At 41.5% G+C, this 144,179-nt stretch overlaps 1 protein-coding gene across 4 annotated transcripts; it reads right to left on the bottom strand.

Annotated features, from left to right (window-relative positions):
• Nucleotides 1-48,626: 48,626 nt before the first annotated feature.
• Nucleotides 48,627-130,064, bottom strand: Tet2 (tet methylcytosine dioxygenase 2). 4 transcript variants are annotated; one of them, XM_029475012.2, is made up of 12 exons: nucleotides 129,880-130,064; nucleotides 100,358-100,502; nucleotides 70,397-73,611; nucleotides 67,842-67,920; nucleotides 66,475-66,568; nucleotides 65,349-65,557; nucleotides 64,561-64,584; nucleotides 61,684-61,834; nucleotides 58,835-58,924; nucleotides 56,518-56,655; nucleotides 54,468-54,819; nucleotides 48,627-53,274 (listed from the first exon to the last, which is right to left on the bottom strand). In XM_029475012.2, the coding sequence occupies exons 3-12, from the start codon at nucleotides 73,563-73,565 to the stop codon at nucleotides 51,851-51,853; spliced, it is 5,730 nt and encodes a 1,909-aa protein (XP_029330872.1). In that variant the 5' UTR covers nucleotides 73,566-73,611; nucleotides 100,358-100,502; nucleotides 129,880-130,064; the 3' UTR covers nucleotides 48,627-51,850. The 4 variants fall into 4 exon arrangements, with proteins under 4 accessions (XP_029330872.1, XP_021014479.1, XP_029330874.1 ...); XM_021158820.3 differs by having other exon boundaries at nucleotides 61,684-61,831; XM_029475014.2 differs by lacking the exon at nucleotides 64,561-64,584.
• Nucleotides 130,065-144,179: the final 14,115 nt, after the last annotated feature.

Here is a 144,179-nt window from a genome sequence, read left to right as displayed (position 1 = left end):
TAGGTAATCCAGCAGGACTTTGTAGGTGCCAAATGTTGGGGTAGGTTACTTTATGATATATTTTATCATCTTTTCTAAACTGCTGCTTCCAGAGGAGGTAGAATCTGGGTGTAGATGTAGGAAGCTGCAGGCCTGCTAGGAAGGGACCCCAACTCGACCATGCCAGACTCACAGAAACCATTCAATCCCTTGGTCCATAGTTAAATGTGAGAAGAGTCACTGATACAAAGCAAGCTGAAGGTTCTTCACAGAGAAGTTCAATCCAGGGAAAAGGTTAGCCTGCCTTAGACAAGTGAGTTGGAAACTTCTAGACCCGCCTTGAACTTATCAAACAGCTTTGCAGTTTGCTCACTGAGTCTTCTGGTCTTGACCAGTTGCTATGCCTCCTGGGAAAAGTGCCTCAGCTGGTTAATCACCTACATCTCTTTACCATCATCTGCTCTGTCAATCATTCAAAGTGTAAAGCTGTCTATGTGTCATTCCATTGCTGGGTAAAGGGATGAGCTGAAGCAGGCTGCAGGGGCTGCTTCACGGGTCCTCTGTGAAGGGTCCTGGGCTGTAAGAACGTAGGACATTTGGGACCTGAGCTGCCCAGGTAAGGGAAAGGGAAGTGTCAGCGTCTGCTATTTTAGGTCTCATCATATTCTTTCTGTTTCGATAACACATCAGGTTTGGCTTGGCCTGTGAAGCAAAATTCTATATTTAATGGTCAATAAAATGCCTGGAGCAGCGGGGACCCGGTCTAAGAGTAGGGGCTTGACCTTCCACTAAGATAAAAGGCTGATAATTGAGCCTGTGTGCCCCATGAAACCTGGAGATTTCTGCTCAGAGTCCTGGCTTTAATGTGTTTCCCATCTTCCCTCTCTCAAACAGCAGCTCCCGAAGGAAACTCAAGACTCCTCCAGAGAGCTAACTGCCATCGCCTAAATTGTTTTTGATAACCCTTAGCTCTGAGCGTCTCACCTAATTGACACCTCACATTGACACTGGTCCTCTTGGGTGAATGATGGGAAGGGGGTAGTAGGAGACCCAAGGCTGGGGGCTAAGGCTGGACCTCCGCTGATTCCTCTGATATGTATCCCTGGCTTGAAATGGAAACAAATCTTTTAGCTTCAGAAACACACAGGGAGAGAAAAGGGTTAGCAATGAAAACTATTTTGTAGTATTCAAATTAATCTTAAGTAATGGCCAGATTGCTTCAGTGGGGGATATATTTAAAACTCATTGGAGAGACAACCACTCCACTATCACATCCACAAACAGTTTTAATAATTATCTAACGCTTCAGATGAATGTCTAGGAACCTCAGTGACGTAAAACATTATGGTTGCTAGTTCAAGTAAAGTGTGGACCACTATGACCAGCACTGAGATAGGTTTGGGGTTTGAGCTAAAATCCAGATCCTATGGAGGGAGGAAAAACAACAGAATCAATCATATATGGCCAGGGTCTGCTGAGGTTGTAATTAAAATTTCAAGATATATGAAATATGATTTTAAAAACTATGATTCCTATATCAGATGTATAATCTAGTGTGATATATATATATATATATATATATATATATATACATATACATATACACATAGTTTGAGCTCTGCCCAAAGTTTACAAACAATTGGCAAGTCTGAGTGAAAATAGGTCATCTTGCTGAGCTAATGAAGCATATTATGCTGTGGGTTAGAACAGCTGCTTTCTGTTTTGCTACTGTATTTGCAAGAACATGTTCTGCCACCTTATTCTTTATGAAGCCATAATATTACACTTAATACAGTTATGTGGTTCAACAGGCTTAAAATGGGCAGGCATCCCTTTGGCCTGCGGTTGCACCCTATGAATGTGCAATCTGGCTAGGGGGGAAATGATCTCCGATTTGTTTCCAAGGCAGCACCTCAGTTCTCTCCTCCTTTTGTCCCTTAGTTACCATATTGTCTTAGTTTTCTTTGTCTTTGTCTTAGTTTGTCACAGTCTTCGTCTTAGTTAGGCTTTCCACTGCTATGAAGAGACACCATGACCAAGGCAACTCTTATAAAAGAAACCATTTAATTGGGGCTGGCTTATACTTTCAGAGGTTCAGTCCATTGTCATCGTGGTGGGGGACAGGGCAGCGCCCAGGGAGACATGTTGCTGGAGGAGCTAAGAGCTTATATCTTGATCCAAGGGCAGCCAGGAGGGGATTCTCTTCTGCGGGCAACTAAGAAGAGGCTCTCATCTGCACTGGGTGGAGCTTAAGCATAGAGCCCTCAAGCCCATCCACACAGGGACACACCCCCTCCAACAAGGTCACACCTCCTATAATGCCACTCCTTGGGCTAAGCATATTCAAACCACCATGGTCTTCCACCATGCCCACCCACACAGGGACACACCCCCTCCAACAAGGTCACACCTCCTATAGTGCCACTCCTTGGGCTAAGCATATTCAAACCACCATGTTCTTTCGCACAGGTCTTATTTCAATCATTACATTATTGGAGCCATGATGAACAAAGAACAAAGCAAGGAAGCAAATGATGAATTCTAAAGGAACGTTGTCTAGAGGCCCCTGCTCAGACCTTCAGAGCTTTCAGCCAGCTGAGTGAGAGTCCCAGCTCCACTGTGGACTTCCTCATGTGTTCTTGTCTTAGGTTTGTTTGCTTTTTGTTGTTGTTGTTTTGTTTTTGAGACAGGGCCTTGTTATGTAATTCAGCCTGGCCTCAAATGCTTGATCCTCTTGCTCTACATTCCCAAAGCTGTGATAGCAAATTGGCATGTGATACACTTCATGTGTATGAGTTTATTTATTGGAGTATGTGTGTGTGCCATGAATTAGATGAGCTTGCTGTGTGGGTGTGTCCCTGTACATGGTCCTGGGTCAACAGTAGGTGTCTCCCTCTACTACTCTCCACCTTATATTTTGAGATCAGGTATTTTACTGAGTGTTGAGCTCACTGATCGGGCTAACTTGGCTAGCATCTGAATGCTGGGGACCCACCTGCCTCTGACCCTCTAAGTGCCTGGCTTTTCTGTGGTGGTGGGGACTCGAACTCAGGTCTTCATAGCAGGCGCTTAACAGTTATGGGCATTAAACAGCACCTGAGCCCTGTTCATGCTCTCTTAAGCATACTTTTGTTGTTGTTGTCTATGATTAAGTATTTCTCCTTAGACTCCTTTTCTGGAAGGTACATATAATTATTTTTGACTTAAGAAACAAAATTGAGGCTGGGAGAAATGGTTCAGCAGTTAAGAGCACTGGATGCTCTTCCAGAAGACTGGGGTCTGATTTCCAGGACTCTTAAGGCATCTCACAACTGTCTACAACTCTAGTCCCAGGTGATCTGGTACCCTTTTCTGTCTTTTATGGTCACCAGGTACACACGTGGTACAGAGACATACATGCAGGCTAAATACGTACATATAAAATAAAAATAATTTTTGAAATATAAATAAATAATGAAATAAATAAAAAATTTTCAGTAGTGCCAGTTAAAAATCCATCTGAGTCTCATCATTGCTAACATTAAAATTAAATATATATATGTATATATATATATATATATATAGAGAGAGAGAGAGAGAGAGAGAGAGAGAGAGACATACAGACAGACAGACAGAATTCTAAAGCTAGCCTACCAAGAATACCTACAATTAAACACCAATTAAGGTGCTATAACATTATCTTGCAGTTTGGCATTTAGTCATTTATCAGCTGGCTATAAAACCAAGAGCTTGCCCTAACTGTGCAAGTGTGCCCAATGAAATCACCAAGGCCTTCCAAAACAGAAGAGGTTGGCTGGACTGGTAAGAGAGGGAAGAGACCAGAGCGATTGGATGGAGGAGGAGGGCTCATTTTGTTCTCACTGCCTTAGAAAATGGAGGAGAAGCTGAGAAGCCAAGAGATACAGTTGACTCTTACATACAAAGAACAACCCCCTTAGGACTCGAGGAAACAGACCTTGGTCCTATGAGCAACAGAGCTCGGATGCCCTGAATGAACTTGCATGTGCATCCATCTACTGAGCATCTGAAAAAGAGAACTGCCCTAGGCAGGATTGCACTGAGGCTGCAGACGTTAGGCAAGGACCCACAAGACTCCTGAGAAACTGGGAGGGAATCCCTTTGTGTTGTTGAAATCACTGTGCTTGTGGTAAGGAACAGATAACCCACACACTGGGGAATCCTGATGTGCTTGGCATACAGTTTGAAAATCAATGCCTGATTAGGACTTTTGCAAGTCCTCTGTTATTACCAAGTTACAGACTTCTGGAAAGAGTGGTTTACTATCTTGGTTTTAACTTTCTGCAGTAGAGGAAAAGGTGGACAGGGGTAACCATTATTTAAAATATATAAAAATACTTGGGACAGTGAAGCTCTTGCTAACTGTTCAGTGAGTATGGGGTTATCTTGAATTCTATGAATAGCTATCACTTGCTAAAATGCTGTTGTGCCAGGAGCTGTGCTAACTCTCCATTAACTGTCCCCATCAGTGTTTATAGCAGCCTTGTGAGGGAGATACAATTATTCTTTTCATTTTATAGATGTTCAAAGTGAGAAAGTCATTAAAATAAAAAGGTAGATGGGTGATGTGAACTTAAATGGACCAATTTCCCCACTCATGCATTGAGACAGGTTTTACTGCATTACTGAGGCTGGCTTTAAACTTCTGGACTGAAGTGACCCTACTGCCTCAGCCTCTTGAGTAGTTAGGACCATGCATGCCAACATGCCCAGCTCAATTCAGACCCGATTGCTATTACCTTCCTATATTACTTCATATGTGGTTATCTTTTCCTATTGAGTTATACATCCATCACAGTGTGGCAGAATAGTACAATGAAAGCAAGGTAATTTTGCCAAAGTTTAATGAACTTTGTTAATAAATCATAACTGTTTATTCAGTTGACACCCATTGAGTTCATACTATAAGCCAGATACATTCCTAGGACTGCCCTTACAATCATTTCTGGGTTTACTTAATTTACAGAATTATATACCATAAAGTAATTGAGTAAAATCTGAGCTAGTATAGCATCACCATGGTCATTATTTGGCATGGTATTTGCAAAGTCAGAGATGCCAAACCAGAGTAGACATATAAAGCCAATTAAAATGCAATTTATATGTTAAATAAACAAGAAATATTTTCAGTATTGGTATATTTTAAATATTGCAAAGAAACTATATTAAAATATTATCTAGTTGCCTGAGCACATAATTTTCAGTTCTCATACTTGCCTATCCAACTGCAGCTAAATGAAAGGCAAGATACAGCCAGATGTAGAGGCACTCTCCTTTAGTATTGGCACTTGGAGGCAAACACAGGTGGAACTCTATGAATTCAAGGCAAGTCAGGTGTACATAGTGAGACATACACTTCAAAAATTTTTAAAAAATTAAAAAGATTGTCATCCTTTGAGGAACCTGGAAGAGTATGTTCTGAGAGTCTCTGGTCCAACCAGAAGTAGGCCAAGTGTTAACAGCTCTTAGAAAGGAAGCCAGGTTTGGGCAGCTTGAGCTTGGAAGGTAGCAAGGGTCCCAGGTCTCATCTGCTACCATAGCTGTAGCCTGTGGCATGAGCCTGACCAGCCAGGCGGGTCTGAGGTCAAGCAATGAACACTTCAGTAGAGAAAAAGCTTCCCCAAGTGTTTACTTACACTCAGTAAAACAGCCTCTCTCAGACAAAATCTTGGGGCAATGACTCGCATCCCCATGTGGATAGGGGCCCTAGAAACACTGAGGGGTAGGGTAAGATCCAGGGACAGATTCTTCCCATTGGTTCACTTTGAGATGCTAATGATGCTCTATTTGCATGGGAAAGGACTTCAGGTGTTTTCCCTATGTGACTGACTGTTGTGGGCCTCTCAGTGGGATGCAATGTTTATGTGTTCTATACCAGATACAGTTAGGCAAGAAGATGGCTCTACTCCCACCATTCTCAATTCTGAGATTCACTGGATTTGGGCTCACTCAACCTTACCAGTTCTTCTGTCTGGTGGCATGGTTGACTTGCCCCACAAAAGATGGCTATTGTTTGTAACTAATCAACTGAAAAGGCTCAGCAAAAATTAAGTTAAATGGATGACTATAAAGTATAATCTCTAATATGTTTCTTGGGTTTTGTTTGTTTTAAAGAGAAAGGGGGAAGGAACATAGAGTTGAGTGTGTAGAGCAGTAAGGAGGACCGGAGGAACTGGAGTGCAGAAAAAACATGATCAAAATGTATGAAAAAAAAAAACAAAAAACCCTTTAACTAAAAGAGTGGTTTATAAATGGCATGAATGTGAGGGATAAACAATTGTTTTATATATGCTATATTGTTAATCATATAGAACATTATATAGGAACTTAAATTTGGATGAAGTAATTTTGCAGAAAGCAGAAAAAGTACCTAACTCTCTATGCTTTTCTAGCTATTGACTGAAGCTCATTATAAAATACAATGAACCATATAAAAATGAAATATAAAAATGAAAGTTGCTTAGAGATGCTCTCATGCTGTAACCATGAGAGGTGAGAGGTGTGGGAGGATTCTTGAAAACATGTATAGATACATGCTAAATTTATATTTCAACATGTGTGTGTATGTATGTGTGTGTGTCTGTGTGGGTGTGGGTGTGTGTATGTGTGTTGGGGATAGGGCATTGAATGCTTGTAGAGACCAGGGAACAACTAATGGCTCTCTCCTTCCACCACATGGGTCCAAGGAATTGAACTTGTCAGACTTGGCAGCTCATTGAGCCAGTTCCCTGGCCCATTGTTCATTTCTTATTGCTGGAACTGCCTCCTTGCTCAGTCACTAAGGTGGATGATCATAGAGTCTGTAGCTTCCTTTACTGGGACCCATCCTGCTCAGCCTCTCCTAGGGACAGTGGCTTTCTCAGCCTATGGATCTGCATTTCTCTTTGCCACTCGTGGTTGGATTTCCCTAGGCAACTGTGTGTGAAAATGAGGCTGTAATGATGGGAACTGGCTTTGAGGTGACTACTGACCTTGTGTCTCATCTTGACTTTCCTTGTCCTTTCGTGATCACTCTTTCTAGGCTTCTTTGGTGAGGAGAACTGATGGCATCGTGATCTTGTAGCCCCACAAATTCTGCCTCACTTTTGGTGCCTGCCATCATTTCCCCCTGCCCTGGCAGGTTTGAAAACCCTGGGAGGGTTCCCATATGCCATTGGGTAGGAACCTTGACTTGGTATTGCATGAACTTGACAGGTATGCATGAAGTCAGGTGTGGTATCACATGCCAATCTGCTATCATAGCTTTGGGAGTGTATAGCAAGAGGATCAAGCATTAGAGGCCAGGCTGAATTATATAACAAGGCCCTGTCTCAAAAAACCCAAAAACAATAGGGCTGGCTTTTTGGACCTTGCTTCAGGGAATCTCTCCAATACCCTCTTCTTCCCTGCGCTATTCTGGTCATCTCCTGGTAAGGGGTCCTCAAGAGCAAGAGGCATTCCTAGTGGCTACAGTAGACTGTGTACTTACTGCTGTGAACTGGAATCATTATTAGGGCCTGTGATATGGGCTGTTGCCACACCCTTTCTCCTTCACTGAACACCGAGCCTCAGCCTTTTCTAGCTCCTATATCATGAAGGTACTTCTTTGGGGTCATTCTCTGGGCCATCTGATGAACAAATACATTTTTATTGATGTCATTCCTGTTGGTGAAAGTATATCCATTTATTTCATTGGGCCATTTTACTGTTCAGCAAAAATTCTTTGGAAAGATGACCTGCTGGGCATGCACTGTGAACAGAAGGCTACTCTGTGTGCCACTGGCTACAGATGGTGCCAGCCTCAGTTGCTACACCCCTGAGGTGGTACGGGAGCATCAGACAGCTGCTGAGCCTCTATCTTGTGGCTCTGTATAAGGTGACAGTGACCGGTGCAGCTGCAGCAGCTGCTGGATCCTCCTATGGTGTCACAGTAACAAGGTAGGGGTGCTACACATCTGTTCCTGCTGCTAATCACACTGTATTAGGTGTTTCAGGCACTCCAGGGATATGAAGCATATGGACAGGTATGCATAGGCTGTATACAGATCCAATTAAATACGGAACTTGAGCATGCGACTATTTTAATGTCACTGAGATTCTGGGACTAATCTCACAAGGATAATAAATGGGCTTAAATATCTACTCGACTTTAATAGGAAAGTGTTGTGGACTTGTTATTTGAAGAGTTAACGTCTAATGCCACTAACTGTACTGTTTGGCAAAAGAGCCTTTTTGTTGATGGCATTATATGACATCATAAGGGTGGGATCCTCTGTGTAGGACTTTGTGTTCTCATAAGAAGGTACGTCAGCATATCTTTTCTATATTGCTTTATCTCCTAGGAAAAAATACGCTTCTTTTATATTCAGTGGGAAACCCGATAAAGTGTTTATTTGGAGGCAAGAGGTACCCTTTGAAGCTACTCTGAGTGCAGCCTCATTTCTCTTTAACTTTCTGGCTTGCCACTTCCTACACCGTGTGGGTGGGGTTCTCGCTTGATGTTACTGGTAAGTTGAGCACATCCTGAGATGATGGGCTTAGATGTTATGGAAAGTGGCTCCTGGGACAAGAGGAGCTCATCGCTATTGCTACAGGGCTTGTTCCATCTTAGTGAACGAGCTAAGTATGTTCAAAAGTGCTCGTTTACAAGGTGGGTTGAGTTACCTTAACCCGCTCCATCTCTGACTCAAAACAATGCTATGTTTAAACTTTTATTGACACATTTGGTTTAGATGCTATTGATGTGTTGAATTTTTATAAATTAGAGATCTGACAGTCCTGGTACTTTATTATCTTTAATTTTCTCTTTTACAGTAGTTAGTACTTTGTGTAGGTATAAAGGCAAATACTTTCCCCACTGAACTCATTAAGGCAAATTACCTTCATGTAGAGAGAAGCTCTCTCAAGACCTATGCTACCATCTGGTGTAAAGGGAATACTTCCAATTTACTGGGTGTTGGCTTAGAGATAAACAAAAAAAGGGAAAAAAAATTAAAAACCTTTTATCTCACCGTTAACACATTAACTCTTTATAACTCATCATGCTTATCTTTTATTAGATCAGGGATGTACCTGAGTCGCAGCTACCAACAGAGAAATGGGTATATAACCAATCAATTCCAGTAAGAGGGATCCTGAGCTTTTGAAGGTTTGGGTGAATTTTGTTCAAATTCTATTTGCCAGTTGGTGTGCCCTCAGATGCTCCACAGAATTACAAAGACTTCCAAAAATTATTTTCTTACACTCACCTGTATTCATCAGTCTTAGCAAGCTATTATAAGCTACTCACATCTTCCTCATTTTTTTCCATGTAAAGTTCTGTTAGACACATGAAACTCAAGAAGAACAAAGACCAAAGTGTGGACACTTTGCCCCTTCTTAGAATTGGGAACAAAACACCCATGGAAGGAGATACAGGGACAAAGTTTGGACCTGAGACAAAAGGATGGACCATCTAGAGTCTGCCATATCTGGGGATCCATCCCATAATCAGCCTCCAAAAGCTGACACCATTGCATACACTAGAAAGATTTTGCTGAAAGGACCCAGATATAGCTGTCTCTTGTGAGACTATGCTGGGGCCTAGCAAACACATAAGTGGATGCTCACAGTCAGCTATTGAATGGAACACAGGGACCCCAATGGAGGAGCTAGAGAAAGTACCCAAGGAGCTGAAGGGGTCTGCAACCCTATAGGTGGAACAACAATATGAACTAACCAGTACCCCAGGAGCTCGTTTCTCTAGCTGCATATGTAGCATAAGATGGCCTAGTCGGCCATCATTGGGAAGAGAGGCCCCCTGGTCTTGCAAACTTTATCTGCCTCAGTACATGGGAACGCTGGAGCCAAGAAGTGGGAGTGGGTGGGTAGGGGAGTGGAGGGGGGAGGGTATGGGGGGACATTTGGGATGGCATTGGAAATGTAAATGAAGAAAATTCCTAATAGATAAAAAAATATTCTTGATGACGTGAAGATTCATAGAGAGAAATCCACTCCCAATCTCCCCCATCTCCTTCAGGTTCTCCTACTTTCTAAGGACCCAGACCTCTGACACAAGACTGTCTTGTGATCCTCAGACCCCCAAAAGTAGTATGGACATGTTCATTAGACCCCTTCTATAGGGTATGGTCTTTCAGTGTTGCCTGTCTCCTGCCACCTGGGATCAAGAAGAATGCAGTCTCCATTTCACTAATGGGTAACAGTGTAACGTTACTGATATTTGTGCAGGAGGCAGTAGTAGTCCCAATTTAATAAATGCCTGCTGAGTACCTATTATTGTATTATGAATGCAAATATGAGACAATGGAATGGGACAATAACTCTTGAAAGACTTTTCCATTTGGGAGGAATATTATAAAGTTAAAGAATTGGGAGGTTCTTGGAAATCATCTATTTGAATTCTTCATCTGTATCCAGATTAAAAAAAAAAAAAAGCAACAACAGTAACAAAACAAAAACCAGAAACAAAACCAAATCAAACAAAAAAATGGAGGGGTAAATTTGCATCCTGATGGAGCAGAGCTGGGCTTCATTCTCAGGCCTTCAATCTCAGTCTGGTTCCTGCACATCACTGGCTATGAAGGATGCTGATAAAGCTGAAGACATATGTGCTGGAGAGATGGCAGGGCTGGGGTATGTACACACGGAAGGAACAAGTAATCGGAGCATGGCCTCCTAGTGAAGAAAGTCAGTGCTTAGCTTCCTTAGGAGAGCTGCTTGTCGGCAAACCAAGATGAGTTGCAGAGGGAATGAGCATGGATGTGTTTGTCCACAGCCGAGGAAGAGAGAAATAGAATATCCCTCTTCCCCAAGCCTGATAATGTTTCACCTAAATTGCGCCTTCTGATTTCACTTGCTGTACCATGTTCGTAGGCATTGATACATAAAGGGGGAACTAAGAGTATTTAGGAGTCCCAAGGTCTAAGAAGATGAAGTGAATGATAGAAAAAGAAAAATGTTTTACTCAGAAGATCCATGGGAACCACTGGTGTAGGCAGACTAGCATGAAATAGCAAAATGAAGTATGGTGGGGTTAATCCAGGAGCCGTATCGTCAGACACAACATGAAATTTCTGTTGTCTGGAAGTTATGTTGCCACAATGGTTTGAGAGGTGGCAGAGAGAAAATGGGACTAAGGTTGCAGCTCACAGGTAGAACTCGTGCCTAGTATGTGTGAAGCCTGAACAGTCCAGTACTGGTACAAAAAAAAAGGGGGGGGGTGTTTAAAGGCTGTTCTCTTCTCTTGCATGTTTAAATAGAGAAACACCCACCATGATTGCACACGACTGTTATTTCTCTAGTACTTTTCTTCTTAGTCAGAATATGTCAGTGTCTTTGCATATGCATTGATAACTTGGGTGACTTATAACCTATATATTTAAGGGGGTAATAATACAATGAATAAAAATCCCTGTAAGCTAAAGTGAAAAGTGGCTATTTCCTCCATTGCTGGTGGTATTGCAAGCTTGTACAACCACTCTGGAAGTCAGTCTGGTGGTTCCTCAGAAAATTGGACATAGTACTACCGGAAGATCCAGCAATAACTCTCCTGGGCATATACCCAGAAGATGTTTCAACTGGTAATAAGGACACATGTTCCACTATGTTCATAGCAGCCTTATTTATAATAGCCAGAAGCTGGAAAGAACCCAGATGCCACTCGACAGATGAATGGATACAGAAAATGTGGTACATTTACACAATGGAGTACTACTCAGCTATTAAAAAAATGAATTTATGAAATCCTTGGCAAATGGATGTATCTGGAGAATATCATCCTGAGTGAGGTAACCCAATCACAAAAGAAGTCACTTGATATGCACTCACTGATAAGTGGATATTAGCCCAGAAACTTAGAATACCCAAGATACAATATGCAAAACACATGAAACCCAAGAAGAAGGAAGACCAACGTGTGGATACTTCATTCCTCCTTAGAATAGGGAACAAAATACCTATGGAAGGAGTTACAGAGACAAAGTTTGGAGCTAAGACAAAAGGATGGACCACCCAGAGAACACCCCACCCAGGGATCCATCCCATAATCAACCACCAAACCCAGACACTATTTCATATGCCAGCAAGATTTTGATGAAAGGACCCTGATATAGCTGTCTCATGTGAGGCTATGCCAGTGCCAGGCAAATACAGAAGTGGATACTCACAGTCATCTATTGGATGGGACACAGGGCCCCCAATGGGGGAGCTAGAGAAAGTACCCAAGGAGCTGAAGGGGTCTGCAACCCTATAGGTGGAACAACAATATGAACTAACCAGTACCCCCAGAGCTCGTGTCTCTAGCTGCATATGTAGCAGAAGATGGACTAGTCAGCTATCATCAGGAAGAGAGGCCCCTTGGTCTTGCAAACTTTATATGCCCCAGTACAGGGGAACGCTAGGGCCAAGAAGTAGGAGTGAGTGGGTAGGGTAGGTGGGCGTGGGGAGGCCACAGGGAACTTTTGAGATAGCATTTGAAATGTAAATAAAGAAAATATCTAATAAAAAAGAAAAGAACCAGGCATGGTGGCGCACGCCTTTAATCCCAGCACTCGGGAGGCAGAGACAGGCGGATTTCTGAGTTCGAGGCCAGCCTGGTCTACAGAGTGAGTTCCAGGACAGCCAGGGCTACACAGAGAGATCCTGTCTCGAAAAACAAAAACAAAAACAAAAACAAAAACAAAAACAAAGAAAAAGAAAAAGAAAAAGAAAAGAAAAAAAAGTGGCTATTTACAAATAGATAACAAAACAAAGCAATGTCACATAGAAACTAGAGTTGAACCTTCACAAAGGGAAGAGTATCCTCTGTTGTTTAAATCTGCATGGCCTTTTCATCCTGACTTTATTATTATTATTATTGATACATTATATCTTGATTGCATTTTCTCCTCCCTCCATCCCTCCCAACACATTACCTTTTTCTCTCCTCTCCAGATCCAATCTCATTAGAAAAGAACAGATTTCTAAGAGAAAATAAGCATACATGGCAAAATAAAAATTAAATAAGGTCCCATTTATTGATTCTCGATCTTACAGCACAAGCCATTGCTGTTCTATTCAGGAATTTTTCCCTTGTACCCATATCTTTGAGGCTTTTCCCTACTTTCTCCTCTATAAGTTTCAGTGTCTCTGGTTTTATGTGGAGTTCCTTAATCCACTTAGATTTGACCTTAGTACAAGGAGATAGAAATGGATCAATTCGCATTTTTCTACATGATAACCGCCAGTTGTGCCAGCACCATTTGTTGAAAATGCTGTCTTTTTTCCACTGGATGGTTTTAGCTCCCTTGTCAAAGATCAAGTGACCATAGGTGTGTGAGAAGACCAAAGTGTGGACACTTTGCCCCTTCTTAGAAATGGGAACAAAACACCCATGGAAGGAGTTACAGAGACAAAATTTGGAGCTGTGACAAAAGGATGGACCATCTAGTGATTGCCATATGCAGGGATCCATCCCATAATCAGCTTCCAAACGCTGACACCATTGCATACACTAGCAAGATTTTGCTGAAAGGACCCTGATATAGCTGTCTCTTGTGAGACTATGCCGGGGCCTAGCAAACACAGAAGTGGATGATCACAGTCAGCTATTGGATGGATCACACGGCCCCTAATGGAGGAGCTAGAGAAATTACCCAAGGAGCTAAAGGGAACTGCAACCCTATAGGTGGAACAACAATATGAACTAACCAGTACCCCAGAGCTCTTGTCTCTAGCTGCATATGTATCAAAAGATGGCCTAGTCGGCCATCACTGCAAAGAGAGGCCCATTGGACTTGCAAACTTTATATGCCCCAGTACAGGGGAACCCCAGGGCCAAAAGGGGGAGTGGGTGGGTAGGGGATTGGAGAGGTGGGTATGGGGGACTTTTGGGAAGCATTGAAAATGTAAACGAGGAAAATACCTAATAAAAAAACAAATTAAAAAAAATTAAATAAGATGAAGCAAAACTTTCATATCAAAGTTGGATATGGCAACCAAAGAGGAGGAAATAGAACCACATGAGCAGGCAAAGAGTTGGGGACCTACTTGTTCTTATAGTCAGGAATTCAAAACACTACTAAGCTAATTGCTCAAATATATATGCAGAGGACCTGGCGCAGAACCATGTAGACCCTGTGCTTGCCACTTCAGTCTGTGTGAGCTCAGATGTGCCTTGCTTAGTTGATTCAGGGGGCCTTGTTCTCCTGGTGTCCTCCATCCCCTCTGGCTCTTACAGTCTTTCTGCCTTCTCTTCTGTGGGGTTTTAGCTCTGAGTGGGGGAGTTGGTGGAAACGTCTAATTTAGACTTTCTTTCTGTATAATGTCTGACTGTTGGTCCCTTCTCATCTTCTGCTAGAGAAAGCCTCTATGATAATAACTGGACAAAGCACTGATCTATAAGTATAGCAGGATATCATTAGGGATTTTTATTGATACCATTTTAGACCGGTTGTGTTTGGTATTACCCTAGGTCTTAGGGCTATCTAATCTGTGGTTTGGGGTTACCCATGTGAGATCTGGGTGTGGGTTTCTTCTCCCAGAATGGGCCTTAGGTCAAACCAAGCATTGGTTGGTTATTCTCACAAATTCTGTACTTACATTGCTCTAGTATATTTGCAAGCAGGATAGATCACAAGTCAAAGGTTTTGTGACTGGGTTAGTGTTCACAATTCTCTTTCAGTAGCCTACATAATACCTTCCCACACCACAGAGACTAGAACCTGGGGTGATGGCTCCACATAGGCACCAGCTCAACTTTCCAGGGTCAATGAGTTGTGTGGATGTTGTCGTCAGCAGTGGAGCCTCACTGACAGTTGGAGGGGAGCAACTTTTTTGTCTTAAAATCAGCCTAGGTTTTGCAGGAATTTCCAACGGACCCTCTTGACCAACAATTCCATTAGAAGCAACCTCAACGCACCACTGACGCCATGTTGATTTCCATAGTGGCTATACAAATTTTCGCTCCCACCAGCAATGAAGGTGTGTTCCCCTTGTTCACATGCTCAACAGCATGAGCTGTGGTTTTGATCTTGGTCATTCTGATATGTCTAAGACAGAATATCAGAGTAGTTTTGATTGGCATTTCCCTGATGGCTAAGGATGTTGAACACTTTTAAAGTGTTTCTCAGCTATTTGAGATACCTCTATTGATAATTCTCTGTTTAGATTTGTACCCCATTTTTAATGGGATTATTAAAAATAGGGAAAAATCAAATGTCTTTAGACAAGAAAAGATGTGGTAACTGATGTGAGGAGTTATTTTTGTTTGCTTTGTTTGCTTCCATTTTTATCCTTTTCTCTGGGCTTATAGTAGGTGGTGGTAGCATGCCATTGTATTCTTTGTTTTTTGGAAATGATTTTAATGCAAGGCATCACTCATGTCTCCTGGTAATATCCATGGTGTACGGTTTGGTGGGTCGTATGAAGCATCTTATTGATTACATGATGGAAAATCAATTCCAAAATCACCCACGTCCTTAACTCTGGGACATGGCCTGTAAGTTCAATGCTGGCTCTTCATCATTGTGAGTAATGGCCAATTACTGCCTGGTGAGAAGTCTTCAGGGAGTAATTGTGCTTCTCCTCCTCACTTTCCTGTAGCCTGAGGACCCTCACATTTCCTTTTCCATGCTATAGTGACCAATTGCGAACACTTAACAATTTTCAAAAATTAATGGGAGATATTAACTGGCTGAGACAGACTCATGTGGTGTTTTGCTGAGGCAAGATCTGTGGGAGGACACGTGATGTCTGGAGAGAGTATGCATAGTGACCCAATGGACAGTGATGGGGTACTTGTACACCTAGCCTTGAAAAGCTTCATTGGTCTTGGATCTTTACTGATCTTCACTTTGTTGAGAGAGGCACAGCAGAGAACTTCTGGCATCCTGGCTGGTGCTGGTCACTCCCGCTGACTCATGCCAATTTGATGGAGACCTGGCTGTTTCTCCTGGGTCATGTCACCACTGCTGATTCGAGTTTGGTATCCTGACACTACTGAACTGGACTGGTGTTATCCCGACAAATGGATATTGGAAAGGCCCCAAAGAACTACTTCTAAACAATTCTACCGTCCCTTGTCCTATTTACCATTTTTTCTCCCCTACCCTTGATGGTGTACTAGAAGGGGGGTTGTTTTGTTGCTGCTGTTGCTGCTGCTGCTGGTGATGGTATCTGGTTTTCTTACTATAGCCCTGGAGTAGAATTTGGGCTAAAACATGGTGATACCTGCTGCAGTATTCTTTTGTACAGGATCATTTTGACCAACCTTAGTCTTTTGTGCTTTCATATACATTTTTACATTGTTTGCTCTGTGTCTATAAAGAATGACCTTGGAGTTTTGAATGAGATTGAATTACATTTGTAGATTGCTTTTGTTAAGCAAAGACTTTCTGAATAGAATTCTGATAGCTTGGGAAATAAGACCAACAGCTGAAAAGTAGGATCTCATAAAGCTAAAAAGCTTTTTACAACAAAAGAAACATGTGACCTACCAAAGTTAAATCATGAGCATATATAAAAAATAAACAGATCTATCATATGCACTGAGATTGAAAAAGTAATACAATTGCTCTGTATTAAGAGCCCAGGCAGCTGGATTGATGGCTCAGAAGTTAGGAGCTCATACTGCTCTTGAAGAAAACCCGAGGTTGTTTCCTAATTGGGAGGCTCACAATTGCCTCCAGTTCCAGGAGGATCTGACACTTCTAGCCTCTATAAGCACCTAGATTCTGTATTCATGTGCACATAACCACCATACACATACACATAACTAAAATAAGATACATCTTTAAAAAGGGGGAGGAGAGATCCCAGAACCTGATGGATTTACTGCTTAATTATACCAAACCCTTAAAGAAAAGCTAACAACAATATTCTTCATAGTCTACTATGTAGGAAAAGGAAGGACACTATCAAACTCATTCTATGAAGTCATCATTATTCTTCTACAAAAATGTGTTAAAGGTACAAAAAAAGAGACTGTAGACAAATTTCCTTGTTGACCATACCTGCAAAGATTCTTAATAAAATTTTTACGAGTCATGATCAAGTACAGCTCAAAAAGATCATATAGTGTGACACATGTAGTTTCTTTTCAGGGATATGAGGTTGTTTCAATGTAAGCATATTTCAAATAATAAAGGCTATATATATTTTTAAAAAGCGTAAGCAACATAATATAAAGTGGAGTAACTGAAATAATTTCCTCTGAGATGAGGAACAAGACAAGAGTGCCAACTCTCTCACCACGGTTGCTCAATATTGGGCTTGAACTTTTATCTAGAGTTGTGAAATGAACAAAAGGAACACAAACAGGAAAGGAGCTTTTCATGCAACATAATCCTGTGGTTGAAAGACTGTAAAGACCCCACCAGAAAGCTCTTGGTTCAGATCAGAGTTAGATAATTCCCTTTAGCAAACTAGAGGGGTATACCAGTAAATGAAATTGTTGAGAGAGAAATAAAGAAAAAAACCCACCCATAATAGCTTTTTAAAATATATGGGAATAAGTATAACCAAATAGGTTAATATCTCCTACAATAAAGAAAAATTCAAAACATTAAAGAAGACACTAGAATATGAGAAGACCTCCCATGCTTTAGAATTGACAGGATTAATATTGTAAAAATCATTGTCTTGCTAAAAACGATCTAAAAAATTAATGCAATTTTCACCAAAATTTCAAGCATATTCACTGCAGAATTAGGGGGCTTCTATTGCAGTAGAGTTCCATTTGGCTTTGTTAAAAAAGCTTTTACTGATATACCTTTACCTGACTTTCTTCCTCCACCTCTCTCTTTCATCCCCCACTGCACTTGATTTCTCCTGATCTATTATTCGCCTTTAACCTTTCAAACAACTGTGTTTGAGCTCCCCTTCCTTGGAGAGCACCACTCCTGTTGGTCTCCTACTAAATCCCTGACTTCCATAGGATTCCAAATGAAACACACATATCTGAAGGTTCAAAGCTAACACCTAGAAATGAGAGAACACATGCAATGCCTTTTGTGTCTGAATTTTTTAAATGCCTCATCCATTTATCTGATCATTTTATCTTTCCAACTGGCTGTGTTCTCTTCCATTGTATAAATCTACCATGATTTCAAATTATGGATCCACCAACTGTTGAAAATCTAGAATGTTTCCATTTCTTGGCTATTATGAATATAGCAACAATGACCATGGACAAACAGGTAGCTCTGCAGTAGGATGTAGATGCGTTTGGGTATATGTCTAATAGTGGAATAGCTGGATCATGTGGTAGATCTATTTTCCCATGCTTTTGAGAAACCCCCGCACAGCTTTCTCTAGTGGTTGTACCAATTTGCTCTCCCACTAGCACTGAATAAGTTAACTGATTCCCCTTCTTGTAACCTCACAAGCATCTTCCATCATTTTTTTTACGTTATCTTGACCATTCTGACTGGGGTAAGACGAATTCTCAAAGTGGTTTTAATTTGCATTTCCCTTATGACTAAAGATGCTGAACATTTTAGAAAATGTTTCTCAGTTATTTTGTATTTTACTTTTCGAAAAAAAATCCCTGTTTAGCCCCATTTTCCTTTGAGTTTTGTTTGCTTTTGTTATTTGTATATTCTAGATGTATTCATCTGTTAGATGTATAGCTGGAAAAGTTCTTCTCCCATTCTGTTGACATCCTCTTTACTCAAATGATGGCATTCTTTACTGTACAGAAGCTTTTTAGCTTCATGAAGTCTGGTTTATTAATTGTTGGTCTTAGTGTCTGTGGTATCAGTGTCCTCTTCAGAAAATCCTTTCCTGTAACAACGAGTTCAAGACTATTCTTTACTTCATTTCCAGTCAGATTTGGGGCATCTGGCCTTGATCCATTTGAAGTTGAATTTGAGCAGTGTGATAGATAAGGATCTATTTTCATTCTTCTACATGTAGCCATCCAGTTTGACACACTATTTGTTGAAGATGCTGTTTTTTCCCTAGATGTATTTTGACTTCTTTGGAAAAAAAAGCCTCAAGTGCTTATAGATGTGTGGCCCTGTATCTATTCTATTCCACTGATCAATGAGTCTTTTTATAAGCCAACAGTATGCTGATTTTATTATTATAGCTCTGTAGAATTACTTAAAATCAGGTTTGGTGGCACCTCAAATAGTTCTTTTATAGTTTGGGATGGTTTGGGCTGTCACAGGTAGTTTGTGTTTCCAAATGGAATTGATTTTTAAAATTTTTTCTTTAGGGCTAGAGAGATGGCTCAGTGGTTAGGAGCACTGACTGCTCTTCCAAAGGTCTTGAGTTCAAATCCCAGCAACCATGTGGTGGCTCACAACCATCTGTAATGAGATCTGATGTCCTCTTCTGGGGAGTCTGAAGATGGCTAGAGTGTACTTACATATAATAAATAAATAGATCTTTAAAAAATTATTCTTGAAGAATTGCTATTTTGATAGGGATTGTGTTATATCTATTTTGGATAGATGACTATGGTTACAATTAATCCTATCAATTCTTGATCATTTGCAGTCTTTCCATCTGCTGGTATCTACTTCAATTTGTTCCATCAATGACTTAACATTTTTAGCATACTAAGTCCTATTTATTATCTATTTTTATAAGCTATCATGAATTGAGATTGCTTTCCTCATTTTTTCAATATGTTTACAGAGAAAAGTTGCTAATTTTTGTGTGTTAGTCCTGTTACTTTGCTAAATATATCAGCTGTAGGAATTTTCTGGTGGAGTCCTTAGGGTCTTTTATGTATAAAAATATACATCTGCAAAAATAGATAATTAGACTTCATTTTCCGTTTGCTTTACCTTTATTTCCTCTGCTTATCTTACTGCTTTAGTTAAGGCTTCAAATACTTTATTGAACAGGAATGGAGAGAGTGAACATCCTTGTCTTGTTCCCTTTGAGATATCTATTAGGTCCACTTAACATTAGGTCTGTATAACATTATAAATATAATGTTAGTTAGCTCTAACATTTCTCTAGTTAGCTTTTGAATGGATGACTTGTCTGTTGGTGTGAGCCTAGTACTGACATCACACACTCACTGTATTGGGGGGAATCTATGATTTTATATTTATTTTCAGAAAGGGTCAAATTTGGTATCCCTGGCTGGCCTAGAACTCACGATGTAGACTAGTTTGACTTTGAACTCACAGAGATCCACCTGCTTCTGCCTGCCAAGTGCTGGGATTGAAGGTATGCACAACCATGGTTCAATCTAGGGCTTTAGATCACACTTGAGGTGGCTGATAGCAGTGAGTGAGAAATCAGAACAAAGTAATAATGGCACAGGTTTGAACATGCTGGAATGAAACTCATTACTCTATCCACTAGGTTTTTTTTTTTGTTTTTAAGTTTGAAAAACAGATAAAGGCTTTCTGTGACTCTGCAACTAAGACCAAATGCACGAAGGACTTTCCTTGTACAATCATTCCATCTTCTGCATTAATGCAAACCATTATGGAGCTTTCTAACAGTGCACAAAACAAACAAAAAATAAAGAAAAACAACGACAACAAAAAAATAGCCCCTGAAAGGAAAGTGGTATATGAAACACTCAGCTGACCTTCCTCCTCAGCAGACCTAGTTCCAGGCCCTCTCCTCAGTCCCAGAAGGAATACCTCTTTCTCAAAAAAATAAAAATAAAATATTAAAAAAAAAACGCTCCTTCAATCTGAATGTCTCTCCCTTCTACTTCCTGTGCTTCTTTCTATCCATCTCTCTACTCCTTCTTACTCACTGTTTTTTTTTTTTTTTTTAATAATCCTATGTTCATCTCCCCTCAGCTGGTTGCTTGCTCTGCCACTTGACCTATGATTGACTTTATGTAATGTGTTTACAATATTCAAGCAGAAAACTCTTTAAATTTAGGGTAAGGCTGAGCCATACCAAAACTAAAAACAGTTTTCCCACCCAGTAAAAAAACACAGTGTCAAGGTTTACAATGTGACCAAAGATCCTGCAACAATCTATGACAAATTACTTATTTTATATCAGAAGCAACATTTTTTTTGAGTTTTCTTTTATAGCAATATTGAAGACAATAGTTTTGGGAGAAAGTTGGCTACAATAAAAGTTGAGAAAACACTTAAGTAACTGCAGAGACTTTGTGGTAGTGAGGAAGAATTCCAATCCTGTTGGCTTTGTTTCGCTAAGAACATATTGTCACTCAGAACATGGGTGAAAAAATTATTGGTTATGTCTCTCAATGATGTAAATTATTAGCTATGTTTCTGGAAGGTGAAAGTTCTCCCAAATAAAAGAAAATTTCACATACATATTTTCAACACAGAATTGCTGGCCATGTCAGTTAAAAAATCATGAACTATTATTTTACCATTGAACTATAGAATTTACCCCTTTTGTCCATTGCCCTTTGAATTGCCAAAGAGCACTCCACCCCCATTTCAATGTGGATTTGTGGACAAATGTTCCACCTGTGATTTAGTGTGATGGCTGGGAAGACAGATACATAGAAGCAAGCAGCCAGAGAGTTGTAGGATAAAAAGTTTCTGTTTTTAATGGAGAAAGAACCTGCTAAGATTTCTTTAATGAGGGCTTCAAATCAAAATGAAAGACTACCAGGTTAGTGGGAGGTGAGACAGAGGCCCAAGGAGCAGGCAGCCACCGCTAGGACACCGTGTTTAATAGCATGGCTGGTGACAGGGTTGCATTAAGTTAATAATTCATTCTGAATCATGTTGCTAGATTCTCTCTCTCTCTCTCTTTCTCTCTCTCTTTCTCTCTCTCTCTCTCTCTCTCTCTCTCTCTCTGTGTGTGTGTGTGTGTGTGTGTGTGTGTGTGTGTGTGTGTGTGTGTGATTAGACATTTCTATGCTAGTTCCAATTCAACTGGTAATATGTTTCTGGTAGAGGAAATTAACCTCTCAAGAGCAAAGAGAAAAAAAAAAAACAGATAAAAACACATTGCGTTGCCCTATTTAACAAGAGTTTTTAGATTCACATTTGAGAACAGCACTGCCACCCTGAGACATATCAGACGTCATTACCAAAAGCACCTAAATCCCTTCCCAATTATTGAGATGCTAACACCATATGCATTTTTTTCCTTGAGATCAAGATGTTGCACTTCAGTTTCCTGGGAATCTCCGAGGTATCTGTAGAAATTAATTGCCTCTTATATTTTGATCCTTTGGGTTTGTGATTGTGATTTAGGAAGGCAGACCCAATAGTGAGTCTCAATTAAGGAAATATTTGCTGGAAATATATAGCTTGAGGGTTTTCTGTTTGTTCTTTGGCAAAACTAATCCAGCTAGTGTCTGGGGTTTTGTTCTGATAAACTCATTATAGACTGTAGATATTGTAAGAAAATGCATTTAGCACACCCTACCCTCTCTTAGCAGTATACTATACTTCAGAATATTAGTTATTTTATGTCATAATCAAGTAGACTGAACTTCCTAACACCTTGAGAGAATATCAGGTCACATATTGCATGTCTAGGAAAGTTAAAAGTTCTAAACCTATTTTTTGTTTTGTTTTGTTTTGTTTTATTTTCTGAGTGCATAGCACATGGTACCACTGTAAATGGGTGTAGACTTGTGTGATGGTTTGAATATTCTTGGACCAGGGAGCGGCACCATTTGGAGATGTGGCCTTGTTGGAATAGGTGTGTCACTGTGGGTGTGGGCTTAAGACCCTCACCCTAGTTGCCTGGAAGTCAGTCTTCCACTAGCAGCCTTTGGATGAAGAGGTAGAACTCTCAGCTCTGCCTGTGCCATGCCTGCCTGGTTACTGCCATGCTCCCACCTTGATGATAAGGGACTGAACCTCTGAACCTGTAAGCCAGCCCCAATTAAATGTTGTTTTTTATAAGACTTACCTTGGTCATGGTGTCTGTTCACAGCAGTAAAACCCTAACTAAGACAACTTGTAAGTCAAACCAGGTTTCACTATGGGTACCTCTGTACTGGAAAACCTTGGTTCACAATGTTTTGATGGCTTCCTAAAAGCTGCAAGAAAAACAAATATGACCTAAATTGAGATAAGTACGTCTGCAAATGGAACCCTAACAGTCTTTTTATTTTTGCCCTGAGACCTTAATGATCTGTGAGACAATTCTAACTTGAACTCTGATCCTATACAGCACTGTTACTGCCTTTTCCTCATAGGTCTCTTTCCAGTCCTGACTCAGCACTGACTATATACTATCTCTTATCATTCATGCATTTAAAACTTTATATGCCATGCATCCTATATCTGATATCCTATACATGTACCTTGTATATGCTATAATGGTACCAAATCTGTAATCTTCTTACTGTAGCTCTGTTGGGGATTAGAGAAGAAAACTGGGTAGGTTGTAATGGAGCAGCTACTGCCATGAGACCAAGGTCAATACAAACATGAGGACTTCTGTCCTAGTAGAAGTTACAAAATCACCAATACTTCCCAAGATTTATTACAACAGACTGTCAAGCCAGAGGAGAGAACTATTGGAATTTAGTCCCATGCATATATCTTAAACAGCGAAGGAATTCAAACAAGAATACAGAATAAAATATCCCTCTTGATATTGCACAGTGTCTTCTCTTGAGGTGGAAACTTAAGGGTTCTTTGGAAAGTCAATTGTATTGGATGGTGTTTTGTTGGGGAAAACATGTGAAGGGACATTTCATTGAAGACACAGGTGAAAGACTAAGGCAGATTCATGAAGGAACATTTCACTGAAGCAGACCCAGGAGAAAGGATGTTCTGTTAAAGCAAGCACATGAAAGGACACATGATGAAAGATTCTTTGATAACAACACACATGTATTGATCCACCTTATGTTGCGGTAGTTGAACCCCATTTGTCAGGACTGCACAGAGAGAAATGCACCAAAAATCTTCTGGTGGTCTGTTACAACTTCTTGCCACTTCTGCAGACTATGGATGATTGACAGAGTGGTATCAACTGAGACAGACACACGTGCAGGACACATGATATGAAGTTTGGAAGGCATAGAAGGAACTTGATGGACAGTGAGGGAGGTTAAGCTAGTGCTGTTTATAGAGCACTGTACAGCAGCTATTGGTCTTGAGTCTTCCCTGATCTTCACTTCTATGAGAAAGGCATAACCAAGAACTTTTCCTGGTGTTCCTGTTGTCCCTGGTCCCTCCTGCTTGCTTGTGCTGAGGCTGAGGCCTGGCTGTCTCTGCTAAGTAGTTCTTCTGCTGCTGATTCCTGTTTGCTATCCGGACTCTACCAAACTAGACTGCTGGTTTATCTGTGAAGTGTTTGCAATGGACTGAGCTGCAGCTGACTCCTGCCAATTTCTTGACAACCCAGATGGGAGTTGCTCCAAAGAACCTTTCTAAACAGGTTCACTTCCCATGTACCCTTTCTTTTCCATGACCTCCGGTGGGTGGCGGGCTAAAAGGGAGGTTAAAACATTTAAGTACCATCACTAAAGATGACTTTTGAAAGTTTAGTTACATTTTTTTTAATTTGGTATTTCATGCTGCTCTAAGTTAAGAGAAAAACATTTTAAATCATTAGCATAAACTCAGCCACTCACATTTGTTCTGTGCTCTGACACATTATTTGATTTGAATGTTGTGCCCCATCCCTCTCCAACGAGTGCCTGACAGCAGCCAGGAAACAGCTTAGGGTGGTTAGAGGAAAGAGAACGCAGTCTGAGCACCTAGGCATGATGACATTGGGCCTCAGAGAGACAGGTGCAAACCCCAGGTGTTTGTCCAGAAAGTGTTTCCGGGACAAACATAGACCCTCACGGGCCATGACCTGCCACGCAGAGAAGTTTCCACTTTGCACCATGAAACAAACTACTAAATTGTGCGTAGACTGGGAGTCGGATCTGGGGAAATAAAATCAGGCAGGTGCCATTCCCATGAACCCATGTCCCAGCTCAACAGACAAGAGAACTCCAGGGTCTGTAAGACTCTGTCTTATAGTTAAAGTTGGCCCCTGGATCAGGAAGAGCATCCTTACCCTGAAGGCAGGCATAAATGTCCCCACATAAATAAGTTGAAAATGTCTGTGCCTTTCTCTGTTGGACTTATCTAGGTGACATGCCAAGAGGAGAAGATGTGGTGTCTCTGAGGTCACCGCTGAATGTTATAGGAAATTGGACATGGTGGCTCATGTCTGTTATTTCTGAACTTAGAGGCCAAGGCAAGAGGATCATCAGTGGTCCAAGGTCAATTCAGGCTACACAGTGACCTTGAGGCTGGACTGTGCTATAGAACAACCTCCTTCTAACAAAACTGAAATGTTCCAGGTGGTTAGGAATCCAGTCAAGCAGTGTTCAGATCAATGTGTGTTTCCATCCACCTCTTCCTTCCTCTTTCCCTCATTACAAATTATTTTCCTAGTATGGAAAAATATAAAAATGAGAACTCAAAAATTTCACACTGTGAGTTGCTTTCATCTAGACTACTAAAACCTTGGTTTGCTTTTGGTTCTTCTTTGGTGGTGGGGGCAGGGTCAAGAAGACATAGGGGTTTTTGCTTGTCATTGGAAAAGAAATAGCTATCTAAAATAAGAACTTCATTCTCGTTTGTCATGTCATTCAATCTTGCTAATTAAAATCTGTAAGCATGTCTTTATTATTGTATTTTCCACCTCAGGCAGAGCATTAGGGCTAAGAGTTGTTCAAGTGAGGGCCTGGAAGAGCCAGTTTCAAGCAGGTCTGCCTGTCTGCCAAGCTGCCAGCATCCTCAGAGAAAGGCTCTTGTTTCCTGTAGCAGGGTTCAAAAGTATTCTCTGCTGGACTCAAACACTAAACAATGCCTAAACTCAGGTGTTCTTAACCTTCCCAATGCTACAACCGTTTAACACAGTTCCTCATGCTATACTGACCCCCAATCATAAAATTCTTCCACTGCTACTTCATAGCCATAATTCTGCTACTGTTATGAATCATAATGTAAATATCTAATATACAGGATATCTGTTATGTAACCCCCAAAAAGGGTTGAGACCCACAGGTTGAAAAGCTGCTGACCTAAAGAGATGATTTACCCAACAATTTGGCCACAACCAGATGTAGAAACACCTTTGAACAGTGAAGCAAGCACAAAGGGGAACAGAGGAGGGAGGGAACTAGAAATGCTGCCTTTGCCCTGGGGAAGCCAGGAAGTTAAACATTTCTTCACTGGGAAGGAACCTGTCCTGTGTGTCCTCTCTCTGCCTGGTTTTCCAATGTAGATCCGGGCACACTGGACCAGAGGGATGGCTCTAAGTCTAGATTGAGCCTCTTGAAACTCAAAGGCAGAAGGAACCCTGCCATCCTGCCTCCAGCCCCATGAGAATGCTGGTGGTATCTGAGTCGCCAGAAGATCTTCGTAGACAAAAGGGCTTCTACCCTTCTGTTTCCTGGCCCAGGGCTTCCCCCTTGCACTCCGAGCAATGAACCCATTTCTAGGATCAACCATGTTCTATTGCGTCATGTTTTTTCTGTTCCATTTGGCTAACAGTGACTCAGAACAGTTGAACAACCCCCTTTTCTCTGAACAATCTGAAGCTCATTCTGTGAGCAGTTTCTCTCTGCCCCTTCATTCTGGGTAGCTCTGGGGTTTTCCCCTCTTCTTGAATTCTAGTTATGAATGGTTGCCGAGAAAGCAGGTGATTCGATGCTGTCGTGAACGGAGCTATGGGTAAGAAGCCCCTTGACATCAGCTGCTGCTCAGTGCTCGCGGCCAGCACTCTGTCATCTGTAGCATCGTGGTGCAATCTTCTCCACTGATGCTTTTCAGAGTCAGAGAAACCCAGGGTCTAGGAGATGCATGTGATACGTGCTCAAAATGCATGCTCGTTTGTTTAAAAACACTTTTTAAAAATTGGACAGCTTTTATTTATATAAGCAACATTTCTCTCTCATCCCCTACTCTCTCCCACTAACACCCTCCTTACCAAGTCCTCTCCTACTGTCACGTCTTCCTTTTGTGCGTGCAGCACTGATTTTAATAAAAAGTTACCTTTTTGAGCATGAGTGAGGGGTTATTTTAGTAAACAAGGTCGATTTATTAGTGACGTCACCACTAAAGACAGAACCACCCCCTTGTGAATTCTGTTTGGGGCCTTTTTTCTTACTAAGATTTTTCTCCCTGACCCAAATTCCTTTTGCCAGGGGACAGAGAAATGAATAATGGGTGGTAAATATTCTCTGGTTCATATATGTAGCCCGGACACGACCCACAGGACCGTGATGACGGTTCTAGGTGAGGTGAATGTGCCCAGGTTCACCCAGAGCGCACTGTAGGTATTGGACAGCTGACGGCTGGGGATGTAGCTCAGTGGTGGAGCTTCAGCTCAGTATGTGAGAGATGCTGAGGTTCAGTCGTGAGACCAGGAAAGAAATAAAAACCGGCTGAACAGAAACTGACTTTCTAGGCTCCGATGGGTCAGTCAGAGGTTTCTCTCTAAAAAAAAAGAAACTCCTAACTCCCTTGATTCCTGCCAGGCTTTGAAATAATTTGTTTTCAGTGCTTTGATCTTCAGATCTTAAAGTTATTTAAATTCTATACCCTAGTTTTCTCAACTATAAATTGGAGATAATAATAATAATAAATAATAATAATCATTCTTACTTGCTGTTAGAGAAGATCCAGAAATTTAAACATGAAAAAGCCCCCACCTATATCAGTGTTTGATCCACAGTAAATCCTCTATAAATAATAATGTAATGATGAGTGAGGTTTTTGCTAAGCCTCTAGGTTGAGAAGTTGCTGGAATGCAGTAATATTACAACCTACCCGGGAGACGAAAGTGCAGCCTTTGAAAAGACCTATGCCTTGACCTGGAAAGATCAGCAGTGGCTGTCCTGAACCATCTCAATCACATGAAGCCACTCCACTGTGAAGATTTATAACTGTGGCTGCTCCAGAAGGAAGTTTGTAGAGCTGAGACTCCATCAACCTTACTTCCCGCCTATTTGTCTTCTGTTGCAAAGCCAGCCATGCTGTAGATGCTTGGTAGAGTTGACACTGAAGGTCAAAACGTTTGGATCATTACCAAGAAAATGCAGCATCAGTTTTTAAGAGGGCCTTGCTTTCTAGCCTGAGGTAGCTTCAAATTTATGGTCTTCCTGCCTCTGCCCCAGAGTGCTGGAGCAACAGGTGTGTGCCATCCCATCTGGTTCATCTGGTTCTGAAAGGGCTGTTGCTTGGCCATGGAGAGTTGTTTTTTTTTTTTTTTTGTTTTTGTTTTTGTTTTTTTTGTTTGTTTTGTTTTTTTGGTATCATGACACAAATTGATTTCAGACACCAGATTTCTAGTATCTCAGTGTTTACCATGATCCAAGTGTTCTTAGTACACACGAACGTTATATTGTTTAAAACTATTCCTATTGACTGGTCATGTGGGATTATTCCCTAAGGTACAGAAATAAGCATGTACTCCCTCAAGACAGGGCACCAATGACAGACTAGAACATTGATTTCACCATGCCAAGGACCTGCCAGTCTCTGCCTCCCGTGTGCAGGGGTGGCAGTCATGCCACCATACCTGAAAAGTCAGATGTTTCTTAGTGATTAGTCTGTTAATGTATTATCTTGGCTGACTTTTTTAAAGGTTGAAGTATCCATCTGCTCCATGGTTAAACCTCACTTAGGGAAGGGGCATCACTGATTTTATATGATGCTGGGTTTGGCTTGCTCTAACTGAGGAGTTTTACAACTAGATAATGTCTGCTTTGGTGTCAGGGCAATGCTGGCCACAAAGAGAGTAACAAATTGCTCTCACCCGCTCCAGTTTTTTTTGAAGAGTGTGAGATATATAGATAGTAATTCCTCAAATGTCTTGTAGAATTCTTCTGCGAAGCCATCTGATCTAAGATGTTTTAACTTGGGGGAGGTTTTGACTGTGACTCAATCTCCCCTATCCAATTTAGATAATTCGTATGTGTCTGGAAATTTATGTTTCATCTAACTTTTTGACATGCATTTGTTTAACAACAGTTCCTTATTCTTTTGAATAGACTTTTTGGAGAAGATTTAGAGTCACAGAAAATTTCAGGAAATGCGACTGGGATTTCCTATGTTCTGTCTCTCCTCAGCCATGCACACTATTATTATTATTACTATTATTACTAATAGCCCTCTGCTGTTGTGGTCCACTCCTTGGAAGGATGCACCCATACTGTTTGTGCTAGATTACAGCCTTCAGTTATGCACCCAGACATAGATGTGATCTCTCATTGGGAAGGCCTTTTGCCTCTTTTGTTTTTTTATTACTATAATCTTAAAGGGTTTGTCCCTTTCCCCCTCCATCAATACTTTCCTTTGTAGGTAGACGTTTGTGGGGAGGGGTCATAATGAATTTTGATTCTCTTCTCATTTCCTTGTGTATTTCTTTAGCTTTAATTACTTTTTACATTTATTTTTTTATCTCTGTGTTTGTGTACGTGTATGGGTGGATGCACCCCGCAGTATACTTTTGGAAGTCCATTCTCCCCTACCATGTGTATCCCAGGTCTCAAACTCAGGATATCAGGTTTGGCAGCAAGCACCTTTACCTACTGAGCCATCTCATCACTCCTTTTGGGAAAATTTAAATACTGTTCTATTGCTGTGAATGGGACACCATGACCACGGCAACCCTTATAAAGGAAAGCTTTAATTGAGATTTGCTTACAGTTGCTTAAAGTTAAAGTAGCAGAGAGTTCTACATCCATAGCCAGAGGCAGCAGGAAGGAAAAAAGTCACTGGGTGTACATTGGGCTTTTGAAACCTCACAGTCCACATCCTATGATGACTTCCTCCAACAAAGCCATGCCCACTCCAACAAGGCCACACTCCTAATCTCTCTCAAGTAATGCCACTCCCGGGTGATTCTTGTTCAAGTCAACCGAGCATCTTACAGTTACAACAATCTATTCTAAGCTGATATCAACTCCATTTCAATCACCATTGAAAACTCCACCTCTATGTTGTTCTGACCACCCCCAATTATATTAATGTCACAGATTATCTTTCTGTATTGGATGCCTATTATCATGAGTTTATAATTATTTTAGGCAGTTTTAACTCATGTAAAAATTAAAAGTAAAAATCACAAACAGATTTACAAATATGGCTTTTCTTACTTGCTCCTGCTTTTGCTTTGAGTGGGCAATTTCTGTTTCTTTTTTTTTGTTGTTTTTTGGGTTTTTTTTTTTTTTTTTTTTTTAGTTATTGTTTTGTTTTTTGAGACAGGGTTTCTCTGTGTAGCCCTGACTCTCCTGGAGCTCACTCTGTAGACCAGGCTGGCCTCGAACTCAGAAATCTGCCTGCCTCTGCCTCCCAAGTGCTGGGATTAAAGGCATGTGCCACCACTGCCCGGCATGGCTTGAGTTTCTATTTTAGCATTCTACCCTGGATATTTCCCTTTATTGTTTCTTCTGAGGTAGGTCTACTCATCACAGATTTTTCTCAGTTTTCTCACTTTCTGTTTCTTAAGAGGAGGCTTAGCCCTCTCTCCTTCATTTTTAAGTACTGCTTTGCCTGGTATAGAATCGTTGGTTCAGGTTGGCTCTGAACCAGTGATTTTCTCTGAATAACACACCACGTTATTGGCCTAGTACCTCCTAGCTTTTAAGGTTTCTGCTAATAAATGTCCCCAAGACTGTCTTTGCCTATGAGGCACTGATTATTTTCTGTTTTCAACACTGTCTTTGTCTCTTGATAGTTTGGTTACAACATGTTTTTGTATGACAATAATTAGGATTTGGGTTGATTGTAAGTAGGTTTATAAGCTCCTTTGTTTTGTGCATGTGTGTGTGTCACCCCATTTGGAAACTGTGGAGGGAATTCCTTACTTCCTTAAGTAATTTGTACACTCCACACTCTTCCCTCTTCTAAGGTTTCCAAGGTTGATCATCATGATTATATTCTGTAAGCACTTCAGCTCTGATCACCCCCCCCCACACACACACACAGTTAATCACAATGTTTTTATTTTTTCCTTTTATTGAAATAGAATTTCTTAAATTACATAATATACTATGATTATGGTGTTTCTTCCCTCTACTCCTTCCAGTTCTTCCCCCATCTTCCCTCATCTGGATCCACCCCTTCCTGTCTCTCTTTGGAAAGGAAACAGGCATTTAAGGGAAAATAAAATAAAATAAAATAAAATGATAAAACAAAATGGACACATCAGAATAGTACAAAACAAACAGAAGGAAAAGAGACCAGAAACAAAAACAAAAACAAAACCAGCACACAACACAGATGTAGATGAGGACACACACTCCTTTGCACACTCAGGAATCACATGAAACACTACACTAGAAGCCATAATATATATACAAGAACCTGAGGTAAAAAAGAGAGAAAAATATCTAATAAAATAAAAATAATAAATTAAATTTTAAGATGCCCTTACATGGCATTATGAGACAAAGAACCCCCAAAGATTCCACTGGGTTTGTTTTCTGTTGGCCATCTACTGCTGGGCATGTTGCCTACCCTTAAAAGAAGTTTATATGCTCTTCCGGTCTGACCCGCGCTGGGGTAGCTAGGGCACAGGGTCGGCTGACACTTGCCAGCTACCCACAACACCTGCCACAGGATCTTGGGACTTCTGGTGAGTGGAACACAGCTTCTGCTCCAATCCAACTGCATTAGTTAGGGAAGTAGAAAACCAGCCTGGCAGCCAGAGGACAGTGGTCTGCCCTGCACGGGAGTGCCATCTTGGCTCCGGGACTCCGCCGAACTTAGTCTGCACAGGTGAGAGTGAGCACCACAGAGGCAGACAGCTTCTGGGACAGGCGGGAGCCACAGAGCCGCTGAGGCAGCACCCTTTTGGGGCCACAGACATCCGGCACCCTCCCAGCCAGAAGACAGTGGTCTGCCCTGCATGGGAGCCCTCTGCCTCAAAAGCAGGGAGCACCATCTTGGATCCAGGACTCCGCCGAACTTAGGAACTTAGTCTGCACAGGTGAGAGTGTGCACCACAGAAGCTGACAGCTTCTGTGACCTGCGAAAGCAACACAGCATCTGGGAAAGGTCCTGTTTTAGGCCTTCTTCTTCGGCCAGGAGGAGGTCCAAACACCAGATATCTGTACACCTTCCCTTTAAGAGGAGAGCTTGTCAGCAGAGAGTGCTCTAACCACTGAAACTCAGAGGAGAGAGCCTGTCTTCCAGGTCTGCTGATAGACGGTAATCAGAATCACCAGAAGAACAATCTCTAAACAGAGACAACAATAACAACTCCAGAGATTACCAGATGGCGAGAGGTAAACGTAAGAATCTTACTAACAGAAACGAAGACCACCCACCATCATCAGAACCCAGCACTACCACTTCGCCCAGTCCAGGGCACCCCAACACACCTGAAAAGCTAGACCTGGATTTAAAAGCATATCTCATGATGATGGTAGAGGACATCAAGAAGGACTTTAATAACTCACTTAAAGAATTACAGGAGAACATGGCTAAAGAGTTACAAGTCCTTAAAGAAAAACAGGATAACACAATCAAACAGGTAGAAGTCCTTAAAGAAAAACAGGAAAACACATCCAAACAGATGATGGAAATGAACAAAACCATACTAGACCTAAAAAGGGAAGTAGACACAATAAAGAAAACCCAAAATGAGGCAACACTGGAGATAGAAACCCTAGGAAAGAAATCTGGAACCATAGATGCGAGCATCAGCAACAGAATACAAGAGATGGAAGAGAGAATCTCAGGTGCAGAAGATTCCATAGAGAACATCAGCACAACAATCAAGGAAAATGGAAAATGCAAAAAGATCCTAACTCAAAACATCCAGGAAATCCAGGACACAATGAGAAGACCAAACCTTCAGATAATAGGAGTGGATGAGAATGAAGATTTTCAACTCAAAGGACCAGCAAACATCTTCAACAAAATTATAGAAGAAAACTTCCCAAATCTAAAGAAAGAGATGCCCATGAACATACAAGAAGCCTACAGAACTCCAAATAGACTGGACCAGAAAAGAAATACCTCCCGACACATAATAATCAGAACAACAAATGCACTAAATAAAGATAGAATACTAAAAGCAGTAAGAGAAAAAGGCCAAGTAACATATAAAGGCAAGCCTATCAGAATTACACCAGATTTTTCACCAGAGACTATGAAAGCCAGAAGATCCTGGACAGATGTTATACAGACACTAAAAGAACACAAACTCCAGCCCAGGCTACTATACCCAGCCAAACTCTCAATTAACATAGATGGAGAAACCAAAGTATTCCACGACAAAACCAAATTCACACATTATCTCTCCACGAATCCAGCCTTTCAAAGGATAATAACAGAAAAAAACCAATACAAGGACGGGAACCAAGCCATAGAAAAAACAAGAAGGTAATCACTAAACAAACCTAAAAGAAGACAGCCACAAGAACAGAATGCCAACTTTAACAACAAAAATAAAAGGAAGCAACAATTACTTTTCCTTAATATCTCTTAATATCAATGGACTCAACTCCCCAATAAAAAGACATAGACTAACAAACTGGCTACACAAACAAGACCCAACATTTTGCTGCTTACAGGAAACTCATCTCAGAGAAAAAGATAGACACTACCTCAGAATGAAAGGCTGGAAAACAATTTTCCAAGCAAATGGTATGAAGAAACAAGCTGGAGTAGCCATTCTAATATCTGATAAGATTGACTTCCAACCCAAAGTCATCAAAAAAGACAGGGAGGGGCACTTCATACTCATCAAAGGTAAAATCCTCCAAGAGGAACTATCAATTCTGAATATCTATGCTCCAAATACAAAGGCAGCCACATTCATTAAAGAAACTTTAGTAAATCTCAAAGCACACATTGCACCTCATACAATAATAGTGGGAGACTTCAACACACCACTTTCACCAATGGACAGATCATGGAAACAGAAACTAAACAGGGACACAGTGAAACTAACAGAAGTTATGAATCAAATGGATCTGGCAGATATCTACAGAACATTCTATCCTAAAACAAAAGGATATACCTTCTTCTCAGCACCTCATGGTACCTTCTCCAAAATTGACCACATAATTGGTCACAAAACAGGCCTCAACAGATACAAAAATATTGAAATTGTCCCATGCATCCTATCAGATCACCATGGACTAAGGCTGATCTTCAATAACAAAATAAATAATAGAAAGCCACCATTCAGGTGGAAACTGAACAACACTCTTCTCAATGATACCTGGGTCAAGGAAGGAATAAAGAAAGAAATTAAGGACTTTTTAGAGTTCAATGAAAATGAAGCCACAACTTACCCAAACTTATGGGACGCAATGAAAGCATTTCTAAGAGGAAAACTCATAGCTCTGAGTGCCTCCAAAAAGAAACTAGAGAGAGCACACATTAGCAGCTTGACAACACACCTAAAAGCACTAGAACAAAAGGAAGCAAATTCACCCAAGAGGAGTAGACAGCAGGAAATAATCAAACTCAGGGGCGAAATCAACCAAGTGGAAACAAGAAGAACTATTCAAAGAATCAACCAATCAAGGAGCTGGTTCTTTGAGAAAATCAACAAGATAGATAAACCCTTAGCCAGACTCACTAGAGGGCACAGGGAAAGCATTCTAATTAACAAAATCAGAAATGAAAAAGGAGACATAACAACAGATCCTGAAGACATCCAAAACACCATTAGATCCTTCTACCAAAGGCTATACTCAACAAAACTGGAGAACCTGGATGAAATGGAGAAGTTCCTAGACAGATACCAGGTACCAAAGTTGAATCAAGATCAGGTTAATGATCTAAACAGCCCTATATCCCCCAAAGAAATAGAAGCAGTCATTAATAGTCTCCCAACCAAAAAAAGCCCAGGACCAGATGGGTTTAGTGCAGAGTTCTATCAGACCTTCAAAGAAGATCTAATCCCAGTTCTTCACAAAATATTCCACAAAATAGAAACAGAAGGTACTCTACCCAACTCATTCTATGAAGCCACAATTACTCTGATACCTAAACCACAAAAAGACCCAACAAAGATAGAAAACCTCCGACCAATATCCCTTATGAATATTGATGCAAAAATCCTCAATAAAGTTCTTGCTAACCGAATACAAGAACATATCAAAACAAATCATCCATCCTGACCAAGTAGGTTTTATCCCAGGGATGCAGGGATGGTTCAATATATGGAAATCCATCAACGTAATCCAGTATATAAACAAACTCAAAGACAAAAACCACATGGTCATCTCGTTAGATGCGGAAAAAGCATTTGACAAGATCCAACACCCATTCATGATAACAGTCTTGGAAAGATCAGGAATTCAAGGCCCAAACCTAAACATGATCAAAGCAATCTACAGCAAACCAGTAGCCAACATCAAAGTAAATGGTGAGAAGCTTGAAGCAATCCCTCTAAAATCAGGGACTAGACAAGGCTGTCCACTTTCTCCATACCTATTCAACATTGTACTTGAAGTCCTAGCCAGAGCAATTCGACAACAAAAGGAGATCAAAGGGATACAAATTGGAAAAGATGAAGTCAAAATATCACTCTTTGCAGATGATATGATAGTATATATAAGTGACCCTAAAAATTCCACCAGAGAACTCCTAAGCCTGATAAACAGCTTCGGTGAAGTAGCTGGATATAAAATTAACTCAAACAAATCAATGGCCTTTCTCTACACAAAGAATAAACAGGCTGAGAAAGAAATTAGGGAAACAATACCCTTCTCAATAGTCACAAATAATATAAAATATCTTGGCGTGACTCTAACTAAGGAAGTGAAAGATCTGTATAATAAAAACTTCAAGTCTCTGAAGAAAGAAATTATAGAAGATCTCAGAAGATGGAAAGATCTCCCATGCTCATGGATTGGCAGGATCAACATTGTAAAAATGGCTATCTTGCCAAAAGCAATCTACAGATTCAATGCAATCCCCATCAAAATTCCAACTCAATTCTTCAACGAATTAGAAAGTGCAATCTGCAAATTCATCTGGAATAACAAAAAACCTAGGATAGCAAAAACTCTTCTCAAGGATAAAAGAACCTCTGGTGGAATCACCATGCCAGACCTAAAGCTTTACTACAGAGCAATTGTGATAAAAACTGCGTGGTACTGGTATAGTGAGAGACAAATAGACCAATGGAATAGAATTGAAGACCCAGAAATGAACCCACACACCCACGGTCACTTGATCTTCGACAAGGGAGCTAAAAACATCCAGTGGAAGAAAGACAGCATTTTCAACAAATGTTGCTGGCACAACTGGCGGTTATCATGTAGAAGAATGCGATTCGATCCATTCCTATCTCCTTGTACTAAGGTCAAGTCTAAGTGGATCAAGGAACTTCACATAAAACCAGAGACACTGAAACTTATAGAGGAGAAAGTGGGGAAAAGCCTTGAAGATATGGGCACAGGGGAAAAATTCTTGAATAGAACAGCAATGGCTTGTGCTGTAAGATCGAGAATTGACAAGTGGGACCTCATGAAACTGCAAAGCTTCTGCAAGGCAAAAGACACCATCAATAAGACAAAAAAACCACCAACAGATTGGGAAAGGATCTTTACCTATCCTAAATCAGATAAGGGACTAATATCCAATATATATATAAAGAACTCAAGAAGGTGGACTCCAGAAAGTCAAATAACCCCATTAAAAAATGGGGCTCAGAACTGAACAAAGAATTCTCACCTGAGGAATACCGAAAGGCAGAAAAGCACCTGAAAAAATGTTCAACATCCTTAATCATCAGGGAAATGCAAATCAAAACAATCCTGAGATTCCACCTCACACCAGTCAGAATGGCTAAGATCAAAAATTCAGGTGACAGCAGATGCTGGCGAGGATGTGGAGAAAGAGGAACACTCCTCCATTGTTGGTGGGATTGCAAGCTTGTACAACCACTCTGGAAATCAGTCAGGCAGTTCCTCAGAAAATTGGACATAGTACTACCGGAGGATCCAGCAATACCTCTCCTGGGCATATATCCAGAAGATGTCCCAACCAGTAAGAAGGACACATGCTCCACTATGTTCATAGCAGCCCTATTTATAATAGCCAGAAGCTGGAAAGAACCCAGATGCCCCTCAACAAAGGAATGGATACAGAAATTATGGTACATTTACACAATGGAGTACTACTCAGCTATTAAAAAGAATGAATTTATGAAATTCCTAGCCAAATGGATGGACCTGGAGGGCATCATCTTGAGTGAGGTAACACAATCACAAAGGAACTCACACAATATGTATTCACTGATAAGTGGATATTAGCCCAAAACTTGGGATACCCAAGATATAAGATACAATTTGCTAAAGGCATGAAACTCAAGAAGAATGAAGACCAAAGTGTGGACAATATGCCCCTTCTTAGAATTGGGAACAAAACACCCATGGAAGGAGTTACAGAGACAAAGTTTCGAGCTGTGATGAAAGGATGGACCATCTAGAGACTGCCATATCCAGGGATCCATCTCATAATCAGCTTCCAAACGCTGACACCATTGCATACACTAGCAAGATTTTGCTGAAAGGATCCAAATATAGCTGTCTCTTGTGAGACTATGCCGGGGCCTAGCAAACACAGGAGTGGATGCTCACAGTCAGCTATTGGATGTATCACAGGGCTCCCAATGGAGAAGCTAGAGAAAGTACCCAAGGAGCTAAAGGGATCTGCAACCCTATAGTTGGAACAACATGATGAACTAACCAGTACCCCGGAGCTCTTGTCTCTAGCTGCATATTTATCGAAAGATGGCCTAGTCGGCCATTACTGGAAAGAGAGGCCCATTGGACTTGCTAACTTTATATGCTCCAATATAGGGGAATGCCAGGGCCAAAAGAATGGGAATGGGTGGGTAGGGAAGTGGGGGGCGCTATGGGGGACTTTTGGGTTAGCATTGGAAATGTAATTGAGGAAAATATGTAATAAAAATATTAAAAAAAATAAAATGTGACAATCTAGTAAAAAAAAAAAGAAGTTTATATGAGATACCCTTGAGAGAAACTAAATATTCATGTGCCAAGTGGTTATCAATTGGAGACTGCTTCTGGTTTAGGGATGGGAGCATGTTTCTTCTTCTCCTTTGAGCTCTAGGACCCTCCACAGGCCCTGCACTTGTTGCCTCATTCTCTCTGAATTTATATGAGCATCGGTGAAGTTGATTTAGAGTTAGGGACTTATTTTCTTAGTGTTCTCTACCAGCTCTGGATCTTATAATCTCTATTTCCCCTTTCTTGGGGTACCTTGAGCCCTGAGGGTAGAGATTTGATGGGAGTATTCTGTTTAGGGCTGAGGTCTCTCTTTTTCTGCATAATGTCTGGCTTTGGGTCTCTATGGACATAGCAGAATGTCATTTATTACTAGTGTTTTATCTTTCTTTTTTCTTTTCCTTCTCCTCCTCCTTTTTTGAGAATAGTAGTATTTGGTTTTATCTTAGGTCCCTGAGCTATCTAGTCTCAAGTTTCTGGTCAACCAAGCAGTGGGGTTTCATCTCGTGGAATGGGCCTTGAGTTAAATCAGATACCAGTCGGTTACTTTCACAAGCTTTGAATGCCACCGTTGCCCAGCCATCTATTCTATACCTAACCTCGGTTCCTCTACAGATTGTAGCTTGGTTATTATTGACTTAAAAGCTAATAGCCACATATAAGTGAATACATTCAGTATTTGTCCTTCTGATTCTGGGTTATCTTATTGTAGATCTTTTTTTTTCTAATTTAATCTATTTACTTGCTAATTTCATTTGAACAGTTGAGTAATACTCCACTGTGTAAGGGTACACAATCTCTTTATTTATCCATCTGTTGAGGAATATCTAGGTTGTTTCCAATTTCTGGCTATTATAAATAGACTAGCAATGAACAAGGTTGAGCTCTGCCAGTGTGTGAAGGTCAATCAATATGTTATTTCAGCTGTAGTAGAGTTTCTTCTTTTATGAACTTGGATGCCTTGTGTTTGTGAATAGATGTTAAGAACTGCAATGTCCTTGTTTTTAGTAGCTGGGTAGTATTCTTTTGTGTAAATGAACCACGTTTTCTTTTCCATTCTCGAGTTAAAGGACAGATTATTTCAAGTTTCTGGCTATTATCAATAAAGCTACTGTGAACATAGTTGAGCAAGTGTCCTTGTGGGATGGTGGAACATCTTTTGGGTATATGTCCAGGAATGGTAGAGATGGGTCCTGAGGTAGAACTATTCCCAATTTTATGAGAAAGAGCCAATTGATTTCTAGAGTGGTTGTACAAGTTTGCATTCCCACCAGCAATGTAAGAGTGTTCCCCTTGCTCGACATCCTCACCAGCATGTGCTGTCCCTTGAGTTTTTTGATCTTAGTCATTCTAATGGGGGTGAGGTGGGACCTCAGAGTTGTTTCGATTTGCATGGAGTGAATGGCCAACTAATGACTGGCCCAAATTGAGACGTCACAGAAATGGTTTGAACATACTTCTGGTTTGCCATGTTCTCTTTCTCTTCCACTTCCCCTCTGTCTGTTCTGCATATTGAAGCAAAGGCCTAGTGTATGCAAGGCAAGCCCTCTATCAATGAGCTGTATTCCCAGTGTTTGTCTTAATTCACTTAGGATAATATATTCAAGGTTTATCCATACTGTAGTTAATAATTCCCTTCTTTGGGACCCAATGAATATCTATTATATGCATACACAGTGGTTGGCCTATTCATGTGCACAACAGGTTGTGTCCACCTGTTTGTTGTGAGTCTGTTACACGTGCTTGTGCTTGTGCGTTTTCTTTTGAGTCTTTAAAAACTGTCTTGGAGTCTAGGCTCCACAGTGGGTCACATGGTAACTCTATGTTGTTATTATTGTTTGAGGAGCTGCTGGACTTCTTCTCACAGTAGCTATGACAACTTGCCTTTCTACCATCAGTGGACAAAAGACTCCATTTTCTCCATAGCTCAGCAATCATCTCAGCTTTGTTTGTTGTTTGCTTATGATCATCCTAATGAATAGCAAACCACATCTAATTGTGGTTTCGCATTTCCCTAATGACTAGCGATAGTGAGCGTCTACCCGCGTACTTATTAGACATGTTTGTATATTTTCCTTGGAATCCTCTGCTCATTTTTAATTAGACTGATTGTTGAACAAGAGACTTGTTTTAAACTCTGTCTAGTAAGACTGGCACCTATTCCCTGTGTGTTTTTAGGATTCTTGCGTCAATTAAGTTTCCATTTTGAAGTCAATGTGCATACTGTCTTGTTCATTAGCATGAATTATGAATTTCTAATGAAATGTAGGTGTATGAAAAAAATAATCAATTCTCTTCAATTTGACAGATTGGGTCTGAGTCAGGAGTTTAGGTCTTTTCTGGGCCTGTTTGTGACTTTTAAAATTATGACATTTTTAATAATTATTAGAGAATTTCATTCATGCATACAAAGTTTTTTTCATTATATTCACCCCATATTTCCCCCAACTTTTCTCAGACTGTTTTTATCCCCTCCCTAATTTCAGACCATTATTGTTTTTATAACCTACAGAGTCTAATTTGTGTTGCCCATATATCTATGGGTATTGGGCCATCCATAGGATTACGGCCAACCTACCAGAGGCCACACCCTTAAATAAAATTGACTCTGTCTCTCCAAGCAGCCCTTCCCGTCAGTAGCTCCTCAGCTGTGGCTAGGGGCCTGTGATCCCTCTACCTCCATGCTAGAGTTTCAACCAGCTTGCTCTATTGCAGGTCTAGTGTAGGTACCATAGCTTCAGGGAGTTATTGCATGCAGCAGGCTCGCTGTGTGCTAAGTCCTTGTTTTACCCGAGTCCTCCCCAACCTCTGGCTCCTATAGCATTCAGGCCCCCTTTCTGTCATGTTCCCTGAGTCTTGATGGGAAGGAATATGATGTGGACTCAGCATTTAGGACTGAGCTCTCTACAGAAATTCTCTCTGTACTCCAACACAGTTGCTGTTTAAAGTACTGTTCACTGATGAAAGCAATTTCTCTGATGAAGTAATATAGATAGAAATTGAAGGAACAGCATGATATTATTCATTTAGCAAAATGATAGTTGTAGGTCACCCCTGGGTTCTGTCTTCACAACCCTGGGTTCTTAGTCAGACTTACAGTCTCAAACATTCAGAGTCTGGAACAGTAAGAATGGAGTTGATTACCCGTACAACATTCATACCATGAATAGACTCATGGATGAATCTCTATCTTATTTTTAAAGAAATATTTATTTCTTATGTGTATGAGTATTTTGCCTGCATATATGGAAGTACACTGGCTGAGAGCCTGGTGCCTGCAGAGACCAGAAATGGGGAGCCAGATTCCCCTGAATTTGATATTATAATTGTAAGCTATCATTAGGGTATTGGAATCTGAACCTCAGTCCTCCGCATGAACAGAGTGCTTTTAACGGCTGAGCCATCTCTCCAGGCTCCAAATAGGATTCTTCCGTCCTGTGATTTATGTTTTTACTTTCGTTTTTATTTTAATTCATTTTATGTAAATGGTGTTATTCCTGCATGTATGTCTGTGCACCATGTGTATATCGTGGACATAGCTTGCCAAATGAGTCATTACTAGAGTTGAAGGGGTTTGCAGCTAGGTAATACTGGTGCTGACTTTTCTCTCACAGAAACCTGCCCGTACTACAAAACCTAGCCAGCAAGGGAGAGGCTCCCTCCCACCAAGTTGATATCTCCCCGTCCTGGGACCAAAGTGTGTACTGTCTTCAGCAATGGAGACTTACTATCAAGTTCTAATGGTCAACCAAGAGCAACAGCAATAGTTTGCCTTGTTTGGGGGCTTAGGGGACAATTCTGACCAACAACTTGGGAGGAGGTATTCCACACCCAGCATTGAGCTGTTTATTTGGTTTCTGGAGGGGAGTTTAATGCTCTGAGTAGGGTAATTCCAATTAAATTCTTTTATATGAATATGTACACACACACACACACACACACACACACACACACACTTACATACATTATAAGATAGATTTCCATATGGCTTTTTCAAATATCCTTGGTGTTAGTTATCCCTCCCTTCAACCTTCCTCTGTGTGTGACATTTAAGATCTCACACACAAATATACACACAAGCACACCACACACAAACACAAACACACCACATATATGAGAGAGAGAGAGAGAGAGAGAGAGAGAGAGAGAGAGAGAGAGAGAGAGAGAGAGAGAGTTGAGCTTTTACTTGCTCCAACCTTGACTCTAACCTCAGCTTCCCAGAGCCTTAACAAGTGAATTGTATAATCCATAATTTCTCACCCCAAGTAAGTGTTGGTCTTATTTTCTCCAACACTCCTGAGTAAGACACTAATGCTTACTGTCTCATTATGGGCTAGACCAGTGCCATCCATAGGTCTCCTCTCTGCATGGGTGGGAAATGTATCAAACATGGAAATTTCCTACCATTCTGGAGGTGGATTTTTCTTGACAGTGCGTTTGACTAATTGCTGTTGTCTTTAATTAGTTTTCTAGAACGTGCATAAACTTATTTTAGGCAATTCGATGTTGCTATTGTTTCATGTATTTCCATGGGAGAAACAAGGGCTGAAAGCTTTTTAATCTTCGGTTTGTTGATGCCACTCATCAAATAGGATTTTTAATGAAAACTTTTTTTTAATGCTTTCTTACTGATTTTAATGTTTTTAAATTTTTTATTTTATTATTTTTATTAGATATTTTCTTTATATACATTTCAAATTTCAAATGCTATCCCAAAAGTTCCCCATACCCTCCCTCCCCCAATTCCCTACTCACCTACTCCCACTTCTTGGCCCTGGCATTCCCCTGTACTGAGGCATATAAAGTTTGCAAGACCAATGGGCCTCTCTTTCCACTAATGGCCGACTAGGCCATCCTCTGATACATATGCAGCTAGAGACACGAGATCCAGGGGGCACTGGTTAGTTCATATTGTTGTTCTACCCAGAGGGTTGCAGTTCCCCTCAGCTCCTTTGGTACTCTCTCTAGCTCCTCCATTAGGGGCCCTGTGATCCATCCAATAGCTGACTGTGAGCATCCACTTCGTGTTTGCAAGGCACTGGCATACCCTCACATGAGACAGCTATATCAGGGTCCTTTCAACAAAATCCTGCTAGTGTATGCAATGATGTCAGCGTTTGGAGGCTGATTATGGGATGGATCCCGGATATGGCAGTCTCTAGACAGTCTACCCCTTCATCTCAGTTCCAAACTTCATCTCTGCAACTCCCTCCATGGGCGTTCTACTCCCAATTCTTAGAAGGGGCAAAGCATCCACACCCTGGTCTTCATTCCTCCTGAGTCTCATGTGCTTCGCAAATTGTATCCTATATCTTGGGTATTCTAAGATTCTGGGCTAATATCCACTTATCAGTGAGTACATGTCATGTGAGTTCTTTTGTGATTGGGTTACCTCACTCAGGATGATGCCCTCCAGGTCCATCCATTTGCCTAGGAATTTCATAAATTCATTCTTTTTAATAGCTGAGTAGTACTCCATTGTGTAAATGTACCACATTTTCTGTATCCATTCGTCTGTTGAGGGGCATCTGGGTTCTTTCCAGCTTCTGGCTATTATAAATAAGGCTACTATGAACATAGTGGAGCATGTGTCCTTCTTACCGGTTGGGACATCTTCTGGATATATGCCCAGGAGAGGTATTGCTGGATCCTCCGGTAGTACTATGTCCAATTTTCTGAGGAACCACCAGACTGATTTCCAGAGTGGTTGTACAAGCTTGCAATCCCACCAACAATGGAGGAGTGTTCCTCTTTCTCCACATCCTCGCCAGCATCTGCTGTCACCTGAATTTTTGATCTTAGCCATTCTGACTGGTGTGAGGTGGAATCTCAGGGTTGTTTTGAGTTGCATTTCCCTGATGATTAAGAATGCTGAACATTTTTTCAGGTGCTTTTCTGCCTTTCGGTATTCCTCAGGTGAGAATTCTTTGTTCAGCTCTGAGCCCCATTTTTAATGGGGTCATTTGATTTTCTGGAGTCCACCTTCTTGAGTTCTTTATATATATTGGATATTAGACCCCTATCTGATTTAGGATAGGTAAAGATCTTTTCCCAATCTGTTGGTGGTCTTTTTGTCTTATTGACCGTGTCTTTTGCCTGCCAGAAGATTTGCAAATTTAAGAGGTCCAATTTATCGATTCTCGATCTTACAGAACGAGCCATTGCTGTTTTATTCAGGAATTTTTCCCCTGTGCCCATATCTTCCAGGCTTTTCCCCACTCTCTCCTCTATAAGTTTCACTGTCTCTGGTTTTATGTGGAGTTCCTTGATCCACTTAGACTTGACCTTAGTACAAGGAGATAGGAATGGATCACTTCGCATTCTTCTACATGATAATCGCAGGTTGTGCCAGCACCATTTGTTGAAAATGCTGTCTTTTTTCCACTGGATGGTTTTAGCTCCATTGTCAAAGATCAAGTGACCATAGGTGTGTGGATTCATTTCTGGGTCTTTAATTCTATTCCATTGGTCTACTTGTCTGTTGCTATACCAGTACCATGCAGTTTTTATCACAATTGCTCTGTAGTAAAGCTTTAGGTCAAGCATGGAGATTCCACCAGAGGTTCTTTTATCCTTGAGAAGAGTTTTTGCTATCCTAGGTTTTTTGTTACTCCAGATGAATTTAGAGATTGCTCTTTCTAATTCGTTGAAGAATTGAGTTGGAATTTTGATGGGGATTGCATTGAATCTGTAGATTGCTTTTGGCAAGATAGCCATTTTTACTGTATTGATCCTGCCAATCCATGAGCATGGGAGATCTTTCCATCTTCTGAGATCTTCTTTAATTTCTTTCTTCAGAGACTTGAAGTTCTTATCATACAGATCTTTCACTTCCTTAGTTAGAGTCACGCCAAGGAATTTTATATTATTTGTGACTATTGTGAAGGGTGTTGTTTCCCTAATTTCTTTCTCAGTCTGTTTATCCTTTGTGTAGAGAAAATCCACTGATTTGTTGGAGTTAATTTTATATCCACCTACTTCACTGAAGTTGTTTACCAGGTTTAAGAGTTCTCTGGTGGAATTTTTAGCGTCACTTATATATACTATCATATCATCTGCAAAAAGTAATATTTTGACTACTTCCTTTCCAATTTGTATCTCCTTGATCTCCTTTTGCTGTCGAATTGTTCTGGCTAGGACTTCCAAGTACTGAATCTTTGTGAATGTGGGAAGCTCTTCTTTGCCTTTTAAATTCTCCTTTTCCTATTGTCCTTTCCACAATCACTTGGACCACGTAGCCTGGCCGCAGTTTCACCTCTACTTGAATTTAAGACTTGTTTTCCAGTCTCTGCCTCGAACTCATACATTTACTGCCTCTGCCTCCCAAGTATTGGGATTAAAGGCATGTACCACTACTTGCCAGGCTGATGGTTATATCCTGAAGACTTCACGTTAGGTTATTTTACATACTTATTTTTGCCTATATGCAAACTTTTATATTTGGGAGATCAGATTCTATTGGTTGCCCCTCCCCCCCACCTTTTTTAGGTTTTTTTGAGACAGGGTTTCTCTGTATAGTCCTGGCTGTCCTGGAACTCACTCTGTAGACCAGGCTGGCCTCGAACTCAGAAATCTGCCTGCCCCTGCCTCCCAAGTGCTGGGATTTTCCTGGCCCCAACGGAAAGCCATGTGTTGGAAGCTGTGTTAAGGTAGCTTCATTTTAGCATGTCACCCTCGGTATCCCAGCAGACAGTGCTGGGATTAACGGCGTGAGCCACCACTGCCCGGCATATTAGAAGCCTTCTTAGTTTTAGGACTTTCCTCTGAAGATGCACCATAGCACATCACCTTCTTGGGCAACATTGGCTTTTACTCTCAGTGACATTGTGTGCTCTTTGGCTGTGTATGGATGGTAGTTTCACAGTGTCACTAGCTCTGCGGGAGCACAGAAGGGGACCACTGCCTCTGGGAACACTTGTAGTGCAGCAGGCATGTTATGGAACGCAATGTGTGTAGCACAGCGTGGCCAGCCTGAAGTGCTTATTCTGCCAGTCACTTGTGTTCCAATAGCAGGAGTTTGCACCCCTCTGTGGCACTCATTCCTAGATCAGCAACAAGCGTATTCAAAACAGGACTGGGGGGGGGGGTGGGTGGGTGAGTGGTGGTGGTAGCAGAAACTACACAGACAGGTGGTAACTTGAACCATAATATTTCTTTCTGTACTTTATTGACAATGGCCTCCTAGAAGTGGGACCACAGTCAGAACCATACAAAGATGTTCTCTTCACCTTCTTTGGACATGGAAGATTCATATGCTTCTGAATTAGTTTCATTCATTGGAAAGCAATCGGTCAAACACAAGAGCCCATGGAGGCCACCTGTCACTCCAAGGATAATATGTAAGCAGGGAGTTAGGGTCCCGTCCACTGAGCCGAGCTCTGAAGCCAGAGTCACTAGAAGGAATATTCTAGCATGAGGCAAAGGACAGAGCAACGGATTCAATGTCTTCACAAGGCTTACAAATGCTTTACTTAAATGTTCACATTCCTACCTGATTCTCACCATAGCTATGATGGGCAGCATGCAGTGTGTTGATCTTCCAAAGTTCAGAAGCTGTCAGGCTAAGTCCAAAGCCCGGTGTTGTCATTAGCATTAAAGCTCCAATCACAAGACCTCTGTGGGACTGGAAAGCTGTCTCAGTGGTCTAAGGCATTTACTGTTCTTGCCGAGTGTGATTCTGTTCTCAGTATCACATGACGGCTCATAGACATCTATAATCTTCAGGACCAGGGCATGATGTCCTCTGTAGGCACGAGACACAACCCTGGTGCATGCATCCCCCTACCTCCCATCACACATACACACTCAGGCAAAATGTCTATACACATAGAAATGGTTTAAAGCCACTGTGGTTGGGGATGGTGGCACATGCCTTTAATCCCAACACTGGGGAAGAAGAGGCAGGAAGACCTTCAAGTTTGAGGCTCATCTAGCCTACATATTGAGCTTCAAGACAGCCAGGATTACATAGATAAAATCCGGTCTCAAACAAATGGCTACCATGAGAAGGGTGAGAGCAGCACGTTAGCTCAAATTTCTCCCATGCAAAAGATCCAAGCAAGGGATCAGGCAACTTGCTTGCCTATGAATCCTCAATCCTGTGATTCTTTTTTTACCTTCATCCAGAGGGGGAAAGCAAGGTACTTTTCTGTCACCATTATTTTCCCCAATACCTAAACAGAATTCTCACTTCAGCTCCAATTAACACTGATTAGAGAGTAAAATATCAGATTGAGTAGATTAAGCATCATAGAAGTAGCAGAAAGGGAAACTGTAGAGAGCAGTCATGGCGTGAATATGTTAGGAAGAGCAGCTCCTTTGGATGAAAAGCCTGGTGCAGACAACCAGAGAAACCTGTGAGAAATTACCTGCTGAGAGCGGTATTTAGACAGGTGGCCTAAAGTGTATTCACAAAGAACCTTGGTTCTGAAGCACACTGCTAAAACTGGAGTAATATAAATTGCAGTTAATTCCTTTCTAAGTATCCTTTGTGTTCATTTTCTCCTGGAGGAAGGGAGGGGTGTACGCAGGGAGCACATGAACCCCCTCCCCCCACCTCCAGATGTGTGATAGAAGTCAGGAAGCAAATGTTTCACGAACAGGCTTAGTTCTCATCTTAATTCTGGGGAGAAAGAGATGCTCCCAAAGCTGTCTTTGATGGAATACTCACCACCAGATGGCTTTTAACCCACCACCACCACCACCAACTTAAGTTCTCGGGGACGTGAGGGGAAGGCAGCTTATTCAATCAAGTCATTTCTCATGCATTGTGGTTCGTAGGCAGGAGTTAAAGCTAACACAGAATTATCCCATGTGAGCACTGTTGGATTTTAAAGCCACTCATGGCCCAGGGAAGCAGTAAGTTCTAGAGTAGAAGGGCAGCTGTGTGCAGGTTTGCTCTTGGCAGATCTAAGAAAAAGGTAAAGGGCCAACAAAGCTCGGTGAGTGCTGTTCTCTGTCATTTCCAGCTGTCTATTCAATCAAGGCTCAACAGCAGGTGCCTCTAGCTCCTTTCGTAGTGTGCCAACACACCCTGCCTCTGAAGTTTGGTGGGATGATGGTGGAGAGGGAGCTAGCAGGAGAAGCTTTGGAGGGTCCTCATCTTTGACTGCTCGATGACCTCGAGAGTGGACAGTGAATTTGTAGATGTTCAGGCAGATGATGGGTCATGAAAATTATGTGTCCTGAGGACTCAAGTTTAAAAAGTCATCGAGCCACAGCTTCTAAAACAGTGACAGGCTGCCGTTCATGGCAAGGCTGGCCTGGAACAGTTCTAGACACATCTGTCACTGAGTGCAAAGTTACTAGGTGCCTGGCCCACGCTTCTGTCACTAGAATCAAATTTGGCCCTAGACCAATAGAAAAATATGGAAGAGGAAACTCCTTTATTATCCGCATGATGCACTTGGGAGTCAGAGATGAGGACTGCCAGGTCTGGAGTGGCAGGAGAGCCAAGGCTACACAATGATAGCCTTGAACAAAACAAAATGATAGTCTCGAACAAAACAAACCAACCAAATGCCCTCCATTCTGGGTAATGTTAGGTTGTTTAACTATGCCCTATGGATAGAGTTTCAGCAGAGTTGCAGCCTGGCATGGCGTGAATGCTGAGACCTTGTATGGAGTTGGGGCAGTTCTGTTTCAAGCTCCCCAAAGTTACACGGGACAGGTATGTCTGGTACTGCTAGGGCAATCTTTCCCGCAAACACTTATGGAAGCCTCTGATAGGCAGAAAGAGGAACACGAACAGGCTAAGATTACAGACTCAAAACAGGGTCAGAGAATAGGCACAAGCTAAAATGATGGCCCTTCCTGGTTATGTACAAGAGGAATTAGGTTGAAAGTGAGGAGATGGCATGGTGAGTAGATCTGACTGGGAAATTTAGATTTAGGTAACCATGTTTAAGAACTATGCAAAAAGTATCTTGTAAAACAACAAAATCGCTCCATTCCATTTTACCTCAATTATGGAACAAAAACCTCTGCAACATAATACTTGAGTGCATTAAATAAATATAAATTTTATTAAAAACACTCACATGGCGTTATCAGGAATGATATAATAAACAGCTTTAAAATAAACTGCATTCATAACATTACAATACTTACAGTATTTATAACCACCCTCAGATTGTATAAACAAAGCCAACATCTCAGGAAGTAAGCTACATTAAAAAAATAAAGCATAGAAAAATGCACACAGAAGTTCATTACCTTAGTGTCAAACTGCAAAAGAGAATCCCTAACCAGTTAACCACACTACCTTGTAAAGTGAACTATACATCACTGTGCGTCAATCAAGATGAAAAATTCATTCAAGTAATGTTGACACCAAGCAGAAGCACTTGTATCAAGTATGGCTATGTAGTCAAGCTGTTCCTATAGAAGCAAATCACAGATCTGCCTCCCACTTGATCTAATGGACAGAGGTGGGATGTCACTGCCTTCCTCCCTACACCACCCATCCTCTCAAACCACACTTACTGCTCCTGTTGGCCAGCAGTTTGACAAATGACAGTGGGTGACATGTAAAGCAAATATTCCTTAGGGATGGCTGGCTCAAAAAAAAAAAAAATTGCCAAGCACACCTTGCAGGAACCTTATGTGGACTCAACATCATGGTGTGGAAACCGTTAACCTTGTGGGTTTTTTTTTTTTTTTTGGTGTGTGTGTGTGTGAAGGCAGACATTCTGAAAGCTTTTAGTGACAAATGTGACAAAGGTCTCAAAGCTATTTGCAAAGCTAGTAAGCAACACTGTATTTAGGCCACAATGTAACAAGAGTCCTATTGCACAGCACACCACCAGCTCCTAGGACTGTCCAGCTGCAGTCCAAAGCTGTCCTAGTCACTAGATCAGAAGCCATTACCGGCGATGTCTTGTACCCCCCCATCTCCCTCTGCCAGCTCAGGGCTTCCTATTTTACACTTTTTACTCTGCTGAACGCCAACTCTCCAAAATTTACAATTGAAAGGTGACAAAATTTATAAAATTAGTTTTCAGTTATCAGTACATGTACAAGCAAAATACGAGGGATTCCAATCCTCTGAAAGAGAATATATTAACCGACAACTTTACACAAACAGATGACATGTTGGCATAAGGAGAATGAGCTGAAATATCCCTGAATTTTTAGAAAAAAAAAAGTTTGAGATTCAAGTTATACTTGCTAAGAAATCAAGTATTTAAAAATGGTATGTCTTAATACAAAGATTTTTTTTTAAAAAAAAAAGAAAAATGGTGGTCTACAATGCTCTAAGCCTCCACTGTTAGTTCAGTATCCCATTGCCTAGCTAGTGTTGAGGTATGACGACAAGTAGGAACACCACTCCAACTTTGAATGGATTCTTAGCTCACATTAAGATCTATGTGGAGCAATCTGGGTAGCACCATCATGATGTGAATTTTTCTTCAATCTCATATATTATATATATATATAATATATATATACACATGTATATATTTAATTTTTTACAGTACTAAAATACTAAAGCATTGCATTAAAAAAGGTTTTGTTTTACAATTTAATTTACTATACAACTCTTTTTTACCTTTTAATACAAATTAATCTTTAAAATCACCATAAACCAGCTGCCTATTGTCTTTCGGTTTTTGTTGGTTGCTCTGTAACCAGTAGAGTCCTATGGACTTAACCATGTCTCCTCATCTTCTGCGGGTTTCAGTCCACTCAATCTTCCTGGTATGTATAACACTTAGCTAAGAAATGACACCACAAAGCATGTAATGAACACAAAGGCAGCCTGCTGTCCTGAAGAACATACAGGTCTGTGTGTGGGACAACATGGCCGTAAGTGGGCAAGCTTTGCTCTGTCTGTAGCACGGGGCTACAGACACCTGCAGTTAACAGAAGTTCTTAAGCTGTATACACAGGAGGGATTAGCTTGCCCTACCACCGTTTTACAGGATAGCATGTAAGGTGAGCACCAAAAACTGTTTTTTGTTTTCTGTGGACTAGCATATCCATTCAGCTTCGGTTTGGATTGTAACAGGCCTGATATTGCTCATCAGCCGATAGTGGCTAAGAGCAAAGCAAATGTTTCCTTAAAACAAAACAAAACAAAAAAAAAACACTTTTAATCCTAAATGAAAGTAAACTTTTGTTTTGTTTTGTTTTTATGTTTTAGTACCTTAGCATTGCCCAAGTTACCAAAGCTTAGGTAGGCAAAGTGCTTTTCTAAGACACAACTTAAAATATTTCAGTACACATGTGTTAAGTGTACATATGTATTCATTATAGTCCTACAAGGACATCGGTGGATAACTACAATCCAGAGGCCTTTGAAATGTCCACATTTTAAAAACTAAGCTGAATAATTAATTAAGATAGAAATGTAAAATCAGAGGTACCCCAGTTCCTCCAGGGCCCTTGACCACACTGGCTGGATGATAGAAGGCATTGATTTTTCAGCTATTAAAAACACCATTTGTAGCACCATTTAATGTTAACACCCAAACAGATTCAGTGTTTTGCCATTATTCACTTAAGCTTTCTGTAGCTACTTTGATAAATAAGTTATTAAGATTACAGTAAAAAAACCTGCATGTTAAAAAGTCATAGTTCCAGTATTTCTTCAGTACATCATACGTCAGCACCAGATGATTCCTGCAACTGCTCTACTACAGCGCTGTGTCCCATGGTTACACACGCTGAGTACTAGAAGCAGTCACGTGTAGCACGCTGAGGGGCATGGCACATGCATGACCTCAGCCAATAAGAGAACCAGTGGTTTTCAAGACAAATGTCCAGCGCTTCCTCCCCACTGTGCCCTTGCATAGGATGCTCTTCCGGAATGCCACCATGGACCACGGGAGAGATTAAATATAATGGTAAAATAAACTATTTTGCTGGTGAGCTGACACCCCCCCCCGAATAAACATACACACAAACACACACTGCATTTGTCACAGATGCTGTGACCTGTTCCTACGGCCCATGCCATGAAAGACATACTGCTCACAGGTTGTCCTTGGTGGTCTGGCCTAATGGCCAGCGTCATACAAATGTGTTGTAAGGCCCTGTGACCTGAGTGAAAGCATATGGTGATGTAGTCACGGTAGAGTCTGTAGTCATAGACCCTGTGTTCTCAGCAAGAGACTGGATGAAACGCAGGTAACTGGGTTCTTGTGGCCCTGTGGGCTCATGATTTTTCTCAGACTCTGATCCATTCTTTCCACACTCTTCCTCTTTCCGGGCCTTCTCAGCCATTTTGGCTTCCCAGAGAGCCAAACAATGTTTTGGTAGAAACAAGTTCTTATGCCTATAGAGTACAAGTGAGATCCTGGTGGGGTGATTGCGGTCGGGATCATTTAATTTGGTTGTGGCATGAACCTCACACTTTGCACACTCAATGAGAATTGACCCATGAGTTGGAGCTATAGCCACCCCTCCAATGCAAGGGTCCTGAAAGTTGTGCTCACTATCTGACCAATACTCAATTTCCTCCACAGCAGCTGCATCCTGGCCTGACACCCCAGGCTGCTTCTCTTGACTGCTGCCAGTCAGACTGTATAATAGTTCTTGAGCAGAAGCAGTTCTATCATGATTAAACCCTGGAAGCACTCTTGAGAGCCCATTGGCTATGTTGTCATTCTCCTTGTTGTGGAAGGCGTGGCTGGAACTGCTCACTGAGCCCGAAGAAGCTGCTGCCGTGTAGCTGTAGATCGTGTGAGAGGGTAGATGATGTTCACTGGTTTTGTAGTCAGTGTGTGGGTGGCTGTATGGTGATCTGGAGGCAGCTCCCATGAAATGACTATCCATCTTGGGGGTGGGGTAAGGAGAAAACGTTGCTAGGTGGTGTACATTTGGTTTTAGGGTAGAGTTAGTGAAGGCATCTCTCTGCATATTTTGGTTTCCATAACTTAAGTACTTAGAGGGACTGTCCTCAAGCCTCTGTTGGTGAAGTGTGTGGATGGGTGGTAAGTTTTGATTGGTGAGATGGTCCTGGTTTGGATATCTATGCAGACCTCTGGACTGAGCCTGGGGGGAATAAGAACCTAAGAAAGGGGAACCATTGTCCACTGACACACTCCCATTGTATGGAAAAGGTGAATATTGGTTATTCTGATTCAAAAGCCCAAGGTAGGGGTTCATGTAATTAGAAGGATTCAAATATGAACCCGAGGCATGAGATGAAGTGGGGTAAAAGTTCACATGGTTGGTATCTCCATAAATATCTGAGGTGTGTGCTGAGCTGGGATAAGGACTGTGTGGAGTAGGCTGTCTCGTGTAGACACTGGTGGATCCAGAACAATGAGAACCAACAGACTGAGAGTTACCGGGCATGATATGCTGTGACTGTGGCTGTGGCTGTGGCTGAGGTGGCTGTGGCTGCGGCTGCTGTGGCCTCTGCCCTTGCTGAAGGTGCTTCTGGAGTGTTGGTGGCTGCTGGATGACTGGCCCCGAAAGCTGCAGTTGTGCTATGGAGAGGGTAGGAAAGAGCAGGTACAAATACATCTAAGAATGGAGATACTTAATATATGCGAGAGCATAGACAAGCCCTGCAAACAAGGACAAAGGAAAGTGAGGGCTTTGAGCATTGTCACCCATAATTTTGTGTCTGAAGCCATAGAAGAAACATGCCAAACTTTTAATAGTGCATGCTGGTAATGTGTGTTACCCCACCCTCACCCCAGAGTCATTCAACATGCCTCTGCCCACCCTACCTATCTACCTCTGCTTAGTTCAATGCCAACCTAGTTTGATAACAAAGACTCTACTATAATGTTGCCCCTTCCAACCCTACTATTCCTGAAGGAAGGGAACAGTTTATTTTACTTTACTTCTTAATGGCCTGGCACATGGCAGGACTTGTCAAAACTGGAATGACATTTATCTATACCTAAAGAGGACACTTCCCGGGAAGGACATTTCCACGACTGCATGTAGAGAGCACCTTGTGGGAATGAATGTTCCCCTTGGGAAGCATGAACTGGTAAAATGGACCTGCAGGGGCAGGTTCTGGGCAATGAACAGTGTTATAACGGAAACCAGCAAGGAGGGGATTTTTACCTCTCAGAGCAAAGAGGACTGCTTAAGCAAATCTGTAGGTGAAATAAATTTACAGAACATCAAGCCAGTATACTTTCTAAGCACTGGATTTCTTGTTAGTATCTCTAATTATAGACATACAGCGAGAGTTATTTATGGTGCCCAGTGCTCCTCCATTAGGACTACGGCAGACTTTGATGAGTGGGGAACATTACCTAGCGAGATCCAACCTGTCCGTGAAAGACTACTCAGCTCACCCTTTATCCCGCAAACTTAGTTCAGTATAGCACTGTTTTAATTCCTAGTCAGTCTTGTTCTTTGCATTCTGAGAGGGTTCACTTTCATAGTTTCTTGAAATCCCCCTACTGGTCTACTGCATCTGTGTCCAGTGCTCCCCTCCTGATGCTTGGTGAGGTATTACGCCATGATTCACATTACTTTTGGCGGGTTATTTGTTACACACAGAACCACCTCGATCTCTAGTATGCGTTGGATGTTTCCCCAACTCTGACGACCCCAGCATACCCTCAACACTCGAGGGAGCATTACGGTAGACTAGTCAGACCATGATTGCTAGAACTTCCCAGCAAGCGCACTCAGCCTCAAGTGTCACACAGCTTACCTGTCGTCTGTTTCATATGGCTTGCATTTTCCATCAGCTTTGTACGTGAGGAAGACTTTTCCTTTTCCCTCCTACTAGAGCAGTTCTCCAGAGAAGAAAGCTTTCGAGCTGCTTTTTTCTTGGTCTCCGCTTTCTTCTTGCAAGTCTTGGGCACCTCTCCTATCCTTATGATTCTTCTCCTCCGAAACGACTGCAGAACCTCAATGGACCCCATCCGCATCTTCTCCTCCTGACCTTCCGTACTCCCAAACTCATCCTCAGGGGCGATGATGTACATAGGCAGCACGTGGAACTGCTCATCCTCAGGCTTAGCTCCGACTTCTCGATTGTCTTCTCTATTGAGGGTGACCACCTGAGGCGGATGTGAGACGTTCCAAGCTCAGTTGTAGGTCCAGAAAGAAAGTGTGTGCATGGGCCTCCCTACCAGTATGCACATGCGTGTTGGATGAGGGACATGCATATTATTAAAACCAGATCTGCCTGTTTTAACGGAGGACAATGTACAAATGGAGGAAATAGAGAAAAAGACCATCTCCCTTTTTTTATACTTTTCAAGAATAGAATTGGCTATTTTCATGGACTTCTAGAGCTGTGCTTCTTCCAAATGAAATGAAGCACTTGCCTGCTCTCTGTAACACATGGCAGATGCATGTCTTTCAAAAGATGCTACAGCCCTCTTCTACTAGCACATGCAATGGGATGGGGAAGGATGACAACAGGACACACAGCTCTATGTCCCTCAGACCTGACTCCTAACTCTCCATGTGTAAAAAACTTGCTATACTCAAAAAAAACAAAAAACAAAAAACAAGATGCCAGTTGAATGTACGTCATGCATATCTTCATGCATCCTCTTTTGCTTAAGGTAGCTCTCTGATCTTAACTATAATCATATTAATTGATAATTGGTAAGTGGAGAAAATAAAACTTAAAGGACATACATAACAAGGAGTGGGAGAAATCCCTGAAGGGAAAGAGTGGTTTCTAAATGTCTAATGTGAAGAACTGGTTCCCAAATTCATGTCTCTGAATGCTTCCTTTGCAAATACACCAGCATTCAATTCCCACCTGAGTGCCTTTCCATCCTGCCTTGTAGCCCCTGGGATCATCCAAAGGCAGGCTCATTGCTCATTGCCATCACTTTATAGGATGAAGAACAGTCTACACGGCTGCACTATTGTGATTATACTACAGCCTCAGACAGGGCTGACTAGGGTCACGAGTAGCTTATTTTCCTGGATCTAACTTCAAACTATGGCAGGTAGCTAATATACCTCAGAGTCCATGTTTAGAATGGAGGCTGTATTAATCCATCGTGCTACCGTGGTATGTAGGCATGAGCTCTTGTGGTCTGCTTGTACATAAGTCACAAATGAATGACAGGAAGTGTCAATTACTTTCTACCTTCCTTTTGGGGACAGGGTATCTCAGGGAGCCTGAAGGACACCGATCTTGCTGGATGGCTGGATAGCAAGCCTCAGAGATCCCTGTGTCCCTTTCCCAATGTTGAGTGATTAATGATGCCTGCTACAGCACTGGGTATAGGTATAGGCGATTCAGTTCTTTAGCTTGAAGGTAAGTGTCTTCCTGGCTGAGCCACTTTCCCAGCTGAATTTTGATTTTTCTTTTTAAAGATTTTTAATTAAGTGTATGGATGTTTATTGAACGTGAATTAGCATGACTGCAGAAATCAGGAATGTCCCTAGAGCTGGAGTTACAGGTGGTGGTGAGCTCTGGGTACTGGGGATGGAACTCAAGTCTTCTCCAGACCCACATTATTTTCTTGACAAGCACTTTGAAATAACAATAGACACCATTTAGATTAGTACTAAGAACACCCAAATTCTTGTGTGGTTGTCAGCATTTCTGCTAATGTGCCACTTAGTTATGAGAGGGCTAGTAGCACCTAGGAAGGTCACAGGAACATAATCCATCCATGAAAACACACGGCCTGGTGGCCCCTGCTGAAAGCACAATGCTCTGTGCCAAGCACTGTACAGTTTGTGCTTTTCAGTGGCAGATGCTGCTAGGATCATGGGGTGCCACTTACCACTGTACTGCCATTTGGCATGTTCTGCTGGTCTCTGTGGGCATGAGCAGAAAAGTCCAAACATGCAGTGACCCCTGAGAATGGCCGGCCTTCCTTCAGACCCAAACAGCAGTCTGGAGCTTGGTGTTCAAATTCAACCTGAGAGATAGATGTGTGTCAATGGGAAAGTTCTTTAGAATTTTGCACTTTATATCTAGAACATAATGGAATGACCAAAAATAGAGCACACTATTACTGAGGAAAACTGTTTGTGTGGTGTCAGATTTCAAACCCAAGGCTAATCAGTGTAGTAAGGTAAGCAATCTAGCACTGCCAGGTCCCACATTTCCCCTTTCCTCCCTCCAAACCCTCGCTTATAACCCTTCCTGCTCTCTTTCAAATTTATGCCCCAACTACACATTAGTGAAATGTGTGTGTGTGCGTGTGTGCACATGCACAATTGTTATTGTAGCAAATACTCCTAAATATGACCTGCCCATGAACACATGTTAAGTAGCACTGATGGAAGGCATCCTTACTTTGATCTATGTGAACACCCATGTAACCACTGCTATAAACAAATCAGGTCTATATACCCATTACTCCCCTAAAGTTTCTGCCAGTCTCTGGTGTTTTCCCTCCTGCTTTGGTCAGACCTACCACACAGACAAATGAGGATTACAATACATTTAAAGTCTTCTACATGCTCAAGGAAACAACCCAAGTAAAAGGAGAATACATGGGATGGGAGAAAATCTGTGTAGATGGCTTTTCTGATTAGTTATGATCCAGAATCTACTTTTAAAATAAGATTCCACCCACCTCATCCTTCCTCACATCTCACGTGCACCCTGTTCCGTATGTGACAGCTGCTTTTTTTTTTTAACACTTTCTTTTGTTTTTAAACACATAGAAGACATATTGATCTCTTGATACCTGTAGTTATAACAGGCTTTTGCTCAAGCACACAGGGTGATTGTTGTGGGGGCGGGGGGGGGGGGCGTTAATCTTTGAGACTGATCTCATATAGCTAACTAGTGAGCCTTGACCTTGCAAAATCAGCAAATACAGGTTTTGTTTTCTTTGTTTACTTTTTTTCTTTCTTCATGGACAAAGTCTAACAATAACTTGACACCTGGACCCATGTGTAATAAAACAACTGTATAGATAGTCCTGTAAAAATCAGGGTAGTCCTGTAAAAATCAGGGTAGTCCTGTAAAAATCAGGGTAACATGATTTAAACATATTGAATAAAATCTTCACGTGGACATAAATTAGATAAACCATCATTAAGATTTAATTTCTTTAAGGCGGAAAATCAAACGTGTGCGCTTTTAACAGCGAAATTCGTACAATAGAAACAATTCAAGTAGTTCTAACGATTAAGAAAACAAAGAATAAGAGTGCAGCTGGAGAAACACCTAAGTAAAGAGCATTTGGCTTTTGCAGAGACACTAACCCAAATATTGGTTTACAGCTGTCTATAATTCCAGGTCTAGGGGACTCAAGGCCCTTACCGTGCAGTACATTCATACAAATGCAGGGAGGCTGTCCCATACATGAAAAAGAGAAGTGGCTTTATAAAGGCTAAAAAAGAAGTCACTCTTGGAGCTGAGACGAAAGGATGGACCATCTAGAGACTGCCATATCCGGGGATCCATCCCATAATCAGCTTCCAAACGCTGACACCATTTCATACACTAGCAAGATTTTGCTGAAAGGACCCTGATATAGCTGTCTCTTGTGAGACTATGCCAGGGCCTAGCAAACACAGAAGTGGTTGCTCACAGTCAGCTATTGGATGGAACACAGGGCCCCCAATGGAGGAGCTAGAGAAAGTACCCAAGGAGCTAAAGGGATCTGCAACCCTATAGGTGGAACAATATGAACTACCCAGTACCCCCCAGAGCTCTTGTCTCTAGCTGCATATGTAGCAGAAGATGGCCTAGTTGGCCATCAGTGCAAAGAGAGGCCCATTGGTAGTACAAACTTTATCTGCCTCAGTACAGGGGAACGCCAGGGCCAAGAAGTGGGAGTGGTGGGGAGTGGGCGGGGGACTTTTGGGATAGCATTGGAAATGTAAATGAAATAAATATCTAATAAGATAAATAAATAAATAAATAAATAAATAAAAGAAGTCACTCCTTCAAAAATAGTTTTGGGGTTGGGAGCTGGCAGTGCACACCTTTGACCCTGGAATTTGGGAGTGGAGGCCAGTCCATATCCAGGACAGTCAAGGCTAATACTACTCAGAGAAACCCTGTCTTGAAAAAACAAAAAAAGTTTTGGACTGGCCAGGTCACCAGTAATGGCGTTTGACAATAAAAAGCTCACTTACCTGATTATTGTATGCATTGGGTGCAAGCTTCTTGTATATTGGAGCAATGACAGTAGCCAGGTTTTGCAAATGAGAACCTAGTCTCTCTTCCTGTACAAAAATGATTCAACAAATTAAATTCTAAATTAAACATGGTTATATAAATGTGTACGTGCATTGAGACATGACACAGTCTAAATTATTCCCAAGTATAATGTTTTTCTTATTGTAGGAAATACCTAAATCTTTGTTTAAAAAACAAAAGAACAGCTCTAACATGAATTTGTATGTGCTATCTACCATGTGCTATCATCTATTTGGATCTGGGTATGATGGTCTCTACTTTGCATGCAGACAACTGACAATTTGTAAACACAAGCCTCCACTGGGGGTGGAGTGGTGAACAAGCCAGCTGGCTCATGGAAACACTTTTCCCTCTCACTATTCAAATGTTCGGTAAGGAAGATGAACTACTAAATCTGACTACTTCTAAGCACTTCCTAAGTTTAAATGAAGTCTCTATAGAACTTACTGGACATTTTAAGTGTGGATAAAATTCTCTGGACTAACTACATTCAATGCTGAGCAGTTTGTTTAAAAAAACGGAAACACTGTTACATCCCTACTACCCCATGCTCACAAAGAAATGTTTCCGATAGGCTTCTAAAGTGGCATGACCTAAATTCCCACTGACACCATCTAATTTCAAATTGCTACTGTTGAACAATCTTGGGAGGCTGGGAGATAAAGCTCAGTTAGCAATTGCTGCTCTTCTAGTGGACCAAGACTTGTTTCTTCTCATTTATGCTGGGTGGCTCGCCAGCTCAGTAACTCAGTTCCAGGTGACTTCTGGGCTCCAGGGCCCCTGCATGTGCAAGCACAGGGGGCTAAGGTGGAACCTGAGTACTCAAGTAAAAGATGGGGACCCATAACAGTGCTGGGGTGGTCAGAGCATAAGGAAAGCTGGGGCTTCTCTGATAACCACTCTAGTCAAAACAGCCTTGAGTTCAATGAGAGGCTTCTTCTCAAAAAGGGATAAAGGAAGATGCGCGTACGCATGTGTGAATGCACACAGAAATGCATGACACACGAATCCAGAGATGCAAACTTTAGTAGGTAGGTAGAGTTGGCTGTGCAGCAGGCCCGCTTAAGAAAAATCTTGCAGGGCAGTGGTGGCGCACACCTTTAATCCCAGCACTTGGGAGGCGGAGGCAGGAGGATTTCCAAGTTTGAGGCCAGCCTGGTCCAGTGCTACACAGAGAAACCCTGTCTCAGAAAAAAAAAAAAAGAAAAGAAAGAAAGAAAGAAAGAAAAAAAGAAAACGAAAAGAAAAATCTTGCTTACTTGCATAATTTATATTTAATATTATAACTTTAATATTAAAGATAACATTTCCCTTTCAGATGAATATATCAAAGTTAATAACAATGTGTGGATTTTAGCACTTTAGATTCAATTTAATTTTTGATCATTCAGCTCTTAATTAAATCCTACAATCTTAAAAGTATTATCTGCCAGAGAATCTTTATTTTAAAAGATAAAAAGTTTGATGGTTTTAAGTGAGAAATCAGTGTTCGTTTATTTGAACTGAATATGTATACTAAAATATCAACCTGTTTTAGTTGCATGAATACATATATACTGCAGTAACTTAAATTTCGAGATATTAGAAATAGTATAAGCATGAGTTCCATAATTTAAACTTGAAAGTGAATATCACAAATCTTAACTTTTTAGTTTTCTGATGTCCCTTTCTGATGCCTGGGGCAAAGAATTATGCCACTTTGAGCAGAAGCCATGTCTCCAATAAAGTATTCTTTCCTTTAAAAAAAAACCCAATATTTATTGATATGTATCGGTAGTTTACTTGCATGTGTCTGAGTGTCAGATCCCCTGGAACTGAAGTTACCGGACAGTTGTGAGCTGCCATGTGGGTGCTGGGAATTGATCTCAGGTCCTCTGGAAGACCAGTCACAGAGCTCTTAACCACTGAGCCATCTCTCCAGGCCCTAAATCCACACTGTCTTTGCCCTTGTTTGCAACATGATTCATTGCCATAGTAATTCCCAGTAGTATCATAGATCTTTCAAGCAGGATAAGTTTTAATATGCAAATATTTCTTATTTGGTACTGGCAAATTTGTCCAAATACTCTATGAAATGGAATGTTAAAAAGGGAGCCTAAATGTTATACATCAGTGTGAAATTACATTGAGAAATCAGAATGACATAAACATGGTCTATTGCCCATATTATAGACTTTTCTTTACACAGAGCCTCACTCTTTAGTCCAGGCTAGCCTAGTCAACTTAATTTACTCTTGGCATGGGTATTCTATAAAGGCCTATGTGCTGGCTAGTTGTGGCAACTTGATACAGCCAACCATTTCAAAATGCCACCATGTAGGGGAGCCTGTGGCTCATATTCCTGATTGTTGGTTGATATAGGAGGGCCCAGCTCACTGAGGGCAGCGCCACCCCTGGGCTGGTAGTCCAGGGTACTATAAATGGCTCTATCAAGCAACAGGGAACAAACCAAGACAGTACATAGCCCCTCTGAAATAGTTCTGTGCCTCCAAGTTCCTACACTGACCTCCCTGTATGAACTACAAGCTTTAAGGCAAAATAAGCCCCTTTCTTCCCAAGTTGATTTTGGTCATGGTGTATAGAAACCTTAGCTTACTGCTCACAGGTCGGAATAATTTGTGCTGCTATATATATATTCATGATAAATTTATAAAATATTCTATGTTTAGGGGTTAGCCAGAATATGTAGGTTCATCTGAGATGAAATTCCTTCTTGAGAATGACAGGTCATTATGCTCATTGATTCTGTATGAAAAACAGGTTATAGATTAGGAAACAAACCAACCTCTTTTGGCTCAGCTCCATGTAGCCTAAATTTCCTTGGTTTCTTGCTTCTGGCAAACTTACATCCATTATAGTACATGCTCCAAGAACAACCAAAAGAAAAGGAGGCACCACAGGTCTCTGGATTCTCACCCTGACAACAACAGTTTCTACTGAGAGAACACAGGCATTAGAAATAGTCTCTGACAATAGCCATTGTGTGCTACTGAGCCATTTGCATGTCTTACAGAGGTAGGACTAATTTCTATCTTTCAAATGTTGACTGAGTGTACCTAGAGTTCATGTCATTGTGTAATGTGTGTCAAAGAAAACTTCATTCATTGTTTGGCCAGCCCAATTTTCTCACTCATCTTCATTGTGTTCTAAACTGTCTTATTATTATTGTGATGATCAGTTAATATATACTTGGTGAATTATTTATAAGTGTAATATTATATACACATTCTGATAAGGGGAAAAAAACTACCAAATGTTCTACAAATTACCCTGACACCTAGCCAATAAAGATAACCAAACTATTGATCTAGTTCCCTTGATGAACACAGATGAACAAAATCTTGCAAATCATATTTAAGAACACATTAAGATCATACATTCTGTTAGAGTTGGTTTCCAACTTGGCTCAACACACAAATGAAATAATTCTCAAACAGACATGAACATTCCTCCACAAGAAGTGCTAAAGAAACTAGGAATGGAAAGAACCTGTTGACATAAGGGTCTGTGATGAAGCCAGTAAACATATACTAAATGGTGACCAATTCCTTGCACATCAAAAGTGGGGCAAGATTATTTTTTACCACTACCCTTCAATGCTCAGTCTTTTCAGCAAACTCCAGAATACAAAAATCAACCTGCAAAAGAAGATTTTGCAGATAGCATGTTCAAATTTACTCCCCAGCACCCACATCGTTAGCTCATAATTGCCTCTAGGTCCAGTTCCAGGGGTGTCCTGTGGGCACTAGCATGAACACACTCAGAGAGATTCACAAAAATAAATAAAAATTTCATGACAATGAAATTTCCTCAACTTAGCAAGAACATTCCCACACTATTACCAAATAGAAATGCATAAAACTAACCAAAGAGGTAAACGACCTCCACAATGAGAAGTATTTGGGCATTGACTTAGGCAGTATTATATAATGGTTGTGTTGATGAAATGAATCTATAGATTCAAAGCAATCAAATTTCTAATTACATTCTTTACACCCCTAGAAAAATCCCAAGTAAAGTAGCTAATAATCCTAAACAGAAGAGAGCATGGCTGTATCATAACTAATTTCAAATTATACTACAGAGCCATAGTAACAAACCATCATGGTACTTTAGAATAAGAGGATCTAGGAATAAACCAGAGTTACAGCCAGCTGACTTTGAATAAAGATATCAAGTTACAAATTTGAGACATAATGCCTGAATAATCCACACGCAGTAGAAGGAGATCCCTATCACCGCACACTATGGACACAAGTGGAGAGACAAGGGACAAGTCCCCCTCCAGCTCTCATCTCCAGAGGTGCTACACACATTATAGTCAGTCAACCCACCTCAACTAACCCTAGGTATAGAAAGCCCCTCAGAGGCATGCCCAGGAATATGTCCAACCTGAGTCTAGATCTTGTCAAGTTGACAGTCATGAGGTAGTAACAACGAAGATTTCATGGCCCTAGAAATCTTATGTGGGGGAAAGTCTTTAGCAAATATATCTATAGGGACCAATGTAAGATATTTAAAGAACTACAGAAACTCAATTAAAAAAAAAAAAAAGCTCAAATTATCCAGTCAATAAATAGGCTAGTGAACTGAAGGGACAGGAAATAAATGACCAACAATTATTTGAATGTGTTAAGCACCAGGGAAATAGACATTAGTACTGCTTTAAGATTATATATCACTCGAGTCAAAATGACTTAAGGAAACAAATGAAAGCAATGCTGTTGATGATGTGGGCAAAGAGGAGCATATATGTATATATACACTACAGTCCAGAATGTGAACTTATGCCACTGCTGGAAAAGTCAGTGTGGATGCTCCTCAAATAGAATCTAAAAAGAACTGTCACTCTATAGCTATCCCACACTTAGTATCGTTTAGATTGTGGCTTAGTTTATTTAACATGATCATCTTTAGTTCCATTCATTTTCCTGAAAATAATTTCACTTTACTCAGGTTCAAAATGTTATGGATGCATCCTGTTTTTCTTTATCCATCTATTAGTTAGTAGTGGACATCTGTTTTATTTCCTAGCTTATAGGCATAATGTAACAACAAGCATGTTTGTGCTTCCCTAAGTTATTTTCCTAGTTCACTAGCACTTTAGAATCTGAAGCCTGCCCTGAGACTCTATGGTAAGAAAAGTGAATTCTTCAGCAAAGTGTGTCAATGTGCCTTCACTTTTAAATGTACATACACACACCTTTAGCAGAATGAACAAGATAAACTGATAATCTGAAGAGTCTTCACAGCTAAAACAGGTCATCAGAAGTTTACAAGTCATAGGTTAGGAAGTGAATGAGCCATTTGAATTAATCAGTAAGTGAACTGAAGAATAGATCATGAATTTTTGGTTTGGGGTTTTTTTTTTTTTTTGATCAAATTTGTCAAAAGCAAATCAGTTTCAAATGGGAGTTATGGATACCTGTATAATACAACCAAAACTGAGAAACTAAGGAGCACATATGATTAGCAATGAGACTGGTGAACGTGGCCATGATTCTTTGTGATCCCAGGAAATGAATCTGTGTGGTTAGTGGTTAGGTAGATTTTAAAAGTACAAACTGTTAATTATTTTTAGACCAACTGTGAGAAAATGTGTCAGGAGAACCTTCGTGTGCTAACGTCATGCAGGAATTCACAGTAGAGGAATAAAACGAACCTGGGTGGTGATGGCATTTTCTTCCTGCAAAGTGGAGAAAGTTAACCCAACAAACAGTAACGGGTATGTACTAACTACCCAGCAATAACGTATGGAGCAGCAGTGAAAAGGGAAGCAAGTGTGACCTACAGGAATAATTAGAATAAATGGAACAACAATTTCAATTTCTACAGAACTTTTATGAATCTTGAAATGACAGATTAAAAGTTATTGATCAGGGCTGGTGAAATGGCTCACTGCTTAAGAGCACTGACTGCTCTTCCGAAGGACCTGAGTTCAAATCCCAGCAACCACATGGTGGCTTACAACCATCCATAATGAGATCTCTTCTGATGCATCTGAAGACAGCAACAGTGTACTTAGATATAATAATAAATCTTTGGGCCGAGCAAGCAGGGCCACAGTGAGCAGAAGTCCTGAATTCAATTCCCAGCAACCACATGATGGCTCACAACCATTTGTACAGCTACAGTGTACTCATATACATAAGATAAATGAATAAATCTTAAAAAAAAAGTCAATGACCCAAATCCCAAAATGGTATCTTACTAAAATGGTAGCCACATTAATATGGAGTGTCCAAGTTGGCAAAGAACTAGAATAGAAATGGTAAAACCAAAGCCACCTAGATCTTACCAGAAATGGCTCCGGAACATGACTCCCTATGGTCGAAGTGGACCTTAATAATCATTCACTGTCCTGACTATGAAATAAACGCGTGGCCCCCGCTTTATCAATATACAAATTCAAGTCCATCTGGAGAACGGGAAAGGTCTAAACCCACTTACGTTTCATTCTGAGAACAGCGACGGTTGGTGCATATGCCACACTTGCCCAGGATATCTGTAAGTTCTGAGTAGAGTTCTGACGCGAGCAGCTTTGGGATTCCGTCCCACAACATGATGGCAATTACCATCACCGCAGTCTCACACGTGTGGTTAGGTCGCACTCGTACCAAACACAGTAGTTTCTCCTCCTCACTCGATCTCCGATATACCTGTGTGCATCAACAATCCACCCAAACAGCCCCACCCACCCAAAACGGAACAAGGGTCAATTGGAGCCAATATGTGCATATGCATATTTTTCATATCTGGATCAAATTTACCAATTGCAATTCCTCTTTTATTGCCCAGCTATAGAGTGGGAACCTAACCAACTGTCAAAAAAAAGAAAAAAGAAAAAAAGAAAAAAGAGGGAGAGAGAGAGAGAGAGAGAGAGAGAGAGAGAGAGAGAGAGAGAGAGAGAGAAAGAAAGAAAGAAAGAAAGAAAGAAAGAAAGAAAGAAAGAAAGAAAGAAAGAAAGAAAGAAAGAGGAAGAGTACAAAATTACTCATCAATGGTTAGCAGACCATACCTGGTACAGTGGACAGTTAAATGTAACCTCCTATAGTAAGAACTACAGAAAAGACATGCAGGGTCTTAGCTGAAGGCTTTCTTTAAGTGGCTAAGTGGCACTATAAATACTAACCTGTTGTTTAAAAGATTAAAAACTGTTTCTTCACAGTCTAAGGACTATTCTTTAGACAGTGGTTTGACCTCCCTATAGCTGTGCCTCTTTAATACAGTTCATTGTTCCTTCATAGCTGTAATCCTGCTACTGTTATGAATAATAATGTAAATATCCATGTCTTTCAATCATCTCGGGTGACCCCTGCAAAAAAAGTCATTACTTTTACACAAGGGGTCACAACCCACAGTTGAGAACCACTGCTTTTGACCTCAAAATTATTTCAGTTTAATGGTTTGTTCATGATTTCAGAACCCTTCTGCCTTTAGAACACAAGGGTACACATAGTATATATATGCTCCTTCCAACTGGCAATGCTCTTTGGCAAGAATTGGGCAAGCCAGTTCCTGAGGTTAGAGAAATGATTGAGCCCGAAGACCAAGATCACACACAAGGCAAACTTACCCATTTAGCAATAGGACATCCGTGAGAGCTCTTGCCTTCTTTACCAGTATATATGACTTTTTCAATCCTAATAGCTTTACCCTTCTCTCCATACCTTAAAGAAACACATACTGTTATTAGATGACTTCAAGAAGCAATCAAGCCATTTGGACATTTAAGTGTGTGTGTTTTTTTTCCTTCAACCACATCTAAATAAAGGGTTTAATTTACTTAAAAAAAAATTGGTCTAAGCCAAGCGTAATGCACAATAGTCTTCTTAAGTCTTTTCTTCAGCATCCAAGTTCACCAGAAATGACCATGGATTTTTCTGTAATTATATGTTGCATGAAAAGTATTGGGAAAGATATTATAAAGTTTGCTAAATTCAATTCTTGAAACTATTTGATTTTTCATCCTTTACTAAATTTATCTTACAGCTTGGATAATTCTAAGTTTTTTGAAAGCTTGTGTGTGTGAATTTGTTTTTTGGGTTTTTTGTTGTTGTTGTTGTTTTTGCTTTCTCTGTGTAGCTCTGGCTGTCCTGCAACTCACTCTGTAGACCAGGCTGGCCTCCATCTCAGAAATCTGCCTGCCTCTGCCTCGCAAAAGCTTGTGTTTGTAAAGACATCTGGCCAAAAGCTAGTATCCAGCTATCTTGGAAAAGTTAGAACTGTAGAAACAGATTGTATTCTTGGTGTGCCAAAGTGCCATATAGTGTTAACAAAAGAAAACTGGGTAGTTCTGGCAGGGTACCATGGCTGGGGGGGGTGAGCTACGTGGTGAATTTCTACATAATAACTTTGTAAAGCACATGATTTGAAAATAAAGCCAAGAATATTGTATACTGCCCCTACAATGCAAATACATTTTAAAAGCAGCTCTGCTAATGGCCCAGATCCCTTCATTCAGACCTCAGTCTATAAGAAAAGCTGATTCAACATACAGAAGTGAAGCATAAATACCACGGACTGACAGTTTTCGAGGCTTTCAGAAGAAAGTGAAGTCTCTCAGTCAGCAAGAGAAACAACTCATTTGCAAAGCTAACTAACTCGTACTGCTTCCAGTCATTTCTTCTTGGACACACCATCGAGTAGGTAGGAGAGAGCCAAGTGAGCTTACACTTTGTAACCTGTGCCAGCACTCTCATGCAGGTTGATTTGTCTGTGCCTGGATTTTCCAGCATCCTTGTGCCAGCTGAGTGACTATTTGTCCTGTCAAATATTGTGACTGTAGTGAATAGCAGTGTATTGGGTTGGCAACCCTGGAATAGCTAATCCTACTGATAATTACTTGATTTATACTTGTTTACTGTGCTGTGTGGGGGACTGGAAAAACTGCTGTATACAGAGGGTAAACATTAAGCTGCCCTGTGCCTTTGAGTTAATTACCTTTCTTCCATGAGTGTTCTAATAGCTGCCACATCAGGACCAGCTCCTAGATGGGTATAATAAGGAGCCTCATCTTTTTCTGTTGAGATAATAGAAGATTATTATAGACTTCAATTATACCAAATATTAAGGCTACATCCACAAAGATTATTCTCCAGTTGTATATTAATGGCCCTAAGTAACTTTAATTTTTTCTTTAAATTAAAGTACATTGATGGTTTGTTCTATTAGAAAATGAGTGAGCGCCCGACTCGCCAGCAAGAACGATGATGCCACAATAGGATCCTTCTGCACACGTTTATTGGGAGAGCTCAATTACAGAGGCGAAAAGACCCCGAACCCTAGAAATGGCACTGCTTATATAGGCCTAGGAGTGACGTGTCCATACCTGATTGGTTATGCTACCATTACCTCATTAATATGCCTCGGGCCAGGCAGGCAAAAAACTCTTATGCACATGCGCACATTGGTTGTTTACCAATAATCATGGGTGGTGGCCAGTGGTAGCCAGTGCCATCTTGTAATGGCGTTTGCGGCTTCCCACAAAAATGTGCAAAGCCAAGTAATACATACTATTGGAAATACATACTATATTTCAAGATATAGAACCAAACAATAAAGAATTTTAAATATATTATATGTAAGCAGGAAAAAGAAGCTTTTTTTGGTCGTTTTTTGTTTTTTGTTTTTGTTTTTGTTTTTTTTTTAATGAGTTCTGTTTCCTTAGGGGATATGGGGTTGTATAGATATTTTGCCAGCTCTTGATTTAACTTTGTGGAATCTGTCTAGAATATCATCCATTTCATCTATATCTTCCAGTTTTGTTGCATAGACAGGTTGTTCAATGGAATAGAATCGAAGATCCAGAAATAAAACTACACACTTATGGACACTTGATCTTTGACAAAGACGCTAAAACCATCCAGTGGAAAAACGACATTTTCAATTAATGGTGGTCAATATGTAAAAAAATGAAAAGATTCATATTTGTCCCCTTGTAAAAAGCTCAAGTCCAAGTGGATCAAGGACTTCAACATAAAACCAGATACACTGTATCTAATAGAAGAGACAGTGGGAAAGAGCCTTGAACTCGAGGGCATGGGGTTGGGGGTGATTTCCTATACAGAACTCCAATGGCTCAGGCTCTAAGATCAAGAATTGATAAATGGGAACTCATCAAACTGAAAATCTTCTGTAAGACAAAGGACATAATCAGTCAATAGGACAAATCAGCAACCTATAGATGGGGAAAATTTTTTCACTAACCCCACATCTGTTAGAGGGCTAATATCCTAAATATATAAAAGAAGCTAACCTTCAAAAAAAAAAACCCAAACAACCTAATAAAAAATATGGGGTATAGAACTAAACTGAGAATTTACAACAGAGAAGCACTTAAAGAAATGGTCAAAGTCCTTAATCATCAGGAACTATAAATCAAAATGATCCATTCCACCTAACACCAATCAGCTTAGGTGACTGCATATGTTGGTGAGAATGTGGAGAAAGAGGAATATCCCTCCATTGCTGGTGGGATTGTGAACTGGTACAACCACTCTGGAAATCAATCTGGCAGTTCCTCAGAAAAACTGGAAGTAGATCCACCTGAACACCCAGCTATACCACTCCTAGGCATGTACCCAAAAGATGCCCCACCTTGCCACAAGACCACATACTCAAACTATATTCATAGCTGCCTTATTTGTGATAGCCAGAAGCTGGAAACAACCGAGACATCCCACAATAGTAGAATGGATACAGAAAGTGTGATTAAGTTTACACAATAGAATGCTATATTCAGCTATCAATGAGGACATCATGAGTTTTGCAGGCAAACAGATGGAACAAGAAAATATCATTCTTGAGGTATCTCAGACCCAAAAGGTTAACAAACCAAAAGGACCAAGTGAGGCTGCCTCAATCAATCTCACTTGGGAGATAGAAGAAAAGTAGAGAGCTGTGGGGAGGGAACTGGGTAAGAGGATAGGAGGAGGGGCAGAGAAAAAGGGGAAGATGATCAGGTATTAGAGGGAGGGGGGAGCATAAGAGAAGCTCCAAGTGCCAGCAGATGTTGGAGGTAAGAAAATCTCAAGACTCAAAGACCTTAGATGAAATGCCCAACAGTGGGAGAGGAAACTTGAAGAATCTACCTTCAGTAGAAAGTCAGAGCAGCAAGTGGAGGGATGGGGTTGCCATCCCTGTCAAAAACTCTGACACAGAATTGTTCCTGTCTCAAAGGACTGGAGGGACAAGAATGGAGAAGAGCCTGAGGTAAAGGAGATCCAATGACAGGCCCAAATTGTGATCCATATCAATGGGAGCCTGCAAGGCCTCCCTGATGCTATGGAGTGCTTACAGACAGGAACCTTGCTTGGCTGCCTTCTGCGGCTTTGAAAGACTTGAATTCTCAGGGGTTGGGGAGGCCTGGTCTGTAAAAAGATTAAAAGATTTAAAAAAAGGAAAATGGGTCCCAGACTCCAGCTTAAGAAAGAAGCAACATACATGAAGATGATTAGCTAACTCTGGCAAACACCATGTATGTTCCTGGCACATACCTGGCTTGCATCCTTCACATTTGCCATTCTGATTTTGTACACCAGGAGTATCTGATTCTGAAACATCGTTGAGAACAGAACAAGCTGTTCTTTTGGTTGCTTGAGGCTCTGCAGCTCGGGGGTGGCTCTCCAATTCTGCAGCCTGGGTATTTGTGGGCACTTTCACTTGTTTCTGTGACTTGAGAGTCAGAGCCTTATAGTCACAGAGTGACTTGAGCTGAAACTGCCTCAGGTGCTGTTCCATGGTCTCGAGGATGCTCTTTGGCTGCCCATTGTCACAGCTTGGAGAGGAGATCTCTTGCTTTATCCTTCTGGACATGTTTTCTTGTGGCGGTGACAAGGAGCATCTATAGGAAGAAGGTTTGGATACAGGCTCAGTCTTGATTGGCCTAAGCATCTGGTTATGACCAGACTGGGATTGCTGTATTTGCTGCTGTTCTTGCTTCTGTAAGAGAAGCCACCTTAAGGCAGCATGCTTCTGAGTGTCCTTCTGAGGAGGGGTCTGTGTGTGACTTCCTCCTTGCTCAGGCACAGGAAGTGCCTTTGCTTGATTATGCACCAAATACCTCTGTTGAGCTGCCTCGGCTGGTGGAGCTGGAGACTCACCCTGGCTTCTGTCTTTAAGCCCCTGCAGAGACGAAGCTTGCTGAGGCTTCTGCGCTTGTTCCTGAAAGCACCGGTGATGAACGTCCTGATTTGGGGTCACATTATTCGGGAAACACTGCATGTTCTGCAGGTTTGGGGTCTTACTTCCTACAGGATGTAGAGCTTGTTCCCGCTCACAAGCCGGGTGTGTGTCATTTGAAGGGAGAATCTGTAAGTTGCTCGAATTTGGTGTTAAGATCTTCGAATAAGGAAAATTTTTATTTATATTTTGTACTTGCTCCAACCCCCCCTGGGTATTATTGTGAGTTTGGAAATTACTTGATTTGGAGTACTGATTTCCACCACAAAAGCTTTCTTCCACTTTAATCTGGCCAAAGCACGAGCCTTCTCTTTGCTTACCATTGCTACCTTGGAGATGAGAGAAAGTCTGAGGCATTTGTTCTTTATTCTTCCTCTGTAGCTGCTGCTGCTGCTGCTGTTGGCAGATTTGAGGGAAATTTGAGTTCTGGGATGCTTGTGTTTGTGATGCCTGCGTATGAGGAGTGTATTGTAAAAAGCCTGATAACTGTTGAGTCTCTGTGGCCTGTTGACTCAAATGCTTATCAGTGGAGGGATTTACTCTTTGCTGGAAATGATACTGAGGAACACTCGGTGCTTGCGGGTGAGCCTCAGGTGACAGATCTGTCCTGGGGATGCACTCCTGGTATGAAGCTTTCTGGAACTGAAGATGTTGGTCCCCCATATCTGGAGACGGTCCTTGGTTCACTTGCACTTGGTACATTTGTGCCTTCTGCTCTGGCTGGGCTGTTTTCTGGAGGTAGGATAGCCTTTGGAATCCTCCTGGCATGTTGACATTGCCAGTGGACTGTTTGGAGCTCATCTGATTGACAGGGCTGGTCTGAGAGTGGAGGACTGAGTGCAAGGATATATCCTTGCGTTTTGTCTGATGGAGTGCTTCATGCAAATTCGGGGCTTTCAGTTCTATCCAGCCAGGTGCTGCCTGTACAGAGCCTTGCGTTTGTTTCCCGTTTGCATCCTTCGGAATCTCTTGCTCCCTGTGCCCCATCAGGTATTGGCTATGTTCTTGTAAACCTCCACTGTGGTCATGATTTGGCAGGTAATACATGAGATATTCTGACATTTTTCTTGATTTTTCATGGCACGGTGAGACACAATCATTCTGATGCTGTCCTGGAAGCATCAAGGGGGGGTTGGGTGTATGTACAGATGGATTCAGACTCTGGCTAGATGATGTCTTGGGTTGATGGTCTATTTTCCCTTCCCTTAAAAGAGTCAGGTTGCTTCGGTTGGGGTAGTGATGGTGTTCTTCCAAAGCTACATCATTCAGAGCGCCTTTTCCTTCTGAAGGAGGCTGAAGAACAAGACGGGGAGCAAGAAGTGATTGTGACGGTGGGGTCACAGTAGTGGGAGAGATGGAATCTTTAGGGAACATTGAGCTTTGCCTGAAGTAAGCACCATTGGTTTCCTTTTGCTTTGAATACTGTTCAGAGCTGCCATGAGAAGCTTGCAAATCCCTGTCGGAACTAGGATAGTATTCTTCAGCAAATAGCTCCATGCTTCCTTGGATGGTTTTGTTTTCTGCAAGAGATGGGCCTATCTCCAAAACTGACTTTTGTTGGTGTTCTGCTTTCTGAAAAGGACAGGTACCTGGTACTCTAGCTGGTTTACTGGCATTATCAGCATCACAGGCCTTAGTCACCATTGCAGCTGGCTCTGGAGGCAGCTGCGAGCTTGAGGTCTGGGAGAAATTGATCTGTGCTGAGGTAAGCGATGGTTGAGGGATCTCGTGGGACATCTCGATAGCAGCCCGACTGCTAGGGGCGTTTACATGAGATGCGGTACTCTGCACGGCAATGGAGACACAATCTGGATAACACTGTGTTTTTTCCAGGAGTTCACCACGTGTGTTCTCCTCAGAATGGGCAGAAACTGTAGCACCATTAGGCATTAGCACAACCTTGTTTTTAAGTAATGTAACGCTCCTGCCTTTTTCCCCTTCCTGCTCGTTGAGAACCTGAATTTCAACTCCATTGTAGTTCCGTGTTGGGAAAGCATCAGTGTCTGCACCTGAACTTTCCTGGGCGATCGAGGTCACGGGCTCTCCATTATCACTTAGTCCGGAGACATTTGGCTGACTGCTGCTTTTACCGGGGTTTTTTTCTTGGCTTTCCTCGAAGATATTGCTTTCTCCCTTAGCTTTTTGGTCTAGTTTCAATATCTTGTTTGGATGGAGCCCAGAGAGAGATGGTTCGCTGACTGTGCGTTTTATCCCTCCATTCTGTAAGCACCTGGAATACCCTCTGTCTTCATGTGGACTCTCATGGCTGCTCTGGCTGCCTTTCATGTGGGGTATTCCATAACAGCTTTGGGAAGATTGCCACTTGGTGTCTCCATTGACTTCTAGATGAGGTCTCTCTGCTAACGGGCTTCCATTCTGGAGTTTGACAGCCAGAGGTTCCGTATGGCTGATGGGAGACGGTGATGCTATCAGGAATGGACTCAGTCTGGTGCCCTCAGCATGGGTGGTTCTGTCCTGTTCCATCAGGCTTGCTTCGGGGCCATCCACAAGGCTGCCCTTTGAATGAATCCTAAAGACACAGAAAAAAAAATAATAACAGCATTACAGTAACACCAATACCTAGATCTAGCAAGCAGATGCTGATTTTCAACTTTAGCTATTCTTGTCTTCCCTGCATGGAGCAAAGGAACAATGGGATAAATCCCAGCTGTTTATACCTCCCCAGTAACTCATATCAGAGAAAAATCCTTTTCTTTAGCCCTTGCTGAGCTATCATGCTTCTTCCTGTGTGATCCTGGAATCATCTCCATTAAAGATGGATCAGCTCTCTTATCTCATAATCCCCAGAACAGCTTCTGAAACTGGACCCTCAAGTTCTTCAAGGCTACCTCCAATTTGTTATCTATCAGAAGATCAGAAACAATGTTCTAGAGTCTAATTCTGGTATCTTTTCCTCTTTACCACACTTGATTGGCTATGGCAGGCCTGTAGCAATTCTTTAACAAATTCTTTAACAGGGAATCTCCGCTCATGTCAGTGCTGTCAGTGTATACTATGTGGTGATGGGGTGAAAGATACAGCTTAAGAAAACCCAGAAACCCCTGAGCTAGGGATGTGACAGAATGAGGTGATTCCTGCAGCGTGCAGGAAACTCTCCCCAGGTTCAGCATTCAGTTTGAAACAAATACACATACCTCTGACCATCTTCAAGGGTGCCACTTCTAGGTGATTTTTCCACAGATGCAGGTGAAATGAGTCAACACATAAGGACACTTATCACAAATGCTGATGAGTTGAGTTTGATTCCCCCCAGTACCCACATGAGAAGGGTGAACTCCTACAAATTGTCCCCTGAGCCCTACATGTCTGTCATGGCACCCATGTATGTATGTATATATGTATGTATGTATGTATACACACACACACATACACACACAGGACAAGTAAATATAATTTTAAACCATGCAAAACCTAACAATTGGTCTCAGATGCAAATATGCATCTTCCCTATTTTTCAGTTTATAGTCTAGCAATGACATCCATGTTGAGGGGCTAATCCAGCTCACTTGCCCAAATGTACACTCTCACGCACACCCACGTATACACCTACAGAATAAAAACAAATGTTTAGATCATAATACTTCTCCACTCATCTAGTTATATTTTTGTCCCACCACTTCTTTAAAGATATTCACAGTAGGGAAGGGCACTATTGGTCTGGACTAAAATGGTGTTATATTAGATTAATACTTACCTACTTTTAGACCAGACAAATGAAGCAGAGGAATAATAGAGAAATGCTGAAAAGCAACACTGAGGTTATTACATTTACCAGGACATGGTTTTTTACACTTTTAATTCCAACATAGGCAGGAGGATCTGAGTTCTATGACAGCTTGGTCTATAGTGAATTCCAGGCCATCTAGAGCTATATAGTGAGACCCTGCCTCAATAGTAAGACTGTGTACACTCGTCAATGAAGAGAACCAAGTGAAATGCTGTCATGGTTTAAAGATTTAGTAAAGTACAAAAAAAAAAAAAAACCCACAAAAGTAAGTATAGCTTTAAAATCTAAAATCAATCAGAAGTTTTGACAATTATATTGCAGTTATAACAGGATAAGTAAACTCCAAAGTTCTATGTGCAGTAAAATGCTGTAGGCAAGAGGGGTGGAGGACTTAGGTGATGTTCTGAAAAGGAGAGCAGTGGCCTGTGGGGTCCCCAGGTGTCCCTCTAGTGCTCACCTGGTTCCTGTCTGCTAACATTCAGGATGGCTACATGGAGCTCTATGGCTATCGCAACAATTTACATGTCTTATTGATGAACTTACATCAAGAAGTTCCTAAACTTCTGCTGAAAAGAATGCCTGGACTTGCTTTAACACATATGTAACAGCTGACCAAAAGGCAGCCGAAGAACACCGATGGGAAGAGAGCATTGCTCAACTGCCTTTATACCTATCATTATGTGCACTACTTAAAGTTTAACACCAATTCTTCTTATTAGACAAAAGTGATGTCTCTTTCTTTCTATGTGGTTTACCTCCTTCCAAACTTGAAAGAACAGGAGACTGACTGCCATCACACCCAACGCATTAGACATGAATATATGGTCACAAACTACTATTTCACCCTTGAATTATGACTAAGTCTAACTTGAAATGTGCCATAGAGTGAAAAGGGGCCCTGAAATCTCAATTCTAAAGAAAATCCATAGCAGGCGAGGGATGTAGCTCAAGTGCGGTGCTGTGTCCCCAGCACTGCATTATCTAGGCAGAAGGCATAGGCAGAGAATCCTAATACTCCAAAGAACAATCATCAGGAGGCCAAGGTTGTTTGTTCTCAGTGGCACAGTGAATTCAAAACCAACCAGGCTCAAAGACAATAACATTTATTTTCACTTTTTGAAATTTAAGCTTCCATGTCATGTAGCATCATATTTTTATGGGTAATTCTGGGTTTGAGTAGTAAGGAAATTGGTAGAAAGAGTTGAGGGGAGGGAAGGAAGAGACAGGAAAAATTTAAAATTAAAAATTTAAAAGGTACATTCTTTTGGCAACTGTACATCCAATTCACATATAGCAATCAAGTGTAATTACTTATAGCTACTACATGTGTATAGTTCTGGTGTTAAAAAAATCTGCAGGCTCTGTATACAGTGTCCTACCTAATTGAAGTACATTCAAGACCTTACTCTATTATGATCTACTCCACATAATTTAACATATTTTAAAGTGTCAAAGCGCTGGAGAGATGGCTCAGCAGTTAAGAGTACTGGCCACTTGCTCTTCCAGAGGTCCTGAGTTCAATTCCCACAACTACTTGGTGTCTCACAGCCATCTGTAACAGGACTGATGCCCTCTTCTGGTATTTGAAGACAGCAACAGTAGTGTGTGTGTGTGTGTGTGTGTGTGTAAATTAAAAAGGATTTATTTCCTGGGCAAAGCAGTGCGTGAGGAAAGCTAATGGCTAACCTTTTAATGGAAGTCCAGGGAACTTGGACACTGTCCTTGATAGCTACTGGTTAGGTCCTGAAAACAACATATCGATTCAGAGAATAGAAAGGAAATATTGCCTTTGGCTTTACTATGTCCTAAGCCACACCTTTTGCATTAATGTTATAGGATCCTGTATCTATTTGAACAGTACTTTCACATATGCAGGCTTTGGTCTTATTTCTAGTAGAGAGAATGAATAGCTGCCATGCTATAGTGATCTGGCTCATGGAGGTTTTCTTAAGTTGACATAAAGTCGCGGTTGTTTATGACAGGGAGACTCTGTGGTTTGTATTTGATCTATTTACCTAGTAGTTAAGATATTGGGTTATTTTTCAAATTTAAATGACTGTAAAACAAGGATCCATCTTCAAATAACTATAAACTTCTTCTGCTGGAGTTATTTTTGCATGGCTTTCCTCAGTCCACTTCCTATTACTAATAGCATAGGGTTGGGAGAGAGGCTTATTTTGGCTTTCTATTCTCAAGTGGCGCAGACTTCCTGCTGTTTGTGACTGGGGGGCAGTCCAGGCCATGATGACAGAGACAGGAGTGTGTGTGCTGCTCTCTCTCTTTTTTTTTTATAAAGCCCCCATCCCGAACACCTGAGTTGGATCCCAAAGCCCCTGCAAGTTGTCATTTGACCCACACTCACATGAGGATCTTACCCCTGATCCCAGTTTCAATCACTTCTGGATGCCCTACCTCTAAATACCAAGCTCCTACCCGTTCCTTGTTGAGGATTAAATCTCAGCCACATTTTACAGGAGGAGGAAAAATTGTCACATTCCCTTTTCCAGTTGAAATAACAGACACAGGCTTCATTTACTATCTACTTAGAAGTGAATTGATGAGATTAGACACTTCTAAAGTACTGCGATTTCTGGAGATTTATAGATGGTACCATTATGTATTTATTACACCTGTTTGTTTGCTACATGAAGAAAGTTGTCGTGATTACTAAGGAATGTTATCATTAGAATCACTACTATTTTGAGGCAGGGTCTCTCTGGAACCCATGATGGCAGTCACACCAAACTTGGAAAGCATTGTTTATAAGAGGGGTTAGCCAATGTCACTTATGAGGATATTGGCCAATGAAAATTAGGATACCACTTTTCAAAAATGGTTACACACACACACAGGGAAGTATAAACCAAAGGTCCCTTGAGAAACCTGGAAAGTCTGACTAGTTAAGCTTCCTATGGATGCTTCAGATCTCACATAGTAACAGCTACACTTAAAACAAATAACTCATTTTAAACATATTACACTTAAGACTCATGGCTAACTGCAAGCTGCTGAAATTCATCATAAATTTTTGTTAGGAATTAATACCTAGGGTTATTTAAATCAAGCCCAAGCTCCCTGAGCCCCACATATATTTGGTGGTAGCCATTCTGGCTGTCAGAATTGTGCTGAAAAAGAGCTCAGAATCACAGAATGACATTTTACCTTTTAAAGGCTGTAAAGGCTTTAAAATGGCATTCAGATGAGATGGTATGTGATCTTAACTGTACTAAAGATGTATGGAACATTTCAGAGAAGCAGGAAGGACCTCATTGTTCTCCCACTGTACATATGTGAATACTGAGAAACTGGATCCTACTGGGGACATGCAGCTCTCTGAAGCCCTTCCCCTCACAGAATACAAAGGAAATCACAGTTTAGGGAGATTTTTACTTTAAGTGCATATTTTGTTCTTATTTGAGCCTATCTGCAGGCTTCTTATCAATGCTCTGAAAGGCAGTTTGCTACATGTCTATGAACCTGTAGTTATTAACAGGATTAAGAACATTTGCTTATCTTTAACCAGGGCCAACTTCCTCATGTGGTCTGAAATAAATAAAATATACAGCACTTAGAATATGAAATGTGAAGTTCCTGTGACCGTTTGTTGAACTGAAGATCCCCACTGCCTCATTGTGATTGCTAGCATTACAGGTGTGAGCCACTGTAGCGGCTGCTGCTCATTCCCTAAAATATAAACAAATACAAGGTTGGGTTCAAAAGTTTGAATAAATTATTATTCACGGGCTGGAGAGGTAGCTTAGCAGTTAAGAGCACTGGCTGTTCTTCCAGGACTGGGGTTTAATTCCTAGCACCCACAAGGGAGGTCAGAACTGTTTCTAAGTCAAGTTCCAGACAGATGTGTAGGTCAAACACCAATGCACATTAAAAAAATATATATACATTCACTTTCACAGACATAATTTAGAACCCACTGTCCATATGTTTATATTTACCTGCTTATTCAAGTAGCCTAATATTCCTCACAATGACTGGCTGTCTGAGGAACCAAATTTAGGTTATACCAACTATAACTATGTCACCCCCCCCCTTTTATTGTTGGAAAGCTTAAGGGTAAAATTATAAGAAGAAATGTGCCACCATTCCATGATATCAGCTAGTTGTACAGACTTTACAAAGCATGTTTATGCTGAGTGTGGAGGCACATCCCTTTATAAACTTGGCACTCAAGAAGCAGAAGCAGGTGGATCTGAGTTGAGGCCACCCCTGTCTACAATAGTGCATTCCACCAGATGCCCCTCAACAGAGGAATGGATACACAAAATGTGGTACATTTACACAATGGAGTACTACTCAGCTATTAAAAAGAATGAATTTATGAAATTCCTAGGCAAATGGTTGGACCTGGAGGGCATCATCCTGAGTGAGGTAACCCAATCACAAAGGAACTCACACAATATGTACTCACTGATAAGTGGATATTAGCCCAGAAACTTAGAATACCCAAGATACAAGAGACAATTTGCAAAACACATGAAACTCAAGAAGAACGAAGACCAAAGTGTGGTCACTTTGCCCCTTCTTAGAATTGGGAACAAAACACCCATGGAAGGAGTTACAGAGACAAAGTTTGGAGCTGAGACAAAAGGATGGACCATCTAGAGACTGCCATATCCAGGGATCCATCCCATAATCAGCTTCCAAACACTGACACCATTGTATACACTAGCAAGATTTTGGTGAAAGGACCCTGATATAGCTGTCTCTTGTGAGACTATGCCAGGGCCTAGCAAACACAGAAGTGGATGCTCACAGTCAGCTATTGGATGGATCACAGGGCCCCCAATGGAGGATATAGAGAAAGTACCCAAGGAGCTAAAGGGATCTGCAACCCTATAGGTGGAACAACATTATGAACTAACCAGTACCCCGGAGCTCTTGACTCTAGCTGCATATGTATCAAAAGATGGCCTAGTCGGCCATCACTGGAAAGAGAGGCCCATTGGACTTGCAAACTTTATATGCCCCAATACAGGGGAACGCCAGGGCCAAAAAGTGGGAGTGGGTGGGTAGGGGAGTGGGGGGGGTATGGGGGACTTTTGGGATAGCATTGGAAATGTAAATGAGGAAAATACTTAATAAAAAATATAAAAAAGAAAATAGTGCGTTCCAGGTCAGCCAGGGCTATGCATAGAAACCTTGTCTTAAACAGAAGTATCAGTGGCACAGATTCCTTCTGGTCTGAGCCAGAGCCCTGAGCAGACCTTGGGCCTGAACTCTGCAGCCAATCCCAACACCCAGAGGAAGCTCCACTCTCAGGAGCTCTAACACACCCAGAATCCCAGGAGCTTGGTCACACCAGAATCTCAGGGTCCCAGAGGCAGCTTTACTTCTAGGAGCTCTGACACACCCAGGATCTCAGGATCACAGAATCACAGGATCACAGAGACAGCTTGACTCTGAGGAGTTCTGACACAACCAGGATCACAGAAAGGATGGGCTCCAGTCAGATATAGCAAGGACAGGTAGCACTAGTGAGAACCAGATGGTGGGAGGCAAGCGTGAGAACATAAGCAACAGAAACCAAGGCTACTTGGCATCTTCAGAACCCAATTCTCCCAACGTAGCAAGTCCTAGATAAACCATCACACGGGAAAAGCAAGATTTGGATCTAAAATCACTTCTCACGATAATAGAGGACTTTAAGATGGACATAATAACTCCCTTAAAGAAATACAGGAGAACACAGGTAAACAACTAGAAGCCCTTAAAGAGGAAACACAAAATCCCTTAGAGAATTACAAGAAAACACAATCTAACAGGCTAAGGAAATGAACAAAACCATCCAAGATCTAAAAATGGAAATGGAACAATAAAGAAATCATGAAGGGAGACAACACTGGAGCTAGAAAACCTAGGAAAGAGAACAGGAATCATAGACACAAGCATCACCAACAGAATACAAGATATAGAAGAGAGAATCTCAGGGGCAGAAGATACCTTAGAAAACATTGACACAAAAACCAAAGAAACTGCAAAAGGCAAAAATCTCCTAACCCAAAACATCTAGGAAATTCAGAACACATCAAGAAGACCAAACCTAAGGATAATAGGTATAGAAGAGAGCAAAGATTCCCACCTTAAAGGGCCAGTAAGTAAATATAGTAGAAGAAAACTTCCCTAAAGAAGAGATGACCAGCCGGGCAGTGGTGGTGCACACCTTTAATCCCAGCACTTGGGAGGCAGAGTCAGGCGGATTTCTGAGTTCGAGGCCAGCCTGGTCTACTGAGTAAGTTCCAAGACAGCCAGGGCTACACAGAGAAACCCCTTCTTGAAAACCAAAAAAGAAAAAAAAAAAAAAAAAAAGAAAGAGATGTCCATCAACATACAAGAAGCCTACAGAACTCCAAATAGACTGGATCAGAAAAGAAATTCCTCCTGACACATAATACCAAATTCACTAAACAAAGAATATTAAAGCAGTAAGGGAAAAAGGTCAAGTAATATAAAGGCAGACCCATCAGAATTACACACCAGAGACTAAGAAGAAAGCTAGAAGATCCTGGGCAGATGTCATACAGACCCCCTAAGAGAACACAAATGTCAGCCCAGGCTATTCTCAATTACCATAGATGGAGAAAACAAGATATTCCATGTCAAAACCAAATTTAGACAATATTTTCCCACAAATCCAGCTCTACAACAGATAATAGATGGAAAACAACAACATAAGGAGGGAAACTACACCCTAGAAAAAGAAAGTAATTTTTCAACAAACCCAAAAGATAGTCACACAAGCATAATTCCACCTCTAACAAAAATAACAGGAAGTAACAATCACTTTTCCTTAGTATCTCTTAATATCAATGGACAATCACTTTTCCTTAATATCTCTTAAAATCAATGGACTCAACTCCCCAATAAAAAGATGTAGAGTAAAAGACTGTATATGTAATCAGGACCCAGCATATTCCGGCATATAGGAAATACACCTCAGTGGCAAAGACAGACACTTAGTAAAAGGTTGGAAAACAATTTTCCAAGCAAATTGTCCCAAGAATCAAGTTGGAGTAGCCATTCTAATATGGAACAAAGTCGACTCAATAGAAACAGATGTATAAAAGTTGGGGTCATAGACAGGTGCAATTGACACTTAAAACGAGCAGAATGCATAGAAACAAACACTTATCGAGGACTAATTGGCTATTCTGGGTCTTTTGTTGTTCCATATCAAATTGAGGATTTTCCTTCTATTTATGTGAGGAATGAGATGAGGATGTTGATTGTGATTTCATTGAATCAGTAAATTGTTTTGGTAGGAAAGTCTTTTTTCACAATGTTAATTCTACCAAGGTATACATGGGAGGTCTTCAAATTCTTGTATGTTTCTTAATCTCTTTTGTCACACATTTAAAGTTTTCATTATAGAAGTCTACCTCTTTTGTTATGTATATTCTAAATATATTATTTTATTTGAGAAACTGGGAAGAGGAGCGTGTCCATGATCTCTTTCTTAGCAGGCTTCTTACTCATGTATTAAGACTGGTAAATTTTGTAAGCCAATTATGTATCATAACACTTTGATGAAATTATTGATAATTTCTAATTTTTCTAGTCAAATTAGAAATAAGAACATAAGAATATAATCTTCAATTGAAAATAATTTGACTTAATATTTTCCCATTTTTATCCCTTCTCTTGCCTTATTGCTCCAGCTAATATTTCAATCACATTATGATGGGCAGTATGGAGAGTGGGCAGTCCTCTCCCACTGCTGATTTTTTTTTTTTTTTTTTTTTTTTTTTGGTTTTTCGAGACAGGGTTTCTCTGTATAGCCCTGGCTGTCCTGGAACTCACTTTGTAGACCAGGCTGGCCTCGAACTCAGAAATCCACCTGCCTCTGCCTCCCGAGTGCTGGGATTAAAGGCGTGTGCCACCACGCCCGGCTTCCCACTGCTGATTTTAATGGGGCTTATTAATGGTTTTATTCATTTAGGATGATATTGGCTATGGGTTTGTCATAATAACCTTTATTATATTGGAATATGTTTCCTACAGACCTACTTGTTCTACGGCTTTTATTAAGAAAGCATGTTGAATCTTATCAAAGGTTTTTTCTTTTCTTTTTTGCTTACATTGAGATGATCCTATGATCCTTGTATTTTTTTTTGTCAATGTACATGGTTTATTAATTTATTTCTTATATATTAAAAAATAAAATCAAAGAAAAAAAGTATCTTCATTGAAAATACATCTCTTGATTGATAGTGAGCATTTAACAAGGAAGAGTTTCTGCAGTCACAGTTCTCCTATGAGTTTAATTTTGTACTTTCTCCTGCCTGTGACAATAATTATAAATTCAAGTCACATCAACAGCATCTGTGAAACAATTACTGCATGGAGGGCTGAGTCTGCAGTCTAATCCATCATAATTATGACAGTCCTCTTTCAAGATGCTATGATGCATGACTTAAAAATAGCGCATTAGCGTGCAAATGGATCAGCATCTCATTTCACCAATGTGCGTTTTGTGCTGTAATATAGCCCAGCACCGTTTGACTTTCTCTGAATCACTCAGATGATACCCATATCTCTCACCATAGAAAACTGCAGATGGTGCTCAAAATTTGGAGGGCTTTTTGTTTTCGTTTTTTGGATTACTGGTCTTGTACAATGGTATGTATTTTCCAGCTCTAAATGTAAAAATACACTTACACAAGAAGTACAATAAGGCAGTAATTTTTACTATAAATACTTTCTCTATATACTAATAATACACACACACACATACACACACACAGAGTCAATGAATCATGTTTGTGTGTGAATTTATCCAGATTAATGGAAGCAAATACTTATAGCTACTTACGGGCAGGAAATGTATCTACTTTAAAGTCCATGTCCCAGAATCAATTTGGGGGTGGGGGGAGGTCATTGTTTGTCACCCTGTTATTTCCAGTGACAAGCTTTATTTTTTTTGGTAAACTCATTGATTTTTGGTTTTGAGACAGACTTTCTCTGTGTAGCCCTGGCTGTCTTGGAACTTACTCTGCAGGCCAGGCTGGCCTTGAACTCAGAAATCCGTCCTTGCCTGTGCTGGGATTAAAACCATGCACGACCACTGCCTGGCTGGCTAGGAATGATCTCTTGGCATGGAGAAAAGCTTAGAAACCATACATAGCAATTAATAATCTCCAGAGCAATGTTTTATTCTTATTACCAAACTGGAACATTATTTATATCTACCATACATTTATTTCAAGATTATGTGCAGTGACCCATTGTAATGGTAAATTTCCATTACCCCAGATCTAAAGCTCAAGAACACGCTGGATTACCCCGTAAGTCCCCATCTCAAAGTGTACAGGACAGTGGACATGATTACGCACCCTTGAAAACAAGCTTCTTGTGACCAAAATGCCACTTTTGTGTTCTTATAGTCTAAATCTACCAAATCCCTCCATTTAGTTTTTTTGCTCTCTTTTTAGAAGATATGTATTTATTTGTCCATCCATCATCCATCCCTCCACCCCTCCACCCCTCTATCCATCCATCCATCCCTCCATCCCTCTATCCATCCATCCATCCACCCATCCATCCATCCATCTAGGATGTCAGGGCTCCTATTTGACTACTTTCTACCTCCTTCCCTTGAAGCAGGGTCTCACTTATATTGTATTTGAGTTAGTGGCCAGCAAGCCCCAGGAATCTTCCTGTCTCCATTCCCTCAGCACTGGGATAACTAACAGGCATCCATTTAAACGCAGGTGCCCAGAGGCTAGCGGAGGGTATCAGTGTTGTAAGCTATTGGATATGATGAATGTTGGGAACCAAATTCTGTTGAGCATGTCTAGCCTGAGCCATCTCACCAGCCCTAGTTCAGTTTCTTAGTTGATTTGTCTGTATGGTCCTACTTTTTTAGTAAGAAAAATATATGGGAATCAACAGCTACCTATATTCTTAGACTGGTCTTAAACTCTGTTCAGCAGAGGATGACCTCCGGCCTTGACCTCCAAGATTACAGGAAGCTGACTTTACTATTTCCTTCCTTGTAAGAACTTTCTATAGTGGAGCATTGGGAATGTACTTCCATCTCTTGAAAAAGGACTTGTGGGAACAGAGAAATGGCTTAATAGTTAAGAGCAATTGTTGCTCTTCCAAGTTCACTTCCCAGCACCCACATGGCTCACAATCTTCTGTAACTCTAGTCCCAGGGGATCAGATGCCCTCTTTTGGCTTCTGCAGGCACCAGGCATGCAAGTGGTAAGGACATATGTACATATAAAGGCAGACAGACAACCACAAAATAAAAAAAAAATTTAAGTTAAAAAAAAGGAACTGGATAGTAGTGGCATATATTCAGTCTTAGCACTGGGGAAACCGAAGTAGGCAGATCTGTGAGTTTGAGGCCAGCACTTCTGTCTAGCATTCTAGAACTGCCAGGGCTACACAGAAAACCACAGTCTCAAACAAACACCCCCCCAACCCAAAACAAAACAAAAAGAAAAAGGGAAAAAGAAAAGACCTGTATATCAACATCCTTAGAAGTCCCTAGCCTTTCTATAGAAATACTGATAAGATAGCACTTATACACACACACACACACACACACACACACACCTATTCTTCCTAGGGTAGCCTTCCCTCCATACTTGGATGGAAGGCTCTGACTGTCAGGCTTTTTAGAAATCCTCATTAGGACCATTTAATTACTGTCTTTGAAAATTAAAAATTTTATCTTAAGAGTTGGGATTATCTTAAAGAGGCAAATAGAGATGGGGGTGGGGGTTGGGGGGGGTGGGAACCTCTAATTCCTAAGTAAGACTGCCACTGGCAGTTAAGTAAATGTGTTTTGCAGTTTGTAACTAACTCAGTCTCCCAAGTAGGAGCATGCCTTGTGTCAGTCCTCACTTACCCATGCACCAGTTAATTCTAGGACTGTTTCTTACAATGGGTTTGTTTGACTTTCTGCTAGCTGGAATTTGTCATAAGTACATTGGTAAACCATAAACTTAAAGCTAAATCTGTTTTTCACTCCACTCCTCTAGGATCTACCACCACTTGATTGTCTTTGGTATCTTCAAGCATTGCCCAAAATTTTCAATTCAATTCAAGAAAAAAAAAAAAAAAAGATAGATCTTTCCAGTGTGAGCCAGTGCCTTGAGCAGACCTTGGGTGCTAGCTCTGCACCCAATCCCACAACACCAGAGGAAGCATGCCTCCCAGGTGCTCTATTACGCCCAGGATCCCAGGTGAGGTGGCCACAACATCTGCTCGGGATGTAACTGGGCCCCCCAGGATCCAGGGAAGCAGGAACTCCCTCCCACCCAGCCAGAGGCATAGGTTCCTTCTGGTCTGAATCTGTACCTGGAGCAGACCTGGGATGCTGGCTCTGCACTCACTCTTAAAACCCCCCATGCTCATGGATTGGCAGGATTAATATAGTAAAAATGGCCATCCTCCTGAAAGCAATTTACAGATTCAATGGACTCCCCATCAAAATTCCAACTCAATTCTTCACAGAGTTAGAAAGTACAATTCTCAAATTCATTTGGAATAACAAAAAACCCAGGATAGGAAAACTATTCTCAACAATAAAAGAACTTCTGGGGGAATCACCATCTAGGGGCCTCAAGCTGTACTACAGAACAATTGTGATTAAAATAAATAAATAAATAAATAAATAAATAACCTGTATGGTATTGGTACAGACACAGTCAAGAAGATTAATGGAACAGAATTGAAGACCCCCACACCTATGGTCACTTGATCTTTGACAAAGAAGCTAAAAATCATCCAGTGGAAAAAAGACATTTTCAACAAATGGTGCTGGCTCAACTGACATGTAGAAGAATGTAAATCAATCCACTCCTATCTCTTTATATAAAGCTCAAGTCCAAGTAAATCAAGGACCTCCACATAAAACCAGATACCCTGAAACTATTAGAAGAGAAAGGAGGGAAGAGCCTCAAACACATGTGCACCGGGGAAACTTTCCTGAACAGAAAGAACACCAATGGCTTATTTATGCTCTAAGATCAAGAATTGAAAATGCGGCTTGATTGCAAAAGCTTCTGTAAGGCACAGGACACTGTAGTAAGAAAACTGCAACCAAGAGACTGGGAAAGATCTTTACCAACCCTACATCCGATAGAGGGCTCATACCCAATATATACAAAGAAGTTAGACTCCAAAGAACCAAATAACCCTATTAAAAATTGGTTACAGAGCTAAACAAAATTCTCAACTTAGGAATATCGAATGGCTGAGAAACACCTAAAGAAATGTTCAGCATCCTTATTCAACAAGGAAACACAAATCAAAACAAGCCTGAGATTCCACTTCACACCAGTCAGAATGGCTAAGATCAACAACTCATGTGACAGCAGATATTGTCGAGGATGTGGAGAAAGAGGAACACTCTTCCATTGCTGGTGAGATTGCAAGCTGGTACAACTCTGGAAATCAGACTGACGGTTCCTCAGAAAATTGGACATAGTACTACCTGAGGACCCAGCTAAACTACTCCTGGGCATATACCCAGAAGATGCTCCAACATATAACAAGGACACATGCTTCACTATGTTCATAGCAGCCTTATTTATAATAGCCAGATGTTAGAAAGAACCCAGATGTCCTTCAACAGATGAATGGACACAGACTGGACACAGAAAACTTGGTACATTGGAGTATGTGATGGAGCACTACTCAGCTATTAAAAACAATGACTTCATGAAAGTCTTAGGCAAATTGATGGAAGATCAATAAGAGATGTCAATAAATTCATTGCCTATTATGGGCTATCAGTTTAAGACAGTTTACTATGTGCCAGTCCTAAGGAAGCCAGGAAAACATTCCACAGAGGCAGAGGGAAAAGAATGAGTTCTTCAAGGTCAGACTAGACAAAGTGAGACTGTTAATCTATTCAGAGAACTGAGTAAAAGAAACCCTCTAAGAAGCATAGGAAAAAACAATACTAAGACATGTTTTAAAGGTACCATGGATGATCACATATCCAGTAACAAGTTCCCTGTACACTTTAAGACAATTCTTTAACTTGAAAACTCTAACATTTTAGTATTACTATGTGGTGCCTTTAGATAGTATCAAAATACAAACAGAAAGACTAATACTTTGTTATTAATAAAACTTTGTTCTAGAAGCAGGAGATTGCTCAGTGGTTAGCACTTGCTGCTCTTCCAGGACCCAGGTTAGGTTCCTAGCACTCATACCAGACTGCTTACAACCATGTATAATTCCAGCTCCAGAGAACCTAATTATCTTTTCCTTCCAAGTTCTCCTTCATGCTCATGTACATATACATATACTGAGGCACACACACACACATAAAACTTTCTATCTTTGGAGTCTTGAGATATAAAGATCTCAGCCGGGTGTTGGTGGCACAATGCCTTTAATCCCAGCACTTGGAGGTAGAGACAGGCAGATCCTGAGTTCAAGGCCAGCCTGGACTACAGAGTGAATTCCAGGACAGCCAGGGCTACACAGAGAAATTCTGTCTCAAAAAAAAAAAAAAAAAAGAAAAAAAAAAAGAATTTGTAGTTATAGGAATACATAAGACATGCACAAGTATGACTACTCAAGAGTAAAAAAACACCACTCCACCTTGATATTTTAAAATTAGCAATTTAGGGGCTGGAGCAATGGTTCAGTGGTTAAGAACACTGGTTGCTCTTCCCAAGGACCCAGATTTGATTCCCAGAACCCACATGGTAGCTCACAACTGTCTAATTTCTGTCCCTACTTCTAGGTTCTAAAAGCACCACACACATTTGGTGCAGAGATATACATTCAGGAAAAACATTCATACACATAATAAAATAGATATACGGGCAATATTTTGGATTTTAAATGCAATAGTTAATTGGTGGTGTAATTATTTTCTGGGGATTCACTAAAATACAGAGGTATGTACTCACTGATAAGTGGATATTAGCCCCAAAGCTTGGAATACCCAAGATACAATTTACAGACCACATAAAGCTCAAGAAGGAAGTTCAAAGTGTGGATGCTTTAGTCCTTCTTAAAAGGGGGACAAAATACTCATGGGAATAAATAGGGAGACAAAGTGTGGAGCAGAGACTGAAGGAATGATCAGCTAGAGACTGCCCCACCTGGGGATCTGAAAGGAAAACCCCACCTTGTTTTTAAAGGGTGAGAATTAGAATAGCTAAGAAAAAGGGATATATGAAGTGAGCACATGCAGATGAAATGGATCATGGGTCAGTCTATGGATGAGTACATAGCTGTACTCTCCAGGGAAAAGTGGGATTGGCCAGTGAGTTCAATCTCTGGGCAAACAGACATGAATGAAACAAAGATGTGTCAGCAAACAGTACCACTGACAGTCAGACAATGAATTGTTCACTAAGACTGTCTTGTAGCAGATTCCAATAAGAACTATTCATCTCCCTCAATCCAGGCCAGAAGAGGGCACTGGAGCCTCTGGATCAGGAGTTACAAAGGGCCATAGCCATCACACATACTAGGAAGTAGCCAGTGAATGCTCTGATGTACCTCACAGGTACAGGTGGAGCATCATCTATAGAACATGCAACAAATCTAACATTCCACAGAATAGCATATATCAAAACCCAAACTTAGAGGAATACGTTATGTAGTTTTAAGTAAGCAGGGTGTGGGGGGTGAGGAGGGGCACTAAGACAGTTTCACTATGAAGCTCTGCTTGCCCTGGAATTTACTATCTAGACCAGATACTATCTATACTAGTTTGCCTTAGGCCTGCTGGGATTAAAAGTTGACTTCACTGTAGCTTAGGATGGTCTGGAATTCACTATAGCCTTGAACTGGTTAAGAATTCTGCCTTAGCTTCTCCAGTACTGGGAATATATGGAGGCCACCATGCATGTTTTAAATACATTATTCCTGAGGTGCTGAGAAGCTATGGATGAGGGGAATGAATATAAATTATCACATTAAACTTAGCTGGGGATGTACCTATGTAAGTAACCTCAAACAAACAAACATTTTTTTATCCGTAAGTAACTTTTGAAATAGCAATTGTGTGTTGAGATAGCACTATGTACAAAGAGCAGGCGTAAGGAAGTCTGCCACACTGGAAATTAACTTTTAACATAATTTTGGCTTTTGTTGTTTCTGTTGAGACTGTTTCTTTGTGTAGCCCTTGCTGTCCTAGATGATGCTTTGTAGACTAGGCTGTCCTAGAACTCAGGTCCTCCTGTCTTTTCATGTGCCAATATACTCAGCTTCAGTTTGTTTTGTTTTGTTTTGACATTAGCATAGCAGGTATTTTGTTAAATGGCTGTGTTTTAACTTTCAAGATAAATGAGAATTTATCACTAACTTTGTATAGCTCAGGTCCACCTGCCTAGGAATGGTACTGCCCAGAGTGGGCTAGTCCCTCATATCAATTAACAAGTCAGAAAAAATGTCCCAAACATGCCTATAGGCCAATCTTTGAGTTTTCTCTTCCTAGATAAATCTAGCTTGTATCACGTGATAAAAAACAAAACAAAACATAGCTTTCTAACTTAAGGTGACTGCCACACAACTACTGCTTGTCTTATAAATATTTAAAAGTACCACCTAGATAATTAATTTTGAAGTAGTAAAAAAAAAAAATCACAAGGCACTGAATTTAGAACTTGGGCTGAATTTCAGTAATAAACATGGGTCAAGCATCATTGTTTTAAAAGTTCTTTCATTATTTTTCATATGTGTATTTTATGGGCTGCCAGTAGTCAGAAGACTGTAGACAAACACTGAAATTGCATTTCTAGTTCACTGATACCCACTTGAAGAAAATTAGAGACCATCAGGCCTCATGACATACTTTATGGACAGCATCCTTCCAATCCAGCACTATACAAAGCATGCTTATGATATACTTGACACATAGCCTCACCGGTTCAACTGATTTTTATTGAGCTGTAAGTACTGTAAAACAGTGTAGCCTGGACAGCACACACATTTGGAGCTTTCTCCTAAGTACAGCTGTCAATCATGGTCAATAAGTAATGCAGGATCCAAACAAAAATGAAGCCATGAACATTTACAGTAATTGTCAAGTTTATTGGCAAGTGCTATTATTAAAGAATTCAAATTGGCAAGCTACAGATAGGGGAAAAATCTTCACTAACCCCACAACCTATATATAGAAGGGTAATATCCAAAATAGATAAAGATCTCAAGAAGCTAACCTCCAAAATACCAAACAACCCAATCAAAAAAAAAAATGGGTATAGAACTAAACAAAATTTCACAACCCAGGAATCTTGGATGGTTGAGAAACACCTAGAGGAATCTTCAAAGTCCTTAGTGATCAGAGAAATGCAGATGAAAAGGACCCTGAGAATCTACCTTATACCAATCAGAATGGCTAAGATCAAAACCTCAGGTGACAACACATGTTGGAAGAGGATGTGGAGAAAAAGGAACATTCCACCATTGCTGGTGGGATTGCAAACTGGCTTAACCACTCTGGAAATCCATCTGGAGTTTCCTCAAAAAATTAGAAATAGATCTACCTGAAGACCCAGCAATACCACTCTTGGGAGTATACCCAAAAGATGTCCCACCATGCCACAGGGGCACATGCTCCACTATGTTCATAGTGGCCTTGTTTGATAGCCAGAAGCTGGAAACAACCCAGATGTCCCACAATGGAAGAATGGGTACAGAAAATGCAGTTCATTTACACAATGGAATACTACTCAGCTATTAAGAATGAGGACATCCTGAGGCAAATGGATGGAACTAGAAAACATCCTGAGTGAGGTAACTCAGACCCAAAAGGACATGCATGGTATGTACTCACTAATAAGTGAATATTAGCCAAAACCAAAAAGTACAGAATACCCAAGATACAGTCCACAGAACTCAAAAAGGTCAATAAGCTGAAGTGCCCAAGTGAGGACACCTCAGTCCACCTGGGAGGGAGAAGAAAGAAATCACAATGAGGGAGGAAGGGAGGGAGAGAGGGAATGACTTGGGAGGGAAAGTAGACAGGGAATGGGAGTGGGGGGGTATGACTTGGTATTGGGTGGGGGGAAAGGACCAAAGACCTGAGGGCCAGCAGAAAGAATGGAAACAGGTAACAGAGGTTGGGGGGATGGACCTTCCAGAATGCACCAGAAACCTGGGAGGTGAGAGACTCTCAGGACTCAAAGGGAGGGACCTTAGAAGGGAGAGGGAACTTATAGAGCCCACCTCCAGCAGAAAGACAGGGCATTGAGTGAGGGATGGGGTTGCCATCCCACAGTCAATACTCTGGACCATATTTGTTCCTGTCTGAAAGAACTGCAGGGATGGAAATGGAGAGGAGCCTGAGGAAAAGAAGGTCCAGCGACAGGCCCAAAGTAGGGTCCAACTCAAGGGGTGGTCCCAAGGCCTGACACTGTTACTGAAGCTATAGAACACTCACAAAAAGGGACCTATCATGACTGCAACTCAGGATGCAGACTGGCAGCAGTGGTATAGAGAGCAGTGTAGACCTGACTGGCCTAGAACTTCTGTGGTCAAAACTAACCTGCTTTAGTCTTCCAAGTGCCTTGATTACAGAAACACCACACCAGCCTTCATTTAATTCCCATAGCTTCTATACCCAGGTAGAACATCTGGTGCCAGGGGAAGAGCCCAGGCCTAAGACAGTCCCCTATTAGATGCCAGTTGAAAGCCTTTCTATGCTTCTGACCAATAGGCTACAATTTCCTTGGGTTTGACTCATTTCTCAGAGAGCTCACAAAACTCAAGAGCACTGTGTAAACCACAAGGCATTCTATAAACCAATTTTCCATTAAGAAACTGTAAGAAGGAAAGAAGGGTATGGATGAAAAGAGGTGTAGAAAGGAGAGAGAGAGAGAGAGAGAGAGAGAGAGAGAGAGAGAGAGAGAGAGAGAGAGAGCGCGAGCTTGAAGCTCCCTTACCTGCTTTGGGAGATCACACACACCTCAGGTCTTACCTCTCACACACACTCTGCTGGGGCATGCTAGAGGACACTGTCCTTTACTGGCTCCTATAAAACTTGCAAGTGTATTTAATGCTAATGAGCTGGGTGGGGATCCAGGGAGACACCTTAGCATTCTGGGCCTCTCCCACCTCCCTGGGGCAAGGGTGGCTGTCATCACACTCTAGAAAGTCCAGTTTCTATGATCTACCCTAGGGACAATAAACTCAGCCTGCTATTCGGAGTTACAAGCCAGATGCAAATTTAAAACTGACATATCTCATAATGTCACTGAATGTAAGGGAAAAGGAAATTTCAACCAAAATGAGAACACAAATATATTACTCAACAGTAGAACAGCATGTTTGGAAATAATTTGCTTGGCATTCTATAAATGAATTATAGACTTGTGTGTCACCCTGCCAAAGGAATTAGCATGCAGCATGGTTGTAGGTAGAAAATATGCCCTCAAGTGCAAGCACATGTATGCAAAGATACGAAGAGACATCCACACATGACACACATAGACACACACAGATTCAGACACAGTGACACAAAGAGACAGACATATAGACACACCTGCATAGGCAGGCACACAAGAAAAAAAATTTTATATATACTTTGAAAGAAGTGAATGTCAAATCTGAAAACCGACTGAAATTAAAAAGAAAAATCACAGGGATGGGGTTGCCGTCCCACAGTCAAAAACTCTGACCCAGAATTGCTCCTGTCTAAAAGAACTGCAGGGACAAAAATGGAGAAGAGACTGAGGGAGAGGAGGTCCAGTGACTGGCCCGACTAGGGACCCATCTCAAGGGGAGACTCCAAGGCCTGACACTACTGCTGATGCTATGGTGTGCTTACAGACAGGATTCTAGCATGGCTGCCCTCTGAGAAGCCCAACAAGCAGCTGAATGAGTCAGATACAGATATTTACACCCAACCAATGGTCTGAAGTTGGGGACCCCTGTGGTTGAATTAGGGAAAAGCTGGAAGAAGCTAAGGAGGAGGGCAACCCCATAAGAAGACTAGCAGTTTCAACTAACTTGGACCCCCGAGATCTCTCAGCCACCCACCAGGCAGCTGGTCTGAGGTCCCCAACACATGCACAGCAGAGGACTTCCTGGTCTGACCTCAGTGAGAGAAGATGCACATAACCCTCACTTGGTGGGGTGGGACTTGGTGTGGGGACATCCTTTTGGAGATGGGAGGGGGGTAGGGGATGAGGAATAGTCAGAGGGTGGACTGGGAGGGGGATAAAGTCTGGACTGTAAAAAAAAAAAAAAAAAAAAAAAAAAAAAGATAAAAGAATAAAAAAAAATCCAAGACACACATACACAAAAGAAAAGGAAAAAGAAAAATCACATTAAGCAACATAATTTAGCAACTATTCTAGAAGCCACAAATTTTGTTTTATGACAAGGTCCTTACTCTACAGTCCCCCTGGTTGATTTTGCACAGGTTATTCCAACCCACACCTCAATCCTAGCACTCAGGAGGCTGAAGAAGGAGGATTTTGAATTTGAGGCTCTGGCTCAAAAGCAGAGAAGGATGGGGATGATGACTGACAGACAGACAGACAGACAGATGGGAATATTAATGAATAAATGACTCATTTGCCCCTGTGCTGGGATTACAGGTATGTGCCACCACACAGCTAGCCACCCAGTTCCCTTTTTGTCATTGTCATTGTTATTGTTGTTGTTGTTTTCCAGACAGGGCTTCTCTGTGTAGCCCTGGCTGTTCTGGAACTCACTCTGTAGACCATGCTGGCCTCGAACTCAGAAATCCGCCTGCCTCTGCCTCCCAAGTGCTGGGATTAAAGGCATGCACCACCACTGCCCGGCTTACCCAGTTCCCTTTTAAAAGAACATTTTAGTGCCCAGTGGGCATGGGGGTGCATGAATTTACTCTGGGAGGCAGAAGTAGGCAACTCTGTTAGTTCATAGTAAGTTCCAGGCCAGCCAGGGTTTCATAGTAAGACCCTGTGTATATGTGTATGTGGGGAGGGGGAACATTTAGGAAGAGCACAATGAGTAGGCTAGCTTAATGTACGTCAGCACTAACCAAATTGGTGTAAGTACACTCCTGTCCCCACTTGAGGTTCAGAGCTACAAACATGGCTGCATTTGGACACATTTTAGAAGGCCTGGATCTGTTTTCCCTGCCTGGTTGTAATCCTGTTTTGTCTCAATCAACTTTAATTTTTGTTTTAGACTAAATTGGCCTTATTCTAGGTTAACAAAGATACAGAGATTTGTTTCCTTTTCTAAGGAACTTTACTTAAAAAAAAAAAAAAAAGCCTTTGAAATAAGTACCTGAAAATAGTGATGAGCACTGCACATCTGAAAACGCATGGAATATTCTACTTATTTTAATTCTCAGAGAAAGGAGAACCAAAGTAAAATTTAGGTATTCAAGTCACAAAAGCACAAAAGAGAGCTAAGGGCACTGTACTCACCCTGATGTTATCACTAGACAGTTAAGGGCCAGAAGATCAGCAATTGAAATGCATCTTCAGATACACCGCCCCAGCCTAGGTCAACAAAAGAGACACTACCTCAAAAGACCGCAACAAAAGCCAACAGCCCGGTAAAAACCCTAAATCTGCAATGGGTAAAGCTGGAGAAGGTCAAGTTGAGTGAGATAACCAGAGAGACAACTGTCATGTGTTCTCTCTGCCTAGGCCCCATCTCCAAACCTGCAGATGTAAGTACAGATCGTGGAGCAAGTACAGAAACCAGGGAAGTAAGAAGGGACCATTGCTGGTATGGAGGGGAGTGGGGAATAACAGGGTCCATGTGGTCTAATCAGGGAAACAAGAAAGAGGTGCTTTAATTAGGGAGGAGAAAGAGAGGGATACGGAAGCTGATATAAGCTGAGACTAAAGAAATGACTCAATGGTTAGGAGTGCTTGTTGCTCTTGCAGAGGATCTGGGACTCCCAGCACCTACAATACGGCTCACAACAGCCTGCATACAGCTCAAGTTATAGAGATCCTAACACCCTCTCTGCCCTCTGTGGGCACTGGGCATGCTCCAGGTACACATATGTACATGCAGTTAAAACACTCATACATAAAAAACTGCCATGAACATATTTCTGCAGGTTTTTATGTAGATAAAAAAAAATCTTCAGTTCGCTTGGGTAAATATTCAAAATAAATATCAAGTTGTGTTTAAATCTAAACCCTCACTAAGATTTAAGGAGAGTATATTCATTGGTCAAAAATTACAAAAGCCTTAAATACAAATAGGACATTCACATAGGATCAGAAATTCTACAAGAAACCTATGATTGGCCTGATCTCAACATTAAAATCTAAGATGATACACAACATCTTCATATTGATAAAAAACAATCTGATAGGCTAATATCTGAAACGATGAGCAAACACTTCTAGAACCTCCTTTGGCACTCTGGCTTTATTTTAGAATACAAAATGTTTTTACCAAGACTCTCATCTCTGCTTAAAATATCCCATGAGATCAATAGAGGCAAATGATACTCTGCTGGGAGAGGAAGCTGAAATCCAAGGACAGTGAAAATGACTTTCTCGGTGGGACTCTATTTCAGTCTGCTCCACTTGTTCTAAATGTTCTTGTTGCATGTGGATCTGTAGTAACGCAAGACTCCTGCCCAGCTGCTGGTGAATCCTGAGATTGCCAAATTTCTCAGCTGAATCCTATGACAATGCTCATATTCTCTAACCCCTGAGAAACGCAGGCTACACATGCTAGTCTATATCACAGGGCTCTAACACAGTTCTCCCACAGCTCAAACCAGGCTGTGCCAGGGTGGAGAGAGGAAAGAAATGAATATGGACAATCAAAACCTTTCAAATACACTTCTGCAGTTCATTTGCTAAATTGTTATATCTTATTTTTAAAATTTAACTAAAAACAGGGCCAGCAAGACAATCCAACAAGTATAGAAAGGCAATTGAGTCCAGTGAGTTCCACCCCCACTATATGCACAGATGGAGAGGACCAGCTCCCAAAGACTGCATGTGTGCATGTGTCCATACACTACAATACATTTAACAACACTTTTAAAAATTAAAAGCAGTAACAAATGGCAAGAGGTGAAAAGTCATTTGGAGACCGACCGAAGAACTCGGCATGAAATGATCTGCTGTATCTGTGTTGGTTTTAAAATTCTGTGTCAGACTCCCTCCCCCCTCACCCCCCCCCATCCTGTGTCAGTCAGGCAATATGGCGACCTAGAGTCAAGCTACCTGGGAACTTGAGGCAGGAGGATAACTTTAGTTAGACAACAATATAGTTGTACCTCAAGTCAGTAACAAACAAACAACAAACGATCCCAAGATTCAAAGGGCAAGTTAGGCAAATGACTACAGACTTCAGTTCACCTGAATGGTTTGTAAGGAGGAAACACTGAGATCTAGTTCATTGGAAACCTAGGTGATAAATTTAACCCTGAGGAGCAACAGGCACCTTGGCAAGAACAGAGAGTTGTCTCTTTCCAGAGGGTCCAGGGTACAGACAGACATACAAACACTCGCACACATAAAGAACTAACTAAAGAAATACCAGAATGAAACAAAATAAAAACTGAAGAAATCATTAAGATTAGTGATAAATAATGACAATAATGGTGATAACAAAATATATTCTAGTAGAAAACTGGGATGTCACATTGTGCTTGACCCAATAGATAGATTGATAGATAGTTAGAATCCATAAAAGAATGCTATTACTGTTGTCTATTTCTTGATTGCCAAGTAAAACAAAACTTAAAGAAGGCCTTAGTCATACGTGCAGTGATGTACCCAAGTATGTCCTACACTTGTTTACTACAGAAAATGAAGTCCAACGCTGAGCTGTCCCATCTGTAAAAGTTAAGTGTGGACTAAGATTAAGGAGGGGTTAAAGGAAAGGACTCCTCAGCAAGCCAAGTCACCAACAGCGAACAATTTAACTTCCATGCCTCTGTAGTTATTTCTCTCACATGCTTCCACAAACTTGTGCACTCCCTTCCTCACCCACCCTCCAGCTCCAAGAAGAGAACCTCTGAGTCATGCTATAATCTCACTAAAGAGATGAAAACTCCATCTTAGCATACATGTTCTGGGACCTCATGTAGAGAACAGGAGTGATGGAGTGGTCACAGTTGGTGCCCACCAGGGGAGGTGAGCAGTGATTGGGTGAGCAGGAGAGGAAGTAGCGCCTGCTCGGTTCATAATTACCCAAGATTCCCAACATGAACAGGGAAAGAAATCTAAGAATATCAACAATTGGGGGACAATCTTCATTCTGAGGGTTCCCTTACAATGACATCAAAGCCCCATGGTAAAGAGGTAATCTAGGCAGCCTCAGAAGCCTGGGGCAGGGTGGGGGTGGGGGGTAACCAAGGCCAGTGCGAAAACAGTACCAAGTCAGTGACTCAGAAGTATCAAGTGGCAGAGTGTTCGCTTACATCCTCAAGCTCCAAGAATGAGGGCAGAGGTTCTAGTTAGCAGCTATTATGCAGGATTCATTATGCTGAATGCATACAGATAGACTGCAGCTGGAATACTGTCAAAATCTTCCTTTGCTCTCTCTGACCATCAGTGCTCTCCCACATGACCCACCCCTGCCACTTCACCTGGCTTCTAGCACAGGAAAGGGTAGATATAGAATGCATTTCATTTTCCAATGGGGGGCATCCATTTGTTCTTTACTTTTTTATGCATATAAATACATGAAAATGGTTTTATAGGAAGTCCTTAGTTTGTGGCTCAGTAGGTAAAGGTTTCTGCTGGCAAACCTGACAACCTGAGTTTGATCCCCATGACCTATATGGTAGAAGGAGAGAACAGATTCCCGAGGGTTGTCACTTTATCTTCACAAGTACAAGTACACACACAGGCACACATTACATAGGCACACATGTGCATGTGCACATACAAGCACATGGCGGGGGAGAGCGAGAGTGAGAGGAAGAGGGAGAAACCCTAAACTTCGTCTACAGATGACAAGATGGGCAAGGGTGCTTGCTGCCAAGGGTGAAAACCTAAGTTCTATCTACAGAACTCACATGGTAAAAGGACAGAACCATTTCTACAAGTTGTTCTGTGACCTACAAGTACACTCTCACACACACATAATACACACACAGACCACACACACACACACATCATACATACTGTCTTAGTTAAGGTTTTACTGCTGTGAACAGACACCTTGACCAAGGCAAGTCTTATAAAAAACAACATTTAATTGGGGCTGGCTTACAGGTTCAGAGGTTTAGTCCATTATCATCAAGGTGGGAGCATGGCAGCATCCAGGCTATCATGGCACACGCAGAGCTGAGAGTTCTATGTCTTCATCCAAAGACTGCCAGTGGAAGACTGACTTCCAGGCAACTAGGGTGAGGATCTTATGCCCACACCCACAGTGACACACCTATTCCAACCAGGCCACACCTCCAGATGGTGCCACTCCCTGGTCTGAGAATATACAAACCATCACACATACATACAAACACACACACAAACACACACATACACCACACACATACACCACATACATACACATCACACACAATACACACCACACATCACACACACAAACTCACAAACACACACATACACCACACACACACATACACACATACACACACACCACACACACATCATACACACAAACTCACACACATCACACACATACACCACACACACATATACAGCACAACACATCACAGACATCATACACACACACAAACACACACATACACCACTACACATACACCACATACATACACATCACACACAATACACACCACACATCACACACACAAACTCACAAACACACACATACACCACACACACACACATATACACATACACACATCACATACAAACACACACATACACCACACACACATCACACACAAACTCACACACACAGGCAATGTAGAATGTTGAATGTCTTCCCCCCCTCCCGCAAGCAAATAAGTAAATAAATAAATGTAATAATTTTTTTTTTAATTTTAAGAACCCAACTTTAGGAAACTTACTAGTAGTTCAGAGCTTTGAAAGCAAACAGGTCTTTATTAAGATCAACTTTAAAGGCACAAGGGGTTCTTTGGATTTTCTTGCACCCACTGCCTGTGTTGTCCTCTCAGGAGCTGGTATGAATGCCTGTCAGATCTACAGTACACGTCACACCTTAGTTCTCCCACAGTACCCTGCTGCCTACTACCACAGCAGCCTCCACTCCCAGTACTCAGTGCAGACCTAGCAACAAATGCAAATGCTGGCTCAGGAAGTGGCTGTCCTTGAGTCAGAAAGAGAGGGGAAAGACCTGGTGGCAATTAACATTCCTCTTCTCCATGCTGGCTAGTACGCAAAGAAGACTTTTATTTCTTTTCCAGAAAGAATCAGACATTAAGAATCTGATAAGAACCCTCTATAAAAATAACAATCCAGAGAAATAGAGATGCATAAAATCATGCGACTTTAGAGATTTATCTTAAAAATCTAACCCTGTCCTATGCACAGTTACCGTTGTAATTCCCAGTGTGACCTGGAGTTGATGATAGAGATGAGAGGACGCATGTAACTGCAGACAACCTTGAACATGCAAGCCAAGCACCCACCATGAGCCCTGCCTTCCTTACCAGCAGCACCGTCCCTCACTGCTCCTCCTGGATCATGTCCTGTTGACCGTGAGCGAGCCCATCTCCTGCTTCCAAGCACCGTGGCGGAACAGGAACAAGGAACATGAAGCGTCTTGGGAGGGCAAGCTGCTGAATGTGTGCCAGCCTAGAGAAGACAGAGTTCGCTTGGTTTTAGTTAGCAAGTAAGACCAGGGCATCCATGCTTACTACTAAAGGTACACTGTGCTGTTTAAAAGGTCAGAGGCCTAATTACATGGCTGAGTGTTTAAAAAAAAAATTAAGGTTAAAACATTTTTGTCAAAGCAGTAACACCTTCAAATGTCCCAATAAAAATCCCGTCTGTGTGGAGCACTTTGCAACACGCAAGAACCAACAAGTCAATCCTGGCGATGGTCAAGTAGGTTCCATACAGTTCCACTGACGTCCTTATTTTATCTGTTGGGCTCAGTGCCCGAAGACTGGGCTGTCAGAGCAGCATCTCGGTGCTAGGATGAGCCCTTCACCCAGACTCTGACCTGAAGACTCTGGTAGGACTTTGTCCCCAATGATTCTATGGAAGGCAGAGTTGAAGACCAGTCATTTAAGCCTTAGTAATTACTGAATGAAGCACTAGGTTAACTCTGTTTACACCATGAGAGGGCAGTGTGCCGGCTGCTAAGGAAAGAAGAAGGCCTGGTGGTCCCTCTGCTCTGAAGCGTTCATTTTCTCTAATACTCATTTTCAAATAAAGATCTGGATTTATTTATCTTATGTGTATAAGTACACTGTAGCTGTACAGATGGTTGTGAGTCACCATGTGATTGCTGGGAATTGAACTCGGGACCTCTGCTCACTCCGGCCCTGTGATTTATTGATTATTATAATGTAAGTACACTGTAGCTGTCTTCAGACACACCAGAAGAGGGTGTCAGATCTCATTATGGATGGTTGTGAGCCACCATGTGGTTGCTGGGATTTGAACCCAGGACCTTCGGAAGAGCAGTCAGTGCTCTTAACCGCTGAGCCATCTCTCCAGCCCATCTAGTATGTATTCTTAAAATGCTGGTGCTGCTGGTAAGGAAGGCAGGGCTCATGGTGGGTGCTTGGCTTGCATGTGAAAAGAAAAATACACTGAAAACAACAGAACCTACTCCACCAAAGACACAGTGAAAGTCTTGAGTGTTAGAAAATTTAGAGTTCTACGGTAGGGTGGAGTTACTTGAGAGAGAAATGGGGCTCCCAGTCTTCTACAACCTTTTCAACACGTGTTGTTGTATGTTCTTTTAATTATACTCACCCTCATGAGTGGTGAATGGTGAAAAGTGCTCTGAATAATGAGGGTAAGACGTTCAGTACCATAGCTATGCATGGGGTGATTGAGTGTGAAAACAAGTGGTCTGAAATTGAGTCTGAATGGAAAGGAAATGACTAGCTGGGGAACTCCTAATGATACCTAAACACCAGGTTCAGTGACATCCTAGGTGTGTAGAGAAAAAAGAATGACTCAGTGACAGTAGCAAAACTTTGGGTTTGAGTGACAGGATCGGTGGTGACATCACCAGATAAATGCATCATGGTTCCGGAAAGGAGAGCTGAGAGAAGACACAGACTTCATCTTAACAAACTTGAGGATATCTAGGAATTTCCAATAAATAAAGATGGAATTTAGTATCTTTCTCTCTTCTCTTTCCCTCTCTACCTTAACTCCATTCTCCATCCCCCACTCCCCACCCCCTATTTTCAAAGGAATTTGGGTAGGATCATGTGATGGTTTGTATGTACTCAGCACAGGGAGTGGCACTATTAGAAGGTAAGGCCCTATTAAAGTAGGTGTGGCCTTGTTAGAATAGGCGTGCCGCTGTGGGTGTGGACTTTAAAACCCTTATCCTAGTTTCCTGGAAGTGATTATTCTGTTAGCAGCCTTCAGATAAAAATGTAGAACTCTCAGCTCCTCCTGCACCATGCTTGTCTGGATCCTGCCATGCTCCCACCTTGGTGATAATGGGTTGAACTGCTGAACCTGTAAGCCAGTCCCAATTAAATGTTGTTCTTATAAGAGTTGCCTTGGTCGTGGTGTCTGTTCACAGCAGTAAAACCCTAACTAAGACAGATTAAAAGAGGGTCATTGTCATTTCCTGACACACTTACTTGAGATCTCTCCAGCTGGGTTCAGCCACTTACAGACAGAACGTGAAAGAAGGCAAGGGGGACTCTGCCTTCTTGTTTTTTGTTTAAAATTTAAAATAGTAAAACTATACTAAGTATTACCAGGACTCCAATTGTAAACTTCTTGAGGTGGAATACTTCTTTGTACACCATGGGGCTCTGGTGCCCTCTACTCTCAGATGGACGAAAGAGCGTGTTCAGAGAGACTTCCCTCTAAGGCCTGGCACAGGTTCAGGAGTCCTAGAGGGCCGAGTGTTGCTACAACTTGTTATCTGGTTGGCTGGGATTCCAGCTGGCAAACTGTCAAAGAGAACTATGAGGTTCCAGTTTTCCATGCCCCAAACAATGTCTTAGCACAAAACTTACGGCTAACAACGGAACTACTAGCAACTGTATTCTATAAAGTGCAATCGTTCTGAAATTAATGTAGTTCCTAGGAAGATTTTTCTCCTTAAATTGAAATCTACTCTAATTTTATTCTTTTTAGTTATTCAATGTTTTAAAAACAGATTTTCTAGGAGATAAATTTTAAAATAAGTTAAAAAGCTACGATCAAATCAGCGTTTTAAAACAGATTTTCTGCTATATTTTCTAGAAGGTAAAATTAAAATAGTAAATTAAAAAGCTAAGATCTACTGAAGGCCTTTGGACTCATTTAGGTTCAACACAGTGTCTCCTGTAGGTAGGTGGCAGAGTCCCAGAGCCTCTACTCAGATCAACCATGTTATTGTGTCAGAGCCTATTTCAAACCTTAGAAGTGCATTTTCTTTCCTTTCTTCCTTTTTCTTATGTATGGGAGGTGTGTGTGTGTGTGTGTGTGTGTGTGTGTGTGTGTGTGTGTGTATACACGTCAACCTTCATTGCTCTCCATGCAGTGAAGCAGGATCTCCCACTGAACCAGCAGCTCTGCAAATCTAGCTAGCCAGCTTGCCCTGAGGATCCCTGCCTCTCCGGTGCTGGAATTCCAGGAAGCTTCTAGCTTTTATATGGATTTGGGGAGTCCTTCCACTTGTGCAGTAAGCATTTCATCAACCAAGCCATGTCTCCAGCCAAAGCAGGCCTTTAACAAAGAAAAAACTCTTTAAAAGCCAGTCACGCAAACTATACACACATACAGGTAATGTACACTGTGAATAACATCTTTCTACTGAAATTCTTTATTATTTTATTTTAAGGCACTGCCTCACTCTATATCCCAGGCTGGCCTGGAACTTACTATGCAGGTCAGGCTTGCCTTGATCCCCCTTCTTCAGCCTCCTGAGTACTGGGATTCCCAACATAAGCCATCATGTCCAGGGACAAAGTCATCCTTTGTCAGTTCTTGGATCCATGGCTAACCAAACGTCATGAAGGTTCCACATTCTGCCCAATGGGTCTGGCCCTTCTGAGTGGCCCAGCATAGCCTGTTTCCTTCCTCTACAGATGCTGTCTCTGCCTGCTGGGATCCTCCAGGTCTAAATAGGGTCAGAGTAGAGTACACTGCCCAGCAGGTTACTGACGTCAGCAGGGTGTGACCACAAAAATGGCTCTCCCCTTCCACACACACCCAGAGCTAGCAAATGACCTCAGCTGCCCAGTTCTCAGAAGAAAACGCTATTTCAGAATCTCAGCAACTTGGCAGCAATGGCTCTTTCCTTATTAATGCTTTTAAAATGATTACACCGAGAACAACTGCTTTAAAGCAAAGTCATGGGAAGAAAACTGAGGAAGACCTCGTATTATTTCTGCTCTCATTCCTCCTAACTTATACAAAGTGTGCCTCCGAAGGAAGAATTCAGCAAGAATTTGCATAACAAATTCCAGCAAAATAAAAACAAGTGTGCCCCACCTACGTCCTTTCTTGTCAAGTCTTTGAAGACCTGAAATCCCAAACAAATCTGAAATATTAGCCAGCATTGAAGATAGTGTGACCATCACTGTATTTGCACTGCACTGAGAGATAGCCAGGAGCCAGGCAGAATGTCAGAAAGACCTATAGCGTCTTCTCTATGAAAAGAGAATACATAAGTCAATTTACTTACTTGCCAGAAACAAACAAAAACAAGTTGTGAAGAAAAAGTTATAGTGGGTATGTTTAAAAATAAAGATAGCATACCAGAATCCCATGCATCAGAAGAAGATGAAGAAAAATGCAGCCGAAGGCCAGGTGCAGCTCTGGGAGCTTCTGTTATCTCAGCAGACAGGAAGCTGAAGCAGGAAGGTCCCCTGCTCGGTTCCAAAACTCATCAACCATACAAAAGGAAAGCATGCGGAAGTTTCTGAGTCTGACCTAAAAGCATTTGACACTCTGACACTTGCCAGCAACTGACCTCCTTACAGAGGTGCCATTCTGATATCCAGACATTTTGAGGATTCTCTCTGACAATCCCATATAAAGAGAAGGGGAAGAAGCCAGGAATGGAGCACACCTTTAACCCAGCACTAAGGAAACAAAGGCAGGCGGGTCTCTATGAAATCAAGGCCAGCCTGGTCTACAGAACAAGTTCCAGAACAGCCAGGGCTACACAGAGAAACCCTGTCTTGAAAAACAGAAGGGGGCTGTGGAAGCACCCGAAAGGGCAGAGAAGAGAAAGAAGAGGATAGAACGATTGCACTGGTTTTAATGGTTCATGATTGCACTGGTTTTAATGGTTCATCTGACATTTCCTTTTTTTTTTTCCAGACAAAGAACTCTAGGCATGGTGATTGTGGTTGTTTAAATGAAAATCCCCCTTTAGGCTTATGTTTTGAATCTTCAGATTGTGGCACTATTTGGGGAACATTTAGGAGGTGTGGCCTTGCTAGAGGAAGTGTGGCCCTGTGGGTGGGCTTTGAGAACTGAAAGCCAACTGCCAGATCACTCTGCACTTTCTACTGTAGTTAAGGATGTGAGCTCTCAGTTTTCTGTCCCTGCCCCTAGGCCTGCTGCATGCAACCTTCCCTCCCAGCATGAAGGTCTCTTAGCCTAAGTTGCTTTTGGCCACTGCATCTTACCATGGCAACAGAAACCAACTAATGCAGAGGATTTATCGATATAGTTACATACAGGACAATAATTCTACTGGAGGACTGGAGAGATGGCTCAGCAGTTAAGAGCACTGACTGCTCTTCTGAAGGTCCTGCGTTCAAATCCCAGCAACCATATGGTGACTCACAACCATCTGTAATGAAATCTGACACCCTCTTCTGGAGTGTCTGAAGACAGCTACAGTGTACTTATATATAATAAATAATAAATAAATCTTTTAAAAAAGTTTCAAGCCACCCCGTGCCTTGGCACACAGTCCCCAGTCCCTCAGAGAGACTGCCATCTTCACTGTTAAAAATGATGATGATGGCCGGGCAGTGGTGGCGCACGCCTGTAATCCCAGCACTTGGGAGGCAGAGTCAGGCAGATTTCTGAGTTCGAGGCCAGCCTGGTCTACAGAGTGAGTTCCAGGACAGCCAGGGCTATACAGAGAAACCCTGTCTCGAAAAAAACAAAAACAACAACAAAAAAAAAATGATGATGATGATAATTCTACTGGAAAGCAATTGTGTAGCCCTGGCTAGTCTTGAACTCACACTGTAGACCAGGCTGGCCTTGAACCTTGCAGCAGCAGCTCTAAGGTTCTCAACCCTTTAATACTACACCTCAGGTGTGGTAACCCCCAACATTCTTTGCTACTTCATAACTGTAATTTTGCTACTGTTATGAATCATAATGTAAATGTCTGCATTTTCTGATAGTCTTAGATAACACCTGTGAAAGAGCCCTTTGGCACTCAAAGGGCACGTGACCCTCAGTGCTTTCGACCCGCTGGCTTAGATGCTAGCTTTGATTCTGGTGGGACAAATGCATGTCATATAAACAGACAGGTGTGGCGATATACACATGAAACCCCAGCACTCTAAGAGACAGAGGCAGGAGGATAACCACAAGTTCAAATCTAGGCTGAGTTACTTGGCAAGTTACAGGCTATAGGCAGTGTTACATATAATGATGAAAATGAAGTTGAAGCAGGAGCAGACAATATGTAGAAATACAAGGTACTTCATATAGATAGAACTATCTCACCTTATTCCAAGCTACAGGATTCTAAAGGTAACTGGTTTTTAAAAAACAGAATCTCATGTATCCAAAGCTGGCCTTGAACTTGCTACACAGCCAAGGCTGATCTTAACTTCCCACTCCTCTGTCCCTACGTCTTGAGTGCTGGGACTGCAGGTACTTCCCACCCTGTCTAGTTTCTGCAGTACAAAAGAGTGAAACCCAGGACCTTTTTTTTTTTTTTTTTTTTTGCATGTTAGGCAAGCTTCCTCTACTAGCTGAGCCACACCTCCAGCCCCTAATAACACAGTTTTTACAAAGAATATTCCCTAAGCAGAAATGTGTAACCACAGTTCAGTCACAGTGTGTATCACTGGGTTCAAAGACATTTTATAACATAAGCTCTATTCCTTTAGACTTGTGAATTTCATGTCATAAAGTGTCATGGTGGACTCCTGGAGAAAAGCATGTATGACCAAGGTTCAACCAAACTGAATTATTGACTGCACCATTCATAGTGGACACACATTAAGGATCAGAAGTACAAGCTTTGGAGAGTTGCTTCAAATCTGTAACATAACCCTAGATATTAAAAATGGTTTAGCTTCCAATATTCTGAGGAAAGTATGAGACTTGTATTAACCCTACCTTCCAATGTCTTCAAAACATTAAACAAGAATGAATGTTGACCATTAATTGGGTCATAAATAACTCATAGCCCTGCCTTCAAGTGAAGGCTCGTTCACATGAGGGACGATTTAAGGCCATTGAGGGAGTGGCATCAGTCCCAACATCAAGCCTCAATTAGCTGGACTCTACAGACTGGTGCTATGCAGAACTACATGTAATGTGAAACTTCCCGCTCCAACACCACATTATAAGGCTGCTGACCTTTGGTCTATTATTTTTTTCTTTGAAACAGCATTACTTGGCTGGAGAGATGACTTGGCCACTAAGACCACATACTGTTCCTTGCAGAGAATTGCAAGTTCCTGGCACATAGGTTGGGTAGCTCCCAACCACCAGCCGCTCCAGCTCTTGAGTACCTGTACTCCCATGTCACACAGCCTTGTGTGACACATAATTAAAAACAAACAAAAAAAGATCTTAAAAAATGTTATAAATAGTATCACTTTAGAAACACTAGTGTTGCGTTTTAAACAAGCAGGTTTTACCAATTCCTTTTTGTTGGTTCTGAGACAGGGTCTGGATCTCAGGTTGTCCTCAAAGATTTCACTCTCTTGATTCCCCCTTCTATGGCTTCTCTAGCACTCAGAAGAAAGGCATGCAACGCCACCTCCAGGTGGATTTTTATCAAACCTCACTTCTAATAGAAAAGCAGCCGGGCAGTAGTGACGCATGCCTTTAATCTCAGCACTTGGGAGGCAGAGTCAGGCAGATTTCTGAGTTCGAGGCCAGCCTGTTCTACACAGAGTTCCAGGACAGCTAGGACTACACAGAGAAACCCTGTCTTGAAACACTCCCCCCTCTAAAAGACATAAAACAGAGCTCTACAGCTATATTTATCTGTGTTGTTAAAACAAATTATGCATTTTGCAAACTAGAAATTTTATTTAAGATGAAATAAAAATAATTCAATCACAATCATGCCATGGTGGCTCACATTTGTCATCCCACAACTTAGGAGGTCAAGGTAGGAGGAGCAGTAAGTAGAAATTCAAGATGTACCCCACGTGCGCATGCCTGTGTGTGTGCCAAAGGATGCTACAGTTCCCAAACAGAAAACAAAGATAAATGTTTGATCAGAATTATTACTATTGTTATATCATTATTATTATTTCATCAGGGTCTCAGTATGTAGCTCTGGCTGGCCTGAAACTTATATACACACCAGGCTGGCTTCCAACTCACAGAAATATACCTGCTTCTGTATCCAAAGTGCTGGGATTACAGGTGTATGGTATCACACTCAACACAGACTGTATTAAAAAGCACTGAATTGTCAGGGTCTCAGGCCAGCATAGTTGGGCTACATGGCAAAATTTTATCTCAAAGGGGTAAAAAGAAGTGGAGGGGAAAAGCATTCATCAACTTAAAGCAAACAAGTAAATGAGGTCTCTCTTGCCGTGACCAATAGTAAATGGAATATTCAGCATCAGATGTGCAAAGCCTGAGGCACAGGTCAGAGCAGGGTCCCAGTTAGTCATCTAGAGCCCACCCATAAGCCGTATGTTATTTTGGTTGCAGGGCAGTGGAGAGGTCCAGAAGTGGCAGGGAGGGAAGTCCAGTGGCTGAGGCAGCAGAACTGCCCTCTCTCTCCCTTGGAAGCACTTGAGTGAGCAGCGAGCGGCTCAGCTACCCTCTTGCACCTGCTGCACACGGTGGACACTGCTTCTTCCCACAAATCCTAAGGGATAAAAAAAGCCCGGCTGTTGTCAAGCCTCTTTGAATCTAACATTTGCTGGGGAGAAATGTCACTTTTCACCCTAGTAACAGCAAGAGAGCAAGATGAGAGGGAGAAAAAAAATTTTGGGTGGGGGGGACCCCAAACATTTAAATATAACAAACTTGTAAAATACTTTCAAAATTATACAAAAAATTATGTTCTCAGGCTTCAATGAAAATGGAAGCAGGAGACCAACTTTTCAAATTCTGGCCAAGTTAACTGAATTTAAAACTATTTTCTCCCTAAGTAACGATGCTAGCTAGCATAAGGTGGTATAAACTCAGCCAGGCATAATAGTGCGACCTGTACTTGGAAAGGTAAGACAGTGAGACTCTGTCTGAAAAAACAGGCAAAATAAAACAAACAAACAAACAAACAAACAAACAAACATGCCAAAAATACAAGCACATGTCAGACTTAATGTTTGATAATCACATAAATGGATAAGAAATTCAAATGTTTATATAACAAACGTATGGCTATTTTAATGAAAGTAATTATTATTGTGTTATACAAAGGAAGTATAACTATTACTACTTAGAAACTGTTTTGTTATAAACATTTTAAAAATAGCACAAATTGAAAAAAAAACAAACTTTGGATCCTGATGCAGATCACAGATAGGACATGGACACACAGAGATGCATTGTGAAGCGACACGTAGTTCTGAGCTGTTATAAGGGGGCTGGGCATCAAATGAGGTCAACCTTTCAGCAGGTAAAAAAATTCTCCTTAAATGTTCAAAATCAGACAGGAAGATGAGGGCTCAGGAGATAACGTGCTTACTGTACAAACTGATAGTCTGAGCTCCATCCCTGGAACCCGTGTAAAGAGGAAGGACAGAAGAGATTACACAAGTTGTCCTCTAGCCTCTATACACATGCCATAGTATATGTATATTCCCCTAATAATAACTTTTTAAAATTACTTTTATTCTTTTACAGTCTAGTCATGATCCTCCTCCTGGTCTGCCCTCTGACAGTTCCTCATCTCATTCCCCCTCACCCTTGTCTCCAAGAGGATGTCCCCACCTCCACCTGCCCCCAATAATAACTTTTTTTTTTTTTTTTTTTTTTTTGGTTTTTCGAGACAGGGTTTCTCTGTGTAGCCCTGGCTGTCCTGGCACTCACTTTGTAGACCAGGCTGGCCTCGAACTCAGAAATCCGCCTGACTCTGCCTCCCGAGTACTGGGATTAAAGGCGTGCGCCACCACGCCCGGCTAATAATAACTTTTTGAATGTTTAAAATCTACTTTTATTTGATAAATCTTCCCAAGATACCCGAAAAAAAAGACCCTGTGCCTCATTGATTGTCCTTCGCTGAAGGAGTTCTAGCCACCTGTAGCTTCTGTGTTGCTGAAACCAATATAAGAGTTGTCTATAGGGGGCTGAAGAGATGGCTCAGAGGTTAAGAGCACTGACTGCTCTTTCAGAGGTCCAGAGTTCAAATCCCAGCAGCCACATGATGACTTACTGTAATGAGATCTGATGCCCTCTTCTGGTGTGTCTGAAGACAGCTACAGTGTACTTATATATAATAAATAAATAAATCTTTAAAAAAAAGGAGGAGTTGTCTATAACTATGCTACAGTGAAGAGTGGGGTGGGACAGAGAAGCAGAAAGGATATTCAATACCTCCAACCATCATGGGACAAGGTGGAAACCATCAAAAATCCTCTCAAAGAATATGAACTGTGACCAAATGGAGCATTTATGAGCTATATAAAGACTGATAGGCATACACATACATTCCCCTTAATGCAAATAATAAAGATACAGGCAACAGCTAAAGATTCTGGTGGCTTCTGGACCTTTGGCTAAGGTCAAGTATTGAGACTACCTTAGAAAGTAATGCTGAGAAGCTGTTTGTGAGATGGTCTCTAATACCAACACTCAAGAAGTTGAGGTAGGAGGATTTTTATAAGCTCAAGGCCAGCCAAAGAAACAAGTCTAAACAATAAAATAAATAAGCAAATAGGAAAAACAAAAAACCTCCCACTACTCATAGATGAGAACCCATAGGCAAGCCTCATTACAGACGGCCTTCCAGAGGGAAGTCAGTCTCCCAGCAGCAAGCATGGATGAAGTAAGTTACTTAAGTAAAGCACTAGGTGTGTGCCAGGTCAGGGTGTACAAGTCACCTCCTTTCACTGCCATGGATGAAGTCATGTTACACAGAATGCAGGTCAGAGGTAGCATAAATCACGGAAGAGTCACAGCTGTCAACAAATAACTTTCTATTACAGGAACTCACTTTCAAATGATGCCTTGAGGCTAGGAGGGAATTAAACACAAAGCAGGATGTTTTCATCTTGAATACTAACAGTGCAATCAGTAGAGATGCTAATTTGCTTTGTAGCCTTTGTACCAAAAGCATTATTAAGAAGGTAACTGAAGAAAGCCCACTGTCTCCGGTAGACCCTCCTTTGTAGATCCTGCTCTTAATAAAAGATCAGGGCTAAGTGTTCGTCATGAATAATGCTATGGGCAATTAAGAAGGACAGTAGGCTACTTTAGCCACTAAGGGTTGGGTGCTCCAAGTGAAGTAGATGAGCAGCCTGAATTTATAACCATGTATTTGGCATCAATTTGAGACCGCTCAGGTTCTTCTGCATTTCTTTCTTGGGTTCTAAATTACACTATGAGCTTTGGGTGTGTCCTGCAGCTCTCCAGTTGGATGCTCTACTTGCCCGGAGCCTTATTCCTTTTGCATTTTAGTGTTTGCATCTTCTATGGCCACATCCTTGAGCACAGATTCTTCCTTTGGTCGCATGCAGCGTATTAGCGAAGCCATCGAAGGCATTCTTGAAACTCCTGCTACAGCATGCTTGTGATCCAACAGGTCTTTCGTACTTTCTGAAAATGTCTACCTCAGTTAACATTACCCACCTGTTCTTGCATCTGTCTACCTTTTATTCATTAGCATATTAATCATTAAAACCACTTCTGGGTCCAACGAGATGGACCTTGCTAAAGCTGACATCTGGGGTTTACCACTGAGATTCACATCTTGAAAGGAGAACTGACTCATAGAAGTCATCTGACCTCCACTGGATGTGTGTGTGTGTGTGACACGCACACACAATACAAAAGTCAGGCAGTGGTGGCCCATGCCTGTAATTCCAGCACTCAGAAGGCAGAAGCAAGCAAATCTCTGAGTTTAAAGCCAGCCAGGTCTAGAGTTCGAGGACAGCCAGAGCCACACACAGAAACCACGTCTTGAAAAAAACAAAGCAAATAACCAAAACACTATAATCCCCATATTGGTGCTAATTTGCTTCTATTTTGAGTACTTCTCTATTTTTTTTTTGGTAGGTCTTGCAATTGTTTGTTCAATGGCACACACAATATCCTTGGTAACTGCCCTCAAGAAGACTTTGATAATGCAGTGAAGGAACACCCTGCCCTTATGTGACTAGTCTGTCTTTTGTGGGCCTGTGTCTTGCATTATGAACTGCACCATTGTGGTTCAAAGTTACTTCAGCCAGTGGGGTAAAGCTGGATTTCTTGAGTGGTCTGCAGCTGGGTAGTTCTCTTCCTTCAGGTTAGGGTTAGACTAGAATCTGATACAATTCCAGAAATTGCTAAAATGCTCACGCCTCTAATCCCAGCAGTGGGCAGGATAGGGCATGGGATCTCAGTGAGTTTGAGTATAGCCAGATCCACATAGGGAAGCCTGGTTTAAGAAAGGGAAAAAGGCCAGAATGTAGGTTTTATTCTACAGTTCCTTGAAGCCAGGCCTTAAATTCCTAATGGAATTCTCTGGCATATTTCAAAAGCATTTCTTTTCCTGCCTTGCCAGGAAGTGTGTGGTGATGGGCTACACTACCAACTTTGAGGAACTGGGAGAGCTGGTGGCAGAGGAGGCACCAAGTGGATGCTACACTGACTGTGTGATCCTGGAGTCTGCACTCCTTAGCCACACCAAGGCCCCAGCGAGCCACTAACTGCCCAGGTTTTCCCACCCTGACAATAGGTCCTGATAGTTCTTCCTGTGGACTGCTGACAAGCTATGGCTTTCACTATCAGCCTACATTTTCTCAGCACCGGGAGACGATGGTTTCCTCTGATCCTCTTTTGACAGAACTGAGCCCTGTTGGTTTCCATCTCACTCATTTACGGTCACTTGGATGGAGTGGTGCCTTCTCTGTTCCCTACACCACAGACTGCAAACAGGAAGACTGCCATTTTTAAAAACTATAAAACCAAACCACCAACTCCCACTCCAACTCTATAACTTTATACAAAGTCCAGCTTTTACTTTATTCTTCTCTTTTTCCTTATTTTTCTCTTTTCCTCCTGCCCCAAGACTAGGTGTCTCACTGTACAGCCCCGAATGAGTAGAATTCTCTATATAGACTAGTCTTGCCTGGAACTCACATAGATCTGCCTAGCTCTGCCCTTGGAGTACTGGTATTAAAGGCATACCCTACCACACCTGGCAAAAATTGTATTTTGAAAGCTGTTCAAAACTACATGACAAATCACCCACGTGTGACTGAATTTTAAAAAAACTCTTTTGTGCCACACAGTAGAACACACCATTAGTCCCACCACTTAAGAGGCAGAAGGAGGTATATCTTTGTGAGTTCAAGGCCAGCCTAGTCTACATCGTGAGTTCTGAGTGAGTGAGCCAGGGTAATGTAGAGAGACCCTGTCTCAAGAAAATAAACAAAAAAATATTTTGTAGGGTTCAAGAGATGGCTCAGCAATTAAGACCACTGGCTGCTGTTCCAGAGGACCTGGGTTTAATTCCCAGCGCTTATATGGCTGCTTACAATTGTGTGTAACTCCATTTCCAGGAGATCCAAACCTTCTTCTGGCCTCTTATAGCACCAGGCACCATGTGGTGCACAGATATACATGCAGGAAAACACTCATACACATGGGATAAAATATTAATAAGAAATAAGAAATTTGTAAAACACTGAGAAGTGGTGACACACACCTTTAATCCCAGCACTTGGGAAGTAGAGGCACGCAGATTTCTGAGTTTGAGGCCAGCCTGGTCTACAGAGTGAGTTCCAGGACAGCCAGGACTATACAAAGAAACTCTGTCTCAAAAAGAAAAAAAGGAAAGAAAGAAAGAAAGAAAGAAAAGAAAAGAAAAGAAAAGAGAAGAACAGAAAAGAAAAGAAAAGAAAAGAAGAAAAAAAGAAAGAAGACAGAAATATATAAAACAAAATTCAAAGTTTTGGGGGTTTGGGTTTATTTATTTTATTTAATGTACATGAGTATTTTATCTGCATCTATGCCTATGAGTCATGTGTGTCTAGTGACCTTGGAGAAGAATGTATCTGATCTCCTAGAACTGTAATTATAGATGGTTGTGAGCCACCATCTGGCATGTGAATTCTGGCAACCAAACCCAGGTCCTATGGAAAAGCAACAAGTGTTCAAAGCTTTCAGCCCCTATGACTGCTTTTTGTTCTTTCTTTTCGTTTTCTTTTTTTTTTTTTTTTTTTTTTTTTTTTGCTTTGGAAACAAGGCCTCACTCTGTAGCTCTGACTGACTGTCCTGAACTCACTATGGCTGGCCTAAAACTCAGAGATCCACCTCCTCTGCTTTCTCACAAGTACTGGAATTAAAGGTGTGTACCACCAAATCAAGATATGTCTGCTTGCCAGTACCAAAGACATCTGAAGTCTAAAGAAGTTAGCAGAGAGATTTGTATCTCTTTATGAGAGTGGATGCCGAGATACCAGAAACCACAATCTCACCTAGCCCCAAGGTTATCAGGCACACCTTGGAAGGCGGGAATCAAGGGAGCTCCCCTCTGCTTATAATTGGGTTGTTTAAAACTCAAAAGTAGTGCTGCAAATCATGTTTTTAAGCTCTCAAGATACTTGGAATACCATAACCTTCTAAGACCATGGGAAAAAAGATACAGTTGCCATTGTGAAGCGCTCTTTAGGTACAATGTTTCCTTCGCTCCACAAGCTCCTGGGAAATTTCATTGCTAGGCATCCATCTGCAAAGCCAGCCTCACCTGCATGCACTGGCTGGTTACTATTTGGATACTATTGAAATCAAGTGTGAAATGAGAGGACTTTAACAAACCAAAAGATTCAGCTGGAAAGGGGGATTAAGGCACAATTAGAAATTCTACAAAGATAAGAAACCAGATTTTTAAAAAACAAAAAGAAGCCGGGTGTGGTGGTGCGCGCCTTTAATCCCAGCACTCAGGAGGCAGAGGCAGGTGAATTTCTGAGTTCGAGACCTGCCTGGTCTACAAAGTGAGTTCCAGGACAGCCAGGGCTACACAGAGAAACCCTGTCTCGAAAAACAAAAAACAAAACAAACAAAAAAAGAATGACATTTTAAATTATACCCTAAAGACTTTGTACTGAGATTTTGGAGTTAAGAGTCAACTGCTTTCATAAGAAGCAGTTGGATGTTTAACATGTTGCCATGGGATATTACACAAGCAATCCAAGATAGTAATCTACTAATGTCTCCTAAACTCTTAGTTAAAATGATTCCAAATTACCAGGTATGGTGGTGCATACTGCAATTCCTACTTGGTAGTCTGAGGCAGGAGGATCTAGAATTTGAGAATAGCCTGTATTACATAGTAATACTTGGTGCCTAAAAAATAAATTTTAATTACTCCAAATGATTTTAAACACACGTGTGTTTCTATTAACCATGCAGACAAGCATTTTGGACAGGTTAGGAGTGCTATTATCTCCTGGACCCCCAGAGTGCTTCGAGGTATAGACTGGTGTGAAAGAAAGGAAGAAGAGATGGATAGGAGAGAGTGAACCACGATTAAGCCCATGAAGGTTAAAAAGATGACAGAAACTCTGTGTTTTGTAGCACAAGATGAGACCTAAAGAAAAATCCACTTCCTATTCAAACCTGTGACCTCCCCAGAACTCAGTGGCATAGAGCCACACACAGATGCACACTCCTGATCAGAAACAACCATTTAAAGAAGAACACAGGAAGCAATCAGAGGTTTCAAGGAAAAAAAAGAAAAGAAAATGCATGTTTATAGGAAAATCTGAGAGTGTATGTGAAACAAACCAATGTGTAGCATCGTTTTAAGGAATTTAAAGAATACATGAAGACAAAATTCACTTAAGTTGATGCTTAAAATATGAACACCTGAAGCAAGCCAAATTCTGTGTCAGGGTTACTCCTTTTGTTTGACACGTTCACCACACCTCCAGCTGAGTTCTAGACATCATAATCACGACTGTAAGCAATGTATCTGTTTCAGTTAGCAGTAAAGAACAGAACACAACATGCCCAAAAAACTAGTTATAAATGAGTTGTAGGATATATTTGTGTGTGTGTGTGTGTTGCTAGGATCAACACAATCCATGGATGAAATGATTCTCCATCTCTTCAGAGATTACGCCACTACCCTGTGCATTCTTTCTCGGGCCAATACTGGGAAAGTTATGCCAAGTTCAGCCCAAGGATCATCCAGGTAATAGAGAAATCAGTCCTTCAAGTAATGATTGGAAACTATCCCAGGAAAGTCCTCAGATACATAGATAGTCTATAAATAGCTATGTAGCTTATGCTGACCTCAAACTAATGGCAGTTCTCCTGCCTCAGCTTCCACGATGCTGGAATAACAGACAAGAGGATCAAAACCCTGATTCTTGTCCATTCCATAGAAGCAAGGTGGTGGTCATTTTCTTCCTGATCTAGACAAATGCTCAGCACTGAAGAGCAAATGGTGCCCACTGAATCACTGGAACTTGACCTCTCACCAGCTCCTCTTAGCAACATTATCAACATTTTTAGTTGTTCTTTGCAGGTGGTCAAGCAGGTATAGAGAGGGCAAGACAACATGATAAAGACACACATACCTAATGAAAAAATAAAGCCACAGTTTGAGAAGTTTCCTGTGGCAGGATCTAACTTACATATGGGATCTGAGGAAACAGAAATCAGAAGAGAGGTTAATATTGCCTGTATTAGAATCAAATATCGCCTCTTAAGCAACAGCAGCAAACTGGGGTTCCCTTAGTCTTCTCTTGGCTCACCTCAATCCTTAGAGTCTATATCCGGTCACACTACACAATGCTGTGCATGAACTATCTTTTTTTTTCCAAATCTAATAAATAATTTAAAAGTGGACTGAAGATGGTTAATGTCAAAGGGTAATCACATGAGTGTTTGAAAAGGCATTTAATGTGCACATGTGCACATAAAATATAAAACAGAGGATATGGCTTGGAGGTAAAGTGGCCCAAAGCCTGTAAAACAATCATAACAAAAACCAAATTCAAAAGAACACACAGAACTAAACCTATAGTTTTATAACAAGTATTAAAAGTGCAAAGAACAAGAAAAAAAAAATCAAATATTTGACTATTTGTTATAAGCAGGAATCAGTTGGCAGTCAATCTTGGAGTTTTCATAACTAGTGACAGTGTTTATTATCCACTGGGAACTATTAGTGTCGCCATGTCTGCAGGTTTTCCTCTCATGTGGCTAGCACGTGTTTGTGTTCAACACTCGCTGATTCTCAGTTGAATAAGCGTACAAGCACTTCATTGTTAAACTGATTATAAAATTATCTCTCACTTTACTTTCCCCCATCATGACTGTACCAAATGATTTAGCCAGGTAATGTATTCTAGCGTTATAGAAGCCAAGGCAGAGCTACCTCAAGTTAGAGGGCAGCCTAAGCTATGCAGCTCAAGAACAATCTAGGCTGCTCAAGGAGACTCAGTCTTAAACCCTACAACTAAACAAATAAGCAAATGTATCAGATTAAAAAAAAAAAAACAAGTTTTCCTCATTGTATTCAACCCATTGCTAAGCAATGTTTCTCTGTACAAATACATTCAGTAGTATGCAGAAATAAAAATACTGCATTTTAAAATGGGAAAAGGCAGCTTCCTGTCACTATACTAGTTAACTAAGTTAATTTGTAACAGAGTGAGTTTGTGTGGGCCTAACAATTAAAGAGTTAACTGGTTTAGGGGCTACTTCCCCTCTGTGGTTTGCATGCAAAAGTACTGGCCAGAGTCAAAAGCTACTACTACTTTTCACTCAAAATGTAATTCAGGTGCTAATAGATTCTAAAATTGGGCGAGGCTGCTTTGGGCATCTCCATCTCTCTTTCAGACAAGTTTACTATACCTTCAGGGTTTTCTTTTTCTGTACCAATATTCCAAGAGCTAGCTAGCTAAATAGTTTTTGAGATTCAACCCCACTGCCATTGTTAACCGCTAGTCTTCAGAATTCTGGAAGGGTCTATAAACATTAAACCCGAGTTGTGTTTCAGCATGTGGGATGCAATGAGATTAACCTGGAGCTGTTCTAGAGCCAGGCACTAATCTCAAATCACAGGCCTTTGCTAGTGTGAGTGCTCATGTGTCTAGCCCACATAGGGTGTTTCTGGACAGCCTGGGGTACACAGTGACACCCTATGTCTCAGGAAACAGTTACCTGCTGCATCTCAGCTCTGTGTGTGTGTGTGTGTGTTGGTGGTGGTGTTTTCTTCTTCTTCTTCTTCTTCTTCTTCTTCTTCTTCTTCTTCTTCTTCTTCTTCTTCTTCTTCTTCTTCTTCTTCTTCTTTGTTTTTTGAGACAGGGTTTCTCTGTGTAGCCCTGGCTGTCCTGGAACTCACTCTGGAGACCAGGCTGGCCTCAAACTCAGAAATTTGCCTGCCTCTGCCTCCAAATGCTGGGATTAAAGGCGTGGGCCACCACCCCCGGCTTACATCTCAGCTGTTAACACACCTTCCATTTGCAGAAGATGTAATGTCCGGGAAGCCTGGATACAGCACAAACACAACTCTAAACCTGCTCATACTTTACATATCAGAACCTGCCTGCTTACAACTACAGCAAACCAAGCATACAAAAGATAAAGTCAGGATGCTTTAAAAACAAAACAAAAAAACCCCATCAAGACCCTTTATGGATAAATACAAATGAAAATCCCCAGAAATCAACTCCAGAAAGCAGGAAGTCCCAAGTGAAAGCTTTCTATTGTGTTAACCCCCAAGGGTGAGGTGGGTCCCGGGTAGGGCGGGGCAGACATCCAACAGGAGGATTTCAGATGCCAGTGTGGGGGTGGGGAGAGCGGAGCACGGTAAGCATCAACTTTTCTGTGGCCATAGTTCCTGCTTTGGGGAGTAGGATCACTGAGTCACCTCTCGAGACCCCAAAATGAAAAAGGATTTCCTTCTCCTTTTAAATTGAAATGGATTTTTTTCATACACTATGTTCTGATTATGATTCCCCCTCCCTCAGCTCCTCCAAGATCCCCCTTTGTCACTGCTGATTGTTATTTGTGAGAAGGGATCATACTTAATGCACTGGACACTGTAATTAAGAGCAACAAGGCATCACCTACAAAAAAAAACAAACAAAAAGGCCAGCAAGACCGGCTCCGGGAGACACAAAAGATTAACCTAACCCACTGCAGGCTCAGCAGGCCAGGCTTCCGCAAATAAACTTTGAATTGGGCAGGCCTCACCTAAACACCTTGATCTTGGGGTCATGACCCGGTCAGAGCCAGGACAGGAGATTTTTGACTATTAATTAAGGGGGTGGAGACCCGGCCCCAGACACAAAAGCCTCCTCTCTCCGGGAGGTTGGCTAAGTGTAAATAGCGCTGCTGAGAGCCCAGGTCCATGGGTCTAACTGTGTAATAGACTCCGCTGCTTCTTTTGCACACAGAAACCTATTTCCTTGGCCATAAAAATGTACATGTGGATGACAAAATTGCTCTAATAAGGATTTAGTTTATTCTTTCTTGTTTATTTAAATCACTTTAAAATTAAATATACTGGTGCGAAGGGCTCAGTGCTTAAAAGCACTGGCAGGTCTTACCAAAGGTTTGGGGTTCAACCTACCACATGTAATATCACAATAATCCATAACTTACATTCTGAGAGATATGACATCCTCTTTTGGTTGCTTCAGGCACCAGGCATGCACATGGTGCACATACATACATGCAGGCAAAACCCTTTTTAAAAAAAGATTTATTTATTTTATTTTATGTATATGAGTATACAGTAGCTGTACTGATGGTTGTGAGCCATCATGTGCTGCTGGGAATTGAATTCAGGACCTCTGCTCGCTCTGGTGGACCCCATTCTGGTGCGGCCTTGCTCAGTCTGCTCAGTCGGTCCTGCTCGCTCCAGCCTAAAGATTTGTTTATTATTATGTTATATATAATTATATATTATATATTTATTACATATTAAATTATATTATCATACTATATTGTTATATATTATATTATATTATATATTATATTATATTTGTTTATTATTATATCTAAGTACACTGTAGCAGTCTTCTAACACACCAGAAGAGGGTGGCAGATCTCATTATGGATGACTGTGAACCACCATGTGGTTGCTGAGATTTGAACTCAGGACTTATGGAAAAGCAATTGGTGCTCTTAACCCCTGCGTCATCTCTCCAGCCCAACAGGCAAAACTCTTAATAAATAGAATTAAAAGAGGTCTTTAGGGCTGGAGAGATGGTTTCATGGTCAAGATAAACAGTTGCTCTTCCAGAAGACCTGGGTTCAGCTCCCAGCACCACTGTGGCAGCTCAGAGCTGTAACTCCACTGTTAGGACTTGGACCCCCTCACACAGACATGCATGCTGACAAAACACCAGTGGACATAGTATAAAAACAAGTTATTTATTAAAAAAATAACAAATTTTAAAATTTTTAAATGACATGTTCTATATCTCTTAACACTTGAAATATGCACTTTGTAGAAATGATTTCGAATCTATTTGAAAGAAATCTATAAAATTTTCCACTTGAAAAAACTAATGTTTTAAAAAGAAAGAGATCAGCCGGGTGTGGTGGTGCACGCCCTTAATCCCAGCACTTGGGAAGCAGAGGCAGGCGGATTTCTGAGTTCGAGGCCAGCCTGGTCTACAGAGTGAGTTCCAGGACAGCCAGGGCTACACAGAGAAACCCTATCTCAAAAAAAAAAAAAAAAGAAAAGAAAGAGATCATTTCAAGCTAGGGAAAACTAAGTTTCCAAAGCTAGTGGGTCAATTTTTAACAGTACTCAAGCCCGAGCCATGGAGAAGGAGAGCCATCATCCAAGCCATTTAGGGGACTATCTGCAGAAATGTCTGCTACCTTTGGTTTCTGCCAGTGTTGTCCCATGAATTAGAGGGTTCTAACTAAATTAAAATACAGTGTTGCTTGAATGTCAACCTAAACGTAAAGTAATTTCACAGGACCAAAAAAAAAAAAAAAAAATCATTTAGGTGATATTTGCATGAAACAAGCAGAATCTAGAGTATAAAATTTAAAATATGTTCTTTCTAAGATATACCTAAGTTTTTACTAAAAGAAAAATTTATGTGTTAAGCATTTTGAAGTTGGGGGATCCCTTTTTCCCTCATATCTGAAAGGTATTTACTTACGTTTTTTTTTTTTTCCTTTTGATAACATTCATTTCAAGATTCTTGCCTGAACCTGACAGTTGATCAGCCAACTTTTATTTGCAGAAACGTGTTCTCATTCTAATCACAGACTGGTGAAATGAAAAGTGTGCCTTTTAATGCAAAAGCCATGCGATCATTCTACAGCCAACAGCCAATATGAAGATTCTGAAACTTCAGATGACGAATGATTTGCAAAGTGGCGACGTGCAGAAAGGACAGACAGACAAGAAGCAAATGGGCAGGAGTGGGCCAAAGTGCTGAGGACAGGATGCAGCTGTGACTGGAATGGGCAGGAGCAGGCCAGTGTGCGGACAGACCCAGCTGTGGCTGGGCACTGCTGTCTACCTTAGAGGATTAAGGTCTTGTTCTAATGGGTGACCTTCTAATTGCAGACAGGGAAGAAAAAGAGAAGAGTAACACAGATACCATTTCACATCACTTGGCTTCCATTATTCTCACATAGGCCACCGTTGTTTTGTTTTGTTAGACAAAATACAAAAATAAAATCAAACGGAGAGTTCTGTGGATAGCTCCCATTAAAGTGTAGTACTCTGTGAAGAAAGTCAGGACTTTGATAAGGTGCATTTTAGCAACGTCCACGAAGCCATGAAAATGACCATTACTATGGCTGCAATACCCACAGAACAAGCTTTGGTAACTCAAGAACAGTCACCATAGCAAAATCCTGTGTGCAGCACAGCACAGCACAGCTTAATGAAAGACAGCCTCCACCTGTGCCTGGCCAGAGGCAGGGTACTTTGAAGAGAATAGTCCATCAGCAAAAACAACCCATTACTTCTGAATATGTTTTATTTTTAACAGAAATTATTTGTAAAAGTAAAGTTTAAAATAACAACAAACCAGGCATGGTAAGGGACACCTTTAGTCCCACCACTCAGAAGGCAGAGGCAGGAGGATCTCTCTAGTTTGAGGCCAGCCTAGTCTATACAGTGAGTTCCAGGTCTATAGAGTGCGATCCAGGACAGCCAGGACTAACTACATAGAGAAACTCTGTCTTGAAAAACAAAAATAAAAACAAGGGCTAGAGAGATGGCTCAGTGGATAAGAGCACTTTCAAAGGTCCTGAGTTCAATTCCCAGCAACCACATGGTGGCTCACAACCATCTGTAATGGAATCTGGTGCCCTCTTCTGGTGTGTCTGAAGATAGCAACAGTGTACTCATATATAAAATATATCAATCTTAAGAAAGAAAGAAAGAGAGAGAGAGAGAGAGAGAAAGAGAGAGAGAGAGAAAGAAAGAAAGAAAGAAAGAAAGAAAGAAAGAAAGAAAGAAAGACGCTGTCTCAAAGAGAGGGAGTAGAGAGAGTGGGAGGGGGGGATCATGTTTTAGGTCAGTCTGGGATACATAGACAGTAAGACAAAACCAACAAATCACAATGTTTCAATTTTGCATTTTGGGGGGGTGTCAAATTTTGGAAGTTCAGAAAAGTAAAAAATGGAGGACTAAAAAGTAGTGACTAAAATTTACTGTCAGTAATGTGATTCTCAAGTCCTAAGAGAAACTGGGGACTTGGACTCAGCAGCAAATGCCTGCTAACCTGGCACTCGAGATCGCTACGAGGCTGAGGCCAGCCTGGTCTACATGAGTACATGGTGAGATCCTGTCTTGCAAAGAAAACAGTTCAAACTTTAGGAACTGACGAGGCCCTCTACTGCCTTTCTGTTTCCGGCTGGATAAGACCCAGAAATTGTCTAGTCATTTGTTGCTAAAATATTCAATCTACAGATTTCATTTCGGAGACTTTACTATACACAAAGCATCCATTAAAGCAATGACAGCCCTTTACTCTTTCTTAGGTTCCGCCTCCTGAACAAACTGCAAAAGGCTACATAACTGGATATATTTTGCTAAAATATAATGGTACAATCACATGCATAATGGAGAATTGTGCTCAACTTCTTTGTGCTCAAGATCATGAGATAAAAGGGCATAGAACTAGGTATACACAGGGATGGATGAGTAGAGAAAGTCAAGACAGACAGGCAGAGAGACAGACATGAAGACAAGCATTGCAGCACACATCCATAACCAAAGCACAGAAGAGGTTAAGGTAGAAGGAAGTTTCATGGACTACATAGCGAGATGCTGTCTCAAAAAAAAAAAAAAAGACAGCATTGGACGTGATAGTTTGTGCCTGTAATCACAGCACTACAGAGGCTAGGACAGGATTGGCATGAGATTGCTACCGGCTTGGGCTACAGAGCATGGCTCTACCATGCAAACAACAATAAAACACAAACAAATTACTACTTCTCAATGGAAAAAATGATTGCTTAGCATGTCTGAGACCCTGAGTTACACACACACACACACACACACACACACACACACACACACACAAGTGTAGTTGGATCAGTTGAATCAATGCCAGCTTCCTGGGTATGACACTGTACTAAAGTTGTGCAAAAAGTCACCACTAGAGGAGAACAGGTCATATACATAGGACCTGTGTATATTGCTTCACATAACTGTAGAGATTCTACAACTATGGCAATAAAAGCTTCAAATAAAAATATGTAATTCTGGGCTGGAGAGATGGCTCAGCAGTTAAGAGTATTGACTGTTCTTCCAGAGGTCCTGAGTTCAATTCTCAGCATCTGCATGGTAGATCACAGCCATCCATAATATGATCTGATGCCCTCTCCTGGTGTGTATGAAGATAGCTACAGTGTACTTATATAAAATAAGTAAATAAATGTATTAAAAGCCACTAAATCCTACGCTGAAGATGGGTGACTTTAATGGGAGCCATTCATCAGCTTTTCCTGTAGAACTTACATTAAGGAAAACCAGCGTCACTGCCCACTGCCCTGACCAGTCCATCACCAAGGTCTCTCACATTATTTTCCTATTGTGCTTTGAATACAGATGACACATGTTCCAGTAAGAGAAAACAAGTTTTTACTAGATCTTGCTAGTGAATAAAAAGATATAGAAATCAGTAACTACTTAATAGACAGAAAGAAATCTAATTTAAAACAAATGCTTGCAGTTTACTTAGAACAACGATTTATGCTCTAAATTATCCTTCAAAAATACTTCACCCCAGTTTAGTCATCTTTGGTTTTAATTCTCAGACTATTTATTTATTTATTTATTTATTTTTGGTTTTTCAAGACAGGGTTTCTCTGTATAGCCCTGGCTGTCCTGGAACTCACTTTGTAGACCAGGCTGGCCTCAAACTCAGAAATCTGCCTGCCTCTGCCTCCCAAGTGCTGGGATTAAAGGCGTGCGCCACCACCGCCCGGCTCTCCGACTATTTAGAATACGGTTTCACATCAGTTCTGTAGATGGGCATGGTAAGTGCTCAGAAGATGGAGTCTGGAGGACTGCTGCAGGTCCGAGGCCAGCCTGGGTTGTAGAGAAAGCACCAGGGCATCCACAGCCAGACCTTTTCTCAAACCATAGCTGAAGAGACGGTCAAGCAGTGAAGACACTGACCGCTCTTCCCGAACCAGACCTGGGTTCGGTTCCCAGCACCCACATGGCAGTCTCCAGGAATCTGATGATACCCTTTTCTGGCCTCTGCTGGCACTGTAGGAAAATAGTGCAATATAAACAGACAAATACACATAAAAATAAAATAAACACACACATCTTTAAAACTGCAGGCTAAGATTATTGAATGCATTTTTCAAACATATTTAAAACCTCCCATTCTGCTTGCTAAAACAGAACATTTAAATACTTTTTTGCCTATAAATTTCTTTTTTTAAGATTTGTTTATTTATTTTATGTCTATGAGTACACTGTAGCTGTACAGATAGTTGTGAGCCACCATGTGGTTGCTGGGATTTGAACTCAGGTTAAGAACAGTCAGTGCTCTTAACCACTGAGCCATCTCTTCAGCCCCTTGCCTATAAATTTCTAATCTGAGATTTTCCATTTTTAAATATTTATTTATTTATTTTGAGACAGGGTTTCTCTACATAACCCTGGATATCCTGGAATTCACTATGTACATCAAACTGGTCTCAAACTTGCAAAGATCTGCCAGCCTCTGCCTTCTGAATGCTGGGATCAAACACTTATGCTCCCAACATCCAGTCTATGATTCAGCTGTCTGCAGAGGTTGACGTAGGGTTTTGGAATCCTTGGACTTGTAGTTAATAAGTGTTTGTAAGCCGCTCAGTATAGGTAGTAGGATTCAAACTCCCATCCTTATGATTGAGCAAAGTATTCTTAACTGCTGAGCCTTCTTTCCAACCCCTTAAATACCCTTTATAACAAGTGGAGAAAGACAAAACTGAGAATTTGCTACATCGGAAATGGCAACTCAAGATGAATTCTATTGAGAAGGATGATACATCTATCTTAAGCCCGGAATTTTCTGCAATGGCCCTATTATAGTCAGAATACACTTGGAAACAAGCAAGAACCAAGTGCCCGCAAGTCTTCCTGCTGATGGTCACAGTGATACACATGCTCTGGCTGCGCCTCCTCCCCTGCCAGACCCTACACACACCAACAGATGCACTGTACAACCTCATTCAATAATGTCACAGTATTCACTTAGTTTTGGCAGTAAACTGTAATAAAAACCAGAGCACTAGACCCAAGTAAATACTGAGTGTTTGGCAAAAATCACTGTGGCTGTGTTCTTCAGCACAGTTTCCAAGATAACCACCAGCTCTGCTTGGCAACTGGACTCTCCCACAGTTAAGGCTCCAACTGTAAAGCTGGCTTACAAGACATTTCCTGCTGCTGGCTTTGCTCTGTTGCTGCTCCTAGGAATTGCTATTCAATGGCAGCATCTTCTTTGAGAAAGCATAATTTTAATGAATCAATACTATCCCATTCAAGAAACAATTATATTAAGTCTTCAAGTACTAAGCCATGTAAGATTATGAAGTTTGAGGATGGAGAGATGGCTCAGCAGTTAGGCACTCTCACTGCTCTTGGCAGAGGATCTGGGCTTCAAGTAGCACCCACGTGCCACTAACAACTACCTGACCCCAGATCCAGGGGAATCAACATCCTCTTCTGGGTTCCAGAGGTACCAGGTGTGCGTGCAGTACACATACATACGTGCAAGCAAACACTCATACGCAGAAAACAAAGCTTTTTTAAAATAATTGAAAAATTAGGAGTGATGGCAGCATAAAATCAGATCTAGTATAAAATACCAGGTAGCCTAAAATACTGGCATTTCACATCATCTCCTTGTTTGTTTGTTTGTTTGTTTGTTTGTTTGTTTGAGGTGTCTCATTCTATAGCCCAAGTTAGCTTTAATTTTTTAAAGCAATCTTCCTGTCTCAGCTTGCCAAGTTCTAAGATGACAGACTTGAGCTCAGACATTTCTAGAACATTTTATATGATGACAATTTTATTTGTAAATTGACTAATTTGCTTGGGTAATGATGGAAAATAGAGTTTCTTTCAGATATATCAGTGATTCTTAAGTAAGGTTTCCAAATGAGGCCAGCAAACAAGGAAATAGTGGCATTTGGTTTGCAACAGGGTCTGGGTGGAGCTAGAGAAATAGATACGGAATTTCTAGCTTCAACAAATGAAACCAAAAGGAAACACAAACCCAGCAGCCAATGAGGACTGTGGAAGTCATCCTAAAGAGTCCAAAGCAGGTGTGCACATTGCAGGAGAAGTGTTGGTGATGCCAGTGTGCAGGGCCATATGTCACCACATGGAAACTACACCATCACCCTGGTTCCCAGCACAGACTTAAACAGTAAATCTACAGAAAGCCTTAAAGAATACTTGACAAGTAAGAGAGTGTAAATAAATCAAAGCCTGGGTCCAACTTATTTCTGCATTTGTTCAAGATGTGATGAGATGAAACAATGTATCTTTTTTTTTTTTTTTTTTTTTTTTTTTTTTTTTTTTTTTTTTGGTTTTTTGAGACAGGGTTTCTCTGTATCAGCCCTGGATGTCCTGGAACTCACTTTTTAGACCAGGCTGGCCTCGGACTCAGAAATTCACCTGTCTCTGTTTCCCGAGTGCTGGGGAAACAATGTATCTTTTAAAGGTACCAATCTTGTTGAAGTAAAATCAACTAAAACAACTCTTAAGAACTTTTGGAATACTTAGGTGGAACTTTAACACATATAGTAAATGAAAGGTTACTGTAGACTCCCCATCCCATGTTTGTTTAAATACTTTCTCTAAGAAATGAGAAAGTGTTTCTTTTTATTCAGTGTGTTCAATAATGTACAAAATTTCCCTGAAACCCTTAAAATAATATTACTTAGCAGCTTTTTTCAGCACAAAACTAAAATGCACCAAGCAATAAGAATCAAACTTCACTGCAAGAAAGAGTAGGCCTCTATGATAACATAAAAAATAAGTCAATGTAAGCATTCTTATTGATTGGAATGGAAAACACTTTCATGTAGTTTGAGGGCATATCAGGAATTTGAAAAGTTGCCCACAAAGAAGTCATGACACACTGGTCTACTAGGGAAACAAATTTCTTATTTTTAATTCTAGATTGCTGGAATAGTTGACCACAGTTTTCTCAACCAACAATAGACATTTATGGGAGGGGGAAAATGCTCTGTTTCCTCTATCACTTCAGGGCAAGTCAGAACCAATGAACTGCTCTGTTCAGGGGTGAGTAATGTTTCTACCCTCTGGTCATGTGAATGAGTCTCTAGTACCCAGCCTTAAGCAAACTTAGTCACATTTCTCATTTCTGAGAACCAAATCAGAAAGACTTGCAAAGTGAACTCCTAAGGGTTTGGAAATTTGATTTATGCAGTGACATGCCTTTCCCTCTACCCTGTAATCAGATCAACCCATACTGATCTTAAGTTTAAGCCCCAATCTTTCACAAACACTGTTCTGCTTAATAAAATTTTTTTAAATAATATTTATTATGTTGCAATTTATATTGTATTCAAAATACATTACAAAACACACATACAGACATGGAGAAGAATGTAACTCCTCTTCAGTATTTCAACTTTCCATTAAAATGCAAATGTAATGATTTCATTAGCTAGGCTACAATAACCACAGTCTTAAACCAAACCAATATATTTTCCCTGTGAATCCCAACTTCCCGTACATATAATCTTATCCTTATGATGGTTCTTTGCTGATGAATTCTGAGAATGAATTTTAGCATTATAATCCTAATTAGAGCAAAGTACAGTATGTGACTTGTGATTTTTAAATCTACAGATTTATTCTGCCCCCCCAGATAGACAAACACCACAACATTTTGCTAAATTTTAAGCAAACAACTTGGGAAAACAACAAAACAAACAAACAAACAAACCTAATTCTATTCGAAAAATTGCTCAAAGCAAACAAAATCTATCAATGAAGCCATTAACAAGCAAGTAACATGTCTTTTAACACGACCTTCTCACGAGTCTGTCCAGGCCTCACTTGGTTTAACCAAACGTACAAAACTCTCCATAGAAACCCTATAAGCTTTCTAACAGTTAGCAAGCAGGTCTAGGGAAGAGAGTCAAGCTCTGAGTGAAGAGTGAGGAGGGGTGTTTGTGAACGACCAAAAAAAAAAAAAGTGAGTGCCAGAGTGAAGGAAATTTGGGATGGGACTGTTAGAGATATTCGCTGGGATTGGGTTTCATTTCTTTGGGCGCCCCTGACCTTGCCTTCTCCAACTCCGAACGCTTCGACCGCCCCCTCCCCCGGCCTGCGCCTGCCTTTGTGTGTGCCTGTCACTTAAGGGGAACAGAACGAGATGATTCGGGGGCAGCACAAAGCCAACACATAGATTTGCACAGATTCTCTTACACACATTTCCCAAACTGGAAGGCACAGCCCACTCTGAGCTTGTGAACCTTGAGAAAAGTGGGTTCTGGTCTTGTTTCGGGGAGCAGAGAAACTATTCTTTCACCTCTCACTCAGCGCCACTAACAAAACGCGCGGACTCAAGAGAAAAAAGAAAGAATGGAGAAAGAAAAAAAAAAAAACTCCACGTAGTGGATCCTGAATCTACACACTGTGACATCTGTCTAGTGTAGTCCACGAGGGGACAAACGTGCTGGAAGCCAGAGACACAAACCCAAAACAGGACCCAAACAAGCACTACTGGAGATAAAAGAGTCAAACACACCGGGTCAGTGTTCTTTCCGGGGTGTCTGAGGATGAACTAGGGGCTCCCTGGACTTATACTAAGAAAAGGGGAGAGGAGGATCAAAAGAGAAAGTGGTGGTCCCCAAAGATGAACTCTTTCAGGAAGGCAGCCCCAAGAAAACACTCACTTTCCTGAGACTAAAAGGCCAGAAGAGCGGCTGGTGGGAGGTACAAAGGTAAGTTTTCTGGGTACAGAGAGGAGACACGCATTAGCAGGAGGAAGGGACCCCAGAAGTGCAGGTTGCAGGAGAAGGGGGTGCTGAATTAAAACTATATTTGTCAGCCATGTTGAAGAAGCTCCTGTAATTTGTGAGGCTTCCCTCTTCCCTCTTGGTATTTGTGGGTGACATGACAGTCCCCGCAAGGCCGAGAGAAAGAGAGGGAGATTGGAAAGGGACCATTCCGCAGCCGACAAGAGCGAGGAGAGAAAGAGAGAGAGAGAGAGACAGGCGCGGACCTCAGCGCTCTGACCTGGTTCTGGTCCCTCAGCCTCGCAGTCCACCGCCGTCTCAGCCGGGTCTCCTTTCTAACAAATCCTACAGGGCAGCCATCTTGCTTCCTTCTGCTCCTCTACGAAAGCAGCCTCGCCTCCGCATCAATATTCATAAGGCAGTTTGACGTCTGTTCTCTAGGCTCGGCGGGGCCGGCTCTCCGGCGGCCGCCGAGGGGGCGGACGTGACTGGCATGTGAGCGGCGCGGGCGCGAGCGCGGGCGCGGGCCGTGCGCTCGCTCCCTCGCGGGGACGAGGCGGGACCCGGGGCCGTGCGCTCGCTCCCTCGCGGGGGCGCGGCGGGACCCGGGGCCGTGCGCTCGCTCCCTCGCGGGGGCGCGGCGGGACCCGGGGCGGTGCGTTCGCTCCCTCGCGGGGACGCGGCGGGACCCGGGGCCGTGCGCTCGCTCCCTCGCGGGGACGCGGCGGGACCCGGGGCCGTGCGCTCGCTCCCTCGCGGGGACGCGGCGGGACCCGGGGCCGTGCGCTCGCTCCCTCGCGGGGGACTAGGGGCCTCCTCGGCTCGGCTCCTCCCCGGCCTTTCCTCAGCCCCGGGGGCCGCCGGCCGCACACCCACGCGTGGGCGGCCTCCGCGCCTCTGTCTCCCGCGGGGGCCGCGTAGGCACTTGGAAACTCTGCGCCCTCCCGCGCGCTCCAGGGGCCCCTGGCTCCCCGCGCTCCCGCTGCCAGCACCTCACCAGTCGCCTCCCCACTCGCCCCCACGCCCTGCCACCCCCTTCCCTGTCGCCCAGCCAAGCCGCTCCCCATTTCTCCAAGGCCGCGCCGGGAGAGCTGGAGGGGCCTGGGCGCTAAAGTCTCCACTCTGCAGCAATCCGGCGGCGCCGGGGCTCTCCCCGCCCAGGCCCACCTTCTGTTTACTTTGGCCACGTGGGCCGCGCAGGGGGTGCTGTCTCGCAGAGCCCAGGGGAGCGGTGCCACCGAGCCCCTGATTGTCACTCGAAAGAATTAAGCCAGCAGTTTCTAATGTTCAAGGCGCCCCTGTAAGTTCCTCTATTTTGCACAAATTTCCACTCCGTACGGTAAAGTAATGAAGAAACCGCCTTGTGGGAAGCTGGATTCCGAACAAGCAGTGAGCGCTCAGTTTTCCCTGAAGTTCAAGGCTTGTGCGCACCAGCTCTTCTGCTGGCACTTTTCTATTTTCTTGCTCTGTCGTTTTTTAAACTTACATTTAAAATGTTCCATTTGGTAATTATTAACTTTTGAAGATGAGATAGAGGCAAATTCATAGGAATCATGAGACAGTAGTTTAGTAAATTTGTGCTCACACACCCACCCACCCTCCTGTCTTCAGGTTTTCAGTCACTGAATGTTACGTTTTAATAGGTAATCTGGGAACCTCTTCTGTGGGATCGGTTGCATTCACTGCAACCTTAAATCTACTTTAACACTATTATATTGTCTGTAATGCACCCTTTCTTTGCGTGGGTGAGTGGGTGGGTGTTCTTAAGAAATGAGGCCTGGAACCAACTCTCTCTCTCTCTCTCTCTCTCTCTCTCTCTCTCTCTCACACACACACACACACACACACACACACACATAAATTTTGAAAAGAAAGAGCAGACCTGCAATCATAGCATTTAGAAGTCTGAGGCAGTAGGATGTCTGACAGTTTGAATTTAGCTGGGTATTGTAGTTAGATTGTTTCAAGAAGAAAGGAAGGAAAAGAAAGGAGGGAGAGAGAAAAGAAAGAGGAGGAGGAAGAAGAAGAAGAAGAAGAAGAAGCAGCAAATAACCATAACATCTTCCCTTAATTTCATGAAATGTAAATAAAAACTTCCTCGTTGTAAAATCTCATAGATGTATGTACTCACACAGGAAAGGCCAGGAACTCTATTTGGCACATTGTTACTCTATGTGGCACATTGTTACTCTATGTGTTACATTGTTGCAGAGAAGATTGCCTAAAGTAAGTTCTAAGGAAACAATGTTTCTTCCATTTAGAAACAGTTACCAAGGTGTGATCTTACAAATCAGTAATCAAAATATTTAACTGGGCTCTACAGCACCTTATTATTTTTTTTTTTTTAATATTTTTATTACATAATTTCCTCAATTACATTTCCAATACTATCCCAAAAGTCCCCCATAGCGCCCCCCACTTCCCTACCCACCCATTCCCATTCTTTTGGCCCTGGCATTCCCCTATATTGGGGCATATAAAGTTTGCAAGTCCAATGGGCCTCTCTTTCCATTGATGGCCGACTAGGCCATCTTTCGATACATATGCAGCTAGAGACAAGAGCTCCAGGGTTCCGGTTAGTACATCATGTTGTTCCAACAATAGGGTTGCAGATCCCTTTAGCTCCTTGGGTACTTTCTCTAGCTTCTCCATTGGGAGCCCTGTGATACATCCAATAGCTGACTGTGAACATCCACTCCTGTGTTTGCTAGGCCCCGGCATCGTCTCACAAGAGACAGCTATATTTGGGTCCTTTCAGCAAGATCTTGCTAGTGTATGCAATGGTGTCAGCGTTTAGAAGCTGATTATGGGACGGATCCCTGGATACAGCAGTCTCTAAATGGTCCATCCTTTCATCACAGCTACGAACTTTGTCTCTGTAGCTCCTTCCCTGGGTGTTTTGTTCCCAATTCTAAGAAGGTGCACAGTGTCCACACTTTGGTCTTCATTCTTCTTGAGTTTCATGCGTTTAGCAAATTGTATCTTATATCTTGGGTATCCTAAGTTTTTGGGCTAATATCCACTTATCAATGAATACATATTGTGTGAGTTCTTTTGTGATTGTGTTACTTCACTCAAGATGATGCCCTCCAGGTCCATCCATTTGGCTAGGAATTTCATAAATTCATTCTTTTTAATAGCTGAGTAGTACTCCATTGTGTAAATGTACCATAATTTCTGTATCCATTCCTCTGTTGAGGGACATCTGGGTTCTTTCCAGCTTCTGGCTATTATAAATAGGGCTGCTATGAACATAGTGGAGCATGTGTCCTTTTTACCGGTTGGGACATCTTCTGGATATATGCCCAGGAGAGGTATTGCTGGATCCTCCGGTAGTACTATGTCCAATTTTCTGAGGAACCGCCAGACTGATTTCCAGAGTGGTTGTACAAGCTTGCAATCCCACCAACAATGGAGGAGTGTTCCTCTTTCTCCACATCCTCGCCAGCATCTGCTGTCACCTGAATTTTTGATCTTAGCCATTCTGACTGGTGTGAGGTGGAATCTCAGGGTTGTTTTGATTTGCATTTCCCTGATGATTAAGGATGTTGAACATTTTTTCAGGTGCTTCTCTGCCATTCGGTATTCCTCAGGTGAGAATTCTTTGTTCAGTTCTGAGCCCCATTTTTTAATGGGGTTATTTGACTTTCTGGAGTCCGCCTTCTTGAGTTCTTTATATATATTGGATATTAGTCCCTTATCTGATTTAGGATAGGTGAAGATCCTTTCCCAATCTGTTGGTGGTTTTTTTGTCTTATTGATGGTGTCTTTAGCCTTGCAGAAGCTTTGTAGTTTCATGAGGTCCCACTTGTCAATTCTCGATCTTACAGCACAAGCCATTACTGTTCTATTCAGGAATTTTTCCCCTGTGCCCATATCTTCAAGGCTTTTCCCCACTTTCTCCTCTATAAGTTTCAGTGTCTCTGGTTTTATGTGAAGTTCCTTGATCCACTTAGACTTGACCTTAGTACAAGGAGATAGGAATGGATCGATTCGCATTCTTCTACATGTTAACAACCAGTTGTGCCAGCACCATTTGTTGAAAATGCTGTCTTTCTTCCACTGGATGTTTTTAGCTCCCTTGTCGAAGATCAAGTGACCATAGGTGTGTGGGTTCATTTCTGGGTCTTCAATTCTATTCCATTGGTCTATTTGTCTGTCACTATACCAGTACCATGCAGTTTTTATCACAATTGCTCTGTAGTAGAGCTTTAGGTCCGGCATGGTGATTCCACCAGAGGTTCTTTTATCCTTGAGAAGAGTTTTTGCTATCCTAGGTTTTTTGTTATTCCAGATGAATTTGCAGATTGCACTTTCTAATTCGTTGAAGAATTGATTTGGAATTTTGATGGGGATTGCATTGAATCTGTAGATTGCTTTTGGCAAGATAGCCATTTTTACAATGTTGATCCTGCCAATCCATGAGCATGGGAGATCTTTCCATCTTCTGAGATCTTCTAGAATTTCTTTCTTCAGAGACTTGAAGTTTTTATTATACAGATCTTTCACTTCCTTAGTTAGAGTCACGCCAAGATATTTTATATTATTTGTGACTATTGAGAAGGGTGTTGTTTCCCTAATTTCTTTCTCAGCCTGTTTAATTTTTGTGTAGAGAAAGGCCATTGATTTGTTTGAGTTAATTTTATATCCAGCTACTTCACCGAAGCTGTTTATCAGGCTTAGGAGTTCTCTGGTGGAATTTTTAGGGTCACTTATATATACTATCATATCATCTGCAAAAAGTGATATTTTGACTTCATCTTTTCCAATTTGTATCCCTTTGATCTCCTTTTGTTGTCGAATTGCTCTGGCAAGGACTTCAAGTACAATGTTGAATAGGTATGGAGAAAGTGGACAGCCTTGTCTAGTCCCTGATTTTAGAGGGATTGCTTCAAGCTTCTCACCATTTACTTTGATGTTGGCTACTGGTTTGCTGTAGATTGCTTTTATCATGTTTAGGTATGGGCCTTGAATTCCTGATCTTTCCAAGACTTTTATCATGAATGGGTGTTGGATCTTGTCAAATGCTTTTTCCGCATCTAAGGAGATGACCATGTGGTTTTTATCTTTGAGTTTGTTTATATACTGGATTACGTTGATGGATTTCCGTATATTGAACCATCCCTGCATCCCTGGGATGAAACCTACTTGGTCAGGATGGATGATTGTTTTGATGTGTTCTTGGATTCGGTTAGCAAGAACTTTATTGAGGATTTTTGCATCAATATTCATAAGGGATATTGGTCTGAAGTTTTCTATCTTTGTTGGGTCTTTTTGTGGTTTAGGTATCAGAGTAATTGTGGCTTCATAGAATGAGTTGGGTAGAGTACCTTCTGTTTCTATTTTGTGGAATAGTTTGTGAAGAACTGGGATTAGATCTTCTTTGAAGGTCTGATAGAACTCTGCACTAAACCCATCTGGTCCTGGGCTTTTTTTAGTTGGGAGACTGTTAATGACTGCTTCTATTTCTTTGGGGGATATAGGGCTGTTTAGATCATTAACCTGATCTTGATTCAACTTTGGTACCTGGTATCTGTCTAGGAACTTGTCCATTTCATCCAGGTTCTCCAGTTTTGTTGAGTATAGCCTTTGGTAGAAGGATCTGATGGTGTTTTGGATGTCTTCAGGATCTGTTGTTATGTCTCCTTTTTCATTTCTGATTTTGTTAATTAGGATGCTTTCCCTGTGCCCTCTAGTGAGTCTGGCTAAGGGTTTATCTATCTTGTTGATTTTCTCAAAGAACCAGCTCCTTGATTGGTTGATTCTTTGAATAGTTTTTCTTGTTTCCACTTGGTTGATTTCACCCCTGAGTTTGATTATTTCCTGCCGTCTACTCCTCTTGGGTGAATTTGCTTCCTTTTGTTCTAGTGCTTTTAGGTGTGTTGTCAAGCTGCTAATGTGTGCTCTCTCTAGTTTCCTTTTGGAGGCACTCAGAGCTATGAGTTTTCCTCTTAAAAATGCTTTCATTGCGTCCCATAAGTTTGGGTATGTTGTGGCTTCATTTTCATTGAACTCTAAAAAGTCCTTAATTTCTTTCTTTATTCCTTCCTTGACCAAGGTATCATTGAGAAGAGTGTTGTTCAGTTTCCACGTGAAGGTTGGCTTTCTATTATTTATTTTGTTATTGAAGATCAGCCTTAGTCCATGGTGATCTGATAGGATGCATGGGACAATTTCAATATTTTTATATCTGTTGAGGCCTGTTTTGTGACCAATTATGTGGTCAATTTTGGAGAAGGTACCATGAGGTGCTGAGAAGAAGGTATATCCTTTTGTTTTAGGATAGAATGTTCTGTAGATATCTGCCAGATCCATTTGATTCATAATTTCTCTTAGTTTCACTGTGTCCCTGTTTAGTTTCTGTTTCCATGATCTGTCCATTGGTGAAAGTGGTGTGTTGAAGTCTCCCACTATTATTGTATGAGGTGCAATGTGTGCTTTGAGATTTACTAAAGTTTCTTTAATGAATGTGGCTGCCTTTGTATTTGGAGCATAGATATTCAGGATTGATAGTTCCTCTTGGAGGATTTTACCTTTGATGAGTATGAAGTGTCCCTCCCTGTCTTTTTTAATGACTTTGGGTTGGAAGTCAATCTTATCAGATATTAGAATGGCTACTCCAGCTTGTTTCTTCATGCCATTTGCTTGGAGAATTGTTTTCCAGCCTTTCATTCTGAGGTAGTGTCTATCCTTTTCTCTGAGATGAGTTTCCTGTAAGCAGCAAAATGTTGGGTCTTGTTTGTGTAGCCAGTTTGTTAGTCTATGTCTTTTTATCGGGGAGTTGAGTCCATTGATATTAAGAGATATTAAGGAAAAGAAATTGGTGTTTCCTGTTATTTTTGATGTTAAAGTTGGCATTTTGTTCTTGTGGCTGTCTTCTTTTAGGTTTGTTGAGGGATTACCTTCTTGTTGATTCTAGGGCGTGGTTCCTGTCCTTGTATTGGTTTTTTTCTGTTATTATCCTTTGAAGGGCTGGATTCGTGGAGAGATAATGTGTGAATTTGGTTTTGTCGTGGAATACTTTGGTTTCTCCATCTATGTTAATTGAGAGTTTGGCTGGGTATAGTAGCCTGGGCTGGAATTTGTGTTCTTTTAGTGTCTGTATAACATCTGTCCAGGATCTTCTGGCTTTCATAGTCTCTGGTGAAAAATCTGGTGTAATTCTGATAGGCTTGCCTTTATATGTTACTTGGCCTTTTTCTCTTACTGCTTTTAGTATTCTATCTTTATTTAGAGCATTTGTTGCTTTGATTATTATGTGTCGGGAGGTATTTCTTTTCTGATCCAGTCTATTTGGAGTTCTGTAGGCTTCTTGTATGTTCATGGGCATCTCTTTCTTTAGATTTGGGAAGTTTTCTTCTATAATTTTGTTGAAGATGTTTGCTGGTCCTTTGAGTTGAAAATCTTCATTCTCATCCACTCCTATTATCCGTAGGTTTGGTCTTCTCATTATGTCCTGTATTTCTTGGATGTTTTGAGTTAGGATCTTTTTGCATTTTCCATTTTCCTTGATTGTTGTGCCGATGTTCTCTATGGAATCTTCTGCACCTGAGATTCTCTCTTCCATCTCTTGTATTCTGTTGCTGATGCTTGCATCTATGGTTCCAGATTTCTTTCCTAGGGTTTCTATCTCCAGTGTTGCCTCATTTTGGGTTTTCTTTATTGTGTCTACTTCCCTTTTTAGGTCTAGTATGGTTTTGTTCATTTCCATCATCTGTTTGGATGTGTTTTCCTGTTTTTCTGTAAGGACTTCTACCTGTTTGATTATGTTATCATGTTTTTCTTTAAGGATTTGTAACTCTTTAGCAGTGTTCTCCTGCAATTCTTTAAGGGATTTTTGTGCTTCCTCTTTATTGTCTTCTTCCTTTTTAGCAGTGTTCTCCTGCATTTCTTTAAGTGTGTTATTAACGTCCTTCTTGAAGTCCTCTATCATCATCAGGAGATATGCTTTTAAATCCGTGTCTAGCTTTTCCGGTGTGTTGGGGTGCCCTGGACTGGGTGAAGTGGGGGTGCTGGGTTCTGATGATGGTGACTGGTCTTGGTTTCTGTTAGTAAGATTATTACGTTTACCTTTCGCCATCTGGTAATCTCTGGGGTTAGTTGTTATCGTTGTCACTATTTAAAGATTGGAGCAGAAGCTGTGTTCCACTCACCAGCAGTCCCAAAATCCTGCGGCGGGGGTCGTGGGTAGCTGGCGGGTGTCAGGCAACCCTGCGCTCTCGCTACCCTGGCGCTGATCCGGCCGGGTGAGGCCTGTGGCCCTACTCAGGCTGGTTTCTGCTTCCCTAACTAATGCAGTCTCAGGTCCCGCGCAATTGGATTGGAGCAGAAGCTGTGCTCCCCTCACCAGAAGTCTTAAGATCCTGTGGCGGGTGTTGTGGGCAGTTGGCGAGTGTCAGCAGACCCTGCGCCCCAGCTGCTCAGGTGCTTTTCTGACCGGAAGAGGCTTGTGGCCCTGTGTGGGCCGGATTTCTCTCTCCCCAACCAGAGCAGTCTCAGGTCCCGCGTGATTGGACTGGAGCAGAAGCTGTGTTCCACTCACCAGCAGTCCCAAAATCCTGCGGCGGGGGTCGTGGGTAGCTGGCGGGTGTCAGGCAACCCTGCGCTCCCGCTACCCTGGCGTACAGCACCTTATTTTTAAATTAATTTTTTTTTTCTTTTTGAGGCTGGGTCTCACTGTGTGGTGGTGGTTCATCTGAAACTATGTAGACCAGGTGGCTTAGACTCTGTCTTAGTCAGGGTTTCTATTCCTGCACAAACATCATGACCAAGAAGCAAGTTGGGGAGGAAAGGGTTTATTCAACTCACACTTCCACATTGCTGTTCATCACTAAAGGAAGCCAGGACTGGAAATCAACCAGGTCAGGAAGCAAGAGCTGATGCAGAGGCCATGGAGGGATGTTCTTTACTGGCTTGCTTCCCCTGGCTTGCTCAGCCTGCTCTCTTATAGAACCAAGACTACCAACCCAGAGATGGCACCACCCACAAGGGGACCTCCCCACTTGATCACTAATTGAGAAAATGCCTTACAGCTGGATCTCATGGAGGCATTCCCCCAACTGAAACTCCTTTCTCTGTAATAACAGCCTGTGTTAAGTTGACACAAAACTAGCCAGTACAGACTCACAAAAATCAGCTTGCCTTGTTCGCCTGCTTTGTCTGGCCTTAAAAAAAATATGATTATTAATTAATTACTTTAGTTTATTTATATGAGTGTTTTGCTGGTGTGTATATCTGTGTACTGTGTGTTGGCCTGGTGCTCAGGAGGTCAAGGAGCGGGAGTCAGTTACAGATGATTTTGAGCTGCTGTGTGGTTGCTGGGAACTAAGCCTAGGTCCTCTGCAAGAACAAGTGCTCTTTCTTAACCTCGGAGCCATCTCTCCAGGCTCGTTTCTATTTGTTTACCAAACATCACCAAGAGTCTGTTGAGTTCCTGTGGAAATCCAAAACTGCCAGCTAGTGACCAGAACTAAAATAGCCATACTATTCCTGTTGAGGACTCCCTCCAAACCAGAGTCATTCTCAGATCTAAAGTTTAGCAGGGGCAGCCTCTGAAGCCTCAGCAGTGTCTACAGTGCCCTGGAAGCTAGCTTTGGAATCCTCTAGGCAAGCCTGTTGTTTGGTCCTGTGTTCTGTCTGCCTTTTCTGCTCAGAGAAGCTCAAGCCATGATGACAGGCCTGTGATCCAGGAGCTGGGGACGGAAGGATGACCTGCCCATGGTCATACTCATGTGGCTACACTGAATTCTAGGCCAGCCTGGGATACACGAGACCCTGTCTCAAACAAAATCCCCATTTAGAAACTGAAATTCTCATTGTAGTTCAGGAGTCTTGCCCTGGCTATTTGGCATTTAATGTCTGATGCATTGAGAGTCAGAGCACACTCAGGACTAACTCAGGGGTAGGAAGTAATAGGATTCCTATCCTACCACAGCCTGGTCCATAGAGCGAAGGGCAGCAGATACTATGACCCACATGTGCTGACCTTCATCTTGACTTCTCTTCAAGGCTAAACTCTGAAAGTTTTTGGAAAGCTGGCCAGCAGGTGTTAGAAGGCATGTAAAAGGTGCTTGCCACTGAGAAGAGCAACCGGGCTTTGATTTCCAGAGCCCTCGTAGAGATGGAATGAGAGAACTGACTTACTAAGTTGTCATATGACCGCCACAATTTTGCTGTGATACACACATGCACACACATACACAAATAAGAAATATTCTTTTATAAATAAGGTGTGTAGGGATGGCAAGATGGCACATCGGGTAAGAAGAGCACTGACTGCTCTTCTGAAGGTCCTGATCCCAGCAACCACATGGTGGCTCACAACTACCCATAATGAGATCTGACACCCTCTTCTGGTGTGTTTGAAGACAGCAACAGTGTACTTATAATACTAAATAAATCATTTGGCCGGAGTGAGTAGGGCCGACTGGAGCGAGCTTAACTGGAGCGAGCAGAGGTCCTAAATTCAATTCTCAACAACCACATGAAGGCTCACAACCACCTGTACAGCTACAGTGTATTCCTATATGTAAAATAAATAAATCTTTTTTTTTTTTTTTTTGGTTTTTGGTTTTTGGAGACAGGGTTTCTCTGTATAGCTCTGGCTGTCCTGGAACTCACTTTGTAGACCAGACTGGCCTCGAACTCAGAAATCCACCTGCCTCTGCCTCCCGAGTACTGGGATTAAAGGCGTGTGCCACCACACCCTGCAATAAATAAATCTTAAATAATAAATAAGGTGTGTGGGTGCATGATTGTTGAGTGCACACATCCATGTATCAGAATGCAGGAGAAGAACACAGGACTTCCATACTCTCCCTTCCTATTCAGGTTCCTGTACCTCACCTTAGTTTAGTCATTAGGCCTGACTGCTGGGGATGGCATGCAGTTAGTCTTAAAGGACCCAGTATCCCTGCCTACACCCTTTCACAGACTGCCATCCATTCCATTTCCCAGTGAGAACCTGGCTCCTAACAGCACTAGTTACACACTGGACTTATGTCTTAAAGGGCAAGGAGTTATGTATGAACTGTGCCCATGGTAATTACTTATTTGTAAACAGGAGAAAAGAGTAGAAGGAGAAAAGAAACAATCAGATTTCTGATTTTGTATTAACTGAGCAAAATTGTCTTCCCATAAGCATTTCCTGTGGAGTTAAATTTACTGCTGAATTTAAAAACACAGGAAGAATTCTTATATTTTTTTTCTTGACTTGGATGTGAAATTCTACACGGACCATTGAATGCATTTATGTCATGCATAGTATAAGAGTTGCTTAAAGTGTGGGTTTTGGAGTTGAATAGACTTCAGAAAATCTGCCTGGATCTCTTTCTGTGTGAACTCAGACATGTTACATAACTTTCTGAATTAGTTTTTTTTTTTTTTTTTCCTCAGCCCTTAAGCACTGTTAAACACAGTGTTGTTGCAAGGATTAACTAAGACTCCAAGTATGTGTGTGGGTACTTATTACTCTTATCAGTAGTAAGCCATCTACTTCCAGGAGTGTTTCTTGACTAACTGTAGGAATATATACATAATTATATATCTTTCTATGCTTAATAATAGATGGGAAATTTAATGGCGGTATGTATTTTTTGAATGTGTATGTGTGTGGTCCAGAGTGTATGTGTGTGCATCATGTGTGGTGCCTGAGGAGTCCAGAAGAGGCATCAGATCCCCTAACACAAGAACTGCAGGCTGTTGTGGGCTGCCCAGTGTGGGTGCTCACTAAGAGTAGAACTCAGATCCTCTGCAAGAGCTGAGCAAGATTTCATAATTGCCTGGCCATCTCTTCAGCCCCCCAAATACTCAAATCCCTCCACCCCCATCCTGTCTCTCCATTATATAATCTTGGCTAGGCTAGGACTCACTATATAGACTAGGCTGGCTACAGACTTAGAGATCTGCTTTCTATAAAAGTTTCTATATATTAAAATTGTTAAAAAAGAAAAGCCTTTAAAACCATCTCCTTGGTTCATCTTTTTAAACCTCTCTGTTGTAGCAGGTGGTTCTTGTCTATCTGGGAGTATGCTTGGGTTGCAGTTGCTTTTTCTGAACTTTTTCTTGCCAAATTCTTTTCTCTGTATCCCCACCCACCCTTAACCACCATGACATTTGTTACTTTAAAAGAAAAAAAAAATTATTCTTACTGGCTACTGTGACTTTTCATCGGAAAAATGAAGTGAAACTATGAATGTATGAATTTTTGTTTTTCCTTTTTTTTTTTTTTTTTTTTTTTTTTTTTTTTTTTTTGCTTTGTTGATTTAAAGAAAGCCTCCTTTCTTAGCTACTTCTGGGAAAGGATGGCTCTGGTGCGCATAATCACTTGTTTACTGACATTAGGGTCCATCTGTAGGAGGAATTCAGAGCCAGCTTTTGTGAGTACTGTGCATTTTTTGAGATCTGCCCCTCCCCAGGTGTGGCTAATCTAGTTTTTAAAAGATAGTTTACTATCCTAAAAACAGCCGACTGTTATCAGATCCTGGGCTATGTCTCTAAAATGAGACCGAAGAGTTGCTGCTACCCTACTACAGAGCTTTTGCTTCCCGACAGAGGAGGGAAACGTGAGTAGCAGGAGCCCCATGCCATGCTACTTTGTGTCAAAGACTTGAGTTGATTGGCCTGAGCATCTGCTGTCTCAGTCAGTTGTTCCCCCACCAAGCTTCATGGAGAGGAGGCCGTTTCCTGTCTGCTGCTGTCCACTGCAGTGTACTGCAGGTTTGGTTGGGTTTTGACTTGATTTTTTTTGTTTTGTTTTTGTTTTGTATTGTGCTAATAACAAAGACAACAGGCCAACAAAAACTATGCACGCTCTTGCTGTTCTTCCTGCCTGCAATGTAGAACATTGTTTTTAACGACCTGATTTTTTTCTTTAAGAATTATGTTACCTACAGTTTTGAAAGAATCACAGAGATTTCACAGAAACATTAAATCCTACCCTGTCATTTCATAGCTCTGAGAACATTTTTTTTTCTGAAGTATATATGACATGAGAGAGGGGTTCAGCAATCTTAAAAGACACTTGACGGTCAGGGGGCACAGCATTTACTTTTGCTAGGAAGCCGTGGTGCTGTTCTTCCTATCAAAGGGAAGTAGATAGATTGATAGAATGCTAATGAGAAGATATTACCAATAGATAAAAATGTTTGCACATAACTCCTTAGCCTGATAATATGAATGAATTATCAATAATGATAAAAAACATTGTTTTCTAAAACCAGAGATCACAATGATATGAGAGCCCAGATAGTCTCTTTTCTTACTATGACCTGACCTTGTTTGACCTGGTTTTTGTATAAACAAGTGAGATATTTCCCTATTCCAATCATATTACAACATTACTGGAGGTATGAAGATATTAAGATTTGAACAAATATCATGAAAACTCTCCAGAAATATTGTAAATGTGTTGCTAATATCAATCTCCTGTAACTTTCAGAACTTTTTTTATTTTTATGATTTCATGTAAGGAAATGGCATTGGAATTTTTATGTAGTCCTAGCGGGCTTTGAGCTTCTGAGCCCCTCCTTCTAAGTGCTGGGATTATAAGCATGGGTCACAATGCCTGTCTCTTTCTTTCTTTCTTTCTTTCTTTCTTTCTTTCTTTCTTTCTTTCTTTCTCTCTTTCTCTCTCTCTCTCTCTCTCTCTCTCTCTCTCTCTCTCTCTTTCTTTCTTCCTTTCTTTTCTCTTTAAACGAAGCTATGTAGGTCTGGCTGTCCTGGAATTCTCTATGTAGATCTCAAATTCATCCAGATCCACCTGCATCTGCCTCCCAATGCTTGGGACCACTACACCCTTGTTGAACAGGGTGCTACCACAAAGCCCGAGTGAACTCTGAACTCACCACATAGACCAGGCTGGTCTTAAAATTGTGAACTTACTGCTAACCTTCTGCTTCTTTCTCTTGAGTCCTGGGGTAACAGCAGCGATGTACCACCACATCTAGAAACAGGTAAATCATGTTGTCAGTACTACTGGTAATAGTGAGCCAATCTTACCCTCCTTCATTTTAGCAGGTCTCAATGCAATATTGTGTGCAAGATTATTACCCCTTTGTTTTCTTCATTGTTTCTTCCTTATATTTCCTGCCTTACTTGGCGGAATTTGGCTTTTTGTTCAGATATCTTCATAGAGTCTTTGTCCATTTTCATCCTCGTAAAAACCACCTTGAGGTGAGGACTGCCCATGCGGGCACAAGCGTCACCAGCTTCTCCCTGCAGCTTCTCTGCAGTAGAAACCTGGACCACTTTCCTAACTTGCTGCTCTTCACAGCCCCTCCCTTCATAAACCTTGTTGTCCTTTCTTTTGATTTATCTTGTCTTCTTTCTGCTTGATTTTACTTAGCTTGATGGCAGTCTTAGGTAGGAGTGCCCTAGGCTGGCCTTGAACTTGTGATCTTGCTTCAGTCTGGAACATGCTAGAGTAACTCACAATTGCCAGCATGTCTGGATTCTCATCTTTTCTAACGATCTTTGAGTGCTGTACTTTGGTCTCAGGTCTTTGGGAAGAGGGTAAGACATACTCATCTTGCATAAGAGGGAAGTGATTGAAACACCTTTTATGGTATGGAGAGGTGACTC

This window comes from Mus caroli, unplaced genomic scaffold (genome assembly GCF_978045245.1).
Source record: "Mus caroli unplaced genomic scaffold, Mus_caroli_1 scaffold_3, whole genome shotgun sequence".
Lineage (NCBI taxonomy): Eukaryota > Metazoa > Chordata > Mammalia > Rodentia > Muridae > Mus > Mus caroli.
This window is presented reverse-complemented; position numbering and strand designations above follow the sequence as displayed.

Bases quoted from the DNA above. Each gene is read 5' to 3' on its own strand.
- Tet2 (XM_029475012.2), bottom strand. From the start codon at position 73,565: ATGGAACAGGACAGAACCACCCATGCTGAGGGCACCAGACTGAGTCCA. The intron at 56,656-58,834 runs GTAAGTGAGCTT...TCTATCTCTCAG, and splicing joins CCAATGCATACAATAATCAG to GTTGAATTTGAACACCAAGC. The intron at 53,275-54,467 runs GTAAGCTGTGTG...CCCTCTCCATAG, and splicing joins CCATATGAAACAGACGACAG to CACAACTGCAGCTTTCGGGG.